Below are 144,179 nucleotides of genomic sequence, written 5' to 3'. Positions count from 1 at the left end.
CTTTCCCCTCCCTTGCTGTGTTCTCTCCAGGGCTCCCTAAAGCCCTGCATAGATCACTTTGTAGCTCTAAAGCTCTTCTTCTCTGTCTTGGCAACTCAGGTGAGAGGCGAAAAGAACACATGCTTTAATGCTTATGCTCTAGAAACAGATGGGCTGGTCTCAAGGGCTGGCTCTATTGCTTTACAGCCATACCACTGTGGACAAGTATCCCACAGTCCTCCTCTCTCCTAAATGGGGCTAAAAACAGTTCCTACTATATGAATTAAAAGAACCTACCTACACACACACACACACACACACACACACACACACACACACACGGACACATGCATATCAATGAACATAAATATACATCACATGCACATATGTGTTGTATGCATAGATGTGTTGCTTAGAACAGCATCTGGCACACTGCTGATGCCATGCATGCATTTGCTATCAATGTCAACAGTACATGTAATCCCTGCAAGCACTGCACATCCCCACATTGCCACAGGGCGACTAAACCAATCATCTCCTTAGAAAGGTTTAGGAGGATGCAACGCTAGACTCAAATCTGGTCTGTGTGATCAAGGATGAACTAACAATAAACTAACAATGAAGATCGGCCCTATGATCTAAAACTTTGACCCGAGGTTTGGAGTATCTTCTTAGGAGTAAGGGATTTGCTTATAAAGTTCTCATCTGTGTAGTGTCCAACCTCTGATAGACCCTGGGCAAGCGACAGCTGCAACTTCATTGTTATTGATGAACAAGTGATCTGTGAGCAGTAGACCCTCCAGAGCTGGGATGACATTGGTAATTCTTCAGGAAATCTGCCAGCCATACAAACTTCAGGGCCCAGGGGAGGGTGAAAGTGTGAATCCACAGCAGACTCATCCTCAGTTTCAGGACAGCAACAGTAGGCGGCTCCTGCAAGCACCCACACTCCTTGGTACACAGGTTCCTCCTGTGGGAAGTCACCGGGGCCGGTTCCAGACAGTAGTTCCCAGCCCGAGAATTCCAGTGCTTTGTCTCACTTTTCTTCTGGGTCACCGTGCAGAGCAAGAGCTCAGAACTCCTGCTGCCAAGTCTGGTGTCCCTGGCAACCACCAGTCCCCAAGACAGCCCGTACTCTTGCTCTACTGAGAACCCACAGGACAGGGAACAACTTGAGCCATGTTTATCCTCAAGTTTTGTTGAGAACGAGCAAGAGAAACTTATTCTAAGTACTACCTTTTCATTTTCAGATTCCAGTTAATCATAGGGAGAAACTAAATTCAAGGTCCTAGACTCTGGGAGAGCTGGGAACGTCCAAATAGCTGAACAGCTTCTGTGGTGAACAGTTGTCTGAGTCCAGACATCTCATCAACAACTTCTCTTTGGCAGGGTTAAACAAGTCCATGTTCCCAGGCCTAAGAACATCTCCAAATGTTTTCTTACTTGTCTGTTAACCAGTAAAGAATATAAAAGTTGCTGCTATCTAAACAAAGGTGCATAAGTTACAAAAATATATCACCAATTGCCTGATATGCCCTAACTAACTGCATGCAGCTGACCTGCTCCTTTGTCCCCTCAGCTCTGGACCTAATGTCTAGGAGAATGCATTAAGGACCTTGAAGCCAGGTGTCCTCGATACAGCCCAGTCTGCAGCAGGCACTCTCTTCTTAACTCAGAATGTCAAAATACAATTAGATAACACTGCAGCTCCCTCAAGCGCCCCCTTGCTTCATGTCCCCATTTAAAATGTTGCACAATCTCCCTTCAGGGATGTGATTCAGAACCCTCACTGGCCCCTCCCTGAGTGCTCAGGAAAAAGAACTTCTGTATCTGAAGTGAGTTTTCCAAGCTTCCACCCTAAACCCAACATTTTGACTAAAGAGTACTGTGGTACCTGTAGTTGCCTGAACTCTCGGTCTTCTTTCTTCATGTTCACTTACACTGTTAGATTCCCTACCCTGGACTTTGACAGTCTTTGCAGTACTTGTTTGACAGGAGGGAATGCTTAGGTTTGCCCTCTTGGGTGCCTGCCTCGTGACATAGGAGGAGCATGAGAGATGTGTGGGACAGAGATAGATCCCCCCTCCTCCCCACAGCTGCAGTCACACGCAGCCTAAGTCAGCCAAGTTCTGCAGAACTCGGACTGGATGGAAATGCTGCTACTTCTCAAGTCATTTGTCAAGCAGAAACCGTGACAGAAGCTGACTAGTGAAATATCTTGAAGCACACCCTTCACGGAGTGTATTACTTACTGAATGGCTACCCTAAATCAGGCAGCTTTGAAACACAGGGTACACAGCACCCCCTTACACACACACATGCACGCACACACACACACACACACACACACACACACACACAGTGGGTAACATCTTTATTTTTGAGGCTCACAGTTCTTCTGATCACTCTGGAGCAACACACTCAGTGCTGTGGGACTCACAGTCACAATCAAGGTGTAGCACTGGAAATGCCAGCCTCAGGCTGAAACCGGATTCTAATCTTGGCCCAAGCCAGAGGCTTCTCTTTGCTACCCCCAGACCAGGCCTGCAAGGACAAGAAGGCAGGTTAGGTGTCCTGCAAGGAGAAGAAGTGTCCCCTCCATCACCCCTAAGATGATTTACATCCACTTCCTCTGGACTTAGGGGTACTGCTGTCTTGTAGACATTCTCAGGGCTGCTCTGGGGACACCCTGAACCATAGGCTCCAGTGCCACCAGCTTCCTTGTGTACAAACCTCTCCATTTGGTTACACTTTCTCTTCCTGGCCTCTAGGTCATCAGTGGCTCCTTTCACTCCCATAAGCTGAGGTCAGTGTCCCAGCTAGATGGATTCCTTGACAGGATCCATACTGAGCTTCTACCACTTGTAGCCAGCGGGAGTTCATAGAACTCAGTTGCCTGGAAGCCTCTTGTCCTGGAAGACCCCAGGCTCACAGACTATGATGATTATTCTGCCAGCCTGACGACATCTGGAATAAACTAAAACTCAAAATTGGCTAGGCGTACCTGTGAGGAATTTTTTCTTAATTAAATCATTTGGAGTGGGAAGATCCAGTTCTAATTCAACTCTTTGAGGTGGGAAGACCCATCGTTAATCTGCCATACCTTCTGCTGGAAGCCTATATAAAAGGCATGGGAGAAGAAAGTTGCTCTCAAAGAGCCGACTTCTCTGAGATTCTAGTGTATATGAAAGACCAGCTGAGACATCCAACCTCGCGGACTGAACAGCTACTGGATTCTTGGGCCTTATGTTTACAGGCAACCATTGTTGGGTTAGCTGGACCACAGCCTGTAAGTCATTCTAATAAATCATATATATATATATATATATATATGTGTGTGTGTGTGTGTGTGTGTGTGTGTGTATGTATATATATAATAAATCATGTATATATGTGATATATATGAATATATGAAATATTCCATATATATTTCCATATATATAATCCCATATATATAATCTCTATAAAGAGATTCCGATTCATTCTACAAGTTCTGTCACTCTAGAGAACCTGACTAATCAGTTTGTCAGAACCTATGTTTCAGGACCTTGTCTGGTGTGCCCCACTGTGACCTTTAGTACATGGTGCCATATGACCTTTGATTATGGTCTATTTCCCACCTTCTATCTGGAAGTGGGATGGCAGAGGATCAACCTCCTTGCTCTGTATCGGGTAGGGTTCAAGCAGGAAACCAGAAGTCTTTGTTATTTTAATCAGAAAAGATCATGGAGTGAATGCACAGGCCAGCCCTGTGCATATTACCACACTGATGCCAGAAGACATCTGTGTCCTGAGCTTAGGTGAGGAGACCGGAGCTCCATGCTATAATTCCCGGACTGATTTTAATCTGTTCCCACAGTAAATCACAGCCATGACTGTAATGGCTATCAGTGCGAGGCCTTCTAGAAGCTTCTAGAACCCAACAACTGGGATTCTGAGACCTTTCTAAACCCCCAGCTAAAGCTGGAGAGAGGATATCAGAGCCTCTGTCCGTGTAGGTTTGAAGTTGACACGCTCACTCAGGTAACAAATGCTGGACCGATTCTTAGACAGGCCAGAGGATAATAGTCCAGTCTGACAGCCCTTGCCTACCCCAGAGGTTCATGCTTATTTCATAGTAATGGTTCCAAAGATCACAGAGCTATGCCACAGCCTCACCACAGGCAGTTGTAAGCCTTTGTGTCCTGAGCTTGGGTTGCCCAGAGATGACACTGGCCAGAGAACAGAATTCTATGGAAAACTCCATGTTAGCCAGAGCTTCCCTGCTGTTACCACGATGAGGGGGAAAGAAGGATTTAATTTGCACCGTGGCTTCCAAACTTAGTTCCAGGATATCTTATCGCCAGGGGTGAACTGTAGTAGTCAGAGCTCTGTAAACAAGAGGGTCAGAAGCAGATCTACTCTTCCTGAGAAGAGAGAACAGATGCCATGCGCCAATCCACAGATGCACCGTGAGGGTCAGTTCTCAAAATTCCACTTTCTAATCTTCAACTACCACATGCCTACTATAGAGGAGGGCTTGGGACATGAGGCTAGGTTTGGAGGTACTGTGTGGAAAATTCTGCACAGGGTCCTTTTCCTCAGAGTATCGCAAACGTCTATATGGGTTTCAGCCTGGGATGGTCTGAATGAGAACTGTTATTCCCTAGGCTTCAGTATTTGAACTCTTGGATAGCCCTGTTTGGGAAGCTTTGGGTGGGTGGTATAGCATTGCCAGCGGAAGTACATCACTGGGAGTGATCTTTGGGTCCTCAGATTCCTGCTGAGACTGACATATCTACTGTTTGCTGCCATGCCTCCCGCCATGATGGTCCTTAGCCCTCTGGAACCATAATCCAAAATAAATTCTTTCTCCCCTGAGTCTCCTTGGTCACAACGTTTTATCACAACCGAAAAATACTAACACAAGCCCCAAATACCTGTTTATATTGCATTAGATCTATGATAACCAGGGCAACAGCAAATACCTGGGATGACGAAGAGACGAGAGAATCCGAGTTCTGCCCCCAAGTTTGTCTTTGAGAATAATAGAGGTGATTGAAGACCCTGATATTCAGGCAGGACCACAGGCAAGGTCTCCCTTTAAAAGTCCTATTTACCAAATCTGAAATTACTAGCGCAATCCAATGAATGGATAAATATTCGTGTGGTTAAAAGATACCTGGCTCACACAGTAAGTTAACAGTAGAAATCTCTAGATATTTACCACTCACCACTTGTCAAAACAGAAATTCCAACGTGTTAGGAACAATCGTTAGTTGAACACCAATTATGAATGCCAGGAGACTACCTCAGAAACATTTGACGAAAGCACCAGAGAATTGTAATTTGCCTCACACACTGTTTCTATGGGAGCCTCTTCTTGTACAATAAGACTGAGCTGTAAATTACGGGTATGGTATTGCTTGGCGAATTCTCTCCAGGGCCTGACAGGAGCATTTCCTGTCTTCTTCGGATGCTAATCTCCCTGAAAGAGTCTGCTACCTGCATGCATTCCTTTTCTCTTAGTATGCGATATCCCAACTGAGTAGCCTTGAACAATAGAGATATTGATCACCTGTCTCATCGAGAAGTCTGCAGACTGGAAGCGCTCAGCTTGCTTAATTCCATGTGATGAAGTCACCAAGGGCCAGTTGCTTTCTGCTCCTTGCTATCTGCAGTGTCAGCCTGGATCCCACAGAGTGGAAGATGGGTTCCAATCCCTAGGCCCATCATGATCCTGTCAGAAAGAAAGACAACGCGCCTTGCCAGACCATCTTTCCCTGAAGGTCCATAGAAGGCTCTCCTTGTTAGTTCTTTATTCAAGACTGGATCACAAGTGCATTCAGTTGCAAGGAAGTCTGCTGCTGTGTTAGGCTACCACACACACACACACACACACACACACACACACACACACACTCACACAACCAGACCGGAAGGAGATGGAGAGAGAATCTAGATTCAGTGGTATGTCTCCCATCACAGGCAACTGCTCCTTCCAGCAGCATGGCCCATGCTCTGTACACAGTGGGGATTTAGCAAATGAAAAGCTAAGAAATAAGGCATCTGAGTGCCAGCAGGGGCTGGTGCTGATTCAGCCTTGCCTCAGTTTCCTGTGGAGTATGTCTGACTTTAGTGTGGAAGTCTTAGACCAAGAACCAGCCCGGATGGCTGGTGATGCTGAACCAGGAGAATTTCCAGGTCTGCCATGCTCTTGTTCTCAAGCCATTCAAGGACTGACTTGCCCAGGCAGGAGAAGCTCAGAGATCTGCAGAAGAGCTGTGGACACATCAAAGTTGACCCTGCAGAGATGGGAGCCTTGACCACAGATCTAGAAATAGAAGGGCTTTGTTGGCATTGCTGGGACATGGAGGGGAACACTCCAAAGTTAAAACATGTGCTTCACACAGGCCCTTCTTTCAGAAAAGCAAAATCCAAATGGCTTTCAAGAGAAGAGAACAGTAGTTCAGAGGCAAAGTCAGAGGGCCTCCTCCCCCACAGAGACACAAAGACAAGGGACATTGCCTTGCCGATCAGGATGTCAGTAGGGGCTCACTAAAACAGCTCAGTCTCTCTAACTTGCAGTGGTTAAAAATCTGATTTAACTGAGGGGCCTCATGGCCTTTGGCAAACATTCTTCCCGTGTACTTCCACCGTCTTCCAAGAAGCCAGAGAGAAGTTGGGACTTCACCAGGGACTTCATCAAACAAGGAGATCAAAAAGGAATTCTTGCCCTGCAGACTCCAGGATAAATGCCCGAGGAAGAGTCACCCCTAGAGGGCAGCAGACCATTTGAGCTGAAGGGATTAAAATGATAGTTGCTTTAAACCCACAGAAACCGAAGTGGCAGCGAGACATGCACAGAGTCTGCGGCTCATTGGAGATGCGAATGAGCCGGGTTTCCACTCCTAATTAGCTACATAATCTTAGGCAGGTTGGTAAGCATTGGAATGCCAGCCTCTTCACCTGTAAAATGGAATTAATCTCGCTGACTGCACAGAGCTGCTGTGAGCATCAGATAAGGTGTGTGGTACTTCCTGGAACAGGAAGTCTCTGTGGCTGCCCTACTCACATATGTTCCTGGGGCAACAAGGAGCTGGGAACACCGGCTCTCTTTTCTTTCCCTAATACAAATGCAGCTCAGGATGAAGAGCTAGGCAGGGGTGGCCAGCAATGAATCCTGACCTTCAGAGAATGCCATTGGCCAAGGTCTGGAATATGGGGTATGGTGTTGTATGGAGCCCTCTGGGGACCCACAGCTGCTCCATTCCACCCAGTTTCTCCAACCTGCTCTCTTGGAACTATCCATTCTTTGACCCCACAAAGAGGCTATGGCTTGAGAAGATGGTAGTAACTACAGCCAAGTCTGGGATTCAGCTTTCTATCTCTTCTTTCTAATCACACACTGGGCCTGGTCTGAAGAGGCTGTGTGACTGCTTCCAGGTTCCATCATTAGCTGATCAGTTCTGGACTTGGAGGACAATGGCTGTCATCTCTACCTCCCTAAGAAGTATCTGAACAAGCCACACCATAACTCCAAAGACACTGTTCAATTTCTCTTTAGTTCCAAGTAGAACAGCAAGTGGGGCTCAGTGGTAAAGCACACTCCCAGCATATGTGAGACCCTGGGTTTAATCCATAGCACTTCCAAAGATAAAAGGTAGGTGAATAAGGAACACAGTAACCCACACAGACCCTTCTGGAAGACTGTCCTTGGGAAATTCATTGTCCATAGGGAAGAATCTTTCAGTCCAGGACTCTTGAGTTCCCTCCGTTTACTGGTACCTCTATGGTCATTCTGCAAAATTTATGAATTGGAAAATTCTCTTTGAATTGGAAGTGTGTCCTGCAGAGGAAGCAAGCTTCAAGCACAAATAGAGATATCCAGAGCCTGTGGGCAGCCCTGGGGTGGCAGCTTGAATTCCTGCTTGTCCCATGGGACCTCGGTGAGCAATATTTTGCCTCCATATCCTCAGAGTTTGATGTGAAGATGATGTCATCCCCTCACGGAAGGCTTGTAGGAATAGCTGAACAGCAGCCATTTGGCATTTGGGAAGCACTACACAACCCCACACATAAGAGAATGGCGTGTATGTAAGATGCTGTGGATGGCAGGGGCAAAGTCCATCGCTACACACGTCTCGTCTCCATGCCGGAAAACAAAAGCCCTTGAGGATGGGATACCTGCCTCAGGCTGAGAATTAAAAGTCAGCCAAGACTCTGCCGCTCCTCATTTTCTGCCATCACCAGATGCAGATAGCAAGAGATGGATGGATGTGTTCTGAAAGCCACCAACAGTCAAATCCACCTAGAATACTCAAACAGCCCTCCTGTGGAGCATCTACGGTGACTTCGATTCTCTTGGCTGCTACCTTTAAACACTGAGAAAGTGAGGAGGCAAAACTTACCTTGGGTTGTTAAGCCTTCAACATCGATGACCTACTGTCTTAGTTAGGGTCTTACTGCTGTGAAGAGACACCATGACCAAGACAACTCTTATAAAGGCAAACATTTAATTGGGGCTGGCTTACAGTTTCAGAGGTTCGTTATCATCATGGTGGGAAACATGGCAGCATGCAGGCAAACATGATGCTGGAGGAACTGAGAGTTCTGCATCTTCATCTACAGACAGCAGGAGACTATATCCTGCAGACAGCCAGAAGGATGCTCTGTCACAGTGGTCAAACTTGAGCATATATATGAGAACCCCGAAAGCCCCACCTCCACAGTGACACACTTCTATCAAGGCCACACCTCCTCCAGTAAGGCCACACCTCCAAATAGTACCACCTCTCATGGGCCAAGCATATGCAAACCTGGAGAGACTTCTAAAGGAGGAACCTGCCTTCGCCTTACATGTCAGTGTTGACCGTTAACTAGATGTTATTTGCATCCAGGCATGAGGTACACAGTTATATTTCCAGCACTTGAGAGGCCAAGGCAGGAGGATCTCTAGTTGAAGGCCAGCCTGGGTTATACAGTCAGAACAATCAGAAACTTCAAACAAACAAACAAACAAACAAACAAAATCACACAAAGCAAAACAAAAAGAGGTCATTTACAAAGATGCTCAAAGCAGCCCCAACACACACACACACACACACACACACACACACACACACACGCCTTCCATTTTGATAGAATGATCTTGAGACAGCTTTAGTCTAGATGGGGGAAATTCAGTAGAATATATGATTGTGTAAAACCACACAGTCTTTTAGTGTGACAAGTTAAATGTACGACCTCTGAGCTGAAAGCAGGGTCACCATAAAGTGCCATTCTGGTGACCAGCCAAGCCTGTTCCAACATGGGACAGATGGAGAATACAGACAGGCCAAACCTTTGAAACCAGAGCACAATTTGGCAAAGAAAAAGTATAAATAAAATATAAGGGGAATGAAACCCAATAAAACTTCACATAAGTGTCCTAAGAAGATAAATGGACAATTTTGTACCAATAAAGTAAAAACTTAGATGAATTAAATAATTTTCTACATGATTTAATTCACTCCTAGAAACAAAAAGTAGGCTGCTGGGTTAAGGCAGCACGTGGGTAAGGCATATCTACTATTCTTCCTTCCATAACCATCATTAAAACTACCATCAACAACATTTTTAAATTTAAAAAAAAGAAGAAGAAAAGCTGGAAATCAGATCTACTGGTCCCTGTGTCAAATCCACCAGGCATAGTTCTTTCCTGTCCTGTTTCCCAGACACCCTCCCTTTGGGGACCACTGCTGAAAGGCATTGAGGGTAGCAACTCCCTGTGCTCCTCGCCAGCTGGGCCTGTCATGCCGCAAGAGAAAGCTGGCCATCCACCCACCCTGTCTGCAGTGATTGTCACACATAGAACCCCATACAGACAAGAGTGTCAGCAGCATTCACGTCCATTCTTACCAAGCCTCTGACCAGGAAGCCTTCTACTTCTCTCATTCCCCGTGACACTGGCACACTGTCCCCTTTTCTGGAAGAATGGGGTCAAAGTGGGTCACAAGTGATTCTAGTACCTACCATCTTGCCTTCAGTATAGCAGTGTCAAGCCTAGTGCCCCCTGTTCCTTTCTTCCTTGGCTAGTTTTGGGGAAATCTTGGGCAAACTGATGCTTGAAGCATTTACACATCTCTAACTTCTCCCAACACACACACACACAAAGATACACAAACACACTCTAATACACACAAACATACATATACACAAACACATAAGCACTAAAACACACATAAATACACACACACACACACACACACACACACACACACACACAAACACACACACCCCAGATTAAACCTCCCACTTGGTGCTTCAGATTCTACTGAAGGCCCCTGCTGTTCAGACAAGTCCTGACTTTTAAATTTTCTTAAAAAAAAAAACATAAAAATACTAACAAAAAACAATATCTAATTTGTTTGCATTTACAGTGATCACAATCAATAGCTTTGACATAAGTGTCTCTCTCCTCACACAGCTTTTAAAAGTGTAACCGAACCTGCTCCAAACCTTTTCCATTTTATCTCAAGCAGAGCACTCAGCCACTGAATCCCCTGGCAGCCTAGCACCGGCCGCTGCCACTGGGCTGTGAGAAAGGGAGCAAAAGGGCAAGCAGAAGTCACCGGCATTTACCACAGCAAAGAACATTGTCATCGTTGTGGTCTAGAATAAGTGCCTTCTGATGTCAAGAAGCCAGAGAGAGAATGTGGCTTTATAGGATGAACACATTTCCAGACTCTCTGTGTACGAGTTTTACCTGTAATACCGAGAAGGGATATACTGACAGTACGTGTTCTGTGTCTATCCTAAACCCTGGACTGAATATTCACATATTCCTCCATCCAGGTCACAGAAATGCAAGCCAGCAGACACCAATGGTACCCATTTTACAGATGACAAAAATTCTTTCTGTTACCTAATATTTCATTTTCATCAGGCTTGAGAGAGCTAGACTTCTGCTCTCCTGAGAAAGAGTTTTCTGTCCCTTCCCCCACACCTCTGCTCTTCATCCCTTGGCTCAGGATGCAGACTTCCAGAAGGTAGGTCCTCTGCCAGCATGAGCCAGAATCCCAGGGACTAAGGCTCACTGCCCAAGGCTATCAGAACCAAAGAGCTAGTGGTACTCTGGCCATGTCAGCCACACCTTCCTGTCAAGCTTATGCTAACACTATTGGTTTGGTTAAGGATACTGAAAAGAGCTTGATGAACCTTAATTGTGCTGGTCCCTGAACTCTGACAAAAGAGAGGCCACCACTCACCTACAGGGTATGGATTGCCCTTTGTGATGGTTTGTATTTGCTTGGCCCAGGGAGTGGCACTATTTGGAAGTGTGGCCTTGTTGGACTAGGTGTGGCCTTGTTGGAAGGTATGTTACTGTCTTAAAGCATGGGCCTTAAGGCCCTCATCCTAGCCGCCTGAAAGCCAGTATTCTGCTAGCAGCCTTCAAATGAAGATGTAGAACTCTCAGCTCCTTCTGTACTGTTCTTGCCTGGATGCTGCCATGTTCTCGCCTCGATGATAATGGACTGAACCTCTGAAGCTGTAAACCAGCCCTAATTAAATGCCCTTTTAAGAGTTGCCTTGGTCATGATGTCTGTTCACAGCACATGACCCTGGCTAAGATACCCTTCTAGGTTTTGGTTATTAACTCAACCATGCTAAGACAGCCTTTTCTGATCCTTTTTGGGGTATGCAGCAACCTCTTAGATGTCTGTGTGCCATAGTTACAAATTCAGTCACAACTGACCCACTGACCTCTTTAGGGTACCCACATGCTCCATAAAAAGATATCTACACCACTAGTTCTACAGCTCAAGACCTGCTATAGGCTGTGTCTTACCCACATCTACCCATCTCAACCCTGAACTCACCAGCTCTAACCTGTATGCCAGGGCTCTGCTCTTTCTATCTGACTCCGAGGTGCCCTACTTCTTGGGCCAGCTACCCTCTTCAACCCTTGACTGTTTCCTTTTTGATCATTGGCTAACATTCCTTTACTCCTCACATTATTCCCCTATAGTTTCTCAGCCCTCCCTATAGGCCTCCCAAACTGAGAATGGGAAGAGGGCATGGTCTTCTAGAGAAAGGGAGGGAACATTAAGGGTGGGTATTTGGCAAGTGCCGGTCTTCACAACATGTGACTTATTAATCCCACATTTTATCCCAGGAATAGATTAAAGATCCCTATGAGACTGCATAATAACCAACTTACCATGAGTGAGGAGTAGAAGCTAAAAGAAAAAGATGTAACAAGACACAGAATCTAAAATTCAAGGGCAAAGTGTGCCATGTAAACTCTTCATTAGGTGTAGCCTGTCATGGCATCTCTAATGTCCCCTGTACACGGTAAGGAAGTAGAGTCTTGGGGCTTATAGGAGGCTACCACCACTGCCATTTTCAGCCTGGGGTAGGAAAATGACCAGAAATTGACCATTTCATCCAAAGTACTGCTAAGAGGTGGCAGGAAAGAGTTGAAATTCAATGTTTCTTATTTAGACTCTTTGAACTCCCTCCAGAGTGTCAACTAGGGCCACAGCCTCTTCCCGAATTCCTGGTCCATCAGTATCCATCAGTTGTCATGGTCACCGAGGCCAAATGGAAAGGACAGAGCTCTGTATTAAAACATAGGGTTGGTGAGTTTATGGTCAGTGGGTGCTTGTGGGTAAATGGATACAGCTGCAGCAGCTCTTGAGCTGAAGAGCTGGCAATAACGCTGGCTTTTTATAGGGTGTGGGGGTGCTTTAAAGAGAAGTGATCTCACCCAAATGAAGCATGAAGAGAACAGCTGGCCGGTGTGGTCCTGTCTCTCCTGAGACTGAGGAACGCACCTTCTAGCTGTCATTCTGTGGTAGAGGCAGAGACCAGTCCACCTCCCACCCAAGACAGAACCAACTGGCTGAGGAAGAGAAGCCCTCTAATATGCCTGTCCCCTGCTTCACCTCAAAGGCGGTGTATACAACTAACAGGCTCATCATCTGGGGAGATAACATTAGCCTCACCGTCACTTCTTACTAAATAAGTCATTTTAAACTAATGACCATGCACGCTAGAAAGAATTAGCTCTGGTTGGCTCTTCTGTTCCTGCTGATTATCCAGTTGGCAGAATTCATTAGTCCTGTAGATAAACCAGTGGGTTTCTAAGCACTGAGTAGAGATGAGCTCTCTCTCCCTTTCATGGTGGGTTGTTATGGGAAGCCTAAGTACACAGGAACAAGCACATCTGGAAAAGCTCCAGTCTGCAGTTAGTATGACTGGGGAACCTGGCTGATCTCACACACCAGGTCCTCCTCAGCATGAGTGATCCAGCAAGGGCAGATAGCCTCCTATTTGCCTCTCTAGTGATCCCAGAGGAAACCTGTCAATTAGCATGTCAACTGCTTCCCTCTGGGCCCAAGAGTATTAAAGGACAATGGAAAGGATTCTCTGAGCAGAGGGACATTACTCTCAGAATAAGACCTGTATGGGGCAACAAACCAAACAGTGCTGGGCCAGCGCAGTGGATGGGAGGATAACCACTGTGTGGACAGCCACTGCCTTAAGGTCTACTCTCTCCCTAACTCACCGAGCCTTGGTACCTTAATAACTAAATTCCAGAGATTATTTGCTGTCTTCTGGACACTGATCTGAACACAGGAGACATTGGTATCATCCTGACCACCCAACTCTATGAACTCTCTGCAGTTCCCACTTTCAGACAAGAAAACACAGGGACAGTGTGCTGGCTTAAAGGAATTGTCCCCCACAGGAGCAGAGAGTGTGGCATTATTTGATTAGGAGGTGTGGCCTTGTTGTCAGAGGTATGTCACTGGCAGTGGGCTTTGAGGTTTCAGATCTTCAATCTAGTTCCAATGCCTCACTTTCTTTCTGTGCCTATCTATCCAGATGTAGAACTCTCAGCTCCTTCTCCAGCACCATGTCTGCCTGTGTGCCACCATGCTTCCTGCCAAGACATTAATGGACTAAACCTCTGAACTGTAAGCCAGCTCCAATTAGATGTTTGTTTTGTTTTGTTTTGTTTTGTTTTGTTTTTAAGAGTTGCTGTGGTCATTCTGTCTCTTCACAGCAATAGAACACTGACTAAGACAGAAGTTGGTACCAAGAGTGGGGTATTGCTGTGATAAGCCTGACTGTGCTTCTGTTTGGAGGAATGTGTATTTTGGAACTTGGGATTAGGAAAGCAGTAGAATGCTTTAATGGGCCATACTAGTAAGAGCATGGAAGACAGTGGTGCTGAGGGAGATTGAATTGGGGGACCTGGGCTCAAGAGATTTCAGAGAAGAAGGTTAGTATGTGGCCTGAGGACTGATCTTGTAATATTTTGTTGAAGAATGTGGCTGATTTCTGCCCTTGTCCAAAAAAAAAAAATCTGCCTGAGGCTAAATTGAAGAATTATGAATTAATAGCTTTGGCTTTCAGAACAGCCTAATACTGAGTATGCCCTGTGGCTCTTAGTAGTCACCCTTATATAAATCTATAATGAAAAGGAGCAAGCTGACCAAGAAGAAATACCAAATGTACAGTTTGAGGAGAAAGGGGACATGAGAAAGTTTAATGGAACTAAGCTCTGGGTTCAAGAAGATAAACAGATTAAAGAAAAGCCTGATGCTAAATAGAATAAAGGTAGTGGTGACCTTGGGGGAAGATCCCACCTAGCTAGGCTTGTGCAAAGGAATCAAAGAAAATCTTACAGCCAGGCTTGGTGTCACACGCCTTTAATCCCAGCACTAGGAAGGCAGACTCTGAATTCAAGACCAGCCTGGTCTACAGAGCAAATTCCAGGGCAGCTAAACTTAGGTAGTAAAGAAAACCATTAAAAATAGAAAGCTGCCGGGCAGTGGTGGCACACACCTTTAATCCCAGGCAGAAGCAGGCAGATTTCTGAGTTCAAGGCCAGCCTGGTTTACAACGTGAGATCCAGGACAGCCAGGGCAATACAGAGAAACTCTGTCTCGAGCCCCCCCCCCAAAAAAATAGAAAGCTGATGAAGAGGTAATTGAACAAGAGGGGCCATATCCCAGCCCCATCAAGGAACAGAACTTGGTAGCTTTGGTCACATGGTTCTAGCTTTAAAGCCAATTATACAAGAAAGGGGTTATGGAATGTCCCTCCATGGCTCAGGAAAGCTGCTGAGAATGGGTGTATGGCAGGAATGTCCCTGCATGGAGGCCCAGAGAGGCCATTTTGTAAAGGTGTGAAGGCGAATTCTGAATTTCGTTAGAGCCCCGGAGATTTTGAAGATGACCTGCTGGTAACAGGGAGGGAAGCCAGCTCAAAAGGAAGAAGTATGCTGCAGTCAACAATGCTGAAAGGAGTTGGAGATCTGAAGAGATCTTTGACATCGGACATGGCGATGCAGTTTGGAGTTTGCCCAGCTGGTTTTCAGTCTTGGTTTGCCCAGTCTTTCTTCACCGTGTTCCCCTTCCTCCCTTTTAGAACAGTAATGAATATCCTGAGCCACTGTATGTTGGAAGTGTGTGACCAGCTTCTTGGCTTTGGTTTAAAAGGGACTAGAGTTAAGAGGTTGCCATGAGTCTCAGAAGAGACTTTGAACTTAGGACTTTTAAACAATGCTGAGGAGACAGTTGTAGACTTTTGAAGTTGGACCGAATACATTTTGCATTGTGATATGGCTACAAGCTCATAGGAGGTCAGGGAGTGGAATGTGGTGGTTTGAATGAAAATGGCCCCGGTAGGGAGTGTGACATTATTTGAAAGGATTAGGACCTGTCACTCTTCACAGCAATAAGACACCGACTAAGTCAGACAGAAAGGTCAAACAACCAGCTGACACAGACCATACAGGAGTGAGTGCCAGAGACCGGCTCTGCAGCTAGATGGTCGATCACCTCAGCGACCTTTGCTCTTCACTTGTGTCTCTCGGATTAGATAGAAGGATACCTAACCTTTTTTGTAGAGGCTGTGGTCCTTAGAAAAGATTCAGCCACAGTCAGCAGCTCCCGTTGTGGTTGATGATGCAGATTGCCAAAATGGGAAGGCTAACTGAGAGGAAAACTGGTCAGATGGGACCCTGCCGACCAGGTTCCTCACTTTCTGAGCTTTCTGTGCTGCCCACCACCTCCCTGCTGAAAGCAGCCATGGCCGTGAACTCCATTTTAAAAGATGCACTTTCCGTAATCATTTATGATTTCCCAAATGCGGAGTGTTTTGGAGGGCTACTTACCTGTACAGCCCAAGTCTTTCACACTACAGATGAAGAAACAGAGGCCTGCAAAAGTCATTGAGTCAATGAGAACAGAGCCTAGCAGAGAGGCTGTCTCCCGGACACTTCATGAATTTCCCTTCTGACCAAACTCCGTGTCCCATTGCTCTTGCTTGCAATGCCGGGGATCAAACCCAAGGACACATCTCCAGCACAATGCTCGCACAATGCTCACACTGCATGCTGCAATCCATACATTTGCAAGTTAGTCTCTAATGATTCCACAAGCAAAACAAGACAGAACAATTTTTAGATACCAAATTCTAACTGAATAACCAATAACCCCGAAATGCATAAGGGAGTCCCAGGCTGCAGGAAGGGGTGCCAAGAGCCCAGGGAAGGGAGGCAGGATGAGGTGGGTCTTTCATAAAGAGAACCCAGGGACCATGAGTTCGTAAGCCGCTGGTCCCAAGGGCAGAGAGCACTGGAGCTACATAAACACATTTTTCATAGTCTGTGGGGCATACTCCAGGGCCAGGAATTCTCTAATCCTAGTCTGATTGGAAGAAAATCAGGGGAATCCACAGAAAGTGGATGAATATCCTAAACCTGCCAAAGGCAGTGATACCAGGACTGGGGGCCCAGAAAGACCCTACTCTCTCCCCCAAAGCTCCAACAGGATCAGGGACAAGAGAAAACTGAGCTCAGGACAGCTACACCTGGTCCCACTGGTGAATGCAGGGAGTCTTGAGAAATGCAGTAAAGACAGAGTAGTCTGGGGATGCCAAGGCACACAGAACTCACTGGAAAGTAAGACTGCTGAGGACACACCCCTTCAGCCCACAGAGTTGGCTTCCAGAAACCTACAGGAGGCTTCTGGCTGCTTCTGTGAAAGGTTTTGCACTATTCCAGACTTCAGGGAAGCCAGCTTTGTCCAGGCCAGGAGAAACAGAGTGACAGTCATAGCTAAAGGAAGGAAAGGGAAGTTAGAAGCAAGGAGAAAGAGGTGGACAAGACTCAGTAATGGACTAGCCCTGAGGATGAGGAAGAGAAATAAAGATAGCTACCTGTTGTGCCCAAGTGGTAGGATGTGTAGCCTCCCCCAGCCTGAAGTGGGCTTGTGCAGATCTTGTCGCCACTGAGGTGGGGCCACCTGGGCTGTAGCCTTCCGACCTAGTGGCTCCGGGCAACAAGAATGGATTGGCGGGGGATGGGCCTCCCCCCTTTACAAGCACAGTCTTTTAGTAAACTCTCAAGCTTTGATCAGAGCAATTTGTCTTGGACTCATTCTTCTCTCACAGTCTAAGTCTTTTACAGCCCCAGCCTGCCTTTTAGGAGTACCCGGTTCTTGTAGGCCACGAGCGGCTTACAACTACAAGGATGGTAGCATTAAGTGGCATCACAAATGAGGGAGGGGACAAAAGGAGGAATAGTGTAGTCGCCAGCAGCCACAGTTTCCTGGGTTCCTGAAAGGAAAGCTGGGGGTGGATGGGAAGGACGGTGAGAGAAATAATGAGCGAGCCAAGACAAAGTTCTCTGATCAAATCTCAATGTTTTAATTCTAGTGTCTGAATTTAAAGAGGGGAGACCCATCCCCCACTTTGCCAGGATCTTCTCAGGAAAACAAGCTCAGCTGCTCAGCAAGATTTACTTATGCTCCATGGTCCTGCCTGGGAATTACGGTGGCTGGCAGCTGTGTCTGGCTTAGATCTGAATGTCTATACTCTTTCTGACCCATCCTGGAGAACCCACGCTTTATCTGCTGGCTATCCATTCTTAATTCTGTCTCAGTTTGCGCAACAGAGACTGATTTAAGTTGCCCCTGCTCCCTTAGCTAGGAGCAGGGGAGTCCCTGCTGAAAAGCTGCTTTTAAAGGGGGCCAGCAGCTTCTTAGTTCTAAAGCACACAAGGTCTGATCCAGCCTGCTCAAGATTTGGGGAGGGCACAAAATAGGTTCAGCTAGGGACATTGGGAATTCCAGTCCTACAGACCCTTTCTCTCTGGTTAAGCCTCTCTGTCTTCCAGGCTGAAGAACAACCTCTGGGGACTTCAAAGATAGATTAAAAGTCAAGATGCCAGGCAGGAAATGATGTGGTGGTGGGCGTGCACCAAGGAGCCTGAGAAAAGAAACCTGAGGTCTATTTGTTACCTCTACCCCTGCTGCGACCAAGTGTTCTACAAACATGACTTGGAAGAGGAAGGATTTATTCAGGCTCATGGGTTGCAGGCATAGAGTCCGTAATGACAAGGAGGGAGATGGGGATGGGGAGCAAGATCCCATCAGGCCTTTGGGTTGAAATGGGAAGTTGCTCTGGCTTGCATGACAGTGTCCTTCCTGTCAGAACTCCTGTGGAAGTCTAACACCCTCTGTGGTGCTGTTTAGCTGAGGACCCCTGGGAGAGTGGCAAAGCTCAGGGGGTAGGGTGCCCTTGTGAATGGATTTGTGCCTTTCCTGGATTTCTCTGCCTCCTTGAGAAATTTCTATTATAAATTACTTTGTTTCATGTGCTTTGCTACAACATCAACAGGCAAGGGCAGAAGTCTTTAGAATGCTCAGGCTTGAATGACAAAGCTCCCCTTGTCCTTTATCAGTGTTGGCTACCTGGTGACTCAGAAACAAGTGGAGAAGCAGCAGAGACACAGCCCAGGTGGGAGAGGACAGTGAGATGGGACAGTCTAGACCTATGGAGGTAAGGTCAAACTCAGATGTGCTCATAAAGAACTGAGCAAGGTCTCCTGCGGCACTGAATAGAAAGGAATAATAGGACTGCAAAGATTTCGGCTGCCCTAGCTGAAGGATGGACCTGTTATTAACTGAGAACTTACCTGATTTTAATATTTTAGTAATCTGTGATCATAAAATGATGATAAAGACCTTCTTTTAGTTCATTAGAAGTGAGCTAATGTGGAGAATGCAGGCATGTGTTTTAATAACTCAAAATATTTGCATTTTTTTAGTACTCCTGAAGGGACAGAAATCTTTATTCTCATACAGTCCATGGAGCTGAAGGAACCTGTGTACTCTGGGGAGGTATTCCTGGAATCGCAGATGCTTGGTGAACGGGTTCTTTTTTTTTTTTTTTTAAAGATTTATTTATTTATTATTTGTAAGTACACTGTAGCTGTCTTCAGACACTCCAGAAGAGGGAGTCAGATCTCATTACTGATGGTTGTGAGCCACCATGTAGTTGCTGGGATTTGAACTCCAGACCTTCAGAAGAGCAGTCAGGTGCTCTTACCCACTGAGCCATCTCACCAGCCTGGTGAATGGGTTCTTATCTGGAGAAAGGAACCCGAACCTGTAACCTAACATTCTGCAGGTAGAGAGTATGGAGGTTTCAAGCTCCCCAGACAAAGTCGGAGAAGTCCTGCAGATAGATAGATAGATAGATAGATAGATAGATAGATAGATAGTCAGATAGACAGACAGATGGATAAAATTCACTCATTTGTTTTCTGTTCCCTCAACTTGAATGTGACTCTCCAGAGACAGGGACTCTGGAGCTAGAAATAACCTAACACCCGTGGGTAGACAAAAAACCAGCAATGGATTGGATTGAAGCTCATGAGAAGCACGGACACCTGAAGTTGCTGCTGAGAGGAAACTCCACGGGAGACCTGGCAGCACGGGAGACCATCAATAGGAGACGCGAGCGAGCGGCAGTCAGCCCCACTTCGAGGTCTTCAGCAGCTTCAGCCTCCTTACCGTGGAGCAGCTACACAGCCGCTCCCTGCTCAAGACCCCAGCTCCATAGTGGTCTGCAGTTCAACTGCCTGATCTTTCCAATGAGTTCTTAAGTTCCAATAAACCTGGCGGTGGCTGGGAAGTGATGTGTGCCTGGGCCGCCAGCTACTCAGAAGCAACACTCCGGTTTAGACCATGTAGCAAGACCCAGTCGATAATAGTATTCTCAACCTTGTGCCATTGCCCACTGAGCTCTGCAGGAGCTACCTCCATGGGACCTCGAGGTTCTCACTGTAGCCATTCAGCTGCCACTTAGAACTTTCTACCCTGTTTAAACGTGTTCTATCTTGTCTCTTCTTCTATTCAGATAACTGGTGTGCCCCTCAGAGGACAGTGTGGAGTCAGCCCACACTGAGGATGGCACCCACAGCCTCCCTGCCTGAGCATCTGCCACAAACCTGGCTCCAGAAGAACAGCTATGGCTCCCTTGGCTTCACTGCCTACGGAGGAAGCTCGTGCTTCATATTCTCCACAGTCCCGTGGAGCACAACCCCCAAACCCAGAGACTGAGTTGGGGTTCCCTATGCCCTCATGGCCCCTTGCCCACACCTCCTTCTTTACTCCTTTCATCTCTTGAGGCTTCTTGTTTTGATATCTCTTTCTCTTGGTGACATGTCTCAAATCAGGCTTGTGTATTATTCTATTCATGACTCCTGGAATGCTTCCTAGGACATAGTAGGCCCTCAGTAATCTTCACTGAGTCTAACAAACATTGCATAGCCCAGATATGCCCATATGATATAAAATCCTTCACTTTTATGTGCTGTCTAAATGTGTAAATTTTTAAAAATTTCTAGGTGGCACTGGAGGGAGGGAGGGAGGGAGGGAGGGAGGGAGGGAGGGAGGGAGGGAGGGAGGGAGGGAGAGAGGGAGGGAAAGAGAGAGAGAGAGAGAGAGAGAGAGAAAGAGAGAGAGAGAGAGAGAGAGAGAGAGAGAGAGAGAGAGAGAGAGAGAGAGAGAAACACACCCAGAGCCTCTGCTTTAATCACCACCATACAGATTGGGGCTTGCAGATGTGAAAACACGAAGGTCCCCAGCGAGTCTTCCCTCCTCCTAATGCTGGGCTATAATTATGTTTGCATTGAGTCTCCATGTTATTATTTACATTTCTGTGCTGGTGTTTGCACAGTTGGCACAATTCCCAAGGAAGCCCTTCCTATCTGAGCCCAGAGGCTGATGCACAGCTCCTTGAAGGGCTGCTGAGGTCCTCAGAGAGAGGTCTTGCCCCAAGGCTAGAAGGCTTGTATCAGCCAGGGATCTTTCCCCAGCTCCATCTGTTTGTCTCCTCTCCTGCCCTGGCCTTTCTTCTACCCCACCCCACCCCCCATCCAGGCAGCATCTATTAGAATCACTTGTGCCATAGATAAGGACCCGTTATAGCTGCTCGTGCTTCTCCCTGTGTAATTAGGAAGTGCATTGTTGTGTAATTCAGAAATTAATTAGCAGTAAATGTCTCAGGGATGCAGGTAGAAGTGGGGACCCCACTGTGCTCCATCAGCCATGCAGCTGGATTGCTTTCTAGTTCCTGGGGACCCTTTCTAGTGCATTCTCTACAACGGAGCACAACTTGGGCCACTAGGTTAGTGAGGGTCCGCACTTCCTTACCCTTGGTGGGCGGGAAGGACATAACTGTAAACACCACAAGCTGGCCACGCATCGAGGGGCTTCAGTCATGGCTGGATAACAACTGTAAAAGGTATTTCTCAGCTGCTTGGGAAGCTCCTGGGGTCCCAGCCAAGATAATGGAGAGACAGACATTACCAAGGAACCTGAAGCTTAGAGAGTCCTAAAGTAGCGTGCAGTAACTTTCCTCTGGTGGAGGGAGGAAACGCCAGGTAGCTTAGCATAGGTTAGCTCGTGAACAAAGACAGGAGTAAGAGATCAGTCGCTTTCTGGTTCAGGCTGCTCAGCTGGACTACCGTGGAAAGCCTGGGGATATTGTGAATCCACCGGAAACACAGGAATCTCCAAGTAGACCGTCTTCGTGGTCCCTTACGTTCTCTCTGCTGTTCCCTCTTTCCCTCTCAGTGCCTAAACACACCCAGAATGGTGTGCTATGCAAGGTTACTGAATGAATAAAACCCATCTATCAATTTCCTACCCATGTGTGGGACCAGGGAGCTGTGGAGCTGTGAGGAGCAGGCCTGGAGCAAGAGTGGGGACAAGGCATGTCCAAACCTGGAAATCTCATCCTGAGATTGGCAGGAGGATTGCACCCCCCCTCTGTGGAGGGCCTGCATGTCCTGGCACACAGAGCCTTACAACCCTGCCTCTGTTTCCCTTCAGGTAGTCATGTAGCCTGTTTCAGGTTAAACTGCCTCTCTCCTTATAAGGCCATGTCCAGCCAGCACCTCCCTGTCTACTTGGCTGTCCTTTTCTGTACCTCCTTACCCCCTGTAGATCATTGCTGGTTTTAATGACTGGGGCTTCTGTACCAGTGTCTCCTCATTGGATAGTGGCCATACTCACCTGGTACATTCCACTGGCAACTCCCTGGGCCAAGGCTTAGCCTGACTTGTGGCCTGCTTCAGAAGTATGTATGGACGTGGTTGGTGAGTGGCTCCTATTCCAGGCGACCAGAAGGAGATGGGAACAGGGAGTGAGAGGTCGGGTGTGAGAGTCCACGGTGCAGACCCATATTAGCATTCATGATGTCCTGGAAGAGACGCCCCAGTAATCCTCTCCAGTGCTAAGGGGGAGTCTTTTGACTACAGGATGGTTTGGGCTGGAATCTCAACAGCCGATTGGCTCTCACCTCACTCCAATCAACAAGCCTGAGGTGAGGGCATCTGGCCTGAAGCACCCGGGGAAGATTCTGGAACATTCCCACCTGCTTTCCCAGTGAACTTCCACGCCGTCCGTTCCTTCCTGAGCACTCAGAAGCTACTGAGCCTCAGCAGTACCCTCGGAGCCTGGAATTTTCAGAGCCTCAGAAGACTGGAGGTGCACGGGTGTGTGTGTGTGTGTGTGTGTGTGTGTGTGTGTGTGTGTGTGTGAGAGAGAGAGAGAGAGACAGCTGTGTTCATGCTGCTCAAAGGAGCATTTGATGAAACAACTCTAAGAAGCCTGCTAAACCTCAGACTCCTCAGGCTTGAAATTAATTCATGGAGGGCAGGCAAGCCTCCAGATCAGCAGGAGACTGAAACTCTGCCACTAACCTGCAGCAGCAACCTCTGAGCTCAAGGCTGGCCTCTTAGAACCTGGGCTTCCCACCTGTATCCCAATGACCCTCCCAATGACCCGGAAAGCATGTGTTTGCTATCAGCCTATTTTACAGACAAAGGCACAAACTGATGGCAAGCTATTCCCATCTGCTTGGAGATGTTTGAGTAAATGAAGGGATTACTCACAGGAAATTTCTGCCTGGAAAGACCCTCTTGGGCATAAGGAAGAATTAACAGGACTTTAAATCTAGTGTGCTTTTAAAAAAATTTTTCTTTCTTTCTTTCTTTCTTTCTTTCTTTCTTTCTTTCTTTCTTTCTTTCTTTCTTTCTTTCTTTCTTTCTTCCTTCCTTCCTTCCTTCCTTCCTTTCGCTCTTTCTTTCTTTCTTTCTTTCTTTCTTTCTTTCTTTCTTTCTTTCTTTCTTCCTTCCTTCCTTCCTTCCTTCCTTCCTTCCTTCCTTCCTTTCTTTCTTTCTTTCTTTCTTTCTTTCTTTCTTTCTTTCTTTCTTTCATTCAATGATATCCCTTCCCACGTGTCTAAGGACAGCTAGCCTCGTGCTCGGTGGCCTTGAGTGAGGTGCCTGTAGCATGCGCTCAGCTGGAGGAGCACGGGCTTCTGGGTGTTCCCTTTCGTTTGTCCTGCTGGAGAAGGGTCTCTGACCCTGAGTGCTAGGTACACCACTCCACCCCTGAACTCTACCCAGCTCAGGCTGGAACTGTCTGAAAGCTTGGGGGTGGGGGTAAGAAAGGAGTGGGAAAGAAAGAGGAGCTTTTAGAAGCCAGGAAGGGCATGCTCCTTGCAAGACCTGTTTCCCATCCCGGGAAGCAGCTCTGAGAAAGAGAAAGACTAAGAAAGACTGCGACTGCGCATGGGCTCTGGACTAGCTGTGGGCGCTAGGCAGAGGCTTTTTTAGCCCAGACAGTCCCGCAGGTATCAGGCCCAGGAGACAGAGACCTCCTCCAAGGATAGGCGGGCTTGGAAAGCCTCCCTGTCGGAGTGAAAATGAGAGAAGCTTTCCCACTCTGCTGTGCCCTGTTAGGCACACAGTGCGCCCCTCCCCCCGGCGGGGGAGGGGGCAGATAGAATGGGAACCCTGCCTGAGATTTAATTAGACTGAGAAACACCAGCGTTCTTTTAAAACTCCAGTTATTCCTTGCTCACTCAATGGCACGAGAAAAAGAAGAGAGGTTTTTTTTTTTTTCCTGTAGATTAAAAAGTATACGATGAGGAAGGATTTGAATTTCCACCCGAATAGGCCAACTATAAAAAAGAAATCAATGTTAACGTCAATCAATGACATTTGAATGGAGATTGGTTACTAAAGGTGATTAAAGAGTTATTAATTTTGTTGCTTTGACAAGGGGCTGCAGCTGTATAGTAAAGTCTCTTTTCACAAGGAAGCATACAATAAAGTAAAATGTCAGATAGCTGACATTTTACTCTAGCAAAAATTTTGTCTTCAGCACACACACAAAAACCCCAACAGATATGGAAAGCATTAAAAATTGTTCAGTGTAATTGTATATAGGGCTTTGTTATACTGCTTCAATTTTATTTATATTATACTTGTATAAATATATAAATAATGGCATTTTATAAGTTAGTCACTATAGAAAATAATGTATAGGGAACTGTACATGGTGCTATACATGTATAATAATGTATAGCTGTACATGATGATACACCTCTATGATAATGTATAGGAAGCTGTTCATGGTAGTACACATGTATGATAATGTATAGTGGCAGTACATGGTGATACACATGTATGATAGTGTATAGGAGCTGTACATGGTGATACACATGTATGATAATGTATAGGAGTTGTACATGTGATACACATGTATGATAATGTATAGGGAACTGTACACGGTGATACACATGTATAATAATGTATAGGGAGCTGTACATGGTGGTACATATGTGTAATAATGTATAGGGAGCTGTACATGGTGGTACACGTGCATAACCCTGGCAGTTGGGATATGTACACAGGACAATAACTGAAGTTGCAACCACGTCAGGAGACTTGTCTCATCCCTAGCAATGGGTAGGGATGCAAGCAAGTAGAGCATCTGCCTGGCATGAGGAGCCATCCAAAGAAGAGGGAAGGAGGCTGGGGGAGGGGAAAGAGAGGGGAAGGAAGCCATGAAGGAGAAAAGAGGAGAAGGGGGAGGGAAGGGAGATGGGCTGGTGGCACAGCAGAGTAATAGAGAATGTACTTGTTAAGAATGAGGCTTTGGACTCCGGGCAGTGGTGCACAGGCCTTTACTCCCAACACTTGGGAGGCAGAGGCAGGCAGATTTCTGAGTTCGAGACCAGCCTGGTCTACAGAGTGAGTTCCAGGACAGCCAGGGCAACACAGAGAAACCCTGTCTCAAAAAAAAAAAAAAAAAAAAAAAAAAAAAGAGGCTTTGGGCCCCAAGTTCAATTCCTGGTATCATGAAAGTATTGAATTTACGAAGAGTAAGTTACACATAAAGGATTAAGTGTATACACACACACACACACACACACACACTTACACAGTGTTCAGTAACTCGAGAGCTTTGCACATCTTAGCATGCTACAACTAAGCTGTGTCCCAACACTTCCTTTACTCTTCATTTTAGCTGCCCAGGCAGGCCTAGAACTTGTGATCCTCCTCTTCATCCTCCTGAGTCGGGTGGCATTACAGGCCCGCACCAGTCATCTTGGCAGAATTTCTTAAGTACCTGTAGTTGGCAGTTTAATTACAGCTTTTCCCACGTGCTTGTAGTCCCCACATCTGCTTTGTGGGTGACAGAAAGAGGAGACACATCAGCAGCTTTAAATAGCCCTGTGGAGGGGGGACAGTGCCTCTGCCTTGTTTCCACTCCCGCAAGAGGCCCTCCTTCAGCAACTAATGAACCAAGACAGGCCTCCCCAAGTTTCGAGGAGCCAACATCTGTCTCTACAAGATACAAACTCCTCATTATTACCTTGTCCCCAACTGGTGAGCTCTCCTCCTCCGTTCAGCTGCCACCAGCGAATGGCTAATGTGTCCCTTCCCAAAGACAAATGGCACAGGCAGGAAACTCATGCTGGCCCACCAGACAGACACTTCCCTCTATCCTTGTTCTGTTAGTCTGTCCACATTCAATGTTGCAGGTTACACAGCTCAGTAACAACAGACATCCCTCACAGTCTTAGAGTCTAGGAAGTCCTCGGTGCTGGTGCTGGAAGATTCGATGTCTGGTGAGAACATAGTTCCTGATTCCTAAAGGTCTGACTTTCTATTCTCCTCACATGGTGGTAGAATCAAGTAGCTCTCTGGGATCCCTTTATATGAACACTAATATATACTTATGTATGTTCCACGGTCATGCTATAATTAGTTCTAATAACACTACATCTAATTAATGAGTTTTGGGGAGGGCACACAAACTCTATAGCACCTGCTATGCATTAGATGGGCTTACAGTCACATGGGAGCTAAAAAATAGAGTAACAATGACAGATAAGTCCCATTAAATGAGCCCTGCGCTGACATTACCTTTTCTGATATCAAAGAGGTCATGGATAAGCAGGCTTGGTCCCTCCCTGACTGTTTCACAAGCCATAAAGTCACCCAGTCTGACTCAGAGGACATGATTAAGGCACAGAAGGGAGGCAGGGTCATCTATGTCTTGGGGCTTTTGTGGGAGAAGAACAGACAGGCAGTGGTGCAGAAGAATGGTGGACAGCGGTGTCCTGGGGCGGGGCTGTAAGTGGATAGGACTCATGAGATGTGCAGCATGTAAAAATGAAGAGATGATGGACATCTGAGGACCCGGGCAGGTTGAACTGGACAGAAGGAAGTCAAGCAATGAGGCCTGGCTAAGTAGAAAATGCACAACGGACAGGAGGAGGAAGGCTTTGTCCCGGAGACACACTGAAGAGCAACTACATTGGAGGGAAGCTGGGAGCCAGGGAGGGACCACCCAAGCGAAGCCAGGTGGGTTGGACCTAGGTGCAACCCTGCAGAGCGAGCTTGGAAGGCCCTCCCATGGTCTGTGGATGGATGGACTGTGCGTCAGATTCTCCCCAGCCTTGTTTCAAGCTGCTTCTGTGATTATCCATAATTGCAATAAGCCCTGCCTGGGCAGGAGGATGTGAGGAGAAAGCTAATTCACAAGGCTGTCTCCACGTGATGCTCTTGCTGCTATAAAGTTGCACAGAATACTAGGTGCACTCAGAATGCCTCCCACCTAAATGCCAGCCTCGCAGTTCCTGGGGGGCTCCAATGTGTCTGGGGTTTGTGTGTGGTCTTTGTTCCTTCCTGTTGACTAACAAGCAGTAAAGGGTGCCTTTAAAAAGTGAAATGAATGGCTGAGTGACAAGGGGGGAATTCCTTACAATTAAGTGATGAGGAGCCCTGCCCCTCCACCCCTGGATATCCCTCTTAGCTGAGTTAAGCACCCCACTAAGCCCCTTTATTCTCTTTGTGGGAATTGGGAGGCTTCAGGAGCTCTCCAAGAATGAGTGCACATATCAAAGACCTGATGGTTTGAGGACCAGCCCACAGGGCCCCAGCTCCCTCTGCTCTGGCATGGGGCTGGGGTTGGGGGTGGCAACAGAAGCACTCAGCAGGGAGCCTGAAGGTGTCACACGTTTCTAAGAGAAGCACACCCTTCACACTGCATGGAGTCCTGGTTTCTTCATATCTGCCTGTCAACTGTATCAAGGCTGGGCTCCTGATGCTGTAAACTCCTGTGTCCTCTGAATGTGACCAGTGAAAACCCATCTGATCTCCCTGGAAACCCAATGAAATCCATGATGGTCAGAGTCTCCCTTGGCAATGATGTCATCTCATTGATTATCTTCTTTGTGCCAGGCACTGCACTAGGCTGGGGAAGCGGGGAGACCAGGAGAACATGATTCCTGCATCCACTATCCAGTGGGAACATGGAAGGCCAGCTAGTCAACATGCTTATTTGGTAGTGTGGCATGGGCTTCGATGGGGACATGTGGGATGCTATGGAGACACTGTCTCCTGAGATGCAGCTGCATCTAAGGGAGGCTTTTGTGTGGATATGGGTATAGCCTAGGCCCACATCTTTTTTTTTTTTTAAAGATTTTATTTATTTATTATATGTAAGTACACTGTAGCTGTCTTCAGACACTCCAGAAGAGGGCGCCAGATCTCGTTGCGGATGGTTGTGAGCCACCATGTGGTTGCTGGGATTTGAACTCTGGACCTTCGGAAGAGCAGTCGGGTGCTCTTACCCATTGAGCTAGGCCCACATCTTAAGACTTGGTTCCCTAGATGGTGCTGTTGAGTGATGGTAAAATCTGTACAAGGTAAGGTCTTAGGAGAGACCTTAAGGTTGTGTATTCAAAGGGGACTTGGGACTCCACCAGTGTTCTCATGGCACATGATGTAACTTCTTCACTTCCCTGCTTGCTCCTGCTACAACATACCACTGTTCCTGGGGGACTAAAGGTATGAGATTGCCTGGTTTGGGATAAGAACCTCCAAACTACAAAGAAAATAAACATTTCTCTTTATAAATATATCACCTCGGTATTTCATTACAGTGACAGGAAGCCAGCTAAAGCAGGGAGCAAGGAGAGGCCATGTCTAAAAGCAACATTTCTAATGCCTTCATCTGGGAGGAGAGCAGAGAAAGAAGCCTGAAGCGAACTCTCAAGAGTTACCGTGCAAGGATCCTCAGCCCACCCCATGGTGGAATGTAAGACATCAAAGCAAATGCCACTTTTGTAATGAGCCGGTTTTATTACCAATCCATTCCCTAAAGTAAGTGAAGCCCGCAGGCTTAAAACAAAATACTTGCAGGTTGATTATAACACAGCTACATAAAACTATGCCACATTTCCCAAACACTCTACATACCCAATAGGTTCCATACATTGAACTCAGAATTTGTATCTATTTCCAAGCTAGAGATAGGAGGATGTGGTTGTCTCTCACAGCATTAGGCAATGACAGCAAGCCACAGCTCTGGATCAGGGAGGGACTTGTTCACAAGGAGGATTTGAGAAGATGCCTTGGGGTATTGTTGGCAGGGCTTCTGGACACAGGCATTTAGAAAATACCAACATGTCGTCTTGGTCTGCTTTCTATGACTTTGGTAAACACCAAGACCAAAAGCAGCTTGGGGAGGAAAGAGTTAGTTCTTTACAGCTTCCAGTTCCTTATGAAAGGAACTCAGGACAGGAACTCAAAACAGAAACCGAGGCAGAGGAGGCAGAGGCCATAGGGGAGCATTACTTACTGGCTTGCTCTCCAGGACTCACTCAGCCTGATTGCTTATACACCCCGGGACCCCCTGCCCAAGGTGGCCCTGTGCACGGTGGCTGGAACTTCCCATGTCAAACATTAATGAAGAAAATATCCACAGACATGTCCACAGATGTCCCCACAGGTCAGTCTGATGAAGTCAATATCTTGATTGAGGTTCCTTCTTCCAAGTGACTCTAATTTGTGTGTAATTGGCACTGGTCAGCACAACTGAACGCTAATCAGTTTGACATTCAAACGCGTCAGTCTCAAACCATAACCTTTTCTTACTTGTTTATCCCCAGTATTCCCAGTTGCTATCACAATATAAAATACAATCCAACTTTAAAAGTTCCACAATCTTTAAAAAGTGGAAATACTTTAAAAGGTCAGTCTCTTTATAACATCCCCAAATCTCTTAATCGTGAGCTCCCTCACAATTAAATAAGGCACAAAGTTTTTTATTCCAAGAAGGAAGAACAGTTGGATCAAGGCAAAACCAAGCTCAGTGATACAAGACTCTTATTGACTACAGCTGAATTTTCAGCTTTAGAAAGCTAGCGTTGATTGTCCTGTTGCAGAAAAGGTTTCACTTCACTGTTGCTGGTCTCTTATTAATCATAGCTGATCCTTCAGTCCCAGCTTCCCAGCAACCACAGACTCTTAATTAAAAATATCATACGAACGACCCTGATCGGATTTTTGCTTCATGCTAAAACTTCACAAACCAGGCCTCTGCTGTCTGCATTCCATCCAGTGCTCTCTTCCGAGCTCACACAGAACATCCATTAAGCTCTGAGGGCGAATGACTTTTCTAGCCCAGGTTACAAGCATGTCCCTAGTCCTCCCTCAAAATGGCATGGTCAGGCCTCCTGCAAGAGCCCACTCGCCAGGACTAGTTTATGTCCTGCTTTGCTTTCCATTGCTGAGACAAACATGATGCCCAAAAGCAACCTAAGAAGGAATAGACTTACTTCAGCTTACAGTTCAGAGTGGCTCCCAAAGGGAAGTCAGGGCAGGAATGCAAGCATGAGCTATAGAGGGACACTGCTGACTGCCTTGTCTTCCATGGCTTGCTTAGCCAGGTATAAGTAACCCAGGACCACCTGCACAGGGGTGGCACCTTCACTTATCCTGACGATGGTCTGCAACCTGCAAGCCGAAATAACACCCTCTCTCCCCAGGTAGCTTTTGGTAATGATGTTTATCATAGCCACAGACAGCAAAACAGATCCATGTTTGAACCACAGGTTCATGTTTGAGCATTCAGCCCCACCTCATGCCCCTCCCCTTACCCTTCCTTTCAGGGCTAGGGAGTGAATCCAGGCCTTCCCTACATGCTAAGCAACACGAGCCATCATCTCAGGGCCTTCTTACTTTTTGAGATTGTCACATTAAGTTTTCCAGGCTGGCCTTGAACTCATTCTGTAGCCCACATAGGCCTTGAGTTCTCCGTTTGCCTGCCTCATCACCTGAGTAGTGGGGATTTCAGGCCTGTACCATCAAGTCTGTAACACTGTTTTGAGAGCTGTGGAACCTTTAGGATGTGGGTCCTGGCTAGGCTAAAGGGACACTTTGGGCAAATCTTTGAAGACTATGTGCTTCTGGTTCCAGCCATTTTGTCCTGTTTCTTGTCTGAGACTGATGTGAAGACCCAAGGCCATACATTCTCATCTCTGTAAACTCTGCAATGTCTTACTCATAAGGGTGGAATGGAAGTTCTGGGATCATAAGCCAAAATAGACCTTTTCTCTTTAAGTTATTGTTAGAGTCTGGGGCTGGCCACTGCTGGGATGAGTTTGACCATGTGATTCTCAGACTGTTGGAACTGGTTTGCAGGAGGCATTTGAAAGATTTTAGAACTGCAGGCTAGAGAGTAGCTAGGATCGTGTGAATTCTGCCCAATGATAGGTTCTGGTTGGAAGGCAGAAGATCAGAATGGCAATAGGACCATGGACAGTAAGGGCTGTGCTCATAACACTCCTGACAGATATGAAGACCTTATTGGGGAGCAGGACTCAAGGTCGTTCATGGTACACCCTGACCAAGAACCTGCATTGATTTCACCCAGGTCTTTAAGGCCTAGTTCATCTGGTAGAGGAAATTTCAAGACAGTTTGACACCCAGGCTGTGGCATGGTTATCACTGGCTGTTTTTAACCAAATTTACAGTGTGGAGCCACCGAAAGCAAAGACTTGAGTAGAAGAGTGTGTAAATCATTCAGAAAATGAGTCTGACTATTGTTAGCGTGGTGAACCATGTGAGTGAACACTGCAGGCAAATCACGGTAGTTGTTAAAGTCAAATTGAGAGCTTTGCCGGGGTTGAAGGGATGGGGAGGGGGTGTGTGGCAGACAGGCCTCTAGGTAAAGATCCCACCTATTGGAGACTGCAGGGTATAAACTCAGTTGAAAGACCTATATTTCAAATGTGAGTTCCGATAAAGGAGTGCCTAAAGGGGCACTCAGGGATTACTTCCCCAGGCTAAGCCTTTTGGGTATGCAGAAGCCACCACAGCCATGGTCATTAGAATCCTGGCTATATCCTGAGTCGGAAGCAGAAATCAGTGTCATCTGCGTCTGCATGGCACTGAGTTTTCAAGCACAAAGAGTATAATCTTAGCGATGGAATGCTTTGCTATGAGATGCCAGAGAAAAGCCTAAGGCCAGGAAATGTGTAGCAGCTTCGGGCTCCCCATAGGACCTCCTGACGAGGCTGTTGAGGTGGGGCCCAAGTTTCAGTGACGACTTCAGGATACTGAAAACACCAAGAGCAGGTGACATCTGCTGATAAAAGCTATAGGCAGTAATTGGAGGTGGCCCTCAATTTTCTCACCAGCAGCACAGAGCCCGGTGTTCGCTTGTAAGCAAAACTCACCTGACCCGCATTAGCTCTCTTAGCTGCTTATCAGCTAAGAACATTCCGAGTCTCTAAGGAAGGAAGTTCTGGTCTCCCATACACCATGAGTACTCAAGCAGCAGGGACAGAAGAGGAGGGGCCACCCCAGTCCCTTGAAGCTCAGATGATGTCATCATAAGCCCCATTTGCTAGACTCGGACCTATGTAATTTACTGTTTCCATGCTTGGCTTTGGTCTAATCTCTCCTTACTGGCGTCTCATCCTGCCCTCTGTACCACTCTGTACTGAAAGTATCTAACCTGTTAATTTTGTAGATGCTCACAGTTAAGAGTTTGCCTCAAGTCTCAGAAGAAATGTTAAACTTTCCAACAGGGTTGGGACTGTTGCAACTATGGAAACTTTTGAAACTGGACTGAACGTCTTTTGTGTCCTGAGATGGCCTGTGCTTCACGGGGCAGGGGCAGAATATTTTTACTTGAATGTGAAATATCCCCAAAAGGTCATGGTTTGAATGTCCAGGCTGCAGCTTGTGGAAGTATTGTGAGGAAGGCTATGGGACCTTTCCGAGGTGGACGAGCTTGTGGATGCGAGGCAGTAGGGACGGTCCCCCGACTTTGGGTACTGGCTGGTGTGCTGGGCTCCTTGTCTACCGCCATGCTGTATGGAGCTAAGTCCTCTGCTCCCACTGTCATGGACTCTCTATGCCCTCCCTCCTGGGGGTCTAAAACTTCTGAAGAGGGTGAGCCAGCATAAACCTTCCTCTCTTGAGTTGCCTCCATCCGGTCACATTGTATCATTTTGTCACAGTGAGAAGCAACTAGCGCTGCTCCTCCCCCTACTGAATCTAGGAGATCTGAAGTCAGTTGAAAGCCTTCTGGTGAATCACCATGCTTTCTGGTCAAAATCCTACAAGGAACACTCCTCAGTCTCTTCTGCTAAAACAGAAAACTAGAACTCAGTCAGACTAATACAGGAGTCAGGGTACCGGCTCCCTTATACTTTGTTTGGAAGGCCGTATGGAGACAGTGCTCTCGTGTGGTGGCGGCTTGAATGAGATGTTCTCCATGGTCACAGGCATTTGAATACTTAGTCCCTGGTGGGTTAGGGGGATATGGCCTTTCTGAAGAAAGTATGTCACTGGGGATGGGCTTCCAGAACTTAAACTGCTTGTGGGTCAAGATGAAAACCCTCGGCTTCCTGCTTCTGACAGTATCACTTCACTCTCTGCTCTGGAGCCATAAACCCAAATAAGTTCATTGTCCTCTAAGTTGCCCTGCTCAAGGTGTTTTGTCACAGCAATAGCTAACACGTCTGTCTACACGCAGAGATGCTACAGATGTGGTCTCAATTTCCTCACCAGCAGCAGACAGCCCTGTGTTCACAAGGCAGCAAAACTCACCTGAACTGCATCAGTCCTCCAGCTGCTTATCAGCTGACTACAATCCCTGTCTCTAAGGAGGGCGGTTCTCATCTCCCCTACTCCTGGCCTGTGCCCTTTCTCCAGTTCTCATCTCCCCTACTCCTGGCCTGTGCCCTTTCTCCACATTACTGAAACTCTGCCCTCCCCCCAAGAGCCCTCAGAAGCAGTCTTGCTTCCAGCAGGAGCTTCAAGCCAAGTCTTTTCCCATAGCATTGAAGCCCAGGTTGCCTTCACATTGTATATCTCCAGAGGAAGGCAGAAACCATCCTGGCCCACAACTTTAATTGATTGCTTTCCTTCTGATGGGCCCTGGGATCAGCTTAAATAGCTCATAGCTCAGTGCTGCTGAGGATATGGGGCTCCCCAGACTGCTCTGTGTCTCGGGATCAGTGATTGGCTGGACAATACAGCAGTCAGTAAATGACACTTGAGGATACACGTTCATAAGATTGCAAAGAGACAGGCTGGAGGCAGGGAAGTTGTTGATGTCCAAACAGAGGGTCAGACCAGAGCACAGCACAGCCACTGCAAAAGAAGAGACACGCTTAGTGCACGGGTTCTAGGGAGTGTGTGGGCTTTGGCCACAGATGCCCTCCTGCCTCATAGATCACCACTTGTCACAGAAAATGCCACTTAGAAAAGACTCTGCCCCCAAAGGGGCCTCCGAAAGTAGGTGTGTCAATGAATAGTGGACCATGTCTGTCCACAAGTTACACACCTGTGATTTAACCAAGGGCAGATTAAAAATCTCCAGAAAAAGAACTACACCCGTGTTGAATATGAACAAATTTCTTGCCTTGTCATTCACTCCCTAAATAATGCAGAGAGACAGTTCTTTACCCAGCCTCGGCATTATTGTAGTGTCTTAGGCATTCTGTTTATTGTATTAGGCATCACCAATAAATCCTCCAGAGAGGATTTAGAGTGTGCAAGCAAATAGTATGCCATTTTATACAAAGGTCTGATGCAACCAGGTATCGTAGGAAGGTTCTGGAACTAAAGCCTCATAAAGGACAACTATATTCACACACACACACACACACACATATTTTACAGACATCTATACTTACGTCTCTATATTTTTACATATGTGAATATATTCCTAAATTTATATCTTTATTATATATATATATGTATATGCATTCCATATGTATGTATATATTCCTGCATTTATATCTGTATTTCACATATATGCATATATGTTCTTATATGTATGTATGCATGCTTGTATGTATACTCCTGCATGTACACTTCATTTGTGTCCTACACTAATTCCCAGGTATCCACAGGAATCCACAGATATGTTGTAAGGAAAGCTTTCTTTTGATCTTAGGAAATAATCATTAGCATTCCCATTAACAAGAAAATAAAAAGCAGTTGGACTCAGAACATGTCAGGAGGGTAACTGAGCCCTCGAACATGGCAGGGAGGGTGATAACCCAGTCTTCTAACATAGCAGGGAGGGTGATAACCCAGTCCTCTAACATAGCAGGGAGGGTGATAACCCAGTCCTCTAACATAGCAGGGAGGGTGATAACCCAGTCCTCTAACACAGCAGGGAGGGTGATAATCCAGTCCTCTTACTTGGCAGGGACAGTGATAACCCAGTCCTCCAGTTCCACTGCCTCAGAAGCCTTGAGCCACGTCTGCAGCGACAGTCTCTGTTACCCAGGGTTTGCCCCTTACAGGCACTGACTGGCACTTTCTGCATTAAGCACACTGTGATGTATGCACGATAAGAACACTCATTTACTTCATACCTTCATTCTCCCTCATTGGAGACTCAGTTTGGGCTTCAGGTGCCCCCTATATGTTAATTCAGAAGTCCCAGAAATCAGGCATTTTATATTATGTCTACATCCCCCACCAGACACCAATGAACCTACAAGTCCATCCCAATTAACAAGAGTTTGCATCTTTGAAATGATTTTCGATAGAGCTAACTATAGATTCACCTTTAAGATAAAAGGATGAAAGAGGTGGGGTGGTGGTGGTGCACACCCTTAATCCCAGCACTTGGGAGGCAGAGGCAGGCAGATTTCTGAGTTCAAGGCCAGCCTGGTCTACAGAGTGAGTTCCAGGATAGCCAGAGCTACACAGAGAACCTCCCCCCTCAAAAAAAAAAAAAAAAAAAGGATGAAAGAGGTAAGAGGGGACCCTTGATTAAATTATTTAATAAATGGATTAAATGTTTGACTAACTTCTTAAAACACTACCCATCCCTTCTCCTAGTGTCCACCACAGAACATTCTGGGGATATGCATGGCAGTAGCTGGTTCAGAGGGGTAACCATGGCAGAGCACCCATTCTGTCCAGGGGTTTCAAAGTCAGTCTATGAGAAATTCCTCGAGCCTTGGGTCATTTACCTCAGCCAGGGAGAGCTGTACAATGCCATTCTGGTCCTTATCCAAGAGTCTGAACAGTTCTGAAACACCAGAGAAGGATGAAAATTAGCCATGTCTGTTCCAGGGTTTTGGAAGATCAGAGAACTGCCTCTGACCAACTCATGCCAAGCTACAACCCTCCGTACCACTCTTCCCTTCTACACCCTGTCCTCCAGATCTGACGCCTGGGATGAGCAGTGAGGTTGAATTTTGGTGGCAGTACATGTCTCCCAGACAGAATGGGAACCCTAACCCTAACCCTAACCCTAACCCCAACCCCATCCCTAACCCCAACCCCAACCCCAACCCCAACCCCATCCCTAACCCTAACCTCAACCCCATCCCAAACCCTAACCCTAATCCTAACCCCACCCCCATCACTAACCCTAACCCTAACCCCATCCTAAACCCTAACCCTAATCCCACCCCTAAACCTAACCCTAGCCCTAATCCTAACCCTAACTCCAACCCCAACCCCATCCCTGACCCTGACCCTAACCCTAACCCTAACCCTAACCCCAACCCCATCCTTGACCCTGACCCTAACCCCAACCCCAACCCCATCCCTAACCCTGACATGACCCTGATCCTGACCCTGACCCCAACCCCGACCCCAACCCCAACCCCATCTCTGACCCTGACCCTGACCTTAACCTTGACCCTAACCCTAACCCCGACCCCAACCCCATCTCTGACCCTGACCCTGACCTTAACCTTGACCCTAACCCTAACCCCAACCCCAACCCCATCCCCATCCCCAACCCTGACCCTGACCCTAGCCCTAACATTGTGAGCAGGATGCCCCTCTGGACCCCCCTCTTCAGAGGTGGTTTCTTTGGTGAGTGGGTTGAGGATGGTCCAGTCTCTGCTCTATCTCTAGCCAACTGATATTTCACCCCTAAGACTTTCCACCTTGCACTCACCTTGTGTGGGGAAGGTCCCGCCCTTAAAAAGATATCCCACTGATGACAAGATAACAGCACCCTAACACCCAATGTGGAAGAAGTGCAATTACTGCCCCCTTGACAGAACCTTCCTTCTTCCTGGAAGGTGGTTCGGCCTCTCAAACGACCCTCGTGGTGACATACAGGTGAATCAACACTAGAAGCTCATAAGACGGGACCCTTGAAAGACTCAGTACCTTGGTCTAATGACTTTGCATAGCTCAGTAATCAAGATAGCAGAGCTCCAGGTCTCCAAGGAAAGGTAGCCTTGGCTCTTAGATATGAACAGCTCAGACATCTGTAGCCCCTAAAGTGTCTATCGTCCCATCCTCATGAATATCAGTTATACAAATCTCATCTATACTTTAGACCCCAGGCTCCAAAATAACCGTCAGGCCTGACCTCCTGGCCCAAACCCCCACAATGCTCTGTGTCTCTGAAGAAAAGAAGAGGGGCAACAAAAACAGGCTTACTGAACAGGATCTCCAGGCGGATCATACAAGCCACAAAGCCGTCAAAGTCAACGCCAAGTTTGCTGCATGCATACCTCGTGGCAATGGTCTGCTGCACCTGGTTGTTGAGGGTGAAACCTGATGCCCAAGAGAGACTATGTCATTCATGGGTGGTGCGAAGGTCTTCCCATTTTCCTGATAGACTTCAAGGGGATGACACCACAGGGGCCATCCGTGATTCTGTGGAAACCTATAAAGCAGGACTCCTCTGCCTCTCCCAGGAAATCCCAGTGGAGGCCCTGCCAATAAGTCCCTCCAGTTTCAGAGAAGTTTCATCAGCCCCTTCCCTACAGCAGCCCAGCCCTGGGGCAGTCATAGCTACATACCCACAGTATGTGAACATAGAAATGGTGAGGGTTTTTGTATCAATGCAGAGCCCCACACCTTGTAAATGCTACCACGGCCTCAGCAACAGGCATAAGGCAGAGCCCTGAGCATCCCTCCTCCCTGGATAGGATGGATCTTCAGCAAGACTTTGTTGTCATGCTGGCGCTCAGTGTAAGAAAGCTCTTGGGAAAGACGTTTAGGCCTCCCCAGCATGAGAACATGTGCTATTTCTGGTGAGTGCATCTGGGCCCTAAGATCTCTGCTACAGGATGGCTCATCACCTGCTTTCTTGAGAGCTGTCCTCATCTCATGAGCATCAATGGTCCCTGCACGGCTGTGGTCCATTTCTTGGTAGATCTCCTGAAGCCAGAGAGAAAGTTCACATGAAAACAGCATTGACAGTTCTGTCCCTATCGAATCCTCTCCTGAGAGGCCAAGGATGCACTCAAGAGAGGCTGTATTGCCATCTCCAAAGAAACTCTGGAACACATAGAAATGGAGCTAATGTCAGTGGCAGGCTTTGTCTTCTGCACGAGACTCTCATTAAAGAGGTCAGCATCAGTGTCTGCCCTTGCCTTTGCCTCCCTGGCTCCTTTCTGAACAGTGTACCTAGGTGTGGTTTTGACCAGAGTCTAGAATCTAGAACACCCCAGGAATGAGTATTACAGAGGGTCAGGAGGAAGGAAAGGAGCCTGGGCCCAGAGAGATGCCCTTCTCTCCCCAGAGGTAGTTACCCGGTACTTGCAGATCTTCAGCCAGAGAGTCTTGAACTCCACCGGTCGCAGGCTTCCTGTCCCATCACCCTAAGTTTGTTAAAGGTCAATATGGACAAGCTCTGAGTCATTACTGAGTTCCTCTCTCTTGTGAGCTGGCATTGGTGCCTTGAACCCTTGGTAAACCTTCCATGTTTGCAGCAAGCCACACAATGGGGTGATGGTGGGAAGCAAACTCAACTTTAAGATTAAAAGGTTCAGTACTCACTACACGGGCCAGGTGCAGAGGTAGGAACAAAGATCCACATGGGACTAAAGCCTCCTATAACAGCTCTGATTGGCCACACCCTTGCTATCCTAAGTGACAGCAGTTGCAGCTGTGTGTTAATATCAGACTCAGATTTCTGCGACTGGGGCAACCGCTCATTCAAATCATAATAGTATTGTCAGAATATCAACAAGAACAACAAAAACAAAACAACAACAAAACTCAGATATTACAAACACAAGGCTTTTTCAAAGGCTCTAGTAAAACCATAAGAGGGATGTGTGCTGGGGGCAGGAGGCCGTGTGGAATTTCCCATATCCAACTTATCTCCTTCGTGAGTACTCACAGAGTGCCAAGCTACACATGGGGCTTTGGTTCTCCGCTGTCCTTACCCTTGTGAATTTCACTCTCTTTTCTCACCAATCACAATAAATCTACAAACACCACTGTGTTTTGGAACAGAAACTCCTCCCCATATACTTTAGATAGCCAAATGGAAGTCTACTTTGCACCCAAGACTGTAAAGTTCTTTGCTCGTGTCTGGGACCGTGGTCACTGCCAAAGGCCCACATGGCAAAGCATGGCCTGGGGAGGTGGTGGAACTTTGATGAGATAGGCCTAGTGGAACACCACAGGTCATTGGACCCTGAAAATTATGTTGGAACCTGCCCCTTTCTCTCTGTCTCTCTCTCTGTGTCTCTCTCTGACTCTGTCTCTCTCTGTCTCTGTCTCTGTCTCTCTGTCTCTGTCTTTCTCTCTCCCCAGATGCTATGAGGAAAGTTCTTCTCATTCCCATAACTGTGTTGCCTTATCATAGGTCAAAGCAGCCAAAATCATGAGCCCGGAAAAAAAACCTTTCCACTACTTCTGCATCCTCTCAGGTATTCAGTTAACATCATGGGAGGCTGACCAACATCCTCATCCTTTCAGAGCATCCAGTCTCAGGCTGTATCTCTGATTAGTGCTGGATGCCGGTCAGATCACAGCTCACTTCCTTCCTATAACACAACCAGTCTTCACAGAGTGCTAAATGCTGACTGGAGCACAGCTCACTCCCTTACTACCACCCAGACAACCAGTCTCTGCAGAGTGCTGGGCTCAGGGAGGGGGGGCGGAATTCCACCCTGAGTGTCTTTCTACTCTTGCATCTCATATTACCTCCACAATGGCCGCACGAACTAGACAGTCTTACCCCGTTCTCTAGGGAAAGACCCTGACAGTCCAAGCACTTAGTCACTTCTCTTAATTTACATACCTGAGAAATAATAAATACAGAATGTGAACCTTTGCTTGTTCCAAAGTCCAGATAAACCTATTGAGTCAAGGTCTCCAGCACTGAAGTGTAAGCACTGGGACTTTCAGGTTCCCATGGGTGAAGGGATGCTCTAATATGTAAACATCACTCTAATGGCAGCACCACTTGGTGTAGGGTTGACTCCACAGATACAGATGTCCACAGTGGGCAGATTCACATAGGTAGACAATATGGCCTCAGCTGTCATGGAATTGGGGGGTCAGGAGAATAAAGAGTGACTGCTAGTATGAGGGCAGGATCTAGGGCGCATGAGAAAAGCGTTCTTAGCCATGTGGAAATGGCTACCCAGCTCCAAACCTAACAGAAGCCATGGAATGAACTGTACATCCCGACTAAGCATATTTTTGACATATGAACTACATCTTAATAGCCTTGACATTTTTCTAAATCTGCAAGGGCATTTTCACTGCGCAGGGAGATTTAAGCACTACCTCACACTGGAGCCAAGAGTCCAAAAGAAGGCAGAGTCATCAAGTTGGCATCCTTTGCAGCCGCAGGAGACCCGGCGTCACTAGGACAAATGGTGGGTAACTACGACAAAATCTGAGACTGAACTGAAATCAATAGAGAGCTCTGATGAGAGTGACTCTGGAACCAAGGCTCTAGCCACAGCAGAGCGGAGCCAAGTTAGTCGTCTGTGACCACAGGTTGAACTGCTAACCGCACAGCCGTGGAAAGACACAAGGGCAGAAAGGTTCCAGCACAATGCAACTAGTGAGCACTTGGAGCCCTGGGGTCACTAGACAGCCCCACCTATCCATCACTGATAACTTGTGCAGAGACTGACACACACGCCACACACACTCCCTACCACAACTCTCTGCACAAGCCCTGCCGTGTGCAATAGACAGTCACACTTACTGACTTTCTTGGAGCTGATGAAGGGGTCCTGCAGTAAGGTTGCCAGATCCAATCGTGAATGAGGCCTCCCTAGCCTAAAGGATTCACTCTCACCACCAGTTTATGGAGAATGGTTACCTGGATGTATCCCTTAAATGTCACTTTTTTTCCTTCTGTTTTAAAGACTCCTCTACATTTTTCCAGGAAGGAGGGAGCACAAGGGAGGAAATGAGAAAGGAGGCATATTTCCTGTTTCCTTTCTGTCCCAGCAAAGCTGGAGGAAGTGCTGATGGGCCATCAGTACCCCACACCTTCTGTAGAATGTCTCGGACATGGAGATCGCCCTTGCCACTCATCAGAAAAACTCCCACCTGTTTATAATAGATTGAGTGTTTGTGTCCCCCAAATCTGAGTGTTGAAATCTAGCTCCAGTGTGAGGGTATCAGGAAATGGGGCTACAAAGAGGGCCCCTGTGTGAGTGCAGCTGTGCTGTTATAAAAGGGAATCCCAGGAAAATCCTCCCCCCAGTCCTCCCACCTTGTGAAGTTACAGCCAGAAACCTGAAGACGAGAGCCCTTACTAAACAGGTCTGCACACCTTAGTCCAAGGCTTCCCAGCACCTGAACTGTAAGAAATGTCTGTTATCTATAAGCTACACAGTTTAAGGTCTTATGTAACACTATTCTGGCAAACTCTGAAAAGACTGTTCTTTAATAGGAGATGAGAGTTAAATCAGATCAGACAGAACAAATAGGTCTTATCTTGTATCATAAATCCTAAGCTATCGGTAGTGGATATCCAAGGACCACTGAAAGAAAATCATACAGTGATGGGGGGGAGCTGAGGAAGAGCTGGATGCAGATGGGGAGTAGAATGGATTTAGCAGACTGAGACACACAACATAGTGTGGAGGACGGAGGAGGGCACAGTCCCACTTGCTATTTCCAAGTTCCATAATTTTAGACCAGTCACTCAAGTGTGGAATAACTTGTGGTTGTTGTTGGTGGTGGTGGTAGTGGTGGATAAATGGGAGATAGTCCCAGGTGTGGCAAAGACAACCACAGAACGCACAAGGGTGCATTTTAACTTTAAAACTCAAACACAGTTCCTGATGTATGCTCAGTAAATGAGTTTCCTTTCTCATTTCCTCCCCTGTGCTTCCCCCTCCTTCCTGGAAAAAGGTGGAGGAGCCTTTAAGACAGGAAAAATAAAAAGATGTGACATTTAAAGGATACATCCAGCAGGCTGATCATTTCTCTGCAAGTGTTGATGTTGAATCCGTCAAATTTCATGTCTGTTCCTAAATATTTAAAAAGAAAAGAAGGTGGGAGTCAGGAATGTTTAAAGACCAGGAAAGTAAGTAATCTAGGCAGTAGAAGAGCACCAGAGAGTACAGTTTCCATGGAAAGAGGGAGAGCATCGTGGGTGGCATGGGACAGATACCCCCAGCCTCCTGGTACCCCGGGATACACTACTGACCAGCCCTGGCATTGTGCTTCAAGCTGTGGGTCTCAGATTTGGTACCCACAGATTTATGTTTCTAAGCTTTGGTTTCCTGCATCATATAATGATGCTACTTGCCACCAAGAACTGGTGAGCATCGCAGTAAGGTAAGAGAAGCTTTGTTACCAGGATGGTGTAAGCCTATCCTCCACTCCATTCTTCCCTCCATCCTCCCTGCAGCCTCTGTGGGCTCTCCCCATCACGATATGGTCTACTCTTGAGAGTAATTCCACTGGGCAGATGTTAGCATCATCATCTTCATTTATGACGCCCAGAGAGCTTATACAGTTGACCATTGACCCATAAGGGAACATAGCTGGGATTTAAAGACAGGCTTGCTGGCTCCAGGGTCACAGCACACAGTGGCTCAATGAAGTAGCCGTTGTTAACTCACAGGCATCTCTCTGGGGCTCCAGGCATCTCTCCTCTCCACTTTCACCTGTTAGAGACCTCTTCTCTGTTCTGAGCCACAGAAGGAGCAAGGGCAGAGAAGAGTGTGGAAAAGCTCTCCTAAGCGATGGCAGAGCTCTGAGCCCCAGGACACTGCTCAGGCCCCTCCCTGTCTCTGGGCTAGCATGGGAGCCCATCACCCAGCCAACTGAAGGACTTAACCCTGGATGTGCCTGCACCAGAACAGAAGGTGGCTGACTCTATACTGGTTCCAGTGGCTCACACTCAGGGAATGGCAGTGTAACTGCCCTCCTTGGGAGACAGTTTGACACTTGGGCAGTCCCCAAGGCTTGCAAAAGTCTGAAGCTTTGAACAACAGATTATTGGCAAGAACAGTCATAATCACCCTCCTACCTGTATCCCCAAAGAAGCATGGGAGGGGATCTTCGTGCAATATTAATTTTTTTGGAAAAGTGTCACGTAAATCAAATGCGGACCAGCTTTCTTTCTTTCAGGGCTTACAAATAATTGTATTTGATGTCTCAAGATTCTTGGTCCTTCAGGGTCTGGTTGCTTACCAGTGTGGGTCTCATCTCTCCCAATGCCACCTCCTCCCCAGCTTCTCCTACCTGCCACAGGTCACCTCATTGTACAGAGTGGGGGTCTCTAAAGGTCAGAGGCGACCTGAACCCCTCCTCTCAACCTGGGGTATTTCTGGCCAATCTCTGGCCCTCTCTCAGCCCCACCTGGCACCCCTCTTGGATGCCCATGGACTTTCTGATAGCCCCCAGGGGAGAACTCACGTTTAGAAAGCAATCCATTCAGAACCCTCTTGAGCTGATGAACACTGATCTCAGAATCCTAGAAAGAGCCCAAATGTGAAACGTGTCAGATCCAACAAGCTGTTTCATGGCATCCAATTAGGGCCCCCTCCCTAGCCAGACTCTAGGTCCACCAGCCTTGTGATTCTTCAAAGTATGTGATGTCTTTAGAAACTCAACGTCTCCATTTCCTCTGAGGTCCGCCATCCTGGCAGGGCACAGGAGTGTTAGTCGGGCAGAGGAGACATGGATGGTACATGCTTGGCACCTAACTCCACAGAAGGCTGCCAGCCCAGCCTCACCTGTGTTCCACAGGCTTGCTTGTATGTCAAGAAGTGACAGTGAAAATTCACACTGATGTCCCACACACCCTACTTGTGCGTTATTAAATCTTTAACAAAGCTGCATCCACACTACAGTTATGGAGCTGTGACTATAGAAATCGCCAGTCACCACACACACACACACACACACACACACACACGCACTGTCATGTATCATTGCGTGGGCTATAATGGCTTGGGGTTCACAGACACCAAGTGCCGGATTTCCCACATATGTGGGCTGCCATTCCATGCAGGAACACATTTTAGGCTGGGGTTCAGACTCATGGACTGAAGCAGCCCATGTGTGTTTGATGTGAACTCTGAAGCAGAGAGAAGAGGCACGATTTACCTCCCAGATGGAAGATGGGCCTCAGGCAGGGAGAGGAACAAGGGGCATGGTAGAAGCAATGGGCTGTGAACTAAGTTCCAGTCTGGACTCTGCCCATTGTCCGCACTGTGACCTCCTATACTCCCCTGGACAGTCCCTAGCATTGGAAAGGTGAGACTAAACCTCACAAAGCTGTGTCTCCGGGTGGCCTCCCCCGGGGCATAGGGTGGTCGGGTTTAGTGTCACACTGGAGACCTCTCTGAAAAGCTTCAGACTCAGCCATCTACCAGGAAAGAAAGGGAAGGCTCAGAGTCCATACCGGACCTTGGCTGTAACCTTCATGAGGCCTTGTGGCCTTGCACCAGCTCCCAAACCCTCTGTCACTCTTCCAGCAAGGAGGTGGATGACGACTTGTGTGCAGGCCCTTTCCCCATCGCAAGAGAGAAAAGACAAGCTTGGGAAGAAATCTAGCTCAAAATCAGTGTTTCTTCTCCGGGGTTTTGAATGTACTAAATAAAACATGCCCCTTTGGCTGCCGAGGAGACAAGCCTCTGTTGGGAAAAAGACTGGTCTGAGTGGCTGGGGAAGCGAATTGATGTATTCTGGGCTTGTAGGTTTGCTTTGCTTTGGTACAAGGGTTCTTTTCTGGTATAATTTATGTTTTTCCATCCTTCCCCAACCCCCTCTCTCTCTGACAGAGAAGTCACCATATATTCCAGGCCGTCCTCGAACTCCCAGATCATGCAATCTTCCAGCCTCAGCCCCCCAATTACGTGGGGTGGCAGACCACTGTGCTAGGCTTCCGTTCCATTCTTAAGTCTAGACAGTCTGTTGGTGCTTCCACGGGGTAGGGCGTGCCGGGGAGACAGAAAGTGATTCTTGGGATCTTTTTTTTTTTTAGCACTTTATAACCATCAAGGGTCCTCAGTCACTGTGGGACCAGTGGGCACAGACTGAATTTTGGGTGGGCTCAGACTTATGACCTCTAAAAGACAGGGGCAAAGTGAGCTTTGGACAGCTGAGCAGAGGGAGAAGAAATGGGAGACAGCTGTGCATACGCTGACCACAGTCACAGTCATACACACACCCAAATCAGGCTCGGATTCCACAGGGCGAGCACTGCTGGTCTCCCAAGTCATCGGGCTGTGTCTGTAATCCCAGGGCAGGTTAACTGAGTGACCTCCCGCTGCTGCTGGTCAATTCCCCCTCTAAAGACTATTGATTTAGAGAGGTCACACTGCCCTGGCTTCCACTCAGAGGCCCTGTCTGAAGGGACCAATTTACAAACTGAAAGGCTTTGGGCAAGACGCAGAGATTGGGCTCTTCCATTTTCTCAAGTCAGTCAACGCAGGAAGAAAAGTGGCCTCTGGACAATAGTTATTCTCTCTCTCCCAGAAACACAGGAAAAGCCTGCTGGCTTCCATCAGGATGAAATGACAAGTGACAGACACAGGCTGGAGACCCAGAGTATGCAGCTTTGCCCTCCTGTACTCCTGTAGACCCGAGGGCGTGCAGACAAACATGACCCGAGCCTTTCACTGCCCAGCTGAGAGGCGGCCGCCCTCCACTCACCTTGTCCGCAAACTCCTCAGACAGGCTCCAGAAGTGCTCATCATCTCCATCCATGTCACGGGGATGTGGCTGGAAGGGAGGGTACCGATGATGTTAAAGCAGGAATTGTGGCGTGAACTATGGAGAATCCCATTTGTAACTGTGGTGAGTCTGTACTGGGCCAGGCTTTGGGCTAAGTGGCAACATATGGGGTTATGAAAAATGTCCCACATAGTCTGAGGTACTTGAACTCTTGTTTCCTAGTTGGTGGCACTGTCTGGGGAGGCTTAGGGGGTGTGGCCTTGATGGAGAGAGTATGTCATTGGAGGTAGACTTTGATATTAAAACCCTCATTCCCTGTGCGCTTCGTTCTCTCTGCTTTGATGTGCATTTAAAGTCGTGAGCTCTCAGCTTCTTGCTCCTGCTGCCATGCCTGTTCTTTGATGCAATGCCTCCCTACCGTGATGGACTGTATCCTCTGGAACCGTGAGCCAAAATAAATCACCTGCAAGTTGCCTTGGTTACAGTGTTTTATTAGAGCAGCAGAAAAGTAACTGATACAGACAGCAAGGAAGGAGCCACACAGAGGCCTGGCAGTCCTGCAGGGTGCCAGTCTCTATGCACAGCTCCCCTCTGAGTGCTACAACCCCAACTTCTTCTTTTAAGACTTATTTTAATGTTACCTATCTATATGTGTGGGGAGCAGTGTATGCATATGAGTGTAGGTGCCCATGGAGACCAGAGGTATTGGATCCCCAGGAGCTGGAATTCCAGGCAGTTGTAAGCTACCCTACCTGGGTGCTAGGAGCCACCCTTGGGTCCTCTGCAAGAGCCGTATACACTCTCAGCTGATAAACCATCATTTCTTTGGGCCCCTGAGCCTTGAATGTTTGATTTCAACCCAGAATCACTTTCAGAGAACAAGACAGATACAGGGAAATCTCAGAGTGAGTATGGAGAATGTCCAAGGACTTTGCCAGCAACCTCATAGGAATCTGAACTCCAGAAATCATATAAAAAATATGCAGATGTTTATATGTGATTTCTTAGCTTTCTAGAGATGGAGGTAGGGAGGGGAATTGGGAGTGTTAAGGGGGCAGAGCCTAGTAGACATAAGGGAACTGAAACTGAACTACAGATGGGCTGCTTACTGGAGCCTGTCTCTGCACTCTGAGCATCCACTCTCTAATGCTAATATTAAACTACCTAGGGTTGTTTCATGGGTCATTTTGAAATCAGATGAGAGCTAATGCATGCCGGTCCTTCAAAAATTACAAACCATTCAATGAACGCCTTTGACCAAATACATTCAAAATCATCTCGCACTGTCATCGAAAGAAGGAATGAAAAAAAGATTCCCAGCTAGCCTGAAGAGTTTCCAGGAACCAAAGCCATTGCTAGGATGAGTACACAAAGCCCAGGATAGCCTAATGATGCTGTAATTGTAAGTTACCGTTGTCGTAGGAATGGTACTCTCCTTACTAACTGCCTGTGAGGCACATTAAATGAATTATCTCACTTAGTGGGGCCATGCTGTGAGGTCGTCTAATTACTATTAGACACTAGATCGCTATTCACAGATGGGGAAACAGGAAATTAAGTAACACCACAGAAAGACAGGACGAGAGGGAGGGAGAGAGAGAGAGAGAGAGAGAGAGAGAGAGAGAGAGAGAGAGAGAGAGAGTAAGGGCCAGAGGTGAGGCGGATTGCCGCAAAGTGGTGTCTTCTAGACACGAGAAGACTGATACACCCGTTAACTCACAGTACTTGCCTATACAAACCTGCACAAGACGGAGCCTGTCAGCTTGCCCATGAGTGTAGATGAGAGGCACGTGAGCTCCTTCCCTGACTGCGGAGCTTTGGGTGATGGCTGCTGAGTGGGGGAGGGGTCGGTTTTCTTCATCTGTGCAGCCATGCTAGATTGTTCACGCTCTAATGAATGGCCCTGCTCCCTTCTCGTATTGGCAACACTGATTGTATTCAGTGGGTTATGAAGGAGGGGGAGGAGGCAGAGAAAGAAATGAAGTTGGGGGAGGCTGGAGAGGAGGAATAGCTGTGGATATTGCTAAAAAAAAATACAGAATTCACACACACACACACATACACATATACACACAGTGGCTGGCCAAGCCCACACAGCTAATAAGTGATGGAGTCAAGATTCAAACCCCACTCTGCCCTTCTCTGCCATCCTATGTGTGACAAGCAGAGATTGCTGAAAGAATGAACAGCCCACGACTTGGAGACTCGCACACCCATTCTTGGAAGGCATGAGACTTCCTGTCACCTACATCCTATTCTTTCAGCCTCCAGGGCTGTTTACCCATCTCTTCCAGGAGGCTACTGATGCATGTCATCATCATACACAAATTGCACAAATCTAAAACCACACATGTGATCTTTTTTTTCTTTAGAAGAAAAAAATAAATGATACTTATCACACACATGATTTAAAGTTTTGTGTGGTTTTTTTTTTTTTCAGAAGAGAAAAACATTATATTGATATACTGTAAAACCTAGTGGCGAGCCCACAGATTCTAGACAGGGAATAACATTCTGTTATTCCAAGGAGAAAAGGTATGAAATTGCATTTTAAAGGGCGGAGCCAAGTGACCCGGTACCCTCTTGAATCCCAGTCCCTGTGAGGCAAAGGCCAGAGGAACAAGAGATCAAAGGCCACCTGTGCTACATAGCAAGACTATGTCTCAGACACACACACAACAATCCAGGATGTGCATCCGGACAAATGCTGTCTGTAGCAGGCAGTCTGCCAATGGGGAGGAGACACACCACTGGATGTGGGAACTTTGGTACTCAAGAAATGGGAAGGATGCGTTTCTATAATGACAAAGTACCTCAAATCTGTTCATTCTCTCACCTGGTGCAAACTGGAGACTGCCCTGGGTCTATCAATAAATATGGTGGTGAACAAGAACCGCCCTTCTATCAAACCAAGAGTTGCTGGAGGAGTGTCTACAGCCCCAGTAGAATGTATGTGGAAACATTTGACAATAAGGTGGCAGCTGGACAAAGGCAAGGATGGAGTCTCCTGTTACGAAATTGGGTGCTGATATCATCTTAGCAGCCCTGCTCACAGGCACACATCTGAGTCCTGAGTGTGCCTGTTTCACTGCACACCTCCCTCACTACAAGCAAGGCAGTTGGGCCCTTTGAATATCTAGTTGCCCATGACTTGGAGGTAAAGATGCAGGAATTCTGGAAGGCCAAGGCTGTATCTTCCTATCTCCTGTAAAGTCCTAAGTTCAACAAGATATTACCACTGTAATGTTTATGCTGTGCACACATTTGGGTATTGTGTGTGTGCATGTGCTGTGTGTGTGTGTGTGTGTGTCATGTACAAATGCATATGAGTAGTGTGTGTGGCATAAGTCTGGTTTATGTGTGCATTATACACGCAGGGTATGTGTAGCGTTGTGGTAGAGTGTACAGCACACATACATGGTATGTGTATGGAAATGTGTAATCCGTATTGTGAGTATGTGTGAGTATATATGTATGATATGTTTTATGATAGGCATATGGTAAATAGTATGCATTTTGTGATATGTGTGGGATATGTATATAGTATGCATTATGGTGCATATATCTGCTGGTTATGCAGTGTGTGCAGTATATAGTAAGCATGTATAATGTATGTGGTGTGTTTTATGGTGGTATGGTATGCATGTGTGGTATGTTTTATGGTGAGGACATGGTGAAGTATGGTAAGTGTGTATGTGTGTGTGTGTGTGTGTGCGTGTGTGTGATATGTGTATAAAATTTGGTGTGTATGGTGTACGGTATGTATATGTTGGAACAGAAGTAGCCACAGTGAGAAAGAAAGTCAGAGCATTTGTGAAAGAGAATATTCTGAAGTCCCAGGCCTTAGAATCCCAGACTCCCTCTGATGGATCCATTACCATGCTCTGGAGATGGCAGAAGGCTCTCTGCCTGAAGGCTTGCACGTTACATGGCTATAGGCCAAACGCAGGAGCCTGTGAACCGTAGTCAAGGAAGGAGCATATAATCTGATCACAGAATCTGGCCAAGGCAGTTCCATGGCCAGGAGAGACTCCATGTTATTCCGGGGCTTTAGGAGAACACGGGAGATGGAGACAGGGAGCCCCCGTGATGACCAGCTTGGTTCAGTAGGCGTATGGGCCTAGTTTTAAGTCATTTAGCAGAAATCATAATAGACTTGTAACTCTGTACAGTCTACACCAACACACTCTAGCTCCTCTAGCATTCCTGTGCCCCACAGTGAGAATGGTAAGACTCTTGGGAGTGATGAGGCCGAGCTACCTTCTGCAACGAGAGCTCAGTCACCAAGAGCCCAGCGCAGGACAGGCTGATGCTGCAGGGAGATGGTTAACAGGAGGGCTACAGGCCCTGGGGGCAGTCGCACTGAATAGAGACTAACTAGTAAGATTAAACAGATGACAGGCATTTCCTGCCAGTCAAATGCGGCCCCAGCCCCAGGCATATATATCCTCGGGTGCCTTGTTCCTATTCAACTGTAGAAATATGAACTTACACATTTGATTATTGCCAATAACAGAGCATGTCTATCCCAGGGCTGTTCACCAGCATGGCAAGCTTGGTCACTAGAGGGCACTTTGAGTAGCAGCTGCATGTAGGTACTCAGTCCATTTGGGTGAAATTGAAACTGGGCTTGTGTCATGTGAAGACATTCTCCACCCCTGGGTCCTGCCCCATGGAACAGAAAGACCACACACACACACACACACACACTCCACACATACATACACACCATAATACACACACACACCACATATACACACACACACATGCTCACACACACATACACACACCATACATACACACACACAAACACCACACACATACACACCACACACACACACATACAAACAAACACCACACACACACACCCCACACATACATACACACCATAATACACACACACACCACATATACACACACACACATGCTCACACATACACACACACCATACACACACACACAAACACCACACACATACACACCACACACACACATACAAACAAACACCACATACACACACACACACACACACACACACCCCACACACATACATACACACCATAATACACACACACACCACATATACACACACACACATGCTCACACACACACACACCATACACACACACACACAAACACCACACACATACACACCACATACACACACATACAAACAAACACCACATACACATACACACACACACACCATACACACACACACACACACACACAAACACCACACGCATACACACCACACACACACACACACATACAAACAAACACCACATACACACACACACCACACACATACACACACACTTGCGAGAGCGCATGCACACACTCATACCCATCATGTGGGAAGGATAAGAAATTGAACTCATACTTCAAGCCCTGAACATTTCTCTGTGTGTATTCATACACACATATGTATGTTCATGTGTATGAGTGCATATGGAGGGTACATGTATACATGTGTGATTGTGTGTGTGTGTGTGTAGACTAGTGGACAGCCTATGGTATCATTCCTTAGACATTATAGTATTATGTTCCAGAGAAATAAAATGTTACCATTTTTAATATATAAAGAACTCTGTCAAATCAACAAGACACTTGGATGCCTGCTGTGCAGTAGTGCGAGAGCTTGGCACATAGGACTGCATACCTCGTTTGGGTCTCCAGCAACAGCATCCCCAATTTCTCTGAAATCCAGACAGAAATGAATTAGACATCAAAAAGCAAGTTCAGATAATGGCTGGGCCCTTTCAGGGAGAATTTCCTTTTATGGGAATTTCACACTCAGGATTTTCAGTTCCTGTTTTTAAAGAAACTGTATGGCTGAATCCCTAAAAGAAATGCTTCCCCTTTACTGCCCCCACCCACCACCCACCCTGAAGTTTCACAAGATAGGGGGCTCATGGGTCTCCTGTGGATTCTAGAATACTAAACATTCTGAGACGCGTCCCTCTTTACCTCAGGGATGGCTACTCTTCTTTCTCCTGAAAAGTTCACTGCTGAAGGCTCTGCTGGCCTTGTGGGGAGCCTGAAGTCTGAGAAAGGCTACAGGGCATGGGATATGCCCTATGTGTGTGCCGTGTGCTCAGGATCTGTGGCATGGGATGTGTGGATGGTGCGCATGGTATGTGGTACTTAGGCATGTAGTTTCTATGAATCTATGTGAATATTCTGTGTGCAATGTGTAGTGAATAAGCATAGTATATTTGAGTTATGCATTAGTGGTATGTGTACATAGTGTGGTATGTGGTACTTGAAATGTATAGTGTGTTGTGTATATAATGTATGGCATATGTGCATGTCATATGTTGCGTGTATATGATATGGTATATATAATATGTATGTGTGGTTTGTGTGTTGCATGTTTGTGTTATGTATTTGATGCATTGCTGTGTGTGTACATAATAGACCATGGTATGCACGCTGTGCATGTGTATATGTTTGTCTGTAGTGTGTACATGGTATGTATACATATATAATGTGGGATGCATAGATAGTACATATTTAGCACATGTGTCATATATATGTCTAGTGTATATGACAGATATAGTAAGTAGGTTATGTGTAGTGTACATAATTGATGTGTATAGTATGTATTCAAAGTATGTGTGTACTGTGTGCACAGCCCTATCCCAGATCCCATCAGCCTCTGCCAGATGGTAGAACAGTTGGTCAATAGGCTGTTGTTGGCGCCCTTTCTCCCCAGCCTTCACTTTCTGGATGAGGAAATTCCCAGTCCTATAGAGAAAAGTGGAGGCAGCAGGAGGCACACCCAGGGAGATTCATGCTTTCCAAACTTCCTTTAGAAGCATCCACTATGCTCCTGGGGCAGGCAGGTCATTTAGCAATGAATTCCTCCAAATCCTGCACCTCCATCTGGGGCCTAACTGAAAAAACAACCCCCTGCCCCCAGCCACGATTGACAAAGGAGACGCACAGAGCCTTGGCCTTCTTCTCTGAGAACACCCTCAGGCAGAAGTCACCGTCCTTGAAGGGCTCGAAGGTGGATGGCACCACTAGGTACTGTCCTGGGGGGAGTTGGACCCTGCTGGACACCTCTCGAAGGTTCATGTAGGTGCTGGAGCAGGTGGAGGGCTGGCGGCCCTGGAAGAAGTCCCGGCTCAGGTGTGCATCGGTGTGACTCTCCAGCTGCACAAAGCAATGGCAGAGTCAGTTCCTCCTTGGAGTTCAGCCCCACCCTGTTGAGTTAGGGATTGTTTGTTGTACCTAATATGTAGAATCAGGAGGCTTCTGGTTCAGTCATGAGCTAGTTCACTGTGCCTCAACCATTCAACGGATTTGGGGTGTCTGCTGGCTGCCAAGCCCGACAAGTCTGTGGCCTTAGCTGTGTGACTTTAGCCAGCCTTTCTATCCTCTAAGCCTCCCTTTAACTGAAGAGTGAAGTTGTGTGTGTCTAGTGTGTGCTTTGCATATTTCTCCTCATGATTCCAGCAGCAAGCATCTGCAGCTGCCTCTACAAGAACAGCATGGAATCTCACAGTCCAGCTGGTCCTCAAACAAAGGGCTCTGTGAGGTGACTAAAGTGACCAGGCTTTGACGAGGACAGATGGAGGAGGCAGCTCTCCAGGCCTGATTCTGGGTCCCTCCTGGCCCCCTGGGGATCAGGACTCTTCCACAGACAGAATAAGATACTCCCATGGATTTTGCTGTGAGGAGCAGGGAGGCTGCTTTTGTGTTACACAGGCTAATTATTGACTGCAGAGTGCTCTAAAACACAGGTGCCAGTGTTGTTAGCACTGTAATCACCCTCCCTAGAGCCCTTTGTCCTTACAATCAATCTTTATATGATGTTCGTGACAGAGGCAGGTGCAGGCAAGCTGCAAGAGCTGAAACACCCACCCTGGAGTGGTCAGTGTCTACACATGCTCACCAGACCCTCCCCGGATCTCAGTTCTGCTGACCAGGGGAGGAAAGTAGGCCCACCTGTCCCTCTGTCATTGTCCTGGCTGGGACACCTCAGGGATCCTCCCAGGTGGCAACTAGGCCAGCCACAATGCTGGGATTCCCTATGAAAATGTTTACACCCTGGATACAAGAGTGCTGGGCAGGCCAGCAGAGCCACAGCCAACATCTAATGTAACAAGCTCAATGTCATTTTTGCTGTCCCTGATGGAGGTGAGGGAAGAAAGAGCAGAGAGAAAGAAGGCGCTGTCAGTGCAGATGAGGAGCTGACTATAACCTGAACTTGGCTGGGGAAAGGCAATTGGAGTTTCTGGAAGAATCTAAGAATGGAACCAATCAAAGAGTCCTTGTTTAGGAGGCCAGAGTGGGACCTAGAGCTGCTGAAGCAAGAACCTGGTTTCTTCTGTGCTACTAGAGGCTCCATCTAGTTAGGTGTCATGGGTCTCTGGCCTTCACATCGCCCCTTGATGTGACTCAGCCAGCAATGGCAGTATGGGTGTCAAGCAGGTTCAACTGAGGGTGACTCTGAAAGTGTGAGACTAAGGTCAGCAGGCGAATCCTGCAGGGTGGGGTGTGTGCAACTCGTTAGGCCCACCCTGGACCTAGAGGCAGATATGATAGATGTGAAGACAAATGGTCCATGCTTTATAAATCCTTCCAGGGACTCTGAGATAAGTTCAAGTTTTATCTGAAGACTCCGGGACCCCTGCAGATCACACCAAGGGCCCTGTTGCTGCCCACGGGGAAAGTTCTATGCACAGACATAGGACCCCACACTCATATTGATGGAGCCATCATATTGATGGGAGTCATGGTTTAGCCCATTTAACTCGGGCTTGGTTTCCATTATTTTCTAGTATTAAAATGGTGCACCAGACCACCCACCCTGGCTGTCCCCTCCAGAATAAACGGCATGCATCTCTGATCCAAGGGCAGGACAGACCAGTCGTCTGCAATCTGGAGACGTAGCCTGGGCCCAAGCCTATGACTCTGGGCCTTGTAGGTCTACCTACACTCCCGGTCACACTGAGAAGAGGAGAGAGGCTGCAGCAGGGCACACACCAGAGCATAATTAGTGCAACTGACCCAGATCAAAGCCCAGTCATGGGGGTCAAGGGACTGTTTCTAAACCTACAATGCCTGTACTCTCCTGACCCCAAGATGCTGATATGACTTGCTGGGATGAAGGCATCTGTCTCTGTTGGCCAGACAAGAAGGATCCTACAGTATGCTGTAGTCACCTTATCCAGACCAAGCCACCATGCACATAGGGACAAGGATCACCCCTGCTCTCTTCCAAAAGGGCCTGGCAGGTGGGACTTCGGCTTGTTTTCACTGGCTCTCAGGGCTACCAGCTCAGCAGACCCTAAGAGTATCCACAGAGAGCCCTGTTTCCACAGCAGGAAGGAGCCAAAGACAGGCATGCCCTTTCTTACCGAATGAAGACCACCTCTGTCCAGGCAATACTCACATACCTCCTTGGGAATCTGCATGGCAAAAACAAAAACAAACAAACAAAAAAAAAAAAAAAAACAAGAGCAGGTCACCTGAGAGCTCAAGCCCCTCGCCTTGTGTGTCTCTCCTTATACCTTTCAGACAGGGATTTTCTGCTGAAATGAGGGGTGGCGGGCATTGCTGAACTGGGAAGTGATGGGGGATTCGAAGCCCTATGCAGCCTGCTGAGTTCTGGAACCCTGGGGCTGGGTTGCTACCTTTTTCTCTGTTTAGTAATTGTGGGATCTCCCAGGATCTCCCAGATGCTTCCAAAGCAATAACATTTGAGCTGAATCAGATTCAAGGTCTTCCAAGAGACCTCCTACCCTAACCTGCCAGATCAAGGAGTTGGCTGGAAGGAAAATTCCACTCAACTTGAAGTCATAATTGATCCTGTCTTTGGCCACAGTGACCCAAACTGGCCCTATAGGATTTTTAAATTGGAACTAAGGAAAGGGGCCCCTTCCTTTATGTTAGTGGCATTAAGCTGTGTAGAAAGCTAGACAGGAGAATGGTACTGGTGTTAGAGAAAGAGATGTGGAGAGAAAGCATCCCCACAGCCTCTGACTCCCTCTTCCCAAGCATCCTCTCTGTCCTTTGCTTTGCCTACATGAGAGGGCGAGTTCTTTCTCACTAGCTAAGCTGCAGCTCTCTCGAGGAAACTGAAGACATTAACTACAGAGATGGGCTCTCAGAGAGGGAGCCCTGATGTGCCCAGAGTTCCTGTGCCAGGCTAGAAAAGAGGACCCCAATCCTCCTGTGTCCTCCTCCTCCTCCTGCTGCTGCTGCTGCTGCTGCTGCTGCTGCTGCTGCTGCTGCTGTTACACAGGCTGTTTGAACCAAAAGAGCACGCTGGTGCCTTGGGCCCATTATGCAATTGCCTTCCACTCCGAGGGAAAGTGAGAACTGGCTGGCATCCTCTCGGCAGAACTCCAGTGGTCAAGGGACACCGGCACTCCTCTAGTCTAAAGTTTAAAACACAATCAGCCACACCGAGGCCTCACCACCCCTGCCAGGAACCTTCCTAATTACCTTGGCCAGTTTTCCCTCAACAACCTGGACGCTTCTGGCAATATGCTTTGAGTCCACCTGGCCCTGAGTCTCCTGGGCCAGATAGGAACAGCCACTGCCCACCCTGAGACTGGAAGGGCAGCCATCTGTGAAATGCAAGTTTCTGAGTGGGTGGTGGGAGAAGGGCTCTTTAGCCTTCAGGGCTGCCTGGCAGCTTCTCAATTGGCCACAGGTTTTCAACCTCAGGCTAGAGTCCAGTTTCAGGCAGTCATAGCCAGAGAAGGGTAACATTGGGTGATAATATGATATCCCTAACTAGCCAAGCTACTCTGCACATCCTAGCTGCTCTCTGCAGACCAGCTACTCCCTACACTCCAGATGCTCCCCTCACCTAGGCTGCTCCCCTCACCACAGCTGCTTCCTACATCTGTTTCCTCAATTTGATTTGAAAGCCAATCTGCTCACAGACTCTAAGCTCTAAATTATATGCCTCCAGTGACAAGAAGTGAGACCACAGATCATATACCCTGGTATATTTTATAAACAGCTATAATTTGATACAGGAAACCGGCATGCTGTGTGTATTATTTATTGGTGCAAACACCACACAGCTATTGAGAAAGATGGCTTTGTTGCTCTGGCACAATGAGAGGGCCCTGAAGGATGAAGCACTGGCCACCGTCCCTGAGTGGCTCACCCTGTAACTGCTCCTGCCAGCTGCCAGCTCTCTAGAACTGTCACTAAGTTTTAAGCTATCAGGGAGCACATGGCGTCCCTTCAGGCTAGAATGTTCTCTAGAATGTCCGGGACTTCTTTTGAAGACCTGAGGCAAGTCTCCTCCAGCACGGGGCTGAGGAGCCCAGACTGCTGTGGTAGAACCACCATCACAGATCCCTGTCGGCTGAGTGTGTTGGGTTTCCCATTCCTGGTTGTGAGCACTCTGAGGACAGGAACTGTGTGTGTGCTGTTCCTCAGGCTCCCCAGCTTCTAGCTCGGCACCTGGCACATAGTAGGTGCTCAGGCATGTTTGGCGTATTGGGATACATGCATGATACGATGGATGTGGATCGGGCTGCTCCCTCTGTAAGCACTGAGGATGGGTTTGCTGTATTTATGTCTAGACAGGGCTGGAAGAGCTAAGTCTGTGTGACAAGGAGCTTAGTTACTTTCAGTTCTTCTTCTCTTGCAATTAAGTAGCAATTCTTTTCCAACCCCCATTCTTCCAATTACACACACACACACACACACACACACTCCCCTGAAACCCTTAGCTTAAGAACATGATCAATGGAGTTGGAGGCTGATGGTATAAGCTCAGCAACTGAATTTTTCCTTGTTACAAATTTTATTACAATACTTCATATTACAATGCTTATTTTATGTGCATTAATTTATACTAAGACATTGAGCCTCCAGGCTGCACTGGGGCTTCTAATTAGAACTGTATTTTTACCAAGAAATTCATTTATAATAAAACCATACCAAACAAACAAACAAGCAAACAAAATCTGAGTCCCCATGGGCTGCATTGTATGGAGTCTTTGCCTGGGTGAAGGGATATACTACAGCATGGTCCTAGCTGGACTGTCAGGACCTGAAGGCTTGATTTACCGTATCAGGGAGACAAAGTCCACAGAGGGGTAGTAGCTGGAGAAGCCTGGGATACTGAGGCAGAGTCTGAAGCCTGAGACAAGAACCAGCTGTGTTTCTCAATCCAGAAACCCGGGAACCAAAAGGGCTATGTGGGTCTCTTACCCAAGCTAGTGGCTATGAGTTCCAAGTGACCTCCTATGGTAGGAAGAAGGGACTGTATACATTTGGCTTCTGCATCTAGCCATCTTCTTCTAACCTGGAATGGATTTTATTACTCAAATGTCTTTTGTCTTCATGCTCTGGGCTTCTGTGCCCTGAGATACCTCTTCTTGGATAAGAGTCTAACCTGTACGTTTACACTGAGTTCTCACTGATCGGCACCGTGTGGTGAGCCGCATATCTCAGTGTTAACAGATGAAATTATAGCCACGGGAATGAATAACTATAAAACCCAAGTCTCAGTGAGAGTTTTAGAGATATAAGGAAGCAAAGACAACATCATAGTAAGAGAATTTGAACAATAGGAAAGATGCTCTCCAGTTGTTGACTAGAACATCCTCATAAAGACAGCAGTATACTGAGACAGAGGAGCCTGGGCTAGCAATACCTGGTAGACAGCATAGCCTATGCTGAGCATGCCCTGGCCAATCCTCCTCTGACGTCTGCGATTCTTCTGCATCAGACCCAGCAGCACTGTACAGCAGGGTTCACTGGTGCCCTCCTCCTGGTCCTCATCCGCCTCGTCCAAATGGATTTTAAACTGGGGGTTGGTCCAGTAAGTGGCTGGAAGTCGTGAAGTGATGGTGGTCCAACAGGGTGAGAAAAAAAAAAGAGGCAAGAACCTCCATCATCCCCAGTGAAAGAATAACACTGGCCAGACTGCTTGACATAGTGGAACCTCCCTGACCCATCCCACAGGTAGACACTTAGAACTGAGTATCTCATCAGCTGAATCAACCAGTAGCCCAGAACTGTCTGAGTAGCTGGCATCTCGGGCTGCTCTGGACTGTACCAGGAAGCAATATCTTGCCTTCTTGCAAGTCCTTCATTTCTTCCTGCTCTTAGCTAAAGACTCCACCTGGAAGGAGCTGGTGGATGAGGACAGAGTCCCAGATGAATCATAGAAGTGCTGGGCAGTAGTGGCGCACGCCTTTAATCCCAGCACTTGGGAGGCAGAGGCAGAGGCAGGCGGATTTCTGAATTCGAGGCCAGCCTGGTCTACAGAGTGAGTTCCAGGACAGCCAGGGCTACACAGAGAAACCCTGTCTCAAAAAAAAAAAAAAAAAAAAAAGCATCTGCCTGATAGTTTGAAAGCCTTCTGACTGTCGTGGGCTCCATCAAGCCCAGGAGAAGCTCCTGCTTTGGATTTTAATTCCACAAGGCCCTGAGACCCACCACCCTCTGCCCCTTAGCGCAAGAAGCCTCCCAGGATGCTCAGGCTTACAGCCTACTGATGAGACAGCTGCCCTTCCAGACACGCCATTTAATAATGTAAGAGAAACCACGGCGTACTAAACTTTCCTGAGTCACTACCTATGGATACTTAAAAAGATGTCTTCTAGAGGTGGGGACATGGCTCAGTGGGTAAGGGGGCTTGCTGGGCAAGCAAGAGGACCTGAGTTCAGATCCTAGCACTATGACAAACGTCATGGCTATGACTGTGACTGTGCTGTTGGGGGATAGAAACAGGGATTGCTGGCCCTGCTGGCATAGCTCCAGGTTCAGTGAGCGACCCTGTGTCAAAGGCATGAGGGACAAAGGGTGATAGAGCTGGGTGGAGATTGATCTGGGAAGATACCTGACATCTTCTGCAAGTGTGCACACACACGGGTGCACAAACCAACACCCCCATGCACACACATGATGCCTTTTATTCAAAGAGAGTTTTTGAAAAGATCTCTCTCAACTTAGTTCTATGGTGGAGTTGAATTTAGAGTACAATTGAAGGAGACAGAGCTGGCAAATTTCACTGTGTTAAGTGTTCAATTGCAACAATGAGTTGGGGAGGAACATTTGTTGGAGAGTGAGGAGGGACTGCAAGTGTTTTCACCATCTCTATACAGTGGTACAACACTAAAAAACAGCATAGCAGTCACACACGGCCAACACACGTTCTTTATTTTTTCCCCTAACAGCGAGAGTATTTATTCAGCCTCTCCTTCCCGGAACCTCCATTTCTAGAGATATTTTTTTTTCACTCAAGGCTCAGGTGCATATAGATTTTAAGATCAGGTGTCTGTGGATTCCAGGGGAGACAGAAAATTCAGTAACCTTCTGTACTTACTTCATTACCACGAGGCAAGAACAATCCATTTCTTCCTGACAGCTAGCTGGCAGCACAGATGGGATTATGATTTGGTACGTGCAGATACCTTGGGAACCCCCTATGGTTCTGAGCTTCCAGAATGATCCAGGCGAATTTCCTATGTCTTCTCTAAGAGCTTGTTAATGGTGAGCATATTTTAATTTCTCCCAAATGTAGCATTACCGCCATCCCTACATTTTTTGTTTACTCCTTAACAGTACTATAGGAAGAGAATGGGCCATAAAAATAATACATCCCATTTGTATAACGCCGTACAGTTTACAAAGCGCTTCCCAGTGCACTCTGCGTTACAACGCTCACTGGGCCACAGCTAGTTGGAAGGTAGGAATTATGAACCATGGTGAGGACTGAGAAACTGAAGGTCCAGGAAAGGAATGCCCCCCCCCCCCCCAGGTCTCACAATTGTTAAGCTGACTGATGGGGGCAGGCCATCAGCTCCCCCTTCAGGCCTGACAGCAGCTGCTCTTTGCAGCCAGATGGAGACAGATGGGAGTGGAGCAAGAACCTGTATCCACATGGGGTTCTACAATGTTGCCGTTTCTACAGCATGCAGTGCCCTGGCTGGGAAGAAAGTAGCTGCTCTTCGCCCTTGCAGAGATACCTAGTCAATCAACACAAATCAACAGAGCAACAGCAAGCCCAAGGAGCGTGAAGGTGGGGAGCTAGCAAGCCCGGTGTGTGGTTTTCTTTTCGTTGTTTCTCCAGAGAGCTGTAGAGTTGTTTCTGGGTTGTTTCATCAGCTTTTGCTGCAGTGGACTTGATCTAGGAGGAGCCTACACAAGTACATGTTAGTCATCATGTAAGAACCAGGGAAGTCACTGTCACCTTTGGCAAGATGAGGAACCAGAGTTAAGTCAGAGGTAGAAGTTGGGCCAGGACATCCCCACTAGGGATAGATCCCTGGTGACCCCCACAGAATGGAACATGACCCATACATAGTCTATGTATGTCCATTCCTGGCCCCACAGCCTTACCCCTTCCGTTCTAACTCAGGTAGCAAAGCAGAATGACTGCCCTCCTGAGAACAGCCCAGAAGAGCAGTAGATTGCTGTCTGACAGCATTAGCTACTCTGCCCCAAAGCTCAGTGGTGGTGGTGGTGTTAGCCAGCTGGACCAGGTAGGGAAGGGAGGAGTCCAAGAGATGAGCCGGAGGCCTTAGCAATTGTCCAGGAGCGGTGACCAAAAAGCAGCAAGCTGGGAGAGCAGAGGGGCTGAAGCACAAATGATTTAAACACAGAGGAGCTGAAGTGAGGCCTCAGACAGGCAGCTGCAAAGCCACTATCCACCCTTGCCGGCCTGGCCTCCCAGCCAGAAGAGAAACAGGACCCCAGATCCACGAGCATTAATTATCCACAGATCCATGTTAAAAGTCACGCAGCCTCCACAAGGAAAAGCCAGAGGGCCCTCGGCCTCACCTGGGTAGTTCTGGCAGCCCCCAGCTGTAGAACCCCGTGTCCAGCGGCCGTTGAAGAGTACCAGGTTCCATTTGTGTATCTCCTCACTGCTCAGAGAGTCTGGGGACAGGTTGCATATCTCTAGTCGGGAGAACTGCTTCAAGAAATCCGAAAAAGACATCCTGAAGAACAAAGGAACCAGAAGGGAGTCAGTGAAGCAGGCTGGACTGGAAGAGAGCTTAAAGGCCCAGCAAAGAGCTCTCTGTCTTCCAGCAACTGTGGGCTGCCTGAGTTTCTTTCTATAGCCCAGTCACACAAACAAGCAGAGCTACCATCCAGATTTGTTGTGGTGGTCAGAGTCTCAATTCCTAGAGAATCTCCCCCTCCAGCCACACAGAATCGGAACCATGAACCAGAGGAAACCCCCACTCCTCCTGGGAGCGGGGATGTGAACATAGCCCTCACCGCTAGGCTGGATCACAGCTAAGCCTGCCAAAGGCTCATTTCTGAGGAATTCCCCATGATACACAGTGTGGAGATTTCCTCTAAGACATTCCATCTTCCAAGGGGTTCCCGCCCCCTCCTTAACCGCCTACCCAAGGAAAGGAAAGAACCCTGTTTTGACTAGATACTAGGCCTTAGAATTGGCGGGGTAGGGGATTTGTTTTAGGCTAGCAACAGGCAGACAGGCTGCAGGCCAAGCCATGTTGTGGGCAGAGAGCTGAGTTCCAATGCTTTAGAGTTGAGAATGGAGGTAGAATTATATCAGAGGAAGGGGAAGGGGGAAACCAAAGCCCCTGTGCCTGGGACATTGTCACATTCCTGCAAGTCCTAGAGACTGACCCTCCCGTATACTTTGGAACAGACCGGCCACAGGGCCCTCGGCACAGCTTCTTACCAGAACTCCCCATCTTCGGCTCTCTTGTCCAGTTCTCCCTTCTTCCGTGGATCTATGTAATTCCACTCAGGTGCACTGTGGAGGGGGAAAAAATGAGCCAGAGGTGGTCATTTCTGAGATGCAAGCTGTTTACTGCAGCTAAATGTCTCCAAAGGATCACAAATGGAATGAGTCCCATCAAGGGGAGAGGACAGACTGGACCTGGTGTGAGGTGCTGTACCATGGTGGGAACAGGTGAAGCCATGGATGGGACCTCCTGCATGGCCTGGGTGTGCAGCTGAACGGTGATGGCTTTGTCTAATTTTCACTTTCTGGGTAAGCTTTATATTCCAATTAAGACTCACAGACTTCTGACCGTGAGAATAAGGAGATCCTGTCACACAAAGGGCATGCACTCCTCTATCCATTAGTGACCCGTCAGTCTCGTCTCCTATCAGACTGGGGCCAACCAGCTCTGGGTACATAGACACTGTCCACATCCTAAGTCTACAGCTTTGATCATCAGGCCCAGTTTTTCAGAAATTTCCCTCAAGTGTCCCACTTGTGGCCATTCTGTGGTGATATCCACGTGCTTTATTCAAATGTCATCTACAGCCTGACCTTCACAGTGGGTTTTCCTGAGATACACGTGCAATATCTAGATAAGGGAACAGGGTTAGTACTGATCCTAAAAACAAACAAAGGCTCTTCCCTGAGCACACACAGAAACCAACCATCCCTCCCCAGCTGACTTCTAAGCCAGCTTCTCCCTCCAGCTGGCTTCTAAGCACTTGGGTTCTGGGACTTCTTAAAGTCATCGAAACATCCATTCAATCAGTACTGAGTCCCACAGTGTGCTTGTTTAAAAAACCGAAAAGGTTAGGGATCTGATAGAGAACTCTAGATCTAATCTAAATCTACTGGTTAGCTTGACTTTGTTATTGTCGTTGTTGGGGTTTCCAAACACTGACACCACATCCAGATGCCGGCTGAGTTTAGACATGTCATCTCGGACCTTCAGTGGCCTTCTCCAATGGCCCAAGCAGTTCCTGGTTGGTAGGGGACATGAAAGACATGGGTGCCAGAGTAAAGCCATCCCAGGACCTCACCTCCTCTGGCTGACTCCCCTTCTCCCTGGATAGGCAGACCAAAGACTGTCCTTCCATCCAGGGATCAACACCCAACCAGTCCTGAACTCACGGTGCAACGCTCCACTCATTACTGCCTCAGTGGGTCATAGCTCCCAGGATCAAGGTTCTCCTGACATCTTAGTTTTCTGTTGGTACTGAGAGAGCAGTGTTTGCGATGTGGAAAGATCAGACTTGAGAGCTATCAATTTGACCTTGGACAGGCAATAAGTAAGCCTTCAGCAGTCGGCAAATTTCCATGGAGATGCCAAAGCTTCAAGTGCCAAAGCAGACATCCATAATCAAAAATGACAGCAGAGTGGTTGCTACTCTGCTTCTCCCATCCCAGAAACTATTTCCACAGCAGGCTGTATAATCTACAGGAGGTAAGCCCCGCAGAACCCACGGAGCAATGGGTCTCATCGTGTACATGGTGTGTGTTATAGGACACCTTTGCCCCAGGATAGCTGAGCACCGAGAAAGGGGAAAGGCAACATACTTATCACTCCAGGCTCCCGTCCACTCCACTTCACCCCACGGGTTCCTCAACCTGATCAGCTTCTCTGGGAGGCCACAGAAATCCACCTGCAAGATCCACACACCACACGGGCGAGTCACCACGACTGACTGCTGCCTGCAGTGTGGGTCTGCACCCAGGACGGTCAGCGTTCCAAATGTTGCTGAAACACCACACATTCATTTCCTTCCCGTGCTTGCATTTAAGCCTCGGTCAAATGTTCTTTTCTTCTCGCAAATTATTAGAACAAGTGAAGAGTGAATCTACGGCAAAAACAACTAGGTATCTACTTAAACTTAGGTTTAAATTTTGCAGTTGACTAAGATGGACCTCATTCTCGGTATTAAAGACAGCAACCTAATAAATATCCCATAAACAAAGTCAATACCATGAAAGATATGGGTATAGATATAGATATAGATATAGATATAGATATAGATATAGATATAGATATAGAAAATGGTTTTCTAAGATAGGATTTCTCTATGTAGCCTTGGTTGTCCTGGAACTCACTCTATACACCAGGCTGGCCTTGAACTCATAGAAATCTGCCTGCCTCTGCCTCCCAAGTGCTGGGATTAAGGGCATGTGCCAGCACCACCATCCTGTCCAATTTATTGCTTAATACTGGGTTAGGTACAATGCTAAGCATTTCAAATACACAATCACTGCATTTAAACTTCACAGTTTGATGTAAAAAATATGAGACTCTGAAAATGTCAGTTATTCAAAATCACTTAGCTGTGTAACTATCACCTCCTGAAGAAAATTCATAAGACTTGGGGAGTAAAGGAAACATGGAGGTCCAGGAAGTTCCTGAAAGTGACAAGATTCACAAAGCCCCTCCCTGAGGTTATAAAAGTAGAGAACAGTTGCAGGGCAAGCAGAGGTTCTTCAGTGAGTGCTGCCTCCAGATCACACAAGCAGCTGCAGGGATATCCATGTGCCACTAGCCATGGTGGCTTTCTGGTGATGCAGCTGTGCTTGAGACGTACGGGCTCTAGGAAGTAACCCCGATATAACCACTGGTTCACTGAGGTAGATCTGGGTGGGACTGTTTCTCTGTGTGTCACTGGTGCCGTATCCAGGTGAGCAGATATTTGCTCACACCTCTCTACAGAAAGGGCAGGAGCCCAGCAGAGGATCCCCATAGTCTAAGTGTATAAATGCCTTTAGACAGCTGTGGTAAGTTTTTATCACTGCTGTCATGAGATTTGCAGGTGGAGCTTTCAAGAGATTAAAGCACGAAATGGAATTAATGTCTGTCCTAAGAGCTTGAGTTCATTCTTGTGGCGTGAGTTCGCATTCTTTCAGGACTGGATTCGATGCTAAGAGTGATAGAAGGCAAATCCAACCTGTCTTCTGTGCCACTCATCATTCCAATTGATGCTGTTAGGAAGCAGGGTGAAGCTACCCCATATTGGACTTCCCAGCCTCTGAATGCATGAAAAAAAAAAGTGCCTCTCTTTTTAAAAAATAAATCATCCAGACTCACGGATTGTGTTATAGTAACAGAAAATGGACTAAGACACTCCCTCACCCTACTATTTAGTGAACACTCAAGTGGAACACTCATGCACCCCTGCATACATACACTCATAAAGATGTCGGTCTATCAGACTTTATCCTCATAATTTCCATGAAACGTTAGCCCAAAGTTCCCTCATACATACTCAATTCGTGTTTATAGAGCTGACTTGAATTTACAGTGCCACACTCAACAGAGAGCTATGTAGTAAAAATATTGTCACCATTGCAACAAACAGCAAGCTGGAGAACTGGTGTGTGGCTCTCTCTGCACTGACCACTGGAAAACCTAAAGTAAATTCACTTCGCAGTTGTAGTACCATTTAGATGGATGTATTTTACCTTTGTCTGATGGCACACTTATGTCTATGATTTCAACCATAAAACAAATTATGCACATCCTATTTGGACATAGATAAATCACATAAAATAAAAATTATGTATAGTACCTGGCAATGCTGGGGCCCGAAAATGAGAAATATGTGCCTTTTCATTATTAAATATCACCCTGAACCCTGCAGTAGAAGTTGTTACTTCTTTTAGGGACTCCTACAGGTTTATACTGATTTGCCTACATGAATATTTGTTTAGGATGTATACAGAATCTAACTGACAGTCCCTATAACTTTTCTGACCACACCTCATAAAAGAGTTGAATTTAATTAAAACCAGAGAGCTGAAGGCCAGACAGAGTGGCTCAGATGGTGTCCTCTGAGAAGCACATCTGTCCGGGGCTCCAAATCCAGAGAGAAACTTGCCCTGGGCAAGCAGGAAAGCTCAAAGGGAACTCAAAGTTTCTCAGTGTCACCTCCTACATCCTTCTTGGGATGCACCAGACTTTGGCTGTCATTCATATTAACCCCTTCCTACCTCTTCGACTCCAGTCACAGAGTATGCGTGGCCCTTAACCAGCTTTTGCCTGGTGGTGGCTTCTGCTTCGGCTGCGTTTGAGACCTGTGCCAAGAAGAAAGTCCAAGCAGTAAGGCTGACCCTGACCTCTTTGGGGTCAGCACTACAATGCTTTCTAACAGTATAGGACACAGCTAGGGACCTCCCCGGTGGGAAGAGTGTAGGGTTGGCCATGACCCATGAGCAGAGGGACCCATTTCTAGAGAACCCATTTTAATAAGCCAGTCAGGCACTGAGGGGCTGCTGAGGTTGTGGTGTGATTGGTTGATCATAGTTATGCTGCCTCAAAACAAACAAACAAACAAACAAACAAGCCTACCCATCCATGATGTCACCCACACAGGAAAAGAGAGCACGTGACGAGAGATAAAGCAACCAGCCCTCGGGTTAATGGCTTCCAGATCTGATTTCTGAGACCACATTGGCATTCCATAGAGCCAACCTTCCTGTCAGAGCTGGATCTTCTACTTCCGTTCAGGGGTCTCCAAGTTCATCAAATATTGTCAACTGCCATGTTTGTTTTCCCAAAGACTGAGATGACTTAGCAAAAAGACTGTGAGTAGATGGGGCCTAGGATCCAGGGGTCTGGGCTGTGCTCTTGCAATGAGTCTAGCCATGCTAAAGCAGCTCCAACAGGTGCCAGCTAACGATAATCTTAAAATGTGACCAACCCTAGTTCCCACCCACTCCAGGATTCACCATTTCCTGTACATTGTAAACCAATATGTCATCAGAGAAAAGAGACAAAGAGTTGAGGCTTACATCAATGGAGCAGCCCAGCAGAGATCCTTTGCGCAGGGCCTTCTGGATCGTGTAGTACAGATTGCCTGGAGGCTTCTTCAAGTCATAAAACTCAGAGATGCCACCCGTGAAATCCTCAAACCCCTCAATTGTGGAGCCTCCAGCAAGAGCCTCATATGAACCATTGAGCCTGTTGAAAACGAAAGAAAATATGCACCATTCACACCCATGAGCAACCCCAATAAAGGGTCCATGGGCTGTAGGAAAGGGACAATGCCAAGATATAGACTAGAGAACCAGGGAAAGACGCTGGCCAACTGTGAAGAGGAGCCCAGAACACGAATAGGCTTCCATTTCAGACAGACACCTCAGAACATGCACAGACCACTGTTTTAGACAGATACCCCAAGATTTTACTAGAAACAGATCCTTAGGCAGCCCCTCCAGGCCTCCCAACTTCAAAACCAAGTGTAACCCTTCCAGAATTTGCCCTGACTGCTTGGGTCCCTGAGGTGCCCAGGCACAGACAGGAATGGAGTACCCTCCCTTGTGTCTGGGAGGTATCTGCTAAGGAGTGCCCTAACACAGCCAGAAAGTTACTGGGGTTTTAGAGCAGAGTGACTGAAAACCAGACTAATCCAAAGAAAAAAGTCATTAAACTTGGAATGTCAATCAAAAAAAAAAGTCACTCAAGGAATGAACAATGAAACTTTGTTGAGTTTGATAGTTAAAAAACATTTCTTTTCATCATCATCATCGTTTAAACATCCATGCTGCCCTAAGGTCTTACCTTGGGTCTTAAGAGAGAATAAGATAATGGCTAGAGAGATATTCTTATGAGACAGAACTAGAGTCTTTAAAAAAAATAATTTTTTTTTACTTATTTAAGTTCATGGATTGAACCAGGGCTTTGTATGCATGCTAGGCATGCACTCTACTGCTGAGCTACATCCCCAGGCCCAGAGATGAGATCTAGAATTCCTAGCCCAAATTTCCATTTCTCTTCAGAGTGGTGCTTTCTGTATAGCCTATGGATGTCTGGATGCTGGGGAGAAACTTGGCCATGGCTCCCTGAGTAGGAGAGAGGGAGAGAACCTTCAGGGAGGCTCCGGCGTCTTCTCGTTCTTTACCTTCCCACTTACTTGGCGTAGGCTTTCTCCAGCAGAGCACTCCAGAACTCATTGCCTTCTTCGGAGTGTAGGAAGAGCAGCTGTCCATTCTTGGTGGGGAGCCGGTCATCAACGACCACCTCCACCCACTCTCCATACTGCCAGAACTAGGGGTGGGAAACAGAACACGGATCACATGCAGAAGCAGAGCGGGTCCTTCAGTGGCATCCTCGGATGCGGTTTCTGCAGTCCGTGAGCAAGACTCCAACCTTCATGAGCCTTAAATGCCCCGAGAGAAGGCTTTATGCCCCATCTGCACACAGGAGATGCCACAGACACCAAGAAGCACTTAGCCTTTCTTGGAGTCTGTGGAGAAGAGAGCTTGCTCTAACATCACCCAGGGAGCCAGAGTGGGTAACTCAGACACCCATCTCCTGGTCCTTAGCCCACAGTGATTCTCTTGGCCCATGGCCTGGAGGGAAAAGCAGACAGAATGAAGATGGTTGGATAGATGTATAAAGGAATGGTTCTCAAAATGGAGTGTGTATCCAAATCACCCAGAGGGATAATCTCACGTAGTAACTTGGCTGCGCTTCCAGAGTTTCTGATGCCACAGATCTGGAGTAATATCTATGATACAAAAGTAGTGACAAAGGTCACAAGCAAGGACTCACACCTGGAAATGAAAAATGCCGGCATAGTTCTTCTGGAAGCTCTGGTCTCTAGGAACCACTCGATAAAGCAGCTTCTCATTCAAGGTGAGGGAGGCAATGGCTGCCAGAAGCCAACAGTCTCCTGCAAGGAATCAGAGGAGGCAATGACTGATCCGGCCAGGCCCTCGCTGTCCCCGTCGCTCCAGAGACTCTGTGTCTGTTGAAGACTACACTTCAGCTGTAAGAGAATTCCTGCGACAGAGTTATGTATAAACAACAGAAATGTATGTGCTCGAGAAGCTGACGATGAATTGGTATTGGTAACAGCCACTCTCTCTGCTTGATGCCTGGAAGAAACGTGAATGGGCAAAAGGACCTGGCTAACTCTCCCGCCCTATCAGAGAAGCACTGATGCCTAAAGCCCACCCCTTAGCATAATCACACCCGGCTTGGGGGCTGCCATTGAATCTTGGGAGGGCACATAGTCGACCAAAGGTACCACAGCACTCTCCTAAGTCACACAGGTAGGTCCTCCCCTCCTGGCTGAAGTGCACACACATTCAGCTCCTTAGGCCTCAGTGGGAGGGGTTTTACTCAGGCATGGAAACGCTCTGCTCATCTTTATTACTGTGCCTCCCTTGTACAATGAGCACTTCAGTTCCTAGGCTGTCACACAGTGGAATGGAAATAGGAATCGAGAAAGAAATCCCTCCATTTGCTCCATTTGTTATCAACAAATACATTTGGTTGGGAAAAACAGTGAAATTATTCAGCCAGGATATAAGGTATGCAAGGGAAGGAGAGAGGGAGGGAGGGAGGGAGGGAGGGAGGGAGGGAGGGAGGGAGGGAGAAAAGTAATCGGTGACTGAGTGATCGATCCTTTCCCATTATGGCCTTGGGTAATGGCAGTTGCTTTTGTATGATCTGTGTGAAGGATAATGGTCCTTTTGTGTTTCGGAGTTCACCGTGAGAGCCTTGGTTATAATACCCTTGAGGTATTGATTAGCATGAAATCATCATAATTTGAAGCAGATGAAATAAAAGTCAAGAGAGGTTAAGCATCCCAGGGCTTGGTGTTGGCCACTTTGAATGTCTGAGTATATTTAAAAGCAAATAGAAAACCCCCTCCTGTGTGAGACGGACCTCCTAGGCCCCTGAAAACCACATCCGAGACAGCGAGACAGCGCCACTGACTCCTGACTACAACGTTAACTGATGAATCATAGGCCCTGGACACTCCATGCTTACCTTAACCTCCTGAGTGGGAGAGTCCAGCTATGTAATGGTGCTCACACCTGTGTAGATGCTCACAGCTCTGCAGAGTGTGAGGGCAAAATGTCCTTAGTGTCCCTCACACTGTATAAAGCAATATGGCACCATGCTACCCAATCTCGCCTCTTTTCAGCTTTACCATGGATTCCAGAGTCTAGGATTTAGTGAAGCAGCTCCTTGCTTTTCTCATGCATATGATTCTTCTTGCTCTAACACCTCCTTGTGCCCTCCAGGTAGATTGCAACCTTAGCCAGAGAAGGCCCCTTTCTGTGTTGGCACCAGCACAGACTCAACAGGTCAAAGAGCTGAGGCTAAGTGACCGTTGAACATTCAGTTCTACGTAGGACATCTATATCCATCCTTGCTCCAGCAAGGCTCAGAACATCATGTGGGAGATGGAGCCAAAAGAACATAGTAGCCAGAGGGAGACCACTGTGAAATGCTGTCTTCTAGACAGGGCATGGCCACTGCACTGGTTCCTGCAGGACTTGGGCAAAGTCAAGCCAACAAGATCCTCAGCGACTTAGCTGGCAGCACCAGCTAGACTCAGAGGGTTAGAGTTGTTTAAGAAAGGCAGGGAAGAAGGGAGGAAGGAAGGAAGGAAGGAAGGAAGGAAGGAAGGAAGGAAGGAAAAAGAAAAAGGCAGATGTTGGCAAGATGGCTCAGCGGTTAAGAACACTCCCTGTTCTTGCAGAGGGCCTAGGTTTGGTTTGCAGCACCCACATGGTGGCTCACAATACTTCTTAACTTCATTCAGTTCTAGGGATTCTATGCCCTCTTCTGACCTCCACAGGCATTACACACACACACACACATACACATACACACACACACACACACACACACACACACACGGGGGTAGGGGTAGAGAACAAATACACATGCAGGCAAAACACCCATGTACATAAAATAAACTAAATCTAAAAGGAAAAGGCCGGACATGGAGGTAGGAAGGGAGGTGTTGGTCGGTGTCTGGGAAGAGTAGAAGCCCCAGCCCCACACTCTTGGAATAGTGGATGGGAGGTGGCTTTGGGGTGGCTATGATCAAGAGACATATACATATATGAAATTATCAAACAATAGATAAAAGATGTTCAAATAAATAAATAAATAAATAAATAAATAAATAAATACTCAACCTCTCCTATGTACTTTCAGACTAAAAGCCTGGCAACATTTTAAATGTTTTCCAGGCCCTTCCCTAACTTTATGTTCTCATCTTAATAGCAGGACTAAATAAAGTTGCTTCCACGGTCCAGGAGTGAACACACTTGGTATTTTACACTCAGACTGCTTGAGCATGTAGTCAGTAAACTATGACCCAGGACCATTGTCTGAAGGTCTGTCACCACCAGCAGGAGCGCTGTCACAATTTCACCCCTAGCCTTCCCCCCCCTACCCAAAAAAACCCGGAGGCTCAAGACTACATTCAAAACTATTCTCTCCCCTTCTCCTATCTCTGTCTCTCTCTGTCTCTCTGTCTCTGTCTCTGTTTCTCTCTCTCTCTCTCTCTCTCTCTCTCTCTCTCTCTCTCTCTCTCTCTCTCTCTCACACACACACACACACACACACAGTTACTTTTTGAGTAATTTTTCTGACATTTGAAGTGGCATGGTCTCTACCTCCCTCGCAACAAATGCTACCTCGCAGATGATCACAGGGATTCAAGGTGAAGTTCAAGGTGAGACTGGAGATGGTTTCTGCATGAGCACTGCACTATGTTGCTCCTTACATAGGAGACTGCAGCAGGGAGGTAAGTCATTAAACAAGCAACTTCCTAAGAATGGAAACAACAGATTTCCCTTCCCCCACTGGGCTCCCCTCAGCTCTGCTGCTTCTTGTAAGCTCTCCTAGGAACTCATGTTACAATGTCATTGCTCTGCCTTTCTTTGCTTAGAAACAAAATAAAAACCTTTCCCAGAGAGACTCCACCCTTCCTGCCTGGTTCCTTGCCCACTGTGAGGTTAGCCTCGGAAAGCAAAAGTGAACCCTGATCACTTTTCCTGCCTGATCTCTTTTATTATTTGGTCTGTCTGTCTGTCTGTCTGTCTGTCTGTCTCTGTCTCTCTGATGCTTCACACCCGCCTCCCAACTAACTTGGGGTCTACTCGGAAGGCCCTTCTTTTGTCCTTTGTATGTTTTGGAGACCTTCCTTATCCCTCTCAGCTGATCAGAGCTCACAAGCTGGGCCCCCAAGTCCACTCACAGAGAGGCTCCACAGTGATCTCTAATTAACCCTACATTCCCAAGCCCTCCCTCCACAGAGCTCCTAGCCTCTGCCAAGGCTGCCTGACATGGGTCTCTCATCCCTGATATCTGATCTCCTCCTGCCGAGAAGGAACATGGAGTCTCTCCCAGTAGCATCCCAGTAGCTGACAGAGACGACCCAGTGAATTTTTGACAAAGAAAAACATGTCAGCAAATGACCAAAGGAGTTCATGAATGACGTTCTGACCCTTTGAGAGTGAATAAGCCTGCCTCACGTGTGTTCTCACCTGACGACCCCAGGTCTGGGCTGAAGTGCATTAAACCTTATAACTCTCATACATGACACCCGCATCACACCAAGAGGCTTGGCTACTCAAAGCTCCGTGACAGGTGAGATGGGCATAGTCCCCAGGGAGGGGGCAGAATGACTGCTCTGCGGTGTCTCTGAAGCAGGTGACTTCTCAGGGAAACCAGAGATGCTTGCTGCTCAGCCATGATGACAGGTATGACCCTGACTCCCTTCTGATGTGAACATTCGCATAGTCTAAGCTGCTGCAACACCACACCCTGAGCGCTTCCTGGACATTACACGAAGCCATGCCAGAAGGCATCCCTCAACGGCTAATATCCACTATGTCGGCCCAGCCAAGGATGAGTTTAATGTTTCTTTCTCTCTTTCGTCCCTGACATTTTTCAGGGCCCACTCAGCTGCTGCAGTAAGCACAATGGGATCCAAAGAAAGCCATAGGTATAGACATTTGGATCCCTGCCAAATACTACATGACGTTCAAGTGACTCCTCCTGACAAGGATGCTTTTTCTGAAGTGCCCAAACAAATGTGCTTCCTTTCAAAGGCATTCTTGGAATGACAGGCATTTACTCTTCTGCTTAAAACACCTTGGACACTTGTTTGAGGGGCCTGCCTCAAAGCCGCGGCACCCAGATCGATGAGGATCATTCTGAGTTCCAAAAGCTTTGGAATTGACACTGGCAAATTTGTTGGCAAATGGGGTAGACAAGAAAGCCTCAGAAAGTGTCCACAGACAGTTCTCTTCTCTTCAGCCACCTCCTGGCTAGTGACCTCAGGTTAGGATTCCTAAGAGCTTAAGTTTGAAGTGGGAATTTGATAATAGCGCCTGCTTTCCTAATGAAGCATGGCAGATTTTCTGCCTACTGCTCTTCCCCTGTCTCCTTACCTAGGAAGTCTGACTTATGCCTGGCGATCCATACACATCTCAGAAACCCAGGGCTACAGAGTGGGCTGGAAGTCTAGATACTTGGGAAAACAGAGCAGAAGCCCAGTGTGTGTGTCTGGATTTCTAAGAACTAGCCCAGGGCCACCCACCTCCAGACTCCTGTCACAAAGAACTATGAGTCCCTCATCTCCTCTTGTTTAGGCAGGGGTTAATGTTTTTTTCAGCCAACATTTTCCTGAGATAATAACAAAGTGATTAGAATGCCTTGTAAAATGGTTCTAAAAGAAACTCTACTAAAGGAGTTCTTTAAAATATCAGAAGTGGGGATACTTGAAATACACACATTATTCTATATGCTGATTGAACTGGCTGTGCTCTGGGGACACTGGCTGGGTTGTCTGTCTGACCTCCACAGAGAATCATGGAGTATGGAATTACAGAGATTAGCATTTGCATATGAATCTCGATCAACTGACACATGGAAGAGGAGCTTGCTGAGAAAGCCCAAGCACTCCTCAGCACCAGCAAGCATGGATATGCTTCCAGAGACAGGAGGGAACCCTCTTGGGAGGGACTGTGATGATTCTGCTTGGCCACGTGACACAGTCTAGAATCGCCGGGAAGGAGAGTCTCAGTGAGGAGCTGTCTAGATTTGGTTGGTCTTTAGGCATGCCTTTCCCACGAGCATCTCTGTTTGGTAAGAGAGTGGGCATCTGAAGAAGCTTGGGAGGGAGTGGGCCTTACCAGAAGCATAGAGGGACAGGGATATGAACACACTTACCAGGGCAAGCCCATCCACGAGTGGGAGCCAGACTTTGGATTCAAAGAGCCTTGTTCTCATCATGGATTAGGAATAACTTGTCTTTAAGATAAAGTTCTCCTGGCTGCAGAGATGGCTTGGAGTACTCACTGTTCTTCCAGAGGATGAGATCGGTTCCTAGCACCCACCCAGTGCCTCACAGCCATCTATAACCCTAGTACCAGTGGATCCGATGCCTTCGTTTGGCCTCAGTGGGCTTCTGCACCCATGTGATGCACATAAATCCATGCAAGCACACACACCCAAAAACATTTTTTAAGACAAACTTCTCATGTTCAAAACACGATACCTACCCAAGTACAATGCTTTTCAAGGGAGACTGACTGAAGATAATGAGTCAACAGAGAGGGATACTGGTTATTTGCGGCTCTGCATTTCATGAAGAATGTGAAATGCTACTCAAGGCTGGGGCTGCATCTTTGAAAACGCCAGAGGGAAAGAGGTTCCCAGAGCCTTTACAGGTTGACTTTAGTGAGGGGGTACAGTTCCCTTAATGGGAATATAGCATAAGATGTAGGTATGACTCCGGTCTCTGCTATTTACTAGCTGTGTGGACCCAAGAAGAGGCAGCACCTTCCCGAGCCTCGGCTCATCATCTATGCACTGGCAGTGTTACTGATTGATTCCCCACTGGAATGGGTACTAACTGATCACCTGGGATCTGTAACAGCTAGAACACAGAATGTGGCCATTAAATTACAGCTCAGCAAATTGCAGTTCCTCGTGGGAAAGAAAAGGCTGAGAAGTAACTGCTAGGGCCAGGGCAAGAGGCAAAACTATCCCAGTGTGGCATCCAGGCAACCAAAAGAATGGGACATGAAGTAGACAGGTTGGCAGCAGGGCAGATATAGCACACAGGTTTGAGATGATAATGACTGAACACTGACCAATTGCGTTTAGCAATGTGGAGACAGTAGCAGTGACACCACCGTTTTATTCGTGTTCTGTATATCCAGCTGCTCAGGAGGTTGAGGCAGAAGGATCGGTTGCTGGAGACTAGCTTGGACAATAGAGCAAGAGCCTGACTCAAAACACAAAGAAGTAAATGATAAATGAAAAACAAAAACAAAAACAAACCTACAGCCTGCAGCTGTCAAGAGCTATTGCTACAAGAACTCGAGCTTCAGGGAATTTCTCAAGCACTAGGTAGAAAGAGATGCTTCCGCACTGCAGGGAGATGAGAAGAGGGAGAAGGCAAACTCTGGAAGCCAGCAGGAGGGCCATCCTCACCTTGGGAAGTGCAACGACTGGAGGAGAGACAACATTAGAGGCCCAGACACTCTGAAGAGGAGGCCGACCCAGGCAGTCCTCATGCCCAGCTGCCAGCTCAGAAATCTGGAGGCAGAAAAATGATAATGTGGAGTGCTGAGGCACAGAGACCAGGAGAAGATGGCATCATGGTGGCCGAGCCAAAGGGGAAAGAAGGCCAGGCCCACCCCCCTGCAGACTGGTCTCAGGGGTTAGACACCAGATGAAGAACTGATGTCTCATGTGCTCCTGGGTGCTCAGAGGGAGCTGAGTCAGGTCTGTGGGGCCCTAATAAACCAGAAGAGAAGACCACACAAGAGAACATCGTCTCTTCAGGAGGCAGTCAGCGCCAGGATGTACAAAAACCATCTGGTCCCCCTTCTGTTGAGAAGCCATTTTGGCTTTCATTGTATTGAGCTACCATCTTGGGGAGCAACAAGACTTTGAGAAGCACCTTCATCCCCTTGTGATGCTGAGATAAAACACTACCTACTAGGTGGTTTGTGAACATCACCAATCTGTTTCTCCCAGTTCTGCAAGCTGGAAGCCCAAGATCAAGGTGTTGGCAGTCTTGGTATCTTTTGAGAGCCCTCTTCTTGGTTTATTGATGAGGGATGTCTTACCACATCCTGACATAGTGGAAGGGAGAAGAAAGCTCACCAGAGGCTCTTTTATAAAGGCACTAATCCCATTCATAAGGGTGGAGGCCCTTATAACTCAACCACCTCCTTACATCCTCTACTCCGAATAGTACATGTTGGGATTTTCATGAATTTCAAAGGGACAAAGAAACCATTTCCCCCGTACAATAACTCTCACAAAGGACAACCGAAGGAGGACTACGTGTTCCAAAGAGACAAGAACCTAGAACAGGGAGAGTCATTATACCCTTGATTGGCTAGTTTCTACTTCCTTCCCTCCCATTCACTCTCACTAGAAATGGAGGCACCCTAGCAAGCTGAAAATAGCCAAAAGAAACAGTCTCCCTGATTACACATTCAGATGCAATCCAAAGATTTTGACCCCACTAACAAATGCTTGTTTAAAAAAAAAAAGCATCTACAGTATTTTATCACAGTTAAGGCACCCTTTGCCTGCTCTCCCTCCATAAGACTGCTCAAATGTTTTTACACACAGGGCACTAATTTAGCTTGGCACTTCACTGCCCGGCAATCTCGGAAGCATCCTTCCTCCCTCCTATTGGTGAACATGCCTCTTCAAGCCTGCTGCATTTCATTCATGTCAGTTTGACTGTGTTAGAACACATATGCTTCTGGCTGCTTCTGCTTTGGTTGGTTAGGCTCTGCCTCACCTGGATGCTGGTGGCAAGTGGATAGAGGACTCCACCCAGATCTCAGCACACAGTTGCACCACCTCAGGATGGCGCTGTCAGAAGTGATTTGAACACAAGTCCTACAGGTCACGTACTTGGACCATCAAGGGGGTTCTACAGTTCAGCCTATGTTGCAGGTTTCTCCAACAGAGAAACTCAACACGGTATGTGTCGATACTGTGTGAGATAAGAACCAGGCTTAGATCAGAGCTGCTCTTGCTGAGCAACGCTCTTATGATAGAAGTGTCATGAACTAGCATAGAGAGCTCGGCTACAACATGGCTGGCATTATGGAATGAGTATTTTTTATGGTTGGGGTCGTCCTGAATGTTGAGCAGTGTACCTGACTTGTAGCTGATGGGTGCCAATAGCAGCATCCCTCCCCTGTGTGATGAGCAAAATTTGATGTAGATATTGCCAAACATCCAAAGGAAGGGGAATCAAACATGCATGTGTGTGCATGCGCACACACACAGAGCGGGGGGGGGGGGGGTGTCTGAGGAAAGCTTCCCCACACTGGTAGGAGGACAGACAGAATGACTTCCCTCCACAGTTCTATACAACTGCTTAATATTGTAAATGTCACTAATGATAACTCTCCTGCTAGGCCTCTGCCTGACACCATTAGAGTTTTCTGAGACCTACCTTCTGCTTCCCCTTGCTTTTTCTCAGGCCTGCCTTCTCTGATTAAAGAAAATTTTCTCAGCTCCAGGAAGTCCCTACCTTGCCTCTACCTCTGGCAGCTACACCAACAGCTTCTGATATGCATTTCTCTGAGTATTCTTAGTGTGCGGTAGTCTCTCGGGTCTGCCAGGATGTGGGTGGCTGGCCTCTTGACCTCCGGTAGACCCGTCAAGCCACACAGTGATGTAATTCATGGCTCTACTCAAACAACAGAGATGCTATCTCTCACTCCTGTGAACAGAGATAAGCTAGACAATCCAGAACCCCTGCAGCCTGGGCTCTCCTCTAAGGTCACCCTTCATCTTTGCCCTCTCCCCAGGTCAGTCTGGTAGCTCAGCTCTGGCCTTTGGCGTCTCCATGACATGTGTCAACTCTAAGATTATTGTCACCTGCTTCTTAAGACATATCACCTCCCGGTAGCATATCCATGCAGGTTGGTCAGAAGTGGTTACTCGACTCCTGTGAACCTCAGAGTTTTCATCTATAAAATAGGTCTGTATCCCACAGCTTTTGTAAAGGGTCAATATCTTGATACTAAGTATCAAATATCTTGATATTAAGTATATAGTATCTTGGTACTAATATACACATGTGTGTATGTAAATTCATTATAAAATACATAAAATGACATGCTCTTTTTCAGGCATAAAACATATATGCTTTCCATATTTTTTTATATCTGTAAGTACAGAATTTATGAAATTTATATGAAAATTATATTACACATCTTACATGTTTTATAACAGATATAAAAACATATATTGTTTTTCAAGTGCCACAGACTACATATTTGATGGGGACCCCTAAGATTATAATGGAACTGAAAAATTCTCTCATCTAGTGACACTGAAGCCATTATAGCCCTAATGCAACCCACTAGGCCTGTTTGCGGAGGCCGGCTGGTCCTATAAAAGCTTAACATGGGTAATTATACACAAAACACAATATTTGATAAGGATAACAAATGACTATGTTATAGTTTGTTATTTACTATACTGTAATTGTTTTTATCATGAGAGTGAACTCCTACTTGTAGAATTTACTCTAAACTTTATCCCCTTTTACCCTGGCATTAGCTTTGCACATTTGCAAGCAACATCTTCTAATGACATCAAGGGATTGCCTGTACCAGTAGTTAGTAAGTAGGCAAAACTGGCATATCAGCCAATGTCTCAAAATCTGCCTCTGTCATTAGGTGGTGTATGACTAAATATCTCTAGTTGAATGGCAAGGACATGTATGAAGATGACACAGAATGTGAGCATGAGTTGCACGAACCAGAAAGCATGGTGCTTGTGGAGCCCAAGTGAGTACCTTGATTAGACTTCCCCTATGAGTGACCAACATCTTTCTCCTTGACCCCATCTGCCGATGCAGCTCAAGAGAAGCAGGAAGAAAGAGGGAGGTGAAGTTTCCAAACTCCCGGATCAGGGACGAAGCAGCTGGCTGTGGCAAAGTGTGCGGAAGACCCAGGGCCCCTTTGCCTCTGCCCCAGCTGGTTCTCAGAGAAAACAACATGGAAAGGACGAATTCTGCCTGGACCTGGGCAACTCCTGGGTTAGAACAGGATTGAGTCACAAGTAGACAGGAACTCCTAGCTGGCTCTGCAGAACCATCTCAGCTTCTGTAGCCTCAGAAGAAAAAGGACAGGAGAGTACTGCTCAATGCAAGCAAGGGACACAAGCAGAAGGTCCCCACAGAGTCACCCAGGCCATTCAGACCCACAAACTCTACACCATCTGGAGAGAGAAGGGCAGAGGGGCACTCACCCCTAAAGGGACCGAGTTATGCTGGAAATATGGTTTCAGCTATTGAATTGGACAGAGTTATAAACCAGATGAGAGTAAATTTAGTTTCCCAGGTCTCTGGCCAGGGTTCTTACAGGAGATCAAAGCAGTTTGAGATGTCAAACATGTCCTCATGCTCAATCTAGGAACTAAGAAGTTTACTAAGGAGTCAACTTGCTATGCACTTAGGTACTTTAGTGAAGTCTCTCTCAGTCAACAACAACTTCTCTGCTCAAAATGGAAAATCCGACGACCTCTATAGGGCAAACAGTATCTTCAATGTGTCCTGAATCATGGGGGACTGGGGGATGCCTGCAAGCGTCTGAGGGTAACTTTGCCTTCCCTGAAGGAGCAATATGGAGACAAAGATAAGCTCCTGTGAGCCCCTCACTGGGGCTCTGCTCTAAGTGGGTCACCCTGTCACCACACACCTGCTGAATCACCTATAAAATGCCCTTTCCCTACATGTCTGTCAGCCTGCAAAAAGCAAACAAACAAACAATAAAATCCTTAGGGATGAATGCACCTTGCATATCTGAGAGTCTCCTGCACCCCATAAATCCTGCTGAAGTACATTCTGAATGGGGGGGTATACAAAGGTTCCCCAACAAGTTTCTACAAAATAAAGATGAGGAAAACTCAATCTAGCTCAGCCCTTCCCCCTCCAGCAGGTCCCGCACTCTCAGGCCTCACTCCCTCACTGCTGGAGCGCACAAGGACGATGGGATGACACTTTCCTGTCCTCTCTGGGCACAAAAACAGGTGGATTGCAGCTTGGATACCCATTTGCAGATGAGTAAAGCTGAGGCCCTGATGGGCCAAGTGATCCCTGAGGTCAGCCAGTCAGTATGCAGCTGAGGGAGGAGCTTGCTGCCTCTCTTTGGAGGGCTGGAGGCTGGAGCCAGAACCACCATGACCATTTGTAATAGGTGCCTTACATCTCTGCACAAAGGGAACCAGGGACTTCGGGGCTGGTGCCTCCCCTGCACCTACCACAGACCACTGCTTCTCGGCCTCTCCTCCACCTCTTTCCTCTTTCTACCTCCTCTTTCCATCTCCTCTTTCCACCTGCTGCCAGAACACGCCCTGTCCCCATCAAGACTGAGCTCACCAAGCGCCTACCTCACATAATAGCATCTACTTACGGGGCAGACACATGAAACAGTCACTACCCCTTAGGGTTACTAGGGAGATAAGAATGAGGTAAGATGTGCAAAGCTTGATGCCCTGACACCTGTGAACCCCTCAATAAGCACTCCCATTATTCTCTATTATCATCCAACAATTAACCCAAACATGAGGAGTCCCAAAGTGTGAATCAGCGGACATTTATGGAGTATCTGCTACCTGTAAGTAAACAAAACTTATAATGACAGTAGTTAGTTGCTGGGGTCTTCCTGAGTCACCCCAGTTTATACAGAAAGAGAACCATAGTCTGACTCCCATCTGCCAGTGCCTGCCCCCACTCAGTCTTCCCTACCCTTGTAATCAACATTGCCACCACAGTTGTATCCAGCCTTGGAGCAGCTCTGCTCTTCCCTCCCCCTCCTCACATCCAACTGCTGGCCAGAAACTTTTGATTTTTGCCCTAGAGGCCTCTGGAATCCCATTTCCCCAGCAATCTGCACTTACTGCAACGCTAAGGGACCCTTTCTCTAAATATTCACTACTGAGGTATAGTTAAGGAATCGCAAAGGCTATCGTAACACAAAAATACAGTCAAGCACCACTACCTCTCCTAACTACCAACCAAGCCAGCAAGCACATCTGCAAATCCAAGGCCAAAGGGTAGCAAAGTGACTGCCATGGTCTGAAGGTCTGTGTCTCCTTCAGGATTCACATGGAACGTACCCCCATCTTGGAGCTCATTCACAGGAAACCAAACCTTGAGAGGCTGGACCTCACAGTGGGTAATCCCAAGAGTTGACAGGGCTCGCCACATTTTTGCCTTGCTGCCTGTTACTGTGTAAGGACATGGTGTTCACAGCAACAGAACTTTGCTCTGGAGGCAATGGCATCATCAAGTCTGTAGCATTTTGATCTGGACTGTTCAGCCACATGCATTTCTGTGATTGGTGGATTGCCCAGCCTGTGGTATTTTGTTACAGTAGCACACGTAGACTGATATAGTGGCAATGAATGGCTTGCTACATTTGCAGGACTGGGAGAGGCTGGTGAAGTGACTGTGCTGTTGGCCACAGACCCGAGCTCCAGCGAAGGAAGAGAAATCTCTGCAGCTGCAGACAGGACAGGCACCTGAGATGGGGTAGTTTGAGTGCTAAGGGGTGAAGGGAAATCTTGGAGGAACCCAGAGTTGCCAGTGCTTCCAAGATCTTGCTTTGACAGTACAAATGAGGCACCGAGAGTGCTGTGCCCTTGCCTTGTGTGCAATTATTTCCTGAGTATGGTGAGCTATGAGAAAATGTTTTATCATCTCTTATACCATTTATCAAAATGATGTGCTAATCGCATTTTTTTTAAAGAAATGGTTTGCTATGAAATGAGGGCTTCTGGTTTACGCTATGGAGCCATGGTTATCTGCAGGCAGTGAGGGTCTCTCATATTGCAGGTGTGTCCTGCCTGGGATTCCCATTCGCCACACGCCACATCTGCCCACACACATCTCTGCTTACAGACTTTGTGGCTCCCCATTATTCTTAGGAATAACCAGAATTTTCAAATTCTCCACACACGATCAGGGCTGGGCATGATCTGGCCCCTGTGTGGTCTCTGAGCTCCTTACTTCCTGTTTGCCCTCCCCTACTTCATCTTAGCGCCCTAACCATGTTGTTCTAGGTGAAGGGGCTTCTTCAGATTGCAGCTGCCAAGAATCTTCCGCCAGCTGCCTGCAGGCCAGAGGAGAAGAGACAGGGACTGTCTCATTGTGTGTTTCCTACCATGAGAAAGAAACCTACGACTCAGCCAAATGAATGAAAGGCTATGACTTCCTGACTCTGACTAGTGAGTATGTCGGGTAAATCACGTGTTTCCTACCCCTGAGAAGCATCTCCCACCAACCTGGACCACCACCATCAAACAACCTCTTCAGTTGCAACTGCAAATGAAGGGTCTATCTAGCGTCTCATGTAAATCCCAGAGCTTCATTACAGAAGGATATCATTGATCCAGAAGTAAGAAAAGAGTCAATTCTACATTTTGTACATGCCCAGAAATCCTCAAGGGCCCAGTGCCATATTCTCTATGGGACATGGAATACTACGGTCACCTTGAGAGGACAGCTACTTTTAAAAATCAGCCTTGAGTCCCCATGGTGTTTTCCTGGGTGGCAGGAGCCTATTCCCTCAGAGCAGCTATAATTTTTATGTCCTCAAAATAATTCTTTCCGGCTGTACTACATATCATAATAACATGCACTAAATAATCCACTTCTGCTGCCCCACAGGTCGCCTCACACCTCCACTCCTGGTTCCCATGGTGACTCAGGAAAGGCTTCTGAGGCTTGACAGCAGATCCACAGTTGTGTGAGGCATCGCAGCGTGGAGGGCAGCTACAATGAGTAAAGGCATTTGCCCAAGGACAATTCTGAGCCAGGGAGTGGGGGAGGGGGCTCTGCTTCCAGGAGCTGTAGAGCACCCCAGGCTTAATGTCACAAAAAAGTGGGGAAGAAAACCAGAAAGGGGTAGCAGGCCCTGTGTGAATGCAAGACCATCATGCTTTGTTTTCTATCGTATCACTGGCGAGGAAAAGAAAGAGCGAGAGAAGAGAGAATGCCTAGAATTGCGTGGGAAGCCCTGTAGACCAACTCTCATTTGATTTGAGCTATTGTTGAAGAAATCAGACTCTCTGGCATAAAACAATTTAGGGAGTTCCTCCCCACCACCATCACCACCACAAATCAGACCTTTAACTTTATTGAGAGGGAAAGAATGTCTTAGTAGATTATAAAAATGAAACTGACTCACCAGGGCAGGAACATCATTAGGTATATACATTCGGGGGTTTACGTAAATACATCATACAGTGTCTAGCTTACTCACTGTGTTTAATGATAATGCCTTTTGGAATAACAAGAATACAGGAAAATGCTGTAAGACAGGTATGATAGGGAAATACTGAATGCTAAGAGGACCATGGAAGAAAATGATGTTCAGATCAGCAAGTTTGCTCCAGCCACTGTTAAAGCCAGGGACAGCTCTGCTTAAAGCCCCCTCCAAAGCTGGCTGGAAAGTGGATAAAGCTGTGAAGCTAGTGGGAGATCTGAGAGCCTCAAGGGGCGTGTGGGTTCTTAAAGTACAGCGCATGTCAAACACAGGATAGTTCAGTGTCTCCCTGGAAAGTGAGGACAGCTTTCCAACCGTAAGCAACTCTAATATCAAAATGCAGGAGAGTGTTAGAGGCATTTTTAGGCTGGGTAGCTATCCTAAGCACAGTTCACAAGAGCAGAAAGGGTGAAAGGAAGGAGAGAGGACGAAAACTAAGCCCTGAACAGGGAGGCAGAGGAAGAGTTGTCACCCAAAAGTAACTAAAGACTTCCTGTACAAACTCATCTCACAAGTGGTCACTGAGTAGCTACTCTGGACCAAGTGTGACTCCTGGCCCTAAGTGTACGTGTCAAAGATAATCTTTGACATCTTGCATGAGACATTTTAGTGAGGAAGACCATTAATAAACAACATGCCTGGTGGTGGTAAATGCCATAAAGAAAATAAAGCCGGGTGGTGGGAGGGAGATAGCTGGAGGTGGGGGCTGGGGTAATGCTCCAGGGATTTCAGTCAAGAGGTGACAGGAAGGGATGGGGCGGGAGAAAGCATCCAAAAACGCATGATCATTAAAGAGTTTGTGGAATTGTGGCAGCCTCGTGGAACTGTGTTATCTCCTGTGAACAGGTGCCACAGATTCCATGAAGGAGGAAAGGCTCTTGTGGACCCTGCTTCTGGTCCTTGGACAGTGAGATCTGGTTTCTCAAGGACTGACAGTACACATCTCTGAGCGACAGTCCCAGATGTAATTGCCAGGCCTTCCAATAAAGCCCCAAAGCTCCCTGAATGTAAAGGACCTGAGTTTATACTGAAGCTTCACCCTCGCTGCCCCGCCCCCAGCCTGCATCCACATCTCCTGTTCATCAGCATCCCCAGTTTCTAAGGACTGAGACATCGCATTGCCAGTACTCAATGCTCTATCAGTGTGTCCTCATGTGGTCCAGAGCCTCTGTACCTGTGTCCTGAACCAACCATGCACCTTGACCTGGTGTCTGAGATAGGGGTTCCTGAAGCACCCGGGAGAACACAGAAACCTAACCATCATGGTTGGCCAATGATGAAAAGTTCCTCTCTAGGTTTCCAAAGGACTCCCTCAAAATTTGAGCCACAAGAAGGAAGCAAGTAGCCATGCTTCCAGTGGGGCACAAACGGTGGGACCTGTGGAATATACTAAAGCAACACAGATGGATTTCAGCCTGAGCCCTCTGCATGGGAATCTACCACACTGCGGGAGATAGCTTGCACATCCAAACTCAGGCTGCTCAGCCAAGACTGAGCCTAGAGAGAGAAGCCCGTAACCTGAGCCCATACATCATTTCCTCCTGGGATGAAAAGATTGTCTCCCTGGAGACTCAGAGACTCACCTGTACTTTTTATGGCTGAGAACTATATTTCCTTCTTGAAGGATGGAAAAGTGCCGCACTAAGCTATATTCTATATAAGCACATAAAACCAGAATATACTAAATTTAAAAACCATCCTGACAAGTCTTCACCTAGAGAAGTGGGATGATGTATTGTAAATGACCTTCACCTTGCTTGTGACATGACCCCGGTGGCATCTCAGTGAAGCCGTAAGTTTGATCTCAGAATAGTGTTTCTAAAAAACGGTAACAATGTTCAAGTTCAACTCTGTTGAGAATTATCAGTTTTGTTTTGAAATTACAATGTTTGTGCTTCGTTCATGTCGTAAAAGATGAGGGGGTCATGTCGTAAAAGATGAGGGGGGGGTGCCTAAGGAACGTGATAGGGACAAAGAATCAGGCAAAGTGACCTTTTGTGTATTTGTAGCAATTGGTCTATGATATGAAATTGCTAAGTGGCTGGGGTGCCAGCCCTACAGGAAGGAAACAGGTAAGTGAGGGTGAATGGAACTGAGCGTATAGTGTAGAATTCTTTCATGTTCTGGAATAATAGCCAATATGAATATCGTTTAGTAACTCAGCATGTCAAACTCCTAGCAAATGTTAACGCTTGTCCCCGGCACCTTTGCTCAGAAGAGAAAGGTGAAGGGTCACAGTGGATCAGAAGATGAGGTCATTGGAGACAGAAGCAGAAAGAGGCAACAGCAAAAGGAAGAAGAGACCCCAGAACCTAACTTATCCGTCCCACTTACCCCCACTGGGGAGCATGAGACTGGCGCCTGCAGTTTCTTCTACCCCCTGGAGGCCTGACCCTGGGCTCTCCAGCATCAGTGAGCAGACTCAGTCCTTTGTGCTTGCAGAAGCCTCCCCAGTTGCTCATTAAAAGTAAGCATGCGGACCTAGCAAATTGATCTACTTCACCCCAGTCCTGGGAGGATGTTACAGATCAGAAGATGTCTTAAGGTGGCTGACACCTCTCTCAATTACTGTTGAGCGCATATGCCCATCTCTGCCCCAGGAATCCAGGCCCTGCCCATGGGGGAAAGCACTGGCTCACAGAAGAAAATCAATGCCAGGGCTCCATCTGAGAGGGTGATGAGGTTATGTCATCACTATTGGGCTTTCGATTATCTTTAGAGACATGAAATGTCTCACTCAGTCTCTTTTGGAAACATGAATACAGAATATAAAACTCTATTCAATAAATAAAACAGAGATGACTAAGATATCAATTCCAGAGAGGGGAAGAGAAAATGCAGGTCAATAGAGGAAAGGGATGAGGGGAAGTGACCACACAGAGATGCGAGCACACCAGGCACATGACAGTGAAATATAAAAGGAAGAGCCAGTGTGTCAACTGAGGAACATTTATGTGCTGAGGACGGTGGGGAGCTAGGGAATTTGGTATTTTCTCCAACCCAAAATAAAAGGTAAGGAAGAAGGAAGGGGGAGTGACAAAGAAAGAGGGAAGGAGGGAGGCAGGCTGTGAGGGAGAGAGGGAAGGAGAGAGAGAGAGGGAGGGAGGGAGGGAGGGAGGGAGGGAGGGAGGGAGGGAGGGAGGGAGGGAGGGAGGGAAGAGAAGGAAAGAAAACCAATCCAATAGATTTAAATTTTGGATAAACATTACAATATGTTATTCAGAAAGCTTGCTGACTTCTTTCTACATTCTGCAAGTCTCTGGTCCATATTTATTAAAGAGAATAAAATGTTCTTCTTCTGAAGGCATTGATGTTAATGTTTTCCTCCTGCTGTATGAGCAGAGGCAAAGACCAGATGGGGCTGAAGGAGACAGAAGAGTTAGTCATGGCCACTGAGCTTACTAGAGACAGCCATCTCAGGAAATCCTAACTGGGTACAGTAGCAGTGAGCAGAGGTGTCTTTGTGTATCTTTCTCCACAGCTACTATCAAGGAGCCATTTATGAACTGTTTCTAGAACATTCTTCTACTGTTGACGATCAGCAAGCTCCTTCAGACACCTCTACATTTCTTAATGTCACTTCCCATCCATGTCAGAAAGTTGATTTCCACAAAACTTTACGCCTTTGAAAATGAAGACGCAAAGGCAACTTCAGGATAAAACCTTTGTTCTATGCCTGATCCAGTCTGGTTGTTGATGAGACTGGGAAGCCAGGAAGAAAGCCACAAGAAGTCTTGGGCTTTAGTTATATCAGTTTTCAAGTACTTTAATAATAACACAAGGATGGAGGGTTTAGGTCAAAGATCAAAGTGCTGCAAACCCTCTCTGGATGCGGCTTCACACCATGCCCTGCGGAACACAGAGTTGTGGTGCCCAGGGCTGTTAGCCACCATTTCTCTCCATGGTAGTGACCCCTTCCAGGGTGATAAGGAAACAAGTGTTAGTTCTCTAACCATACCTGGGTAGTTTAATTATAACTGTGAAAATGGTAGAGAGGACACACGTCAGCCAAGCATGAAGAGGCACTGAAAGAGTCTTGGCTAATTACTAATCCAAAGAGAGAACAGGAGTCCCCCAGGGAAGGAATAGGGATGGGGGTGCCAGGGTGATAGATTGGACGAGGAAGGAAGCCAGGGCCCTGGGCTCAGAGGACAGACATGACTTAGCAGTGGGAAAGCCCAAACTGTGTCACACCCCTCTCCCCACCCCATACATATACATTTAAATGTCCCACTGTTCTTTTTTATACTGTCTACCAAGAGCCACTTCCCATTTCTTTTGAAAAGTCTTCTCTGCAGCTTGTATAGTGCTCACCATCCTAACAGTGGGTCCAGGCCCCAGAGTGGGTTGGCTATAAGGAAGTTTACCTTTCTGTCTGCAGCAACTGGCCCAGTATGCGGGTGACCATCCCAACCATCATATCAGAAGCCTCCCAGGACATCTATAAAGTCAAAGTTACTGGGGAGGATGGGAGACCAGTGGTGGTCAGATTCCCCATCTCATGGATCTTCTCTTCCATGCAAGGGATAACAGCCAACTCATACAAACTAGCAGAGATGGAAGATGGTCAGAAGGTATGCCAGGAACATTTAGATCCACAGATACCAGCTCCACCAATGCCAACAGAGCAATCTCCTTTCTGTGAGCCAGTATATTCCCCATTTTCTTTAGGGTAGTTGGGTAGAACATCTAAAGCCAGGCACCAAATGAGTTATGATACAAAAATGTACCTTCTTGTGTGACAGCCACTTAGCTCAATGCCACAGAGACATCAGATACTCTGGGACATGCACTGGTCAAAATGCAAGGACAGAGGAGGAGATGCCATGGCAAGTAGAAGACTACGATAGGGACAAAGGAGCATTGAGGTATGACAGTGGACTACTGTGATGGCTTAAATGAGTACAATCATGGATCTGTGGAGCACTGTGATGAGATAGTGGAGCACTGTTGTGAGGTAGTGGAGCACTGTGATGGAACCATGGAGCACTATGATAAGGTAGTAGAGCACTATGATGGAATGGTAGATCACTATTATGGAATATTATACAGGGAAGGTATAACAGTGTGGTAGAGTTTTAAAACATTGTGAGAGTTTGTTCATAGGAAGCACTGTGCTTTGAGAGCGTTGTTTGGAACAATAGAGCACTGATATGAGACAGAGGTACTGTGGTGGACAATAGAGAACCATAATGGGACATGAACACTCGGATGGGACAGTGGAGTATTACAAAGAGGAAATAAAGCACTGCAATGGGACGGTGTGGCACTGTGAAAGACAGAACACTGGGGTGATTGATATAAGGGATGGATGTGTCAAGACAGTGCAGCATTGCAGTCATGTTTGATGCACGGTGGAGCTTCCCGATAGTACAGTGAAGAATTTTGATTGGATGATGAAGCATTGTGATGGGAATGGGGTGCTTTGATGGGACATTGGAGCACCATCATCAGACAGTGGAGCACCATCATGGGATAGTGGGACATTATAATGGGACTGAGCATTGTGATGAAAAAGATGCACATCGTGATTCGTAAACGAATCATTGAGATAATACCACTATGATGAAACACTGGATCACTATAATGGGAAAATGGAGCACTGTGGTGGGACAGTAGAGAATTGCAATGGGACAGAGAACTGGGATGAGACAGGTCTACACTGGGATAGAAGGATAAGTGTGATGAAACAATGGGGTATTGTGATGGGACAATGGAACACTGATAGCACAGTGTTGCCCAGGGATAGGACCATGGAGCACTATCGTGGGATAGTGGAACATTATGATGAAGCAATGGACAGAACATTGTGATGAGGTGAACACACTTTGTGGTAGAACATTGGAGCACTATGATAATTTGGTGGAGCATTATGGTGAGTCAGGAAAACAGAGCATTATGATGGGACACTGGAGCACTGTCGTCGTGGAGTCAGGAAAACAGAGCATTATGATGGGACACTGGAGCACTGTCGTGGGTCACTGGAGCACTGTGATGGCACAGTAGAACAATGGGATGAGACAATGGGAAACGGTGATAAGAAAGTCAAGGATTATAAGGAACAATGGAGTATGGTGATGGAGCAGTGGAGCATGATGATGAGATGTGGAGCACTGTGACGGGACAGTAGAGCACTGGGATGACACAATAGAACAATAGGATGGGACAATAGAGCATTGGGATAAGAAAGTCAAGGATTATGATGAAACAATGGAACATGGTGATGGGCCAGTAAATAATTGTGATGAAATGGTGGAGCACTGGGATGGGATGGTGGAACACTGGGATGAGATGGTGGAGCACTGGGATGGGATGGTAGAGCACTGGGATGGGATGGATGGTAGAGCTCTGGGATGAGATGGTGTGAAACACTGGGATGAGATGGTGGAGCACTGGGATGGGATGGTAGAGCACTGGAATCAGATGGTGTGGAGCACTGGTATGGGATGGTGGAACACTGGGATGGGATAGTTAAGCACTATGATGGGGCAGTAGAACACCATTATGGGATGGTAGAATATTCTGATGGAACGATGGCACACTCTAGTTGGGACTTTGAAGCATCATGAAGAAAATGGGCATTTTATAGCAGAATGGAAGACTGTAATGGGTGTCAGTGGAGGAGTGTTGCAACTCTGAAGTATTGTTTAGAGATACTGCTACACTTTGTTTTTTAAATGTGCTTCTCAAAAATTATCATAAGAATCCTATGAAAAAGAAGTTGTTTTCAGCTCTGTGTTTTGGTACACAAGTGTAATCCCAGCACTCAGGGAAATCGGAGGCAGAAGGAGCAGGAGAACATGGCCCACCCAGCTTACAGAGTGAGTTTAAGGCCTGTCTGTGCAACTTAGTCAGATTCTATCTTAAAATGAATTTTGAAAGGAGGGAGGGCTCTGGTATTGCTTAGTGGTACCACTCCTGTCTGGTATGCCCAATTCAGACTGGTTCAATCCCCAGTACAATAGAAATAAACAAATGACCTCTTTTTTGTATATAAATTAAGTATTTTAAAATTCTAATTGAAGAAAAATACGACACCCAAGTGCTGGTGTTGGACTCTGGAATGCAAACAAGGCATTAAGCAAGCATTACCTTCTGCCACGCCCAAATTGGCAAGTGCTTTGTCGAGCTTCCTAGGCCCTTAGGAAGGTGAGCTCTATCCAGTGAGGAACCTTTCCTCATTGTTCAGGACCGACCCTGACTCGGACCCTGACTCGGACCTCCTGGGCCACTGGTTTCAGCCTCGGCTATGAGACACCTTCTCTTCTGCATACTAAATACAGTCTTGACAAACAGGAACCCGGGCACCTGCTCTCCTCAGGTGCTCAGTGACCCCTTCTCTAGCTCTCTTCATTAAGATCCACCACCACAGCGGCAGCTCCAGTTCTTTTGATGTGAGCAGGAATCAGAGAACCAGGCAGGTTCATTTCCTGTGCTTCCAGCCTGGGTCTCCATCCACCACACACATTCTCCATGGAAACGCTCCAGCCCCTTCTGGAGGCTCTCAAATCTCCTTGCTTAACAGCAATCAAAGGACAATCCCACCAAGTCAATCAATGAAAAATCTCTCATTAACAGCCTTTCCCAAAGTTAAAAGGTCTCTAACAAGGAGCCATTAAAGGCAGACATTCAAAGTTGTGTTTCCCTGGGCTGTGCGCTAAATTAGACTAACTGTTTAGCTTGAAGGAAAAGGGCAGCTTGTCCTCACCCGGAGCACGCAAAAGGTCAGCACATTCACCCGCTCTGGGAGGCTCACACCACGGCCAGGGAGACGCAGGGTATGCATTTCTGGGAGTGGGGCACTCGTGTGTGGCATCCCGTTTGTTTCCTGCTTTGTAGTCACGCTGCCTGAGTTCTCCCTGAGCTATTTGCTGTACTCATTGAGGGACAGAACGTTGAAAGCATTTCAAATCAACTGCCCTGCAATCTTCCAAGTCATGATGGTCTCCCACAGGCTGAGGAGAAAAAGGTTTTCCAGGCTGGCACAAGGAGGGAGGGGAAGAGGGAGAAGGGGAGGGGAAGAGGAGGGAGAATTGGCTAAGAAACAAAGGGGTTGGTGTAGAAGGAGGGTGTTGCTTATTTTCATCAAGTAGCCTCTCTCTCTCTCTCTCTCTCTCTCTCTCTCTCTCTCTCTCTCTCTCTCTCTCACACACACACACACACACATACATACACACACACACACACACACACACATCTCTAATCTGTGTTTTGTAGTTCTCCACTGACTAGGTAGCAAAGCAATGTGGAAGATTAGCAAGTTTAATTTAGGATCCCATTGTGCCATAAAACTATTAAATTTTGTTCAGTTCTGTGTAGAAACTGCCATCGGGGAGGCTGTGGGGTTAGGTTAGGAGGGCTGAGGTCAACAGAGCTAACCCATTACCAAGGACAGCCTTTGCTTCTTCCTCTTTTATGAGATATATACACTTTAAACATTGGAAATGTTTATATAATGGGACTGAGGAGTCATGCCGTGTGCAGAGGGCTGTTTGTTGTTTGTTTTCTGGTAGCCATGGGGGTTCAACCTAGGCCCTCCTGCATGCTAAGCAGGCGCTCTACCTCTGAGCCCAGCCCTGAGAACAGGACTTCTGAATGCTCTTTCCATATCACACATCTCTCCCAATCACGTGATTCCTACAAGCCAATCATTGTTTTTCTTTAAAAGAAGTAAGGCAACAGTTGTACCTACTTTGTGTTTAAACAGTTAAGAACTGGTTCAAACTTGATACACTTTCAAGGAAACTTTGTTCCCTAATAATATTCTGATATATACATATATAAAGTTCTTTTCCGGATGTTCTTCAGTGGATAGATGGCTGGCCTACTACACCAAAAGCCATGAGTTTGATCCCTAGCATGCCCTGTAATGGGCGGTGGGCTTGACACACAGGCCTGTAATCTCAGATCCTCTAGAGATGGAGGGCAGTGGGTGACTTCATGCTTATTTTCTGCCTCTGCCAGCCCAGGGCCACTCAGGATAAAATTCACCCCAGCCCAAAAAATGCCCTAAGTATGTCTCTATGCATATCCTCAGCATATTTAAACTCTGATGAGAAGATATGAACAATTAGTGGTTAGGAACTGCCTTGAATGATTCTCTTTGGAAATAAGATACAAACTTTTGTAATCAACAAAGTGAATTGTTACTGTTTTGTCAAACTCTTCTGATGGGTAAACTTTGTTTATTATTTGTGGTGCTGGGGAGTGACCAGGAGGCCTCTTGTATTCCAGCATGACCTCCGGGGCTGAGGTGCACCTCTGAGAGCATAGAACATACAAAACAGAGATAAAAATATTTTCTAAATTGAATTGCTGCTGGCTTGAAAAGACTGTGAGACTTGGGGAATGGTGGGTTTTCTGAGCCAGGTGGGTGTTTGTTTATTTGTTTGTTTGTTTCCTTACTCATTTGTCTGGAGGACTGAGCCCAGGACCTCATCCTAGTGGGTACCCGTTCTTCCATGACTCCTTAGCCCCCTAAAAGGAGGCTCTTGTTTCCAGGATCCCCGCCTGTGAAAGAATGTTTGGCTATGAAAGATAGGATCATGTTTTCTTACTCACAACCGAGGCATCTTCTCTGCTGTAATTACACAGAGAGGGCCATTCCACAGCAAGCTCTACCTGCTTAAGGCTCTTTCGGAAAACATCCCCGGGTTTCTATCATAGGTATGTAATCCTGGCTCTTCACTCTAGCGTGAAAGGAGTTCAATGAGCTGGCAGAAAATGGCCGACCAAGGGAAGCCAAAAGTTAGTCACAGCACTGAGACCCACCATGAAACACGCAGCCGCAGAAAACAGAAGCCCATATGTGCGTAATTGGGTTGGCAGTGTCTTAACAGCTTAATCTGATGTTGCTCATTCTGCACGCTCTCCCGCCCTCGCCCTACATAAATAGGACTCAACCCAGTTACTCACCAAGACCCCCCTGGCGGATGTCTGTGCGGGTGGCTCCGCCAACGATAAACTGAGGGTTGGGACACAATTCCTGAAAGTAGTTTAGGAGAAAACACAAGTCAGAAGATGCTGTTTAAGGGTGGAGGCAGCACAGGTCGGCACAGAGCTCGGACCTAGAAGAAGCTAGCAGGTTGTCTACCACTACACACACAGGACTCTACTCCTCTGCAGATTGAAGACCAGAGAAGGGAGGACACCAGAGGCACACAGCTACCAGTCCACAGGACAAAACCTGGAGCCCAAAGCCCCTATAATGAGCAGGATGTTGATTACTCTGCAGGCTGGGTGTGTGGGTGTGTGGGTGTGTGTCGTGTGGGTGTGACAAGGATGAAGGGTGTGTTGTGGCAGGAGAAAGGCAAAGGCTGAGATACTAATACACTGAGATCTGACCCTGCCCATTGGACAGCAGCCCTGTGTGTTGTGGCAGGAGAAAGGCAAAGGCTGAGATACTAATACACTGAGATCTGACCCTGCCCATTGGACAACAGCCCTCTTTACACAGAGGCCCAATTAGAGAGGGCTGTTTGCCAAAAAGCAATGCCCACTGCAGACACCCCTTAAACAACTGACTAGGAAGCAGGGATCTTGTAGCTGATGGGATGGTGACGGCATTGGGAAGGAAGTCGGGATAAGCTGTCAGGGAGTACCACTTCCAGACAGGAGAACTCGGATATGATAAGGTCATTCCCCAGCCTCCACTTGGCATCTGTTCACTGGTGATGTCACCTAGACTAGGGGAGAGGGACCAGGAAGCTTGCTCTCAGCATTTTTTTTTCTTTGTTTATCCAGGAAGGACTTACTGGGCCCCGTTCTGCATATTATGGTATCAGCAGGCAGGGAGAGGGAAGGATGGTGGACTGAAGAGAACAAAGGTAAGACACTGGCCTGCAAGTGCTTTTGGTTTGGGCAGGAAAATCAAGCTGACGTTATTGGGAAACATTGAAAAAAATAGCGCATATTAAAAGTCCATCGGGAATTCTGGCTGACCAACTGACCACATGTAGGCAATGGTGGTCTACCAAAACGGTGGACTCTAGTACAGTCTGCAAAAGGGTGTCCAAAGAAGGCAGTCAGAGAGGACACAAGACAAATTGTTAAAGGGAATGGGTGAGACCTCAAGGGACCAAGGGGAACTTGGACCACACTTACTGAGAGGTATTAAATCAATGGGCTGCACCACAGAGGGGCTGGTTAGGGCTACAGAGTGAGAAGCATTGCTTACTCCAGAGATGTGAAGAAATGATATGTCCTACCTGACAAGGAGACAAGAGAGTGGGGGCCTAGGTGGAGCTGTGAACAGGGGTTCTGAGATCCTACAGTAGGAGACAGAACTTTCTGGAAGGCAGTCCTACAGTTTTATATCAACCTGTCAGCTCCTGCCTTCTTGGCCAAAAACAGCCCCTCCCCTAACGCCTCACTCTCCTGACCCAAGTGTTACTTTTTATTTACATTTTTTTACTGAGAAAGTAACTGTTACTGATGGACAAAATTCCAACAAGACGTAATAAAATGCCTTACGATTTCTAACACATCCTTCCAAAAACTGTCTTAAATATAATAGCACATTTTCATGCGTGTCTGTGTGTGTCTTAGTCAACTTTCCTATTACTATAACGATATAGCTGGGGTAATCAACTTACAAAGAAGAAAGTTGTCAGGCAAGTCCCAGCACTTGGAAGAATGAAGCAAGACCATTATTTTGAGGCTTTATTAAAGACTCTATTTAGAGGAGAGGGATAGGAAAGAGAGGGAAGAAGGAAAGAACCGGGAGGAAGAGGAGAAGGTAGAGGAGGAAAAAGAGGAAGGAAAATCTCCTTTGGGCTCACATCTTTGAAGGTTCAGTCCATGATCCTTTCGATTGTCTGGGGTTCTGTGGTGAGGCAGATATCATGGTAAGACTGTGTGGTAAACAAGGCCTGATCACCTCATGACTTCAAGGAGGAGAAAAAGAGGGAGAGAGAAGAGCCAGGGTCCTAATTGCCCCTTCAGAGAAACACTCTCAATGATTGTGAGACACACTGTCTAACTGTCCTACGGCATGTCCCCATCATCCTAAGATAGGCCCTCTGGGAAAGACACGTGCAAACTATGGCACTAGCACTCACCCCCCACTGTGTGTGTGTGTGTGTGTGTGTGTGTGTGTGTGTGTGTGTGCGCGCGCGCTCTCGAGTGCATTTGAGTCTGTGTGATCATAGGCACCTTTTACATCTTTTATTAGAACAAAGAGAATTTTACAGTTGCATTAAAAGTTCCATGAATCATTCAGCCAGCCCTCCAGTGAGGGAGATTTAATTTCTGCTCTATTTTGTTTCAATCTTCAGCAGTCTCTGGTGGCAAATGAAAGAAGGGTGTGATGGGTCAGAGAGATGGCTCAGAGGGTACAGGTAACTGCCACCAAGCCTGACAGACAACCTGAGTTTAATTCCTGAGGACTCATTGGGGGGAGAGGAGAACCTCCCTCTGTTTTCACATAGGATAGTACATTGGTACACACACACACACACACACACACACACACACATACATACACCCCACATACATACAATACACACACTACACAACATAATACATATACAACATACATACACACCACATATACATAACACACGGCATGTGTGGACATTGGTACACACACATACACCCCACATACATACAATACATACACAACTACACAACATAATACACATACAACATACACACACCACATACACACAATACACAACACACTACACACCACATATATACAATACATACCACAATATACACACACAACACAGACTACATACCACACCATACACACACACATACACACAAACACATGTATCACATACACATACCATACACACACATACACACAAACATACACACAAAACACATACAACACATACCATACACAAACACATATATCACATACACATACACACAACACAATACACATACAACACCTACCACAACACACACAGCATATATCACAATACACACATATGCATACACATACTACACACAGAACACACACATATACCCACCACATACAGCACATACATATAACACACATACACACACCACACCACACACAAAACACATCACAATACACATACAACACATACCAGAACACACACACAGCACATACCACAACACACACATACACATATACATACTATATACAGAACACACACAAACATACACACCACATACAGCACATACATATAACACACACCACAACATACATAATACATAGCACAACACACACTACCTACCACAGCACATACACATATACTTACTTACACATACCACACACAGCATGCTCATACACACCACACCACACACATACCACACTCATTCATACACAGCACACACACACAACACAACACACACACCACATACACAACACACACATACTATACATAGCACACACACAACACATTACATGCATATCACATGTACCACATACACACCACATACATACATACCCTACACACACACACATACACACACACACACAGCATGCACCACACACACACACACACACACACACAGCATGCACCACACACACACACACACACACACACACACACACACACACTCCATTAAATATAAAAGCCATAGCTACAGTGCTGCTGTCAGGTGCTCATGAGCTCTCTCTGGACCATGATTTCCTGACAACTAAAAGGTGGGGGAGTTTGAAAAGGCTAGCTAAAAAGTAGCAGATTGGAAAATCTTTTAATTTAAATGTTGCTTGTATAAAGAAGGAAGTAACTTCGAGACAGAAGGAAGAAAGCACATTGAATGGGGGTTTGAAAGAGTCTCCTTCCTTAAACAATTCTGTTTTTAAAAACCCCCTCCTACTGTTATTCTGCTAAATGGACATAGTACCAAACTGCTCTAAATGTGTATGTCTATACCACCATTCTTACAGCAAGGTGATGGTTCAGAATGCAGAAACTGGGTGTCACTCAAGTGCTCAGCCACCAATGGAACAACCCTGTCACACTTCCTCCCCTCAAGACTCTGGGGCCATCTCAGAAGAGGGGTCAGAGGACTGTATGAGCCAGAGGTAGGGGATGAACAGAGCAAAGCAATGACTTCTAGACAGGGTCGGACCCTCAGGGACTCATGAAGTAGGGACAGGGTGGGAAGGTGGAGGGGTGGGGTCTAGAAGAAGTTGGAAGGGTTGAGGTGAATATGATCAACAGCCATTGTAAGCATATCTTAAAAATCTTTAATAATTAATAAAAATATTTTAATTCATTCATCCATCAGTCCCATGAAATCTACCTTCTTCACAACTCCTTAAAACTGATCGCCTATGTCACCAGTAGCCCCAGAATGAGCATCTTCTAACCCATCTCACTGGGTGCTCCTTAACATTTGCTGCCTTTGGCTTGCTCTCCCTCAAAAGTCTTCCTCTGTGGTGTGTGTCTTCTTAGCTCTTGAGTTTCATGTCTCTCAATACACTGTCTTGGTCTCCCCTGTGGAGACTCTCACTCTAGGAACCCAGGGACCCTGGGCTTGGTCCTCAGCCTCTGTTCTGGTTCCATTTCATATGTCATTTCATGTCCCTTTATCCTCGTGAGCAAGGTATTGGGGAAATCAATCAAACTCAACTAATAACCATAGATGACGCTGTTGCTTCCAAAGTGGCTCTCTGCTCTGTCTGCTTAATTCCATCACGCCGTTCATGTGACAGAAGCTAAAGACACTCATATTCAACGTCTACTAAGCTCTGCTACAATCTTAGGTTTAAGTAAGAAGAGAGAATGCTGGCAAAGCCATTCAGGAAAAAAAAAAAAAAGCCATGACCTGTATGTTACATGGATCTTACAAGGGTCACAGAAAGTCCCCAGCCCCACAACCCATAGGGAGATAAGACCTGGTCCATTGAATGCTTCTAGCTTCGCCTGTTGCCCACCATGTCTTATCTGCTCTAAGGACCCTGGACCATTGCCCTCTCTGAACATCTTGCTTACACGCCCTTCCACAGCCCAGCACCTTCACTCTCACCCATGCCCTCTTTCTCCACCAATCCTGACTCAGCTCTCTTCCCTAATTTTCCTGTCCAATTGCACAGTGGAGCTTCAGTGATTCCTCGCTGAGCTCCCGTGCATTTTATCCATTTAACGGGTACTCTCTGGACATTCTGTCATGGAATGCCAGCTAGAGACAACTCGTTTTCTAAGGATATACATATTCTCTCATCCAGACTCACTTGGAGCCCAAGGAAGTGGGTAAGACTGTGGTTCTCACTTCATGGATGAGGAAACTGGTTCTCAGAGAGGTTAGTAACCTACCCGCAGTCACTCGGCTAGTGGATGATAGATGAGGGACCAGAACCCTGACCACTGTGAAACATCCCAGCCCACGTTCCTCTCCACCACAGTATCACTCAGCGTCTGCCGATTCTTTGTCCCCTCCTTAACTAGCTAAAGCTCCCCAAGACACCTCCCTGCACAGGAGAAGTGCACAGCGAATCATGGCTGAATTGGAAACCCTAAGGCCACTAATCCAAGAGGTAGCAGTTAGAGAAAGAATGGATGCTCCAAACTGAGCCTACTGCCATCCATCCAGTAACTTTCCAACAATTCGACCCCTCCATGTGTCTCTTAACTGGGGTCCTTATTATGTGCTTGGTGTGGCTTCGCTCTTGACTAAGTATTTGATCAATATGCTGCTCAATTGCCAAGGAGAGCGAAAGGATACTTCTGGCAGAAGAAAAAAAAATATTGACCAGGCTGTGCTAAGTCCATTTACACGGGGCATTACATACATCACAGGAGCTTGGGATAGATGCTGAGCCCACACGGTGAGACAAAGGAGCTAAGAGCACTGGAGATCAGCGCAACCAGCTGCTGTCTCTGGGGTGGAGTTGCGGCACTTCACCCATGTAAACAGAAAAACCCTAAGGGATTTCAACCTCCCAACGGAGCGTTCATCTTGAGAATCCAGTGTGATCTGGAAACCTTCGCGTAGACAAACGTGTCTTCCGTTCCTTGAGACAAGAAGAGCCTAGGTAGACCTTCTACTTAGAAGCATAAGAACAAGCAGAAGCAGTCATACGCCCCCCGGGTGTAGATCCAAAAGAATCACAGTCAGCTACAATTGTGACACTTGTGCACCCATGTTTATTGTAGCTCTAGCCATGGTATGGAGTCAACTGGGTACCTATCCACAGATGAATAAATTAAAAAAATGTATAGTTATGTGGGGGTATATGTGTGTGTGCAGTATTGTTCATTATAAAGAAGAAAATCGTGTCATTTGTAGGAAAATGGACAGAAGCAAAAAAAAAATCACCATTTTACCTGAAGTGAGCCCAATTCACAAAGATAAATATTACATATTTTCTCTTGTATGTGAAACTTAGGGAAGTGTAGAAGTAAAGGGATGGCTATCAGGATGTGGAAGAGCAAATGAAGCAAACACCTTAATGTCCAGGATTATTAGATTATATATCATCATATATATATATATATATATATATATATATATATAATATATATGTATATATATATAAAACAGCTCCCAAAGTAAAGAAAGGGTTATCCTCAAAAGTGCCAAGTCAAACAAAAAAGCAAGCAGAACCACTGAGAAATAAGCAAAGGTTTTAAACACTTGTCCCTCTAGAGGATGCACCCATGATATATAAAGCACAGCATCCATTATCATCAGGGACATGCACATCAAGACCACAGTGTGACCACACCCACCGACTTTAGGATGGCTTCCACCTCTCTCTCCTCTCCAGCCTTGGCAGAACCTTCGATGACCTTCAGTAACCCACGTCCCTCAGCAGCGATGCTATCGCAGTTTGCCCTGGCTGACTGTGTCTAACCTTGGTTTGTTCCCCTGTGTGCTGGCCCGGGGGCACTGTGCAGTGCTAAGTACCCTGTGTTCTGTGTCTCTTACACGCAGGACAATTACACCCTGAGATTTATTTCTCGTTCTCCTAACCACACTGAAATACAATGGTTCCAGCCACACTATTTTTAGGGTGGAAAAACTGAAGCTCAGTGAGCTGTCGCTCAAGGCCACATCAGCAGAGCCACTCATGAGGTCTGACTTGTCCAGCTCTAAAGCCTGTGTGTGTTCTTCTTTAGAAATAATTTTAGGAAATAAGGCAGATGTCAGAACTATAGCACCTGAAAACAGAATCCAGAACTGTTACTTACTTCAACTCTTGACCTGATTGACAACTCTGTACCCTGTGTGACACTCAATTGTGCCTTGCCACGGTCACTTCCCTATTGCCTTACCGTGGGTCGCTTCCATATGATGCCTTGAGTTTCTGCAGAGCCTGGCCCAAGATCCCTGTAGCCCAAAGCTGACGGACATGCTGGGAATTCCGGGTCTTTAAATAGGACCCCCGAGTTCAAGCATTGCTTTCTCAGAGTCTCGAAGTCCTGGCCCAGATACTTCACAGCATTCTGGTTAGAGCCAAGGCCCTGAGCAGCTGCACGTTGCTTGGATATTCCAGCTGCCAGGGCTGCCATGGCCTGGCTGTGCGTCCTGTAGGTGACAGGAAAGCAGGGCTTCTGTGTCCTCTCAGACATCCGCCCTATGGGGATGCTGCCCTATAAGGCAGCTCCCAGGGAGGTGTGGCCTATAAACTTTCCACCTGAGGGAGGCCCTGTTCCAAAGGGACATGAGTCATAAACAGAGTCAAATATGTATCCAAGGTGCAGGCGACTCTGCCCCACCTTCTCCTGCTGTTCACTATTTGGACGACACAGTGGAGGCTATCAGGAGCCTCCAGAAACTGGGTAAGGAGGGGTGATTTCTCCTCCAGAGACTATGTAAGGAGAGGCCCTGCTCACGGCTTGGTTTTAGTCCAGTGGAAATGACTGAGGTCTGTGGGTGCCCAGAAAAGAAAGAGAATAACCCTCTGCTCTTTCATTTTGACTGAGCATGGTGCCTTGCCTGCATGTACACCTGGGCACTACATAAGTGATCTGTCCTTGGAAGCCAGAAGAGGGCACCAGAGTCCCCAGAACTGGAGTTCCAGACAACTGTTAGCTTCCATGTGGGTGTTAGGAGTCCAATGCAGATCTTTGCAAGAACAGCCAGTGCTCTCTCAAACCCTAAGCCATTGCTCCATCTCCAACTTCTGCTCTTTTCAGTCACTTGTGTTCATTTGTTACAGAAGACACAGGCAACCAGTACAGTGTGACAAGAATTCTCTGAACCACTTACCCACAACACAGTCTCCCTAGTAGCATGCGTTATTGCCACCATCTCGAAGAGCGTTCTGGGGGCTGTAAGATGCCTCAGTGGATACGAGGGCTTGCTACACAAGCAGGACAATCTACATTCAGAGGTAGAGGCCAAAGAATAAGGAGTCTGAGGTCACTGTGGGCTAAATAGTGAGTTCAAATCCAACCTGGGTTACGTGAGACCCTGTCTCTAAAATGAAATAAAACAGAATTTAAAATAATCATGATTCAGCAGTTCTGAGCTAAGTCTCTAGGACCCATATCAGTCTTTAGACCATTCACCTGCAGATGATTCTAAAACAGGGGTTCACACTGGACTCTGAACCAGATGGCTTCTGAGGCTGCCAGTCTTCCCACTGAGGGTCATCCACGTGTTCAGCCCTGAGCTTGGTGCTTCTGAGCGAGCATGTTTACCTCCCAAACGTGAAACAGACAAAAAACAGAGTTTCCCGTGATTCACCAGAAATACAACGTCAGCATGACCTTCCCGGGCAGGAGGCAGTTATCCGGAAGCTTTGGCTCCTCCGTGCCTCGGGAGCCCCCATCACTCCCTCAACGCCTCTATTTGCGTCAATGCTCGCTCAGTGTTGGGCTCACTTAGGGTTCACAGCTAAGTTTCCACCCCGCACAAGGCTAACCTATCCTTCCTCTAAACCAGAACCCCAGCTCCACCCCATCCCCTGGCGTTGCCTGGAACACTGAAGATTCTACAAGCCTTGAAGCCCTAATTTGGGTGGGGGAGGCATTTTTATTCCTGACCCTATTGCCTAGTTAACTGAGATTCGTGCTGAGTCACAGGAACCAGTTGGTCGCTCTGAACACAGTTTTCTGGCCATCCCCAGCACGCTAAGAGGAACGCGGGGCTTCTGCGTGGCTAGTGGGAGCCCGAGCACACCGGCCCTGCTGACTTTGCCACCTGTCCCCATGTCTTTCCTTCCTCCATGTCCTTTCCAGGAGCATTGCTTTCTGATTCGGGGATGTCGTGTTTGTCCCACCTCAGGGCTTTGCAGACGCTGTTCCTGCCAAACTGCAATACTCTGCTGCTCTGCTCTCTGCTCATCCTTCAGACCTGTGCCCCGGAAAGGTTTTCCCCAAGCCCAACCCTCAAATTTAGCCCCTCCCTCCTTTCCCACTATCAGATGAGTAGGCAAAGCCTCACCCAGCCCGGACTCCTGGCGTCAGTGAATTAAAGCCCCTCCGGCCCCATCAGGCTTTGTGTCCCACAAGGACCCTTATCGGGACCAGTTTTATTTGCCACTCAGTCCCCGGCTCCTAGGACTCTCCCAGAAACACAGTAAATATTTGTTATATGAAGAAACAACCGCATATCTAGATTTCCAGTAGATAAATAGATAGACCCTGGATGCTACAGACCTGGCAGCCCCCAGACAGGGTCACTGGTTAGTTAATAAAGAACTCATGGGAGCATTTGTTTTTCCTCTGTGTTTCTTCCCTAAAGCACCCGCCCTACCCCGCCAGACTGACAAAAAAAAAAAAAAAAAAAAAAAAAAACCGAGCAAGCCCTTCCTCTTCCAAGCACAGAAGCTGCACAGCTGGTAATTCTGCTTCCCCACGAGGGAGCTCCTCTGGGGTTAGCCATCTATCCTTCCTTCCCACTCCCCCTTCCTAAATTGCCTCGTTCCCGATCCAGATGCTATACCAAGAAGCCCTTCCTCATCAGGCAGGCAGGTCTGAGCCGCTGCAAATAGAGCCCTCATTTGCCCAGTCACGAAAAAAAAAAAAAAAAAAAAAGGTAAATGGTTCAGGGAGGCCCCGGCACAGCAGCCCCTCTGGAGCAGACATGTCTACCTGTTATCCAGCCAGGCACCAAAGAGGAAGCAACCTGTACCCACAGCCTCTGTCCATCTGGACAGATGTCTTCCCAACTTTAAGCCCGAGACAGCTGCAAGAGCCAGAGCCAGAGCCCTGCCAAGAAGCCTCAGGATCCATTACAGAGGCAAGGAGTCTGTGCAGACACCTGCCTGGCAGCTCCTACTTAATAAAAGCACCTCTTGGCAAATAGCTCAAGTGCACAACCGCCAAATCGGCCCCTGAGCCTCACCCACAGGCAAACCCTCCTTGGCTATATGGAGCCAGGCAGTAGTGTCCCCTCAGCAAGAAAGATAGATCACCTTGGTTACACCCAAGGGCCCTAGTGTGCCTCTCAGGCAATTAAAATTTGTAAAGCTTGTTGTCTTGCATAGCTATCATGCTGGAAATGGGTGGGTGAAAGCTGGTGGATTTGCCTCCTGAGCCTCCCACGTTCGGAATGCTAAGGGAAGCGAGAGTTGGACGGTGCCTAGAGCCTCTCCGGGTGCTCTTACGAGGCTGGCAGAAGTGGAAAGCGGGACAGATGTTTTGGAAAACAGTCTGGCAGTTCTGCAAAATGCCAGACCGTGGAGTTTCATGGCAGCTCCCAGCAGCACTCCACCGTTAGAGAATAGCAAGTAGAGGTCCATTCACACCATGTGCGTGAAGAGTCCCTCGTGACAAAGGGGAGAAACGAGCACACACCAATCCGTGGGTGAGCAGACCAAATGCAGCACATCCCGGGGGACCTAGAAGGGAACAGCACTTAGTCATAAAAATGAATGCAGCACCTAGGTGTGATGTCATACACCTGGGAACTCAGTACTTGGGAGGCAAAGGCAGGAAGATGGTGAGCTCAAGGCTAGCCCAGAGGACTCCGCAAGAGATGGGGGTAGCTCGCAGTACACCATTCCCCTGACATGAGCAAGGCCCCAGATTCCATCCCCCAAGAGTGGAATACTGCTTCTTATGCTGAAACTTTATGCAAATTAAATGAAGCTAATCAACAAAGGCATGGCGCTCTACACGTCACTGTAATGAGACATCTAACAATCAAGTTCCATCCACAGTTTGCATCCTTACCGCAGGGAGGGTGTGACAGAGCTGAGCAACTCACATCACGGCAGCCCCAGAACACGACTGGCTGACTTCTAGAAGGCTCATCCCATTTTCTGACCTCCAAGCCTTCTTAAACGTGGTGCCATCTATATTCAAGGGAAGTCCCCCCAACCCCCCACTTAGCAGTCTCTGAAAATGCCTTCACAGACCCAGAATGCTTTACTCTTCTCTTAGGCACTCCTCAATCCAGTCAAGTTGACATCAAGATTAACCATCATGTCCAGTTAGTTACATGAGACTTTCAAAGCTGGCGAAGCTGTAGAGATGGGAAGTGACTGCCAGGAGCTGGGAAGGTGGGAGATGAGGACTGACTGCTTCTAGGTACACAACTTCTTTTTGTAGTGATGGTCTTAGCTAGGGGTGATGGCTGTACAACTAAAGCTCGCCCTTTAAATGTATGGCTAAAAACAATGGTGCTCATGTTGTGTGCGCTATTATATCTCAACACAGAATCTAAACGGAGCTGAGTTTTGTGACTCATGCCTGGAATGTCAGCACTCGGCAGCCTGAGTTACAGAGTGAATCTGACAACAGACTAGATGGCATAATAATGAGGGTGGAGCTGTGGGGAGGACAGAAGGACAAAGGAGGAGGAGGGAGGGAGGGAGGGAGGGAAATATGATGTAAGGGAAGACTTGCAGTAATGAGTATAAGGTTGGCTTCCCCAGGACATCAAATAGCTTGTTATGCTAAAGAGTACTGGGCTGTGTGCAGAACCTTCTCTAACTACACGAAAGAAAAGAGAAAGCTGACCAAGTGACGGTATTGGGGTATATTCCTCAGCAAGTCTGTGACATCACTCGTGGAACCTTGGGGTTATACCTCAGGCCCTCATCTCTGGCAAGAAGGGAGCAAATCAAGCCCAGTTGGGAAGCTGACTAAGATTGCCCTCCAGTGGCCAATGCAGGTCCGGCTGAACCAGCTTGGCTGAAGAGAGGGTGGTTAAACCCCTCAGTGGAATAAGCTGGGTCCACACAGGGCTTTTACATCAAATGGTCCGTCTGACAGCAAGGCCACAGCTAGACTCCTCCAAGGTCACTCGGGTAGCATATTCCAGGTCAAGTCTTCTGATCTGAAATCTTGCTATCTTCTCGCCACTAATACCTACAGTTTCCAAGGCATCTGAATAACAGGACGAGATGGAATGTGCCATCCATGGTGGCACCAGGAGGGCAGGGGCCACACATGAGCAGAGGAGCAAAAGGACAAATGAACACAGCCTGCCCCTGACAAACCATGTCGAGAAGGGTGGAGATCAAGGTAGAGGGATGGACTAAGAGGTCCATGAGTACCAGGAGGGATTCAGGGAAGTGGGTTCCAGTTGTGAAAGGGCTTAAGGGCAAGGATTTGGGGGAAAGGTGGTGAGAAGCCAGCACGTGAGATGTGGGAAGCAGGATAGCAATGCCACTGAGGAAGACCCTGCACACAGCATGCAGTGAGGAAGACTATGAACTGGGCACTGAGTGTATCTGCAATGCACTGCAGTGCAGTGGAGGAGGGGCAAGATGAAGAGATACGGAGGGACCAGGATAGCTCTTACCTGGCAAGGACATTTTCTCATAGTTAGAAGGCAACTTTTGGAACCAGGCAAGAACTAGTTGAGACCTAAACAGGATAGCAGAAGCAGGGTTGGACAAGGGAGAAACTAGTTCCTGAGTTGCCTCCTCTGTGAGGCTATGGGTGATAGCAGATGAATAAAGACAAAGAGGAGATGTGGCCATGGTCCTTTTCCACCCCACCCAGTGTATGTGGTGTGTGTGTGTGTGTGTGTGTGTGTGTGTGTGTGTGTGAGAGAGAGAGAGAGAGAGAGAGAGAGAGAGAGAGAGAGGAGAGAGAAAGACTTCTCTCTCCTCTCTCTCCTCCTCCCCCTTCTCTTTTAGCACAGAGTTCCTAAAACCCCAGGGATTTCCCTAGCAATTAAGAGAAGCAGGAACATCTTTTATGCTAATAACAAGTCTTTGATGCAAGTTTCTAACACAGAGCTCCTAAATCCCTTGGAATTTCCTGGGTGGAAAACATCTTTGCTTTTAATAAAGTGTCTCTGGGTGGGCTTCTGGATCAGGAGTGGTTACAAGAAAGAAAGAAAAGAAAGAAAGAAAGAAAGAAAGAAAGAAAGAAAGAGAGAGAGAGAGAGAGAGAGAGAGAGAGAGAGAGAGAGAGAGAGAGAGAGAGAGAGAAAGAAAGAAAGAAAGAAAGGGGAAAGGGAAAGGAAAAGAAAAGGAAAAAGGAAAAGAAAAAGAAATAAACAAACAAACAAAAATCAAGAAGGCTACTAGGAGCCAGGAGCTTGCTTTAGACTCTCATTCTCCAGAAAGGAAAGCTCTGGATTGAGTTACTCTCCATCCCGGTTATATTATGATGTGGTTGGAAAACCTCCAGACTTCGGACCATGTGGCATGCTAGGGAGGTGGTACATCTACAGAGAGCTTGGAAGCTCCACCCTTCCCCACACAGTCAGCCCCCACCCCCTCCCAGCATCCCTTCCAGATGGCTACATAGGAGTTGTATTTTTCTATACTAAACTGGTATTTCAGTAAGTACACCTACTCTGATTCAAATAAGATAAGCTATTCAAATCAGTGAGATGGATGTCTTAGGAACCCTCCCTTGTGACTAAGTGGTACAGGGGACAGCAGCACACTTAATGTAATATAACTCATTGCTTGGGAGACTGAAGCAGAGGATCTAGAGTTTGAATCTAGCCTGTGCTATATAGCAAGACAAGACCTTCTCTCAAATATATATATATATATATATATATATATATATATATATATATATATATGTCTTGGATTTGATCAAGTTGAACAGGAGTGGGCACAGTGGATACCCAACACTAGCAATGAGTTCTAATAAGTGGGCAGTCTTGTAGGTCTGAACCTTGACCTCAGAGGGCCTGCAGAAACTGGTCAGTGTGAGGGAGAAGCCCAGATCTGGGCTCAGAAGCAGAGTAGACTGTAAGCAGAGACAATTGTGGAGGGAGTGCTTCCAGTGTCTCTCTGCATAATGATCATCCTGACCCCACTAGCCCGGACCTCACATCCCACACACTGGGGCAGCTCAGAGGTCACCGTCTAGGGAAAGGGGGAAGACGCAGGCATTTCCTCTGAAAAGAAACTGCTCACTAGGAAAGCAGTGGCACACACTGGGAGGAGCTCTTATAGTTTTAGAAAAGGTCATAGAGACAGAAGCTGGGGTGCTTCACTGTCCCAAGCCCTCCACAGACTCCCCATGCAGTCTCGGGCAGAAGACATGGACTTGGAGGTTGTTCTTGCTGGGCACCTCACTTGTCACCTCACTTCCTTTCTTTTAGTCCCTGATGCCAAGTGGTCACAGACATACCTGAATCATTCCACCACCACCACCACCTCCTCCTCCACCACCATCATCACCACCATCACCGCCACCACCACCACCACCACCACCACCACTCTATTCAGCTTTATAAAACAGTCTTCACTTTGTTGTCCAGACTGGGCTAATCCAGACTGTGTGGCTAAGGCTGAATGATCAACTTTGAAATGTAGATAATCCTCTAGCCTCAGCCATCCAAGTGCTAGAGTTCCCGATGTGAACCACTACATCTGGCTTCTGCTTTTCTTTTCACGATAAAGTTTAATGAGATCAGGGTGTGTATTCACTGTCTCTTGCTCACTGTCCCTCCAGGCAGATTTTTCAGGGTAAAATCATGGCCAGGACCCCTTGGGCCCCTGATATTTACTCATCCAATGGTTGACTCTGAGTCCTCCTGGCATTTGACCTGTAAGTAGCAAATTAGATATACAGGTTAGCGACCGTTCCTCCTAAAATGTCTAGGGGAGGTGGGAGGTGGATTCCGGAAGGGAGACCCTAGAAGAAGCCAGTCGAGAATATACCTAGAGCATAGGGGAGAGGCTGGCCTCTTTCAGGAATGCAGCAGGCCTCAGGTGTGATGCAGCAGATCCAGTGGGGAGGGAGGTGGGAGCACAGAGCCTGGGAGCTCCAATTGGTTTGATTTTCTCTTGGAAAATAGATATCCAGGCCATTAGGAAAGCACGAAAAAGGGGGGAGCGGGGAGGCTGAGCCTAAGAGAAAGAGCAAGATGCATAATTATAGAAGGCAGCATCTGGGGGCATTTGAGTTGGAGAGCATTAATTTAATATGAGGCCAATCCACATGTGTATGATTTATCTATTACTACTAACCAATTATCCCGAGCTTAATGGTCTAGAACAGCAAACATTTATTACCCCACAGTTTCTGAGAATGAATTTAGGGGTGGCTCTGGCCTGGAGTGACTTTCAGGGGGCTGCAGCTTTGGGAAGATACAGGGGAGGGAAGGGGGGCTGAAATCAACGGACGGCATGAAGGGAGTGAAGGGAGCTAGAACCAAAATGGCTCACACGCACGCGTGGGTTCCTCAGTAGGACTTCCTATGGGCAGCTTGTTTGTCCTCATGACACAGGGACTGCCATATTTTGGGTCACATGATCCTGAGAAAAGGCAGAGCCTGAAGTGACACAGGATTGCTTACGATTTGTTCTTCGATTAAAACAATGGCTCTGCCCAACCCGTTCTCAACAGGGAGGGTTTGGCCCCTCCCTTTAAGGAGAGATCCTAAGAGAATAGCTTTGAACGATTGCAGTTGATTGTGTGCCCTAGGTTAGTCACACCCTGCTATGCAAGTCAAGCAGGTTGTGAGAAAATGCTGGATAAGAAAAGTTAGGCCAAGACCAGAAAGATGGCTCAGCGGTTAAGAGCACCGACTGCTCTTCCAGAAGTCCTGAGTTCAATTCCCAGCAAGCACATGGTGGCTCACAACCATCTGTAATGGGATCCCATGCCCTCTTCTGGTGTGACTGAACAAAGCTACAGTGTATACTCATATACATAAAATAAATAAAATAAATCTTAGGCCTAAGGACAGGAAGTCAGGGACCAGAGACTGCATGGAGCTGAGTCTCCAAAACTCAAAGGTTAAGCACAGCTTCAGAGACCCAGAAGGGCGTGCAGGTCCTGAGTCCATTGTTCCTCTATCAGCTAGCCTTGGCATGGGCCAACCATCTATTTAGTCCTGCTCTCAGCTAGCCTCCTGAGACACTCACTATCTTTGTCCCAACACAACTAGGACTCCCCACTGGTCCCTCACAGCCTCACCAGGGTTGACTCTCTTTCTACTAAGTGACAGAGGATTCCTTTGTTTCTTGGCCTCAATTCCCAAGAAGGGAGATCCTGATTGCTCCAGATCTTTCCTCGAACCATGCCACATGGGCCCTAGAGGTCACTGACAGGGCCAGTGATAGGTGGCTGTGGCAGCATTGGATGGCAGCTTTTCAGCCACAGCCTCCAGAGCGCTTTCTGTTTCCACATTCTAGGGATCAGTGTGTGAGCATTCCCAGGAGGCAGCCTTGCTCTACTCTATAGAAGGTAACTGCACAAGAGCAGGCAGTCAAGGCTGCTTTGCCAACCGTCACGGAGGCGATTAGAAGCTCTGTCACTGCCAGCATATGCTCCTCAGAGTTCTGCCTGATAGTCTGAAAACATAAGTATGGTGAGTCCCCTTTAACTGTCAGCTTTATTTGAAGATTTGTTTTATTGTTGTTTGCTGCTGCTGTTACTGTTGCTGTTGCTGCTGTTGCTGCTGTTGCTGTTGTTGCTGCTGTTATTTCTGTTGTTGCTGCTGCTGTTATTTCTGTTGTTGTTACTGTTTTTGCTGTTGTTGCTGTTATTGCTGTTGTTGTTCTCATTGTGAGAGGAATTAAAGTGGCCTGCCATAGTGATGCAGAAGTGGTACGTAATGATGCATTAAGACCAACCTAGTCTACACATAGCAACTTCTAGGCTAGCCAGTGACACACAGCAAGATCCTATCTTAAGAAAGCAAAACCAGCTGGGCCTTTCCTTGTACCATTTCCTGTTTGTGCATCAGTCCTGTGCAATGCCCAACACCATCAGTCATGCTCTACAGATGGGGAGAGGGGGCTTTATCGCAATGCCCGTCCATACCAGAATCAAACTTTGAACTCATTAGTCTCAGTTAATACCAAGGTCCGAAGGTACTCTTAGCACTGCTTAAAACAGTGGCTCTCAACCTTCCTAATACTGCGACCCTTTAATACAGTTCCTTATGGTGCAGTGACCCCCCCCAACCATAACATTATTTTGTTGCTACTTCATAACTAAGCTTTGTTACTGTTATGAACCATAATGTAAATATCTGATATTTGCACCCAAATGGGTCACGACCCACAAGTTGAGAACCACTAGCTTATCGGATGGGGAATCATTTTGCAACATGTTGGCCTTTCCCAAAGACTTAAACCACTGAAAGCTGCTATCTTGTCTCAAGAACCCCATGGGGACTGTGAGGCTCCCAATGGGAATCCCTGGGAGATCACACACACACACACACACACACACACACCCCACCCCAGGAGACATGTAGCAAGAACCCTGGGGTATTCTGTAGAGCTCACAGGGATACAGCATGTTAGATCAGTGGAGATAGCTCACTCAAATCAGTGGTAACAAATGGCAATAGGTAAGGAACGAAGCTGCCCCCACTGCAGCACATGCCCCACTGCAGCACATGCTCCCACTGCAGCACATGCCCCCACTGCAGCACATGCCCCCACTGTAGCACATGCTCCCCACTGCAGCACATGCCCCACTGCAGCACATGCCCCCACTGCAGCTCATGCTCCCACTGCAGCACATGCCCCCTCTGCAGCACATGCCCCCACTGCAGCAGATGTTCCCACTGCAGCACATGCCCCCTCTGCAGCACATGCCCCCACTGCAGCACATGCCCCCTCTGCAGCACATGCCCCCACTGCAGCTCATGCTCCCACTGCAGCACATGCCCCACTGCAGCACATGCTCCCACTGCAGCAGATGCTCCCACTGCAGCACATGCTCCCACTGCAGCACATGCCCCACTGCAGCACATGCTCCCACTGCAGCACATGCCCCACTGCAGCACATGCTCCCACTGCAGCACATGCCCCCACTGCAGCACATGCCCCCACTGCAGCACATGCCCTCACTGCAGCACATGTCCCCTCTGCAGCACATGCCCCCACTGTAGCACATGCTCCCCACTGCAGCACATGCCCCACTGCAGCACATGCCCCCACTGCAGCTCATGCTCCCACTGCAGCACATGCCCCCTCTGCAGCACATGCCCCCACTGCAGCAGATGTTCCCACTGCAGCACATGCCCCCTCTGCAGCACATGCCCCCACTGCAGCACATGCCCCCTCTGCAGCACATGCCCCCACTGCAGCTCATGCTCCCACTGCAGCACATGCCCCACTGCAGCACATGCCCCCACTGCAGCACATGCCCCCACTGCAGCACATGCCCCACTGCAGCACATGCCCCCACTGCAGCACATGCTCCCACTGCAGCAGATGCTCCCACTGCAGCACATGCTCCCACTGCAGCACATGCCCCACTGCAGCACATGCCCTCACTGCAGCACATGTCCCCTCTGCAGCACATTCCCCCACTGCAGCACATGCCCCCTCTGCAGCACATGCCCCCACTGCAGCACATGCCCCCTCTGCAGCACATGCCCCCACTGCAGCTCATGCTCCCACTGCAGCACATGCCCCACTGCAGCACATGCCCCACTGCAGCACATGCTCCCACTGCAGCACATGCCCCACTGCAGCACATGCTCCCACTGCAGCACATGCCCCACTGCAGCACATGCTCCCACTGCAGCACATGCCCCCACTGCAGCACATGCCCCCACTGCAGCACATGCCCTCACTGCAGCACATGTCCCCTCTGCAGCACATTCCCCCACTGCAGCACATGCCCCCTCTGCAGCACATGCCCCCACTGCAGCACATGCCCCCTCTGCAGCACATGCCCCCACTGCAGCTCATGCTCCCACTGCAGCACATGCCCCACTGCAGCACATGCCCCCACTGCAGCACATGCCCCCACTGCAGCACATGCCCTCACTGCAGCACATGTCCCCTCTGCAGCACATGCCCCCACTGCAGCACATGCCCCCACTGCAGCACATGCTCCCACTGCAGCACATGCCCCCACTGCAGCACATGCCCCACTGCAGCACATGCCCCCACTGCAGCACATGCTCCCACTGCAGCAGATGCTCCCACTGCAGCACATGCCCCCACTGCAGCACATGTTCCCACTGCAGCACATGCCCCCACTGCAGCACATGCCCCCACTGCAGCAGATGCTGGTCTCTGTTGCCCCCTAGAGCCCAGTTCGCTCCCAGCAAACCTATGTATAGGCTTGCTTAAAACAGCCTTGGCTTAGCGTCACCTCTGTAGCAACAGCCCTTCTTGTCTCACCAGTAATTTGGAAAACACCTACTAAACATATCATTTTTAAGTGGCTGGGGATACCAAAAATTGATAAAGGGAAAAGATTCTACATTTGTCCTGTCTTTCCTATGGACTGCATTTCAGGGTCATTAAATAATTGATAAAAGTTGGAGAGACGGCTCAGTGGTTAAGAGGGCTGCTCTTGCAGAGCAGCTGAGTTCAGTTCTCAGCACCCACGTGACAGCTCACAACTCTGTGACTCCAGTCCTGGGGAATCCAGCGCCCTCTCCTGGCTTCTGTGCACACACATACGGTGCAGAAACATACCTGTAATCAAAACACATCCACATAAGTGAAATCAAACCATTGCAAGCACGGCAACACACACCTTTAACTCAGCACTCGGTAGGCAGAGGCAGGCAGATCTCTATGAGTTCAAGCTCAACCTGGTATACATGGTGAATTCTAGGACACCAAGGACTACCTTGTCCCAAACAGATAGGGAGATAGATAGATAGATAGATAGATAGATAGATAGATAGATAGATGATAGATAGATAGATAGATAGATAGATATAAAAAATTTAATTCAAAATAAGAATAATTGATAATTCCAGCTAGTCAGGTGACAGAAGTCAACACTTTGCAGCCCCTAATGGCATAATGGATGAAACAGCTGTCACCAAGGATGCTGGCATGATTAGAAGAAAGGCTAAGAAGAAGCTTCGGGACAGATGGAGCAGGCTGAGATACCCAAGCCTCCTTGTCATTCTGAGCATCTGTACCCTGGACACCATTGTCTTGTGACACGCTAAAACAGGCTGGCCTGAGCCACCTGAGAACAACCCTGACTTCTTCTCCAAAAGCCCCAGGGTAACTGTCAGTGTGGAGGAATAGGAGATCGAGGCCGGTTTCTCAACCTCTGCCCGACTGACATTATGGTCTGGGTGACCATAAAGTATCAGAATAACTAAGTAACATGCCTAGTGGGGAAACAGAATAATTTGAAAGAGTTGATCAAAGAGAAAACACATACAGAGAAGGAAAAGAACATAGAAGCAGTAAGGCAAATAAAAAAGGAAGCACGAGGTTTAGACACCAATAAATCAGCAGTTGCGTTGGGTCTTAGTAACTATGCTTTGAAAACAAAACTTTTGTTGGGCTGTGGCCCTGTGTATAGCATAGGCTCAAGACCTGTTCTGGTTTCATTTGGCTGCCGCTGTGATAAAGCAGTCTACCCAGAAGCAGCGTGGGGAGGGGGAGGGCTACGGCTTTGCTTCCTTTTACAGTTCCAGGTCACATTCTGACTTTGAGGGTACTCAGGAAGGAATTCAAGACAGGAACCAGGGCTGGAGAGATGGCTCAGTGGTTAGGAGCACTGACTGCTCTTCCAGAGGTCCTGAGTTCAATTCCCAGCAACCACATGGTGGCTCACAACCATCTGTAATGGAATCCGATGCCCTCTTCTGGTGTGTCTGAAGACAATAACAAAATCTTTAAGAAAGAAAGAAAGAAAGAAAGAAAGAAAGAAAGAAAGAAAGAAAGAAAGAAAGAAAGAAAGAAAGAAAGAAAGAAAGAAACAAAGAAAGAAAAAGAGAGAGAGAAAGAGAAAAAGACAGGAACCAGGCAGCAGGAACCACAGATGGACATGCTTCCTGGCTTGTTCTCCAGCTTCTTATACAACCCAAACCACCTGCCTAGGTAAGATGCTGCCCTCGGTGGGTGGGGCCCTCAGGTATCAATCAAAACAATCTCTCACAGACACTGCTGCAGACTAGTCTGATGGAAACAGCTCTCACTTGAGTTTCCTCTTCTCATCTGACTCTAGTTTATATCAAATTGACAATAAAAATGAACCAATAAAGCCCTAGGTTCTGGCCCAGGACTAAAAGTCAATTAGTTAATTAATTCTCAGACTAGCTCAAAACAACCAAGTGGTACAGCTTAAAGGTTAAGATGCAAGAACAGGGAAGATGCATAAGATGCTAAGAGAAAACTGGAAGGGCTGAGCTAACGTCGCAGAAACCACCTTGAAAGCAAACGATTGCTAGAGGTAAGACGACCTGTGGATGTGTGTTCGATGGGAAGATGCTCTAATTAGTTTAATTCTGTATACTCAACACAGCCTCAGAATGCATGAAGCAAAATTGTGCAGGTCAAAAGAAGCAAAATACCACATCTGAGGACGAGATTGTAATGTAATACTTTTAGCAGCTGATAAAATGAACAGATAAAGAGGCAAAGACACAGGCGGTCTGAACAGTATAATGAACAGAGTCGTCCCAGGCCTGTAGCAAGAAACAAGATTTGGAGAGCGATGCTACATGCCTCTGCTTTTCTGTCCTGAGATTTAGCTTTATGGTACCCACAGTCCTCCACACCACTGTGGAATCTGCGCACTGCGTTGAGTTTTTGTGTTTTCATATGACATACAGGTTTCTATCTTATTATCAAGTGAGCAGTTTCATGGTGTTGGGGGTCAGTATTGTCAACCTGAGACAATCCGTAATCCCCTGGGAGGAGTCTCCATGAGGGGTTGTCCAGATCAAGCTGGCCTCTAGGAGTGCCCGTGAGGGATTCTGTCTCCTGTTAGCCGAAGTGGGGAGAGCCGTTCCGCTGTGGACAGTGAGTACTAGACTTTATAAGTGCAGAGGGAGGGGTGCTGAGCACTAACAAGAATGTACACGTTCGTTTTCCTCTCTGTTCTCGACCGCTTCATGTTCGCCCCTACTTCCAGAAGGACGGTACAACCTGGAACTGTGCGCTAAATGAACGCCTTCTCTTTCCAAGTTGTTTCTGTCAGGCTACTTTATCAAAGCAACAGGAACAAAGCTAGAACCGGGGACACTCGGTGTATCCACACGGTAACGCGCACCTCCACCATCCATCCATCCGTAGAACTATTTCTAATCTTCCCAGAATGAAACTCTAAGCTTAAGGGAAAAAAAAAACAAAACACATAACACAGTTACTCATCTCTCTGCCCAGCCCCTCGCAGCCATTGTTCTAATCTGGGATTACGTTTGACTCAGTTTCTTCTTGCTAGCTATCGGGATTGCTTGTGTATACACGACAAGAGAAAGCAGGGCTGTGGGAGGAAAGGGGAGTCACAATTCGTGCCCATGGGGCTTGGCTGAGTCTCCTGCTCTGAAGCTCAGCAGCCCCACCAAGGATCTACCCAGCTCCTCATCATCACACGGGCGATCGTGCAAACTGCTCTCACATGCTGGATCCACAGTGTGTTTCCCCAGCCTGGCTGCTCCATGTCCCTAATGAGTCCTCTGTGAAGCTCCTGCGCCGTCATAGGCTGGCATGGAGCTCCGGATGTTAATCAACCCCTTAGACTTAAGTCATCACCCGGCAGGGCCCAGTCCTAGCCTATATTTATGTTTGCTTTGGTCTTAGTTTGAGGAGATTTCTGTAACATATACCAAAAAAATCGTTGTACACAGTCTGCTGGTAACACTTTAAAATTGTAGACTCCAGATCTGTTTTAGGTTTGCAGAAAAATGAAAGAAAAAAAAGTGGAGTCCCCCCCACGCCCCCTCACTCTCAGATACAGTTGCTGTTAATGTCTTGGGCTACAGGGACACATTGTATATATCACTGTTACCACAGTTTATCTTTGGTTCTGTGTATATTGTGGGCTTGTACAAATGTGTGCCAACGTGTGTCTGCCATTGCTGCATCTGTGAAGTGGTTTCATTGTCCTAAACTGCCTCCATGTGCCACTGTCCCACTTCCCTCTCCACCAAACACAAAGCAACAATCTTTGCCTTGTCTGCATGGTTTTGTCTTTTCCAGATTTTTGATAGCAACTACACAGCATGAGGCCTTGTCAGTCACTTAATATCACGAACCAAAGCTTCCACTGTGTCTTTTCATAACTTGATGGCATCTCCTGGGTCATGACCATCAGAAAACACATATTCCCAATGATCTTAGAGACCCCCAACCATAAATCTGGGTTTTTTTGCCACTTCATAACTGTAATCTTGCTACCAAGTGGTGTTGCGGTTCCTAAGACCATCGGAAATACGTGTTTTCTGGTGGTCATAACCCACAGGGTTGAGCACTGCTGCTCTAAAGAAATAAACTATCTAAGCTTGTAGCTGGTTGGAGAAGTTCCTCCCAACCTGCACCTTACGATCGTCTCACTGTCCCTTGTGATCTGATCCTCTGCCACCTCGCATGACTTACCTCACCCTCTAACAGCACTTTATTTTGTCTGATATTATCAGAGATGTGCTGGCTTTCTGTGGTTAGTGTCTACATGATGTATCTTTCTTATTACTGCAGTTTTGCCCTTTCTGTATGTGTCCTTAGGCATCCTTCTGTTGACAGAGATCACCCCAATCAATGGTGGCTCCTGCTTCCCTGGTATTAAGCCAGTCCTCTGTTTTGGGAACAGACCCAAACTCTTGGCTGGGATGCAGCATCACATACCTCCCTCTATGCTGTTTGCTATTGCTCTCTTCAGAGGATACTAGTCAAGCTAGATGAGTGAGGTAGCTCTCTACAGTGGGACAAATTCTAAACAGCCTGAATGTAACCGTCTGCTAATCAGCCCGACCACGGGGGGCGGGGTGGGGGTGGGGGTTCTTATCCAACACATGATAAAAGGCAAGTGCAGAAACCCAGACATTTTAGCCTTCTGTAGTAGGTCTGGTAGATTGTGTCTGGATCATGTATGGATGAGTATGCTCCTAGGGAGTAGATAAGGCTCTGCCACAACTATGACACATTTGACTTCTTCCTTCCCTTCCTACCCAATCCTTGGTAAACACCCTGCAAACCAAACAGCTCTGCAGTTACTTCTGTCCTCTTTACCTTGAACTCAGGATCCTCCCGCCTCAAGTCGCCTGAATATGTGAGCCACCACATCTGGTTTATTTTCGTGATGTTAATGGCATTTTAGGGGGCTTGAAGATGGCCACGTTTTCGTTTTGTACAAAATTGTAAACATTGTATTATTAATTAACTATAACCCTGGGGTACTCGTATATTAAGTGGGCTATTTCAAACATGTCCAGAAGAGACGAGGAACCCTTGCCTATTCGCTCTTACATAAACCTTAGCATGAATGGAATCAGGTAGTTCTAGAAAGGGTTTTTAAATGTGCGAAGCAACGTCCCAGGGAAGGTAGAATGCAGGATTGAATACCATTAAGAGGGAGGAAGTGATTGGATTGGTACAGAGACCTAAAGACAAGCACCAGATTGTGCCCACTTAGATTCTGTTAAGTTCTATTCCTGGCAAGAATGTAAATCATACAGCTTAGCTATTTAACCTGAGAGCAAAGAACACAACACAGTTATAAAGACTAAAACTTGTTACAGTTGATACAAGACATTAAAAATCCCCTTACCCGCCGGGCATGGTGGTGCACGCCTTCAATCCCAGCACTCGGGAGGCAGAGGCAGACAGATTTCTGAGTTCGAGGCCAGCCTGCTCTACAAAGTGAGTTCCAGGACAGCCAGGGCTATACAGAGAAACCCTGTCTCAACCCCCCCCCCCCAAAATCCCCTTACCCCAGGAGTATGCTAACACCACACACAACACTGAAGACTCCTGGAGACACCATGCAGCCTCCCGAGTAAAACTGACTCTGGATGGCTCAGCTCTAGAGAACCGGGATTGTTGCTTATTATCTGGGATCCTCTGGAGAAGCATCAACTTCTCAGAATTCTAAAGAGAAGAATGTAATATGATGATAATTAAAGTGTGCCAATCCAGTCATTTTCCACAGGGCGTAACCACTAATGTGTCCTTTGGAGAACAGCAAAGGCCAGGCACTCATCATTGTCAGTAAATCCTCAGAACTGATGGAAACACAATTTACTCTTTTTTTTTTTTTAAGGCCTTGTCTGTATGTGAAAATAACTCCATGGTTAAGAATCTTCTAGCTAACAGTAGGAGAATAAATCAAGACAGTTTTTCCCAAACATAAAGTTAAGATTAGAAGGTACATCTAGAGCCATGCCACCCTGAATTGGTCCAATCTCCACACTATCTCAGAAGCTAAGCAAGTTCAGACCTGGTCAGCACTTGGATGGGAGAAAGAAATTATCAGACAGGGAAGAGGAAAAAAATCAACCAAAGAGACGTTGACCACAGAATGGACAAGCCCCTGGGTGTGATCCCCAGTGCCTTCCCACACTGTGACCAGGATTGAACACCACTTAATATTTCTTCCCTTTTCATAATCATATGGGTTAGTAACACTAAAACTACTTTCTATGTATTCTTGGATCAAATAAATAACTAAATCAAGAGGGTTAGAAGACACATTTCTTGTTAGAGAAGGGAACTAACGAGACTGAAAGAAAAGTGAAAATAATTCGTGAGGTGTTCATTTTGAATTATAGACTATTTTAGCTCATGTAGTAAAGTGTAATTTTTTAATGACTAAATGGTATTTTATTTATTCACTCTGATAAGCATAAAAATGAGCATGGATTTATGTACCTAATTTTTTTGCTTACATTTAATTTTGTTTTTGAATTTTTTAATGCTGCACAACACAAATTTTATTTCATTTTGAATTTTGTTTCATTTATTGCACTTACTTCTTTATGACTATTTGTTGCTGCTTTTATTTTATTTATAGAAAGTGGGGCCGGGTGTGGTGGCACACGCCTTTAATCCCAGCACTCGGGAGGCAGAAGCAGGCAGATCTCTGAGTTCAAGGCCAGCCTGGTCTACAGAGTGAGTTCCAGGACAGCCAGGGCTACACAGAGAAACCCTGTCCCGTAAAACCAGAAAGAAAGAAAGAAAGAAAGAAAGAAAGAAAGAAAGAAAGAAAGAAAGAAAGAAAAAGAGAGAGAGGAGAGGAGAGGAGAGGAGAGGAGAGGAGAGGAGAGGAGAGGAGAGGAGAGGAGAGGAGAGGAGAGGAGAGGAGAGGAGAGGAGAGGAGAGGAGAGAAAAGAAAAGAAAAGAAAAGAAAAGAAAAGAAAAGAAAAGAAAAGAAAAGAAAAGAAAAGAAAAGAAAAGAAAAGAGAAAGTGGGAGGGCGGGAGGGCACTTTTGTGGCCTATTTCATTTTCTTCCATAGGCTGCCTTAAGTTTACTAAATTTGGAACATCTAAGCAAGCTGAAGGAAAAGCGGGCATTGGAATCACTGTGGGGGTGGAGAGAGAAAAGATTGTACTGTTAATCATGGTGGGTGATCAACTGGTTGTACCATTACATTTCACTCTTAATTAATTATGCTTAAGGCTGAACTAAATGTAGGTGTTCTCTTTTTAGAGCCACTTGCACTGGATGATGTCACGGCCATCTTTGACGATGCAGAGAACTTCTCAGTGTCCAGTGCGCAGGTAAGGTGCGGGGAACAGTAGTGGTGCCTTTCTCCATAGCAGTCCTGATTATGAGAAACTCATCCCGGATGAAGGAGCTAACCCTGGTCGCATGTAGGTCCTCTCGAGATTTGGGAGTTGCATCCTCAGGAGGAGTGTGGAGGCTGAACTCTGGAAAGTTGTCCTCAGTCTTTGCTTTCCTAGCGAGGACTTTCTCAGCAAGCAGAAAAGAATCACAGAGACAGAGTGTGGGTTCCTGAGATGCTCTTGAAGAGGTTCAGGGGCTCCTGCAGGCCATGGGGTGATCATTCTCCCTGATGACCATGTTGTAGCTGCTGCTGGCCACCACAAAGATGATGGGTATCACACCCCTGAAGCAGTGGATTCACATACGGCATTCACAGCAAGACCAACCACTTCAAATGCGTGTGCGTTGACTTTGCCCACCTGGAACTTGGTTTCCAAGATTCCAGAGATCAGGATGCTGCAGCAAAGCAGGTCCTGGTGGCTTGGCGCATAGTCGGCCTGCTTGATCACGTTGATCCTGTCCAGGAAGCACCAAGCTCAATCAGTTGGTTCTCAGAGGAGCTCACAGCAGGCACGCACTTACATCCTCATCCTCCCACAGAGCCTTGACATGAGGGGAAAAAGTCAACGTTCTGCCAGGTCACCATGCTCAGAATGTTGTCTACTCAGAGCTGGTTCAGGTTGGCCAACTCTGCAGTGGGTACCAGGTTGCCCATGACAAAGGTGTCAAAGGCCTCCTTCCGTTGATGTCCTGCACTTTGGTGGGACTTCTTGCCATCTTTGTTGAAACCCATTAACATGCTAGATCTTCCTCTGCTTCACAATTGTGCTCTGTCAGACTCTCCAGCAGCCAGCAGGAGGCAGTGTGTGGTGAGAAAGCCTCATTAGCCTTCTGCAGCTGCTTCTCCACTCCATCTTTTCATTGGCCTTTCACAGTCTTCTCCTTGCTAGCTGGTCCTCTCCAGCCCCTTGCTCCAATGAGAGCAGGAGCAGAGGGAGCTACAGCCGTGGCCTCTCTCATTGTGGAGGAGGTGAGGGGTCCCCAGTCAAGATCCTGGGACCACCCGCAACTTGAGGCCAGCCCCGATGTGCGTGAGGGTAGAGAAGGAGGCCCCATCATAGTGAATATCCCTCTTATGTACCTAATTTTTTATGATTTGCTTAGTGAATGAGAGAACTTTATCCAGCTGATGAAGCTGGCTCAAAGAGGCACAAACTGGTTGACACCACGAAGAGCAAGAAAACTAGGAAGATCTGGGAATTTCTAAATTTGTTTTTTTTCTTTTTCCAGGGGGTGGGAAGCTTTTGCTTCCATTTTCGTTATTTTTCTTTTTAACCTGTAGAAACTATTTGCATCTGTACTGTTTTTTTTTTTTTTGTTTTTTGTTTTTTGTTTTTTTAATCTACCTGTTAAAGTGCTAGAGTGCTCAGATCTAGGGTTCTTCATGAAAGAGACCATGGCTCCTTAAGAAACAGTTCATTCCAGAGCAGGCAACCGAACATGTGTGAGAAGAATCTAGAATATACTTTTGTTCACTGTAACAGATGAGGGCGTGACAGGAGGGCAGAGGAGGTGGCTTGAAAGGACAAACCCTGGCAAATTCAGGGTCAAGGTGAACATTGAAATAAATAAATTTAATACACTAATATTAATACACTCTACGCCATGAGTAAGGTGAGACTCCACGTCTCCTTATCTACATAAGCAGCCAGAGGGAAAGTTCTCTATAACCATGAAAGGCCAACCAGCCAAGGAAGAGGACATCATTGAGAATGTAAAACACTATTTCGTAACAATCATAACAATGGTGGGTTCAGACAAGAAATACTGATAAAGGCTGTCGTTGGCTGTCTTGGCTAGAGCTTCCATTGCTGTGAAGAGACATCATGACCAAGGCAGCTCTTATAATGACAACATTTAATTGGGGCTGGCTTACAGTTTCTGAGGTTCAGTCAGTTATCATCCAGGTGGGAAACAGGGCAGCATCCAAAGGCAAACTCAGCATTCTCAGGCAGCTGGAAGAAGAGTCTCAAAGCCCACCCACCCCCCAGTGACACTTCCTCTAACAAGGCCACACCTATTCCAACAAGGCCATACCTATACCTAATAGTGCCACTCTCTGGGCCAAGCATATTCAAACCACCACATTGGTCTTGAGAAGAATACTTGGACATAGGTTTAAACCAAAAGAAAGTGTATTAGCTGACTGGTGACTACACTGGGTGTTGAACCTTTCTCAGGGTGAGCTTTTGAGCACAAAAACCATGTCCTGGATTAACATACATCAGTCAACAGAACAAGGATTTCAGAAGAAAAAAAGATAAAACAAAGCAAGGTTAGTATGTTTAGAGATGTTCCATCACTGTGGAGATTTGATGGATTCGGCCTTTGGTTTTGTTTTGACACATGCTGCTGTCTCTGCTATGCTGAGACATGGTGCTTCCACCATGGAGTCAGTTGTGCTCAGGTCTTAGGACCCTGTTATAAAATTTGGTAGGTGAAAGTTTGAAGAGGGAAAGCATGTGGTGTCAAATACGTCCCAGCCAATACTGATTGATTACCCAGGGGCAAATAACTTAGTACTGCAGGAAATGACAGTCCCTGCCCTGCCTAGGTGATCAAAATTAACATCACCAGAAATTAAACAAATCAATGTTGCATGTCTCCTTAAAGCAATGTCCTACAATGAACACACTGCTCCTGTGATGTTATTGCCAAAAAAAAAAAAAAAAATCAATTTTGTTCGTAGAGCAGAGAATGCAATGCCAGCAGAAGGCATTGCACCAAGCATAACCCGTGTTTTTAAAAAAAAAAAAATGCCAGGGTTACAAGAAACAATGAATAAGCAGAGAAATCACTCTGGCTTAAAGACTCGAGTGATTTATCATCTGAATGCAGTCCATGCGCCTGTGTGGGGCATCTGTCAGGGAATTACTACAGCTGTAAATTAACTAATGAAATGAAAATATAAACTATGGGTTAGATGATAGCAATATATCAGTGTTAAATATCCTGTCTGTAATAGGGAGCAACTCCCTAATGTCTGCAACTGACTCTCAGGTGTTGTAGAAACAAGGACACACAAACGCACACATGTGCCGATAGCAATGATAAGTGTTTATGATATGCGTATAATAGTAAGTAAATAAATAGACAGTAGAGATGCAGTAGATAGATCTACACAGTAGAACAAAGAAGAAACTTACAAAAAGTTTAAGCAATTAGAAGGGGGGCTTGGTATATTCTTCTATAAGTTTGAAATTTATTATACAAGACCATTTTCATTACTATTACAAAATACCTGAGGCTAACATTATGGAGGAAAAGCCTGTTCGGGTTCACGGGGTAAAGCCTGGAGGACCCACCTTGTATGGCTTCTCTTGAAAGCTCAAGTGTGTGTGTGTGTGTGTGTGTACATATACGTGTATGTGTGCATGTGCGTGTGTGTGTGTGTGTGTGTGTGTTAGAGTTCACACATGTACCTCCTCTCTCCTTTTAAAGCCACTGGGCCTCAATCATGGCGTCATTCCCAGCCCTCTCACTTCATCCCAACCACTTCTGTGGTCTTACCTCTAAACACCACAGCAGATGAAGGTCTTGGCTTCTTAATGTCTTGCAGCAGGGATTACAAAGCAGGACTTTCAGCCTGGAAGTCATCCATATCACATGCAAACCACAGCATTTGTCAAGAGAAACGTTTTCCAAGATAACCTGCAAAAAGAGTGAGTCAGCCTCCACTGCTCAGAGCTGAGCAGATGTAAGAGCCCAGGGTGGGTCTTGGACACCCAAGAGCAGCAGTCCATGATTCCCAAACAGGGAACAAGCGCTAGGCCATTGTCCTCCTCCTTGGTCACTAGATACAAAGGATCAGAATGGCAAATAGTTCCCAGCACATAGGGTCAGCAGTCCATGAGAGAGAGGGCAATGGCCCCAAGTCACAGCACAGCCACCTTCACCCACTAATCCCGGTGGAGAACGATCTGTGTCGTCTGTTCCCTGACACTCAATTCCAGCATCTGCCTGCCTATGGTGCTGTGAGTCCAGGACTTGAAGAACCAAGAAAAACGGGAACCAGAACCAGAACTTCAGCATGCAGCCGCAGGTGACCCGGCATGTTCTCATGAAGAAAAGAAAATAGTCTCAAAGATTAAACATTGAGGTTTAAAACCACAGAGAGTTGAGAGGGAAGGGGACTGTCCTGAGAACATGGAGCAGGCTAGAAAGGACTTTAACCTAAAGAGGAGACTTCTTATCTTAGTAAGAGGAGTAGCGTTGATGTAAAAGCAGATGCAGCAAACGTATATAATCCCTCTAAGCACAGCTAGAGGTCATGGGAATTTACCTGCATGATGGCAGTACAAAATGGAACACGTGACCACACCACCACAGAGGAGGTCACATTCCTCTTGCAGTCAAGGCTCTGACAGCTGCCTTCTGACCATCACATCCAGAAACAGAAATGGGAATCCCTTGATAAGGGAGTTGTCATCATTGTCATCATTGTCTTTATTCCACCTGGTGGCCATCCCCAGCCTCAGGGGTCATTGACATCTGCTCTGCCCTGAGAGGCCCACCTGGCCCACACAACCGCAAGGTGGAAAAGAACATAATGTCTGAAACCGTCCCCCAAAGTATCTTTCCATGCCTGCTGTTGTCTTCTGAGCCAGTCCCAGCGCGTTCCAGAGCAAACGCAGTGGTCCAGGAGAAAGGGGTTTCACTCACAAACCCGCTCTCGGCACATTCCAGAGCAAGTTCTGCTTTGCACCAGGAGAGTCATTTGCAGGCTGCTTCTGGGCCTGATCACCTCTCACTGAGGCCTTTTAAAATCCACTCTGAGAAATCTGCTAGGAGAAGATCTGCCTGAGAAACATAGCAGAGGCCTGGAGCCTGGAACCCCAGCCAAAAGGACGCCATAAATATAAGTGGTAAAGGGCACAGAGCAGTGTAAACACCAGAGGTGGCCAATAGCATCCAGGAGACAGCGCTTTCTAGACACAACAGGGCAGATGTACATAGGAACTTATAACAGAACCCCTAGACCTTAGCACAACTGACTCTATTCGGAAGCACCAACCAGGCTGTAAAACTCAGCACACAGACAGTGCCACCTGCCAAAACTAAAACTAAAGACCCAATCAACCAAAGTCCACAATTCTAGAAAAGTCTTTAAACATGCTAACCTTGCCTTTTGGCTTCTGTAATTCTGCTTCTGGCTAACTTTTCTCGTTAACTGAAGTGTGTCAACTCAAGACTTGTCTTTTATGCTTAAAAGCTCACCCTGAGAAATGCTCGGGGCTTCCAAATTATCCAGCTGACTAGCTAATGAAGACTTTCTTTTGTCTTAAACCCATGTCTGAACAGTCTTCTCTGGTGAATACCCCACAACAAACTCAAAACAGTTGTGACAATATGCCCGAGACCTGTGCCAATCCAACCAGAGAAGATCCCAGGGGTGGGGGTGGGGTGGACATAACTCCCTCCCGTAAACTGAGGAGCAATCGCTCTTTGATGGCTTCAGGGAGAGAAAGAGTCCGTCTTTTCAAATGATATGACCCTGGGAGATTGACAACACACCAGGAGAGACCCCCACCCAAGACTAGCTGGGCAACATAGACTAGACTCAATGGAGGAAAAAAGAAAAATCTCAATGTTGGGTGGGAAGGGATGGAGAGGGTGGTAGTGAGAGAAGTTGGGGGAGGGGAGTAAATGTGGTCAATTTGTCAAAGAATTGATAAAATGTTGCTAAAATGTTTTCTTTAAAACAGGTTATAAGAGATTGGGTCTCTAAACCTTCTGTCATGGATGAGGGAGGCCCAACCCTGAGGATCTGCAGGCAATCAGTGGTAGTTGAGGGCGAAACACTTCTTCAGTGGTGTAGCCATTGGAGAGATGCCCATGCGCCAATAAGTTATCTTACATCCTTGTTGCTGATAGTAATGTTAATTATAGTGACTTGTTCTCCCCAAAGAGAGGGGAAGAGTTGTGAAGGAAGGAGGACTAATGGGGAAATAGGGGATCTGCAGAGTGAGGGAAGACCAGAGAGGGTAGTCATAGTGTCACACAATCAAAACACACTATATGCATGCATGAACATGCAACAATAAAAGTCTGGTGTATAATTAACATGTGCAAATTGAAACCTTTAAGACAGAAAATAATAAGATGTAGAGGGATCCAGAGGGGAGTGATAATCCTAAACTTGCCAGACATCAGACACTGGACAGACTCATCCATCTTTGGCTATTTGTAACAGTGGACCCCAAAGGTCACACCAGCATCCCACAAAGAAATCTTCTTTCCACTCCCTTCGCTGAGAACTTGCTCCACAGCCATGTCCTGAGTGATGTGCCCGAGAACCAAACCCCAGGGCATAGGGAAGGTTACGGTTCCGCCTCCCAGGCTCCATACGGAGTGGCACCCTCCTGCTGCATGACTTTCTTATGGATGCAGTGACAAATGGAGTGACTCAAGAGCTGAAGGGTCCCAGTCAACCTCACTAGATTACATCCAGAGCTCCCCTGCATGCAGGAGTTCATGCACTTGCCATCGTCTGTGTTTAGACACTAACTGCATACTGTGGTTTAGACACTGACTGCATACAGTGGTTTATGGACTGCCTCTGCCTCGTATCCCTTCACTTCCTGGCCTCCTTTTTACCCTACAAAGTACCACAGTGCAGCTTTGGGAAATTAGGGTGTGGTCATCTTCAGGAAGCTGTTACTCAGCCTACCACAGGCCCCAAGCCTCTGCCAGCAGGGACAAACACAAAACGAAGGGTTCTTAGGGGCAGATTCCTGTGTACATGTTAAAAGTAGAGGTAGACAGATTATAGGTAGATGGTAGATGATAGAAAGAGCGTAAGAGATAACAGATAGATAAATGGTAGATAAATGATAGAGACAGTGAGTGAGAGATGATAAATGATAGATAATAGGTAGACTGTGATAGACTGTAGACAGATATATTATGATAGATGATAGATAATGGTAGATAATTGACAGACTATAATTGATTGATAGATAGAGAGATGGTAGATGAATGATTTATACATAGATACATAGATAGATAGATAGATAGATAGATAGATAGATAGATAGATAGATAGACAGATAATTAGGTAGATGAGTAGATTGTGATGGATAGATGATACATAGATAATCATAGATGATAGAAATATGAATAATAGATTGTAGATAGATGATGATACAAATACATTATAGATATATAATAGGAAGATTATAGACAGACACATAGATAGATGATAAATTGATTATAGATACATACACATACATACATAGACCGGCTATGATGGACAGACAATTGGTAGGTGCATGAATAACAGAGACAGATATTACAAACATATTATAAAGGAGTTGGTATCAGCCAGAGGGCTTTGAGATCTGAATATTGAGAAATACACCAGTGCACTTTGCTAATTTTAACTGCTTATGCTGGAAAGGCTTTTTAGGTAGAGATTTCTTTTTTGTACCGCTGACTTAATTTTCTTTTCTTGAAATAACATTACTATATTTTGCCACACGGTGGAGCCAACGAAACATCAAAGAGGCCTTTGCAGCCGCCATTTTGTCCTTTCTGACTGGTTGTGACATCATCCACCACCGACTGGTACCCGCACGGTTTGGGTATTTAGACGATTCACATTTGCTCAGGCAATCTCAGGGAACTTTGCAGTTTTCTGTACTCAAAGGAACCTTGCGTGCTCCACACAAGAGCGAAGACAGATGTTCTCTACTGACGGCTGTCAGCGTGACTGGGATGAAAGTGCTGGGTGCCATTGTGAGTGAACAGGAGGTGGGTGTTGGCGTGGGGGATGGGGGGAAGATGCAGGGTGTCATTGTCATCAAGAAACCCAAGTCCTTCCCAGGTCTGCAGGAGAGGGAGTCAGCTGGGCTGGGGGGTGTAGGAGATTGCTTCTGGCCAGAGCTTTGCTCCCAGGGGTGCATCTCCATGCCCTTGGCACTCCTGTGACAGGGTCTATATTGATCCCTCTCCAACCACACCTATCACACAGGCTCCTCCCTTTGATACACTGTCACAGGTCACCACATCATACACTCTTTGGCCTCTGGGAACCTGCAAGGTTCATCTCTGGCCTTCACCAGCGCCTACACAAAGATTCTTTGTGTGACCAAACTTTGGTCAGGCTCCTGAACCTCCTGAGTACTTTTACAATTCAAATGCTATCCCAAAAGTCCCTTATACCTTCCCCCAACCCTGCTCTCCAACCCACCCACTCCTGCTTTCTGGCCCAGGTATTCCCCTGTATTGGGGCATATAATTTTTGCAAGACCAAGGGCCTCTCTTTCCATTGATGGCCGACTAGGCCATCTTCTGCTACATATGCAGCTAGAGACACGAACTCAGGGGATACTGGTTAGTTCATATTGCTGTTCCTCCTATAGGGTTGCAGACCCCTTCAGCTCCTTGGGCGCTTTCTCTAGCTTCTCCATTGGGGGCCCTGTGTTCCATTCAATAGATGACTCTGAGCCTCCACTTCTATATTTGCCAGGCACTGGCATAGTCTCACTAGAGTCAGCTATATCAGGGTCCTGTCTGCAAAACTTGCTGGCATATGCAATAGTGTCTGCATTCGATGGTTGATTATGCTACGGATCCCTGAATAGGGCAGTGTCTGCATGGTCCTTCTGCAAGAACAGAAGCCCAACTCTAACAACAAAAATAACAGGAAGCAATAATTACTTTTCTTTAATATCTCTTAATATCAATGGACTCAATTCCCCAATAAAAAAGACAGACTAACAGACTGGCTATGTAAACAGGACCCAACATTTTGCTGCATACAGGAAATACACCTCAGAGACAAAGACAGACACTACCTCAGAGTAAAAGGCTGGAAAACAATTTTCCAAGCAAATGGTCTGAAGAAACAAGCTGGAGTAGCCATCTTAATATAGAATAAAATCGACTTCCAGCCCAAAGTTATCAAAAAAAGACAAGGAGGGGCACTTCATACTCATCAAAGGTAAAATCTTCCAAGATGAACTCTCAATTCTGAGTACTTTTAACAAAGAAGTCTATTAAGTCACCTTAATATGCCCATTCTCAGGACAGCCAGAATTAAAGGTGCTTGCTGGCATGCCCGACAACCTCAGCTCCATCCCTGGAACAGTGGTTCTCATCCTTTAGTACAGTTAGCTCCTTGGGTTCCCGTGATCCCAACCATAAAGTTATTTTCATTGCTCTTCATAGTTGTAATTTTGCTGCTGTTACAAGTTGTAATATAAATGATGTGCAGGATATCTGACATGCGACCCCTGTAAAAGCATATTGTGACCCCCCCCAAAGGGGCCGTGACCACCTTTGAGAACCTTTGAGTGGTTGAGAACCACTTTCTTGGAACAACATGGTGAAAGGGAACAGACTCCTTCAGATTGTCCTGTGACCTACACACACACACACACACACACACATGCATGCAATATGTGCATGATTCCCCCCAAACACACACACACACATGCAATATGTGCATGATTCCCCCAAACACACACACACACACATGCATGCAATATGTGCATGATTCCCCCAAACACACACACACATGCATGCAATATGTGCATGATTCCCCCAAACACACACACACATGCATGCAATATGTGCATGATTCCCCCAAACACACACACACACACACACACACGCATGCATGCAATATGTGCATGATTCCCCCAAACACACACACACACACACCATATACATACACAAATGAGTGAATGAATGAATGAAAAAATAAAGAATCCCTCCACCCACATTCTGTTTAGCATCAATGTCTAATGAGGTCTCTGTCACCCACTATCTTTGGATGTCCGATCACCTGACTTGGCTTCATCAAAAATGCTGTTAGGTGAGTGTGATGGCTGGTTTTGACTGTCAACTTGATTGAGTTAAGAAACATGTTGGGCAGCAATGAGGCATATCCTCGGGTGTGGCTCACAACACTGCCTCTAGAGTGGTTTAAATGAGGTGTAGGTGACGCTACCTTGTGAGCTAAAGCTTGGGACATGAAAAAGGAAGAAGGAGAAAGGCCACTGAGCACCGGCCTCGCCTGTCTCTGCTTGCTGGTGTGCAGAGATCCAAGGCGTGCCAGCCACAGTCTCTGCCATGCCTTCCCACAATGATAGACTACTGTGCCCTCTCAAACCACAAGCAAAACAAACCCATCCTCCCAGGGGTTGCTCTTTGCCAGGGACTAAGTCTCAGTGATGACTCTGGTAACTTAGTTATAAATAACTGGGTTAATCCAATCCCCATACCCTGAGGCTTCCACCTACTGACCCAGAACTGCTCCTTGACTGTCACTTCCCACTTGCTCCCTGGCTTCCTTGCTCAGAAACCCCATCACCACGGTCTTGTTTTCTATTATGATGGCCCAGAATAGTCTTCTTTATCATACTTAAATATACCACTGAATCATGTATGTTTTCTTCAAAACTCCCATCCCACACTTAGCACCACCCTAGTCACCGCACCAACATACTATTCTCAAGAGGCTGAGAGATGCCAGACTCTCCCTGGCTTCCATGATTGGATCCCAAAATGCCCTGAGGGAAATAGAGAGGAGCTGAGCCATGTGTGAATGGGCAGCCTGATCCCAAATGAACTCACCCAAAGATTTCTTTAACCTGAACCCTCAAACTCTCATATCAGCCAGAACTCACAGTTTAGGGATGGGCTGAGCTACAGAGAGTAAGAAAAGGAGACTACAGGAAGTGCTTGCAGGGTCTGGGTCCCAAGGTCATTCTCCTGTAGAGAAGCACAGCACCTTCGGGGAAGGGGTTCTCCTGTGTCTTAGTTAGGGTTCTACTGCTGTGACACCATGACCAAGACAACTCTTATAAGGACATTTAATTGGGGATAGCTTACAGGTTCAGAGGTTCAGCCCATTATCATCAAGGCAGGAACATGGTAGCATGCCAGGCAGGCATGGTGCAGGCAGAGGTGAGAGTGCTATATCCTCATCTGAAGGCTGCTAGTGGAAGACTGGCTTCCAGGCAGCTAGGATGAGGATCTTAAAGACCACACCCCCAGTGCCATGCCTACTCCAACAAGGCCACACCTCCAAATAGTGCCTACTCCAGAGCCAAGTATATTCAAACCATGACATCTTGTAAAGAGGGATGATATGTCATGCCCCATTTTAAATGTAGCATATAAGACCAACAGCATCCCTGCCCAACCAAAATCAAAGATGCCAACAATCTTTGCCTTGGGAAAGCTCTGTGTCTCTCTCTATCAGTCATTCAGCAAACCTTTACAAAAGTACTTTCCTGTAGTCTCTCCTCCCCCAGCCTTAAGGGTTTTACTGTTTACACCTGGATGGAGCTTGCTCAATCGTTTTGCCACGCCCACTGCTGGAACCTGTCCCTTTGCTGTTTAGAGCCATACACGTGGTCACCCTGCTACTGGACCCTAAGATTATTTGGCGGAAATCAGGCCCCTCCCCCTTCCTTCATAACGGAGTGCCAAAATAGTAAAAATTAAACCTTAAACAGAGACCTTTGTCTTAGTTCCTTCCTTATCTCGTGCAGCCCAGCTCCTCTTCTCTTCCAGGTTTCCAAAATGCCTTTCCAGGCTAAAACCCAAACCTATAATCTACTGGCCACCAAGTGCCAGGCACTCTGCCAAGACACAGATCCACAAGATCTGTGGCTCGTATCTTAGGGTATCATACATAATACGATAAAGATAGAAACCACCGGCAGGAGTAACAGAGAAAATACACAGCAATGTGAGAGCAGGCACACACTGTTATCAATGAGCCGCTGAAGAATCAATAGGGCTAAAATTCCCTAGGATCAAGTGGAAATGAAAATACAATATACAAAAACTTTGGATACAGGGGGAAAGAAGTTTAAAACTAATTATCAAAGTCTGTATTAAACCATCGGGGGTGGGGTGGGGGGAGAGTTCCAGGTATGCTGGCAGTCTAGAACCTACCTCTGTGTGGCCTGGCAACAGAGACGTGTCAGGATAAGAAAAAAATTAAATAGACTCTATCCCAAAGAGAGACAGGGGGAGGAAAGACTTTGGAAAACCAAGAAAGGACTGATACCACAGTGGGAGAGATTGCCAGGGGCCAATCCTGGTGATTCTTCCTTCTTGTTTGGTTCTTCTTGAGGCAAGTAAGGGGAAGAGTGTGGGGTGGGGGTGGGGGCAAGTAAGACCTGTTTAGGGTTGCTGTGTAATAATAAAACGTTTACCTGCCTCAAGTCTACATCACTTAGCTGTGGTAGCTAACCTGCCTGTCTGAGTTCCTCTGAGGTGAGAAACTGTTTAGCCCCTCATCATAAAACAGCAGGAGATAATTGAAAAGATTTATTGCAGGTGCCCCTTTCTCTGGTGAATCAGCCAGCTAAACCGGATAAACTGGTTAACAGTTTGTGAACCAGAGAGGAAGATAAGGAAAAGAATTAGGATGCTATGGACAGGCAAATATGCACAGACACGTATACATCCAATCATTCATACACCCACATTCTGGCCAGGCCTGACTAGCTGCCACCATCAACTCCACAAGTATTCATGCATGCTTACATGCATACACGTATACCTACACACAAACATATTGACAATGGGGCAAAGCTCCCCAACCCAAACCATTCAACCAACAACTTTATCTCTTTTTTCTGGTCTTTTTATACCTACGTAGACAAGACGTCTTTAGAAAATTACCTCAAAGATAAAATGTCACACAAAACGGGAGTTACAGAAGGATGTTGGTATTAAGTTCAAAGAAGTGTTTCATTATGATATGCTCATTAAAAGTTCAAAGCAAGGGTTTTTACATGGCCTTGCCTTATCATAGTGCACTCCTGTGACTTCATCCTTGGACCTAAATGTGTTTCCTGGAACACAAAATTGTTCCAAGTCTGTTTCTCTCTTTAGTGTGATTACGAAAGCTCATTGCACTTCTTCTTATGCATATGCAGCCTTTACTTACTATCCTGAGAAGTGGGCACATTCTATTCTTGACTCTAACTTTATTACAGCTTTCTAGCGACTAAAACCATCTCTAAAAACTTTCTTCCTAAAATTATTTGAAAATCAAATCAGGAATTCTGTAGAATTATTATCTACTTGTCTATATAGCACCACTACAAGATAGTACATCTTCATAGGTCTGCAGAGATGTGCTCAAAAGGGTGGACTAACACCTAGTGGTTGTTACATATTTAATAATAACAGGAAAAGCATATTAATATCAGGAAACCTAAAAACCTTATAGAAAAACCTAAAATGATATCTCCCGAGCCTTGCCTATCAGAGCAAATCTGTCATGGATTTTAAGGCGGATTCATCCCGGGAAGATCACCTGCTAGCTATTAGCTTCTCCTATCTAAGATGGCTCCTGATAGAGGATAAAGATAAGTGGAAGATGGGCTGCTAAAAGAAGAAAGCCATTCTGCTGGGGTAAAGAGTGAGGCAGAAGGGAGTCTGGGTAAAACGACTATTCTAGACCATCCTGATAGTCCTATCTTTATGGCTATCCTACCCACAAGACCAGTCCACAGCCCTCACAAGCCTCAAGTCCCACTGTGGATCTTGTTGAAGCAGTGGCTCCTTCTGTGGAAAGTGTCAGCCACTGAGGTTGGGGAGTGGTCCTGGTTTGGAGGACTGTGGCTGGGTGCCATCTCACCTGAAAGGTATCTAGAGTTTATGGATGAACTTGAACAGGAAACAGTCCCAAGTTTGAGGCTTTAGCTCAAACTGTCACAGTCCCAGGGTGAGAAGGAAGCCCTGAGAGATAGTTATGGAGAGAGGGAAGGCCAGATGGTACAAAGCTAAGAAGTGCACACAGCATGTGGCTTGACTCAGGGAGCCAAGTGCATAGGGAAAATGGCTCCTCTCTTGGTGGCTGGGAGCACACATCATCGACTGAGAATAGTTCCAGAGCTGGCTAGCCCCAAGCAAGAGATCATCAGAGCAGACTAGCCTCTGGAGCCAGCTATATGCTGTAAGGTTCACTTCTGATGTCAGATAACTCTGGAGCGCCAACAGAATGCTCAGTATCTATGGCTGCATATCTCCCGCAGGGGAATGAAGGCTTTGAGGGCTTTGAAAGTGTGAAGACAGGTCCTCCCATGAAATTGCTTCCTTCCCTCTCGATGCACTTGGGAAACACACTCAGCCAGAACATCACCAATGCCAAACTGGGGTGTCCTGGAGAAGTGGAAGAACCTGTTTGGTCCACAGATGACAAAGCCAGGGGTGTCTAGCCAGGAGAAGCTCCATGTGTACAAAGAACAGAGCTACTGGTGCTAAGATTGCTCTGACAAACACCAGACAGGCTCGTCCCAGGTTCAACTCAGCACGGCGTGCAATGTGCCATTTGTATTTCCCTCTTTGTACGTTTAATTATGTATACTTTTTAAAGTATTTTGAGTTTATCTTATTGGGGTGTGTGTGTGTGTGTGTGTGTGTGTATTTCCCCTTCTTATATTCTTTCTTAGTTACTTTTCTATTGCTGTAAAGAGATACCATACCCAAGGCAGTTTATAGAATAAAGAGTTTATTGAGGCTTACAGTTCCAAGGGTTAGAGTCCATGGCCATCATGGCAGGAAGCATAGCAGCAGACAGGCACAGTGCTGAAGCAGTAGACAAGAGTTTACATCCTTCTTCAAAAGCAGCAGGCAGAGAGAAAGAGAGCTAACCAGGAATGACAAGAGTTTATGAAACCACCCCGAGTGACACACCTCCTCCAACAAGGCCACACTTTCTAATCCTTCCCAAAGAGTGCCACACAGGGAACAAGTATTCAAATCAATGAACCATGAACCTTATAGGGTCCATTCTCATTCAAAGAACAACATTACACTTCTTAGCTCTATTTTAGTTCAATTTCAAAAGTCTCCATAGTCTTTCACAGTCTCAATATAGTTTAAAACTCCAAAGTCTCTTAATTGTCATCTAATGTAAAATCAAAACCAAGTCTTGTACTTCCAACATACACTGCCACAGATTGTACATTACCATTCTGAATGGGAGGTATAGGGGCTTAGCAAGGAAATACTGACCAAAGTAAACCTGAAACCCAGCTTCAAACCTTCTAACTCCATATCTGATGTCAAAGGCCTCAGATGGCTCTCCCCTTCCAGCTTTGATGACTACACCACACTCCTCTCTTGGGCTGGTTCTATTCCCTCTCTGCTGCTCTCTCTGACAAATCTCCTACAGTTCTAGCATCACCAACATTCTGTGGCATCCAGCACAGTCCAGGCTTCACTTTTATGGTATAAAACATGAGATGGGTCCTGATTAATTACTCCATTTTCATGTATGGATAGGTCACCCAATCTATGTCATAGATGAGATGGGCTTGAATGACATCTACAGAATATTCCATCAAACATACAGAATGCACATTCTTCTCAGAACATGAAACCTTTTCTGAAGTAGATCGCATTCAAGGGCACAATATCAGTTTTAACAAATATGAAAGAACCTTATAATTTCTTGTATAAAACTAGAAATAAATAGAACAAGAAACCACAGTAAAAATGTAAGCCCTTGGAGACTGAAGAATATACTCTGGAATGGACAATGTATAATTTTTTTTAAAAATTAACATGAAATTGTTTTAAATTCCTAGAACCAAATTAAAATGAAAACACAACTTGCCAGAACTTCAGAGATATAGCTAAGGCAAGTCCAAGAAGACAGTTTAGAGCTGTCAATGCTTATAGCTAAGGCAAGTCCAAGAGGACAGTTTAGAGCTGTCAATGCTTATAGCTAAGGCAAGTCCAAGAGGACAGGTTACAGTTGTCAGTGCATATATTAAGAAAATCAGAGAAATTACAAGTAAGTTAATGCTACATCTCTAGATTTTTGGAAAAACAGTGACAAGCCAAGCCCCACAGCAGTAGACCACAAGAAATGATCAAAGTTAAAACAAAAATTAATGAACCACAAACTAAAATAACAAATAAATAGTTGAGGATTTTTGACAACATAAACCTGATTGTCAAGTAGTTAACAAATCTAACCAAAAAGAAAGAAAGAAAGAAAGAAAGAAAGAAAGAAAGAAAGAAAGAAAGAAAGACAGAAAGAAAGATCCAAATTAATAAAATTAGGTGAAGGGTGAATATTGCATCAGACTCCAGTGAAATCCAAAAGGGCACTAGGGAAGATTTTGGAAACTTACATATAAGTTTTTAAATGAACTAAGAAATCTAGAGGAAATCAACCAATTTCTGGGCATATTTGACATACCAAAATTAAGTCTAGACACTATGAACAGTTGAAACAGATCCATAGCAAGCAACAAGACTGAGTTTCCTAAGAAATAAAATCCCAAGACTGAATGGATTCACTGAAGAATTCTGCCAAGCTCTTAAAGAAGAGCTAATGGCAACGTTCCTCAGACCTTACAAGGTATCTTACAGGTAAACACAGAAATGTGTTTCCATGGAGAATATAAATAATGTTCCTCATCCCATAAAACAGAGTGGGAAGAGACAGTACCAAACTCAGCATTACCCTGAAACCAAAATCAGATAAAAATACAATGCAAAAGAAAACTACAGGCCAACACCTTTGTCGAACAAGAATACAAAAATCCTCAAGAAAATACTTGGATTTAATAGCAATTAAGATGATCATACACTGTGACCAAGGTAGAGTCATTCCACGGATGCAAGAATGATTCAACACAAATCAATAAATGTAATAAAGCACATAAACACAGGTAAGGGCAGAAATCACATGACCATCACAATGTATGTAGAGAAGGACTACATGATGACGTCCAGTGTCTGTATTGGTTACTTCTATTGCTGAGATCAACTCCCCGATAAAAGCAACTTAAAGAGGAACGAAGAGGAACAGGTTTGTCTGGGTTCAGAGTTCAAGGATACAGTCCATCACAACTGGAAAATCATGGCAACAAGAGCATGAGGCATAACAGCAGGTCACACTGCATCTGGAATCAAGAAGCAATGAGAGATAAATGCTGGTACTCAGCTAATTTTCTCCTCTTTATTCATCCTAGCACAGCAACCTATGGGATAGTGTCATTGATATTCAAGGTGAGCCTCTGCACTCAGTTAAACCTTTCTGGAAACACCCTTACAGGTACACACAGAAATGTGTTTCCATGGAGAGTATAAATAATGTTTAAGTATTCTGTTGTCTACACACTGACACTTTGTCTTCTTCCTTTTCAATTTGTATCTCTTATCCCTTTCTCTTGTCTTACCACTCTAGTTAAGATGGTTTAGGAGCAGAGAATGGAAACTTTGTCTCATTCTGATTTTATAAGTTATTCCTTCTTTGACATGATATTGGCTATGAATTTGCCATGCGTACTGCCTTTATTATGTCACACTGTGTCCTTTCTGCTCCCTCAAGAGTCTTATCATGAAGGGATGCTACACTGGTTAATCCTGGCAGTCAACTATTGGAATCTAGAATCACCTAATCTTTGACGATTATAGCAAGAGTATAAGTTGGAGAAAAGACAGACAGTCCCTGCACAAATGGAGAAACTGGGTATCTACTGTGGAATAATAAAACTATCTCTCACCCTGCACAAGAAAATAATTAATTTTAAAATAGACCAAAAAAGACCCTACTGTAAAATGTAAAAATAGCTTGAAACCATGGGGCAAGGGATACTTGAAGAGTCAGGTACAGGGCTGGTGAGATGGCTCAGTGGGTAAGAGCACCCGACTGCTCTTCTGAAGGTCCAAAGTTCAAATCCCAGCAACCACATGGTGGCTCACAACCATCTGTAATTAGATCTGACTCCCTCTTCTGGTGTGTCTGAAGACAGCTACAGTGTACTTTCATATAATAAATAAATAAATCTTAAAAAAAAAAAAAAAGAGTCAGGTACAAGCAAGGGTTTTCTGAAAAGGACTCTGCATACATCTGATAGAGAAGTCATATCCAGAATCTATAAGGAACACACACACACAAATACAAAATTCAATTATTAAGTGGACAAATTAAATGAATAGACAGTCCCCAGAGATGAAGTGGAATATCCAATAAACATACAAACACATTGGCACCCTAAACCATCAGGGAATTTACATAGAATTCATCTCACTGTGATTAGAATGACTGTCATCAAGAGAGGATATGATAGGCTGCTGAAGGAATGTAAATTACTGAATCCACTATGAGAATATGTGTTATGGTCCCTCAAAAAATTAGAACGATTATAAGCTCTATCTGCATCAAGCCCAGGGATATAAATCAGCTTACAATAGAGACCTGCACCCTGTGCTTATGATGCACCAATCCCAGCAGCCAGGTCAGGAGGCAGCCTGGGAGTCAGTCCCTCAGAGGATGAGTGAACAAAGAAAATGTGCTACCTTTACACCGTGGAGTATCACCCAGCCACAAAGAGTGAACTAACTCTCTCTCTCTCACACACACACACACACTTTTTTTCTGATCTGTTTCTCCTCTGGAGTGCCAAGATTACAGACAAGTGCCACTATAGTCAGCCTCAGAACCATAATAATAATAATAATAATAATAATAATAATAATAATAATAATAAATGAAATAAGGTTGGAAAATAAGGGACAAGGGGGGGGGAGCAGGGAGGAAAAGATACAAGAGAAGCAGAGATGGAGGTGGAGTGGGACACTGTTATCAAAGTCCTTTATGTGAATATGTGAGAATGTCTCAATGTTATCAATTATTTTGTACAACTAATGCATATTAATAAATAGTTAATTCCAAAAAAAGAAAAAGGAGAGAGCAGAGGAACCCACAGACTAGTGGACAGTCCGGCAGATATTTGTGGCACCAGGGGACATATAAAAAGAGCTAATGGGGCTGGAGAGGTGGCTGGGTTGTTAAGTGCTTATGGCGCAGGATTACTGTACAAGCATGAGGACCGCAGTTCGGACTCCGAGGCCCACCTAAAACCTGGGAGTGGTCCTGCACGCACCAGTAACCACTGCACTGAGTTGGGTGGAAACTGGGGAATCTAGGCTAGGGTTTGGGGCGTGGCTGGCTAGCTGACAAAAGCGAGGGAGTTCCAGGTTCAACAAAAGAGGAACAAGGCAGAAAGTGGTACAGGGAGACACCCTCTGTCCTCCTCTGGTCCCTGTGAGAGAGACATGCAGCTCTCCCCACACATAAATAAAAATAATTAAACACTGAACAGAATTCCTTCCGGTTTATGGGCTCACACCTTGGGAGGGAAGTGGGAAAGCTCCCCTCCTGGTGTGATTTGCATTTCAATTAGTGCCAAGTCTGCTCCAGGCACTCCCTTTTGAGCATGAGTCAGGAGGCCAAGGCCTCCCTGCAGAACCTGCTCAGGACTGGACTTCAACCACACCCTCAGTCCATTCAGACTGGGCAGTGAACTGAGGTCCAGTGAACTGTCGCAGCGGCCCATCCCCAGATGACACCAAGCCCTCCTAAAAGGGCTGGACCACAAGCCTTCAGCTGCCCATCCACAGATAGTGGACTAGATGAGCGGGAAGGTCCTGCCTCCAGCCCCCTCAGAACCTCTCTTGTGAAAACTAAGGAACCTGTGCTCTGAGTCAGCAGCTGTGGAGACATATAGCTGGGTATGACTCAGCCCCAGGCTCAGCTCTGAGGTTCCCGCAGATTATGCCCTTTTTTGGCCCCAGGCAGGGTTTCCCTCTTCTCTCCTAAGTGCTGATGGGCAGAGCCTCAAACAGCCCCGGATGAGCAGCGCTGTTGCTCACAGGCTCCCTCTCTAGAAGGGCTGGGTGCAAAAAACATCTCCCCAAGACTTCAGATCCTACGGGAGGATGAAGGGGCACCACGGAACCTCCTCTAGCCGTGCCTCAGAGACCAAGCTAAAGTTTTAGTGAACGGACAACCCCAAGACCGTACCTCCTTGGGTGTATAAAGGGAAAAGGAAGCAGAAAGGGAGAGGGAGAAGAAAGAACAGGAGGAGGGGACAGGAAGGGTGGAAGTCTCTACCAGCGGAAGCATCCTGGTTATTTTATCCCAAATCCTAGATGAATTCACAAGTGACCCCTGATGGCAAGTAAAAACACCTCCGGCTTGTGAGACAGACAAGGCAAAAGGTCCTACGAGAAGACACAGCACAGGGAAAGAGGGGGAGGGCTACTTAAGGCAGTCTATCCAGGACAAAGGAAGAGAAGAGGTCTGCTGGGAGGGGAGGGGGGAGGAGCAGAGTGTCTGGAAGTCACAGAAGTGACTAGTGACACCCAGCCCTGCAGTCCACAGTGTGCGTTAGCTTCTCCCTCGGACTGACGGACTGACGTAAATCCACGTCCTACATCCAGGGTCAGAGTTCCCAGCTGCAGCCCGCCTTCACAATCCAGAGCCACAATTCTCTGGCTGCATGGTCCTAAGGAAGCAAACGAATCTCTAGACGCCAGTGGCAACGATGGCAGAACACGGCTCCCTGGGCTCCCGAGATGAACTAATGAATGAACGATCATGTGCCAAGCCTTTGAGAATGTCCCCACGCGGCTCCATCAGTGACAGCACACAGAGGTTCTGGACCAGCCATTGCAGCCCAGGCAGATCTTCGCCAAGCCTTCATTGTTCTGCAGTCTCGGGCTGAGTTTCCTCAGTGCTACATTGTGTCCTTTGCCCTGTGGTATTTTTCTCTCTCTTCCTTGTTCTTGTAAGAGCTTCCTTGGGGTCCCAAGGCTTCCCTACCTCCTGTTCTCTGTATCCTCACAGTTGGTACCCCAAAGCCTCCTGCATCTTTTCTTGTTCAGTTTTCTGAGCAGTGCCTTACTCTATAACTCAGGCTGGCCACACACTTGACGCAATGCCCCCTGCCCAACCTCCCAAGTGTTGAGATTACAGATGTAAATCACATGCCCAGCTCTCTTGCACCTCTGTTCCAGTTTGCTCTCTGTTGCTAGGATACAAATCATAACCCACGGCAACCTAGGATGCATGAGGGTCTGTTTGGTGTAGTCCATCACAGAGGGAAGCCAAGATAGGAACTCCAGGCAGGAACTTGAAACAGAAGCTGAGGAACACTGCTTACTAGCTTGCTCCCTCTGGCTCTCTGTTCCCTGTCTCATACAACCCAGGCCACTTGCCTAGGGGTGGCAACTGCTTACCGTGCGCTGGGCCCGCCCTCCTACATCAATTAACAATCAAGAACATGACTCACCCATTCTTATGGAAACAGTTCTTCAATCCAGGTATATCAAGTTGACAACCACAACCAATACCTTTTGTGTGTGTGTGTGTGCCTAGAGGACACAAATCGGTACATGAACTTAAGCATAATAGAACTTACCCAAATCCTTAATATATAAAGAGCATTATGGATCATCAAGAGGCAAATTGAATATGAAACTTTTTCAGATCCACATACACACAGAGACTGCCCACTGACATCTCATGAGACTTGGGCATTGGATCATCAAGAGGCAAATTGAATATGAAACTTTTTCAGATCCACATACAGACAGAGACTGCCCACTGACATCTCATGAGACTTGGGCTGCTTTACAGACTCAAGTTGCAACTAGAATGCCTCTAAAGTTCTGTCCAACCCTGGTTTCTGCAATGCAGATTTCACATTGTGAAGCACCCTGGGCAAGTATGGCCCAGTCAGGGCCATGTCTGCACAGAGTTAACTCAAGCCTTCCTCTGAATTGCATCACCAACCTGAGCTTTATCTGTAAGCGGTCATCCACCTGAGTGTTACCGAGTGCTTTGTCAGCACTATGGTCCCTCTTTCACACACAGAGAAACTGAGGCCTAAGAAGATAAAGACACTGGCTTAGAGCCACAGTCAAACAAATTCTTAGTGTGCTCACTGAGTCGCCCCCTGGCAGGTGAATGGATACCAAAGGACCCCCTGATGAGGACCCAGGACCAGAGGAGTGTTTGGAATCAAAACCCTAGGATAAATGAGACCTCAGCAATTATGCTATATCACTGAGGCAGGTCAGTGACAATAAGGAAATAATACCTGACCCCAGGGAGACCACAGCAGAAAGCAGAGGAAGTGTATGAACCATGCCTCAATGGTCATAAAGCAAACACAGCAGAGAGCAGAGGCAATGTAGGGCCTAGCAAATTAGGTGACTGCTGTGGTTTGGATTCTTTTTTTCTTTTTATTTGTTCATTTTATTTTGTGTGTGTGAATATTTTGCCTGTGTGTATGTATAGGCACCAATGTGTGCTCAGGACCTGAGAGGAGGTATCCCCAGAACTGGAGTTGTAGATGGATTCTGGGAACCAAGCCTGGGCCCTCTGCAAAGGCAACACGTACTCTTGACCTGAACCATCTCTCTAGCCTCTGGTTTGGATTTTAAATGCCTATCGGTGCCTAGAGGGTAGAGGCTGGGTGCCAGCCTGCAGCACTTCTAGAAGACATTGGAGCCATTGGGAGATGGGGCCTAGTCAGAGGAAATTTGATTGTTTGATTGGGAAACATCCCTGGATAAGTCTATGTTGTATTGTTGTGAAGAGACATCGTAACCATGACAATTCATTTTTTTAAAAAAGCATTTATTGGGGCTTGCTTACAATCAGAGGTTTACCCCATTGCCATCATGGCAGAAAGCACAGCAGCACACACACAGACACGGTACAGGAGAGATGGCTGAGAGTTCTACATCTGGCTTGGCAAGCAACAGAAAGAGAGACAGTGGACTTGGCTTGAGCACTTGAAACCTCAAAGCCCACCCCAGTGACACACTTCCTCCAACAAGGCCACACCTCCTAATCCCTTTCAAGGAGTGTATTCTCAAATGACCAAGCACCTAAATATATGAGCCTATGGGGGGTACTCCTATTCAAAACACCACAAGCCCCCATAGGCTTACACATGGGAGCACTTGGTCAGTTGAACAGTTGATGGCACCGTTTAGGGAGGTTTAGGAGGCTTTGTTAGAGGCAGCTCGTCTCTTGGGAGAGGGAGTAAAGTGAGTTTATAAGATCACCTCACTTGCAATTTGCACTCTCTGCCACTTCATATTTCCAGTTGAAGATGCAATCCCTCAGATTCCTGCTTCTGCTGCTACGTGCTGTCATGCTTCCCACCGAGATGGACCCTTATCCTTCCATATCCATAAAACTTCCATACCCAAATAAACTTTTCCTATTAGTTGTGTTGGTCATGGTAATTTATCACACCAACAGAAAAGGAGCTGGTACATTTGGACACTGGGAGCATACACCTCATGGGGCTACTGAAAGCCCAGCCTCTCCTGCCTCTCTCTCTCTGCTTCCTGGAGGCCAAGAGGTAAATAGACAGTCCTGCCACATACCCCTGTGTCTTCATCAGGGTTTCTATTCCTGGACAAAATATCATGACCAAGAAGCAAGTTGGGGAGGAAAGGGTTTGTTCAGCTTACTCTTCCACCACATTGCTGTTGATCACCAAGGAAGTCAGGACTGGAACTCAAGCAGGTTAGAAAGCAGGAGCTGATGCAGAGGATGGATGTTCTTTACTGGCTTGCTTCCCCTGGCTTGCTCAGCCTGCTCTCTTATAGAACCAAGACTACCAGCCCAGAGATGGTTCCACCCACAAGGAGCCTCCCCCCCCCTTGATCACTAATTGAGAAAATGCCTTACAGTTGGATCTCATGGAGGCATTTCCTCAACTGAAGCTCCTTTCTCTGTGATAACTCCAGCTGTGTCAAGTTGACGCAAAACTAGCCAGTACACCCTGCTATGACATAGTGTGCCAACATCAACTCAAACCCACAGGCCCAGGTGACCACAAAACAGAGCCTATGAGACCAGGAGCCGAGATAAACTTTCCCTTTAAGCTGGTTGTCTTAGATGTCTTGTCAGAAGGGCAGAAAGATGATTCACTAGTTTGGTGGTTGGCCTTCCCAAACCCTTCATGTCCCTTTACTATACTAGGGTCCTGGCCCCTCGGCCCCTTATCTGCTCCCTTCAACATCCACTGAGTGGTTATTGGCAGACAGACTTCCTGC

The 144,179-nt window shown here is 46.7% G+C and overlaps 1 protein-coding gene and 1 pseudogene across 1 annotated transcript; both read right to left on the bottom strand.

Moving 5' to 3' along the window:
- Positions 1-34,036: 34,036 nt before the first annotated feature.
- Capn8 (calpain 8) lies at positions 34,037-101,002 on the bottom strand. The gene is made up of 21 exons (XM_021159314.2): positions 100,766-101,002; positions 93,477-93,546; positions 69,036-69,154; positions 68,393-68,526; positions 67,272-67,440; positions 66,471-66,554; positions 64,056-64,141; positions 62,451-62,525; positions 61,574-61,734; positions 58,440-58,615; positions 55,210-55,221; positions 52,749-52,960; positions 51,462-51,498; positions 45,779-45,847; positions 43,535-43,592; positions 42,074-42,138; positions 38,437-38,505; positions 37,984-38,062; positions 37,337-37,453; positions 35,902-35,960; positions 34,037-34,060 (listed from the first exon to the last, which is right to left on the bottom strand). The coding sequence occupies exons 1-21, from the start codon at positions 101,000-101,002 to the stop codon at positions 34,037-34,039; spliced, it is 2,112 nt and encodes a 703-aa protein (XP_021014973.1).
- Positions 101,003-120,132: 19,130 nt separating this feature from the next.
- Positions 120,133-124,786, bottom strand: LOC147006290 (guanine nucleotide-binding protein G(s) subunit alpha pseudogene; annotated as a pseudogene).
- Positions 124,787-144,179: the final 19,393 nt, after the last annotated feature.

Source organism: Mus caroli, unplaced genomic scaffold, assembly GCF_978045245.1.
Source record: "Mus caroli unplaced genomic scaffold, Mus_caroli_1 scaffold_1, whole genome shotgun sequence".
Lineage (NCBI taxonomy): Eukaryota > Metazoa > Chordata > Mammalia > Rodentia > Muridae > Mus > Mus caroli.
The sequence above is the reverse complement of the archived record's forward strand: the minus strand, read 5'-3'. Positions and strand labels throughout refer to the sequence as shown.

Coding starts and splice junctions, on each gene's coding strand:
- Capn8 (XM_021159314.2), bottom strand. CDS start 101,002: ATGGCAGCCCTGGCAGCTGGAATATCCAAGCAACGTGCAGCTGCTCAG. Junction 69,155..93,476: donor CATCCGCCAGGGGGGTCTTG/GTGAGTAACTGG, acceptor GATTCCTTGCAG/GAGACTGTTGGCTTCTGGCA. Junction 68,527..69,035: donor CCGGCATTTTTCATTTCCAG/GTGTGAGTCCTT, acceptor TCCCACCCCTAG/TTCTGGCAGTATGGAGAGTG.